The 144,179-nt window shown below is 42.1% G+C and overlaps 2 protein-coding genes and 1 long non-coding RNA gene across 8 annotated transcripts; 1 reads left to right on the forward strand and 2 right to left on the reverse strand.

Moving 5' to 3' along the window:
- Nucleotides 1-18,782: 18,782 nt before the first annotated feature.
- AGPAT2 (1-acylglycerol-3-phosphate O-acyltransferase 2) lies at nt 18,783-42,013 on the forward strand. Its single transcript, XM_051980311.1, has 6 exons — nt 18,783-20,161; nt 31,982-32,115; nt 32,994-33,169; nt 33,963-34,058; nt 37,633-37,705; nt 40,189-42,013. Exons 1-6 carry the CDS (start codon nt 19,980-19,982, stop codon nt 40,359-40,361), a joined length of 834 nt encoding a protein of 277 aa, XP_051836271.1. The 5' UTR covers nt 18,783-19,979; the 3' UTR covers nt 40,362-42,013.
- A 3,522-nt stretch (nt 42,014-45,535) lies between these two features.
- Nucleotides 45,536-49,027, reverse strand: LOC127550975 (uncharacterized). The gene is made up of 2 exons (XR_007950988.1): nt 48,977-49,027; nt 45,536-48,679 (listed from the first exon to the last, which is right to left on the reverse strand). It is a non-coding gene; the product is annotated as an uncharacterized LOC127550975 (long non-coding RNA).
- Nucleotides 49,028-50,075: 1,048 nt separating this feature from the next.
- On the reverse strand, nt 50,076-110,091 carry EGFL7 (EGF like domain multiple 7). 6 transcript variants are annotated; one of them, XM_051980317.1, is made up of 10 exons: nt 73,853-74,065; nt 70,158-70,224; nt 62,724-62,879; nt 62,052-62,174; nt 60,577-60,686; nt 58,801-58,896; nt 57,970-58,152; nt 56,598-56,662; nt 52,011-52,176; nt 50,076-50,937 (listed from the first exon to the last, which is right to left on the reverse strand). In XM_051980317.1, the coding sequence occupies exons 3-10, from the start codon at nt 62,801-62,803 to the stop codon at nt 50,915-50,917; spliced, it is 846 nt and encodes a 281-aa protein (XP_051836277.1). In that variant the 5' UTR covers nt 62,804-62,879; nt 70,158-70,224; nt 73,853-74,065; the 3' UTR covers nt 50,076-50,914. The 6 variants fall into 6 exon arrangements, 5 of the variants coding, with proteins under 5 accessions (XP_051836277.1, XP_051836275.1, XP_051836274.1 ...); XR_007950989.1 differs by lacking the exon at nt 50,076-50,937 and adding an exon at nt 50,944-51,130 and having other exon boundaries at nt 51,244-52,176; XM_051980315.1 differs by lacking the exons at nt 50,076-50,937; nt 73,853-74,065 and adding an exon at nt 109,966-110,091 and having other exon boundaries at nt 50,944-52,176.
- Between the last annotated feature and the right edge of the window lie 34,088 nt (nt 110,092-144,179).

Here is a 144,179-nt window from a genome sequence, read left to right on the forward strand (position 1 = left end):
AGTTCTTCATTATAAGTTACGCATCTTCAGGACTCTGACTGTACATTTTTTAAAAAAACAAATCATTCCAAATATTGTATAAAGCATTGTTGCAGAGAGTTACTTACCTCTATGAAGGCTATCCTGCTCTACAGGTGGAGCAGAGGAGCCACTTAACAAAAATCCAGAAGGGGAGAGGGGCAGGAGAGAAGGGACCAGGATTGTTTTACATGTATATTATGTATTCCTTATAAACAACAGCAACAAAAAAAACAAAAACAAAACCCTTTTATCTTCATCTTAATATTTGTTCCTTTTTTTAAGTGTCAGAGCCATAACGAACAGCCCCCCAAATTCCCTCCCCAAAATAGATGTAAATGAAGACTTTATACTCTCCCCTCAAGTTTTGAGATTGGTGCCAGTACTTGGGGGAGAGGAGGAGCTTTACCTGCACACTGATTTAAGACTAGTTCAAATAAAAGTACACACATTAAAGAAAAAAAAATCAAATGACAGACATTGAGGAAATTTTTTTGAAAAGTATAATCCAAGAAAACAAAAAGATTATGAAAAGAAAGTAAACCAACTAGAATTCAAATATGATGAAGCCACAATTAGAATCACAAGATTTAGCAGTGACTACATTAAAAGACCACAGGTCTTGGAACACTATATATCAAAGAGCAAAAGAAATGGAGTTGTATCTGAAAATATCATACCCAGCAAAGTTAAGCATGATCTTGTGTTAGAATCCTAGTGTTAACTCAATGGAATTGATACAATGCTTATTGGTTCATTAGAGCAAATCCTTACAAGGTGTTAAGTCACTAGTATTGATAGAAACAATGCTTAAGTTTACACCTTTGAGAGTTCACACATTAGCTCACACATTAGTTCCCTTGTTTGGGAGATTTCAGGATTCAGTATGAGATATCCAAATTCATACCTCCCTTAATTCCACTCTCAGAGGAGGAGTCAACCTTTGAGTTTACACCTCTCAAAGAGCATAAAAACAGCTGAGCTCAGTCAGGAAAGTTCAGTTGAAAAGATTGAGAGGGGAGCATCAGCTGGAGATTGAGAAGCCACAAGTCAGAATTGAGCTAGAGGCAGAAGCTGGAAGAGCTAAAAGACAAGCTGTAAGAGCTCTTAGGACCAAGGAGAGAGATAGGCCTCTAAGAAAGCTAACTGGGCCCAAGGAAAGAGATAAGACTTGGAAGGAGAAAATAAACATTTAGATTTTCTCAGCTGACTGCATTTGGGGTGATTATTACTCTGAACCGAAACTAAGGCTGCCTCCAGAAACCTCCCCAAGAAACCTGCTCCCAGAGAGAACGATTATATTATACAAAAAAAGAGACCACAATCTTGAACAGAAAAAAAGGAAGATTTTCAATGAATTGGCAGACTTTCAGAATTTTGTCGCAAAAAGACTTAAACTTAATAGAAAATTTGACATCTAAGATCTAAGAGAAATAAAAGGTAAAGATCAAAGACTAATTGCAAGTGATTCAATTATAATTAGAAATATAAACCATATGTCTAAGATTGGGTCGTCATAATTGGGTAGTTCCAAAGAAAGATTAGAGCTGAGTATGATGTGATTCTAAGAAGCAAAACCATGTAGAAAAAGGTTTTAAAAAAGTATTTTATACAAAACTGCAAGAAGAAGAATTGACATAGAGGAATTAGGTAGGAGAGAGGGCTAGTAGTTCTGGAACTCTACTCTCATTGGGAATGGGTGGGTTAAAGAAGGAACAATATATATCTAAAAGGATATAAAAAGTCTTCTAAATTTAGATATGAATAAGAAGCCAAAGGATAGGGAGGGCACATGTGTGTGTGTGCGTGTGTGTGTGTCTATGTCTGTGTCTGTGTGTATTTGGAAGGCTATAAAAGTCTCCTAAATTCAGCCAGAAACAAAAAGGCAAGGGAAAGGGTCAGAGGAGATGAAAAGGGAGGGATCCTTGGGCATGGAAGAGTGGGTTAAGTAATAGAAGGGCAAGGTAGCAGGTAGAAGTAAAGCAGAAGAGTCAGAAAGGATAGGAAACAAGAAATACACACAAACAGACTAATAAAAAAGTAAACTTTAAGTTAAAAAAAAGCAGTAGTAGTAATCATGATCTCAGACAAAATTAAAGCTAAAATAGATTTAATCAAAAGAGAAAAATAGAGAAACTATAGTATATGTCAACCATATTAATATTGTTTTTAGACTATTTAAAATAACAAGACAATATTAGTACAAATATTGTATGATAAAGGAAATGATGAGTTGGTAGATTTAGAAAAATATGGAAAGACCTGGACTTATGAAGAAAGATATTATCCAGCTTCAGAGAAACAGGACAAATGAGCATAGTACAGTCTTACATAAATGCATGTGAAAGTATATGTGTATATATGTGTATGACAATAGATGTCTATATATGTTTGTATATATGTATATGTATATATGGGTGCATGAATATGTATATGTAAAAATATACATATATGTGCTTAACTGTAGCTTTCTTGGGGGAGAGGGTGGGAGAAAGAGGGAAGAATAAAGTAAAAAATACACAGCAGAGAACAAAAGAAAACCCATAAGGAAACAAAGAAAAGATGGACAGCTTTGACCACAATGTGTAGCATTTATTATATATAGGCTTTCTTGAAACAGGAATTTATTGTTTTACCATTTGAATCCTCTCTTATGTTCTACTATGCACAGAGCAACTTTTTTTTTCTTTTTCTATTTTGCATATAAGTTTTAAATAAATTAATTTTTAAAAAGAAAAGAAAGACCAACCTTTTCAATACAGTCATGAGACTAGTGCAGACCTGGAACACCATTGAACTCCTGAGGAGCTAAAGATGAATATCACATAGAAGGCAATGGTAAATACTGAATTTGAACAAGAATAAAGAATGTTATCAAGAATTGTAAGGTCTCCAGCTTTTGGGATAAGAATTCACTGTTTGACAAAAACTGCTGGAAAAATTGGAAATTCTTATGGCAGAAACTAGGCATTGACCCACACTTAACACCATATACCAAAATAAGGTCAAAATGAATTCATAATCTAGGCATAAAGAATGAGATTATAATAAATTAGAGAAACATAGACTAGTTTACCTCTCAGACCTGTAGAGCAGGAAGGAATTTGTGACCAAAGAAGAACAAGAGATCATTATTGATCACAAAATAGAAAATTTTGATTACATCAAATTGAAAAGCTTTTGTACAAACAAAACAAATGCAGACAAGATTAGAAGGGAAACAATAAACTGGGAAAACATTTTTACAGTCAAAGGTTCAGATAAAGGCCTCATTTCCAAAATATAGAGAGAATTGACTCTAATTTAAAAGAAATCAAGCCATTCTCCAAATGATAAATGGTCAAAGGATATGAACAGACAGTTTTCAGAAGAAGAAATTGAAACTATTTGTAGCCATATGAAAAGATGTTCCAAGTCATTATTAATCAGAGAAATGAAAATTGAGACAACTCTGAGATATCACTACACACCTGTCAGACTGGCTAGAGGGACAGGGAAAGATAATGATGAATGTTGGAGGGGATGTGGGAAAACAGGGATACTGATACATTGTTGGTAGAATTGTGAACACATCCAGCCATTCTGGAGAGCAATCTGGAATTATGCCCCAAAAGTTATCAAACTGTGCATACCCTTTGATCCAGCAGTGTTATTACTGGGTTTATATCCCAAAGAGATACTAAAGAAGGGAAAGGGATCTGTATGTGCACAAATGTTTGTGGCAGCCCTCTTTGTAGTGGCCAGAAACTAGAAACTGAGTGGATGCCCATCACTTGGAGAATGGCTGAATAAATTGTGGTATGTGAGTATTATGGAATATTATTTTTCTGTAAGAAATGATCAACAGGATGATTTCAGAAAGGCCTGGAGAGACTTACATGAACTGATGCTGAGTGAAATGAGCAGGATCAGGAGATCCTTATATACTTCAACAACAATACTGTATGATGATCAATTCTGATGGATGTGATTCTCTTCAACAATGAGATAAACCAAATCAGTTCCAATAGAGCAGTAATGAATTGAACCAGCTATACCCAGGGGGAAAACTCTGGGAAATGATGTGAACCACTACATAGAATTCCCAATCTCTCTATTTTTGTCCACCTGCATTTTTTATTTCCTTCACAGGCTAATTGTATAATATTTCAAAGTCTGATTCTTCCTGTACAGCAAAATAACTGTTTGGATATGTATACGTATATTGTATTTAACTTATACTTTAACATATTTAACATGTTTTGGTCAACTTGCCATCGGGGGGAAGGGATAGGGGGAAGGAGAGGAAAAATGGGAACAAAAGGTTTTGCAATTGTCAATGCTAAAAAATTACCCAAGCATATATCTTGTAAATAAAAAGCTATAATTAAAAAAAGAAGAGAAAAAAATACTAAAATACTTAAAGAAAGAAAGAAAGGTCTGCCTTGCCTGGGCCATTCTATCACAGTCCAGGTACCTTTTTTAGTTCCCCAGGGCTTACCTTATCCCAACTTAGGCACCTTCCACACTCTCTCCCACCCTCCCCTTCTTTAGCCATTCACAGATGCAATACCTGTGACAACTCCTCTTGAGGCAGAACTCCTGTGGATAACCTATCTGAACTCATTCTTCAATGATTAATATATTTCCACCTCATCATTCACTCTACAGCCCAGGGCTCTGAACCTCCAGTTACCATTGTTTAATTTGTTTATTAAAAGTCCTGCAATGCGTAAGAGAGTAAATTAATTTACTCATTGATTGTCCCTTTGTTCCTCAACCTAACCCACCCCACTCCAACTGCCCATTCTAAAGTTACTCCTTTCCTTCCACTCTGTTCTCTGAAATATCTATTCCACAGGTTAATAACCGAGATTTCATCTTAACTTTTTTCCTATTGTGCTTTTACCATCTTCTTGCACTCAGTGTGTCTGCCTCCTGATACAATTTCCCTGGCTACCCTTTCCAGCCCTGACAAACATTCATTTACATGCCCTCCACTCACTAGTCTTGCTAGGACCACTGATTAAGACTTGTTCCTTTTGCCATTTCTAATCTCTCTCTCTACTACTACCCTTCAGGAACCTTTCTTCCTCTGAGGTGCATTCAATCAATATTTATCCTCCAGTCAGAATTCTGAAAGCTATTGTCTGTAGACCTCTAAGGCAATATCCTTCCTTCCTTAGTGAGTTCAGTCTTTCAGTAAGCCTGGCTCTCATTCTTTGTCTCTGCCTCATACTAGGGGACTTCAACATACATATTGATACTTCCTCAAACATCATAACCTCCCATTTCCCTAACTTACTTTCCCCGACCCACTTCTCCAACCTATCACAGCTCCACAGAGACTATCACACCTTTACTCTTGTCATCACCTAGGAATGCTCCACATCTGTTTGTGAACTCTGAAACTCCTTTATTTGAACAAAATTTGTTGTCACTTGTCTTGCAGTTCCAAACCTGTTCTTCCGTGTACTCCTTAATTCTTTCCTGGGTCATCCTCCCTGCACTGGATACACTTTCTGACTCAATGGTAAACCAGTTAAATTTTACATTGTCCTAGAGTCCTTTCTTCCTTTATTCTATCAGAGCTTTTTTTTTTTTATCCTGCCAAACTTTAATCTTGGATTACTTCTACCATCTGCAGCCTTTACTCCTACACAATATTCTACTGAAAGAAGCCAGAGAAAATCATGAAATTGGTGAATCCACTACATTTTTATATTACATAATCTCAACTGGGTTCTCACTGCACCACAGAAAACTTCAGTGGAATTAGGGATATGTAATCTCTAATTAATTTACTCTCTTACTCACTGCAGGACTTTTAATAAACCTTTTCATCATTATTCAAAACTTCTATAGCTTTCCATCCCCCTCACCCCCAATCATCTCAGCTGAGAATCTTGCTACATATTTCACTGAAAAACTTGAGTTTATTCTTAAAGAGCTTACTCCTTCCCCCATTCATCATTTTACAGCACTTCATTATGAAACTCTATTTTACCTATTTCACATGCAGAGGTGGGCTTTCCCTTTGCCAAGACAAATGCTTCTATATACACAAATATTCCATTCTATTCTTTCCCAGTCGATTTTCCCCTCTATCATCCTTAATCTTTCAATAATCTTCTATCATGCCCTCTACTGGCTACCTTCTGTCTACAAATTTACCCAGTTTTCCCTCATCCTTCAACAATTGTCATTTGTTTTAACTTTCATGCTCTAGTCTCTCTTTTTTTTAAATTTAATTTTATTTTATAATAACTTTATATTGACAGAATCCATGCCAGGGTAATTTTTTTTTTTTTACAACATTATCCCTTGCACTCGCTTCTGTTTCGATTTTTCCCCTCCCTCCTTCCACCCTCTCCCCCAGATGGCAAGCAGTCCTATATATGTTAGATATATTGCAGTATATCCTAGATACAATATATGTTTGCAGAACCGAATAGTTCTCTTGTTGCATAGGGAGAATTGGATTTAGAAGGTAAAAATAACTCGGGAAGAAAATCAAAAATGCAAATAGTTCACATTCATTTCCCAGTGTTCTTTCTTTGGGTGGAGCTGTTTCTGTCCATCATTTATCCATTGAAACTCAGTTAGGTCTCTTTGTTGAAGAAATCCACTTCCATTAGAATACATCCTCATACAATATCATTGTCGAAGTGTATAATGATCTCCTGATTCTGCTCATTTCACTTATGCTCTAGTCTCTTATTTGTAACTAAACTGGAGAAGGCCATCTACAACAGATGCCTTCACTTCCTTCTTATTCTTAACTCTGCAGAATGGTTTCCAACTTCATTCAACTGAAACTGCTCTCTCCAAAGTTAGCAATGATGTCTTATTGCTCGGTCTAATGGCCTTTTTTCAGGCCTCATCCCTCTTCATCTCTCTTCTGCCTTTGACACTGATCATCCTCTTCTCCTTGACACTCTCTTGGTGACAATATCTCCCAGTTTTGCTCCCACACATCTACATTTCCTTCTCTATCTCCTTTGCTGGATCTTGATCCGTACATCATGTCCACTGACTATTCTGTCGGACTGTCCTGGACTTTCGCATTTTAAGCCATTTCTCTAAGTGATCTTATCCCTACTTATGGTTTCAATGACCATTTCTATGAAACCAACTCATTTCTTCTCCTCTAGTTTAATCTCTTTGCTTACTACACTTCTCCCATCTCCAATTGCTTATTAGATTAGATTAGAAATGAAAACAGACATCTTCAACTCAACATGCCTAAACTGGACTTATTTCTCAAATTCCCGGCACCCTTTCTAATTTCCCCTCCTAATTAGTTCTTGCCCATGACCCACCATCTCCAGTCTCCAAACCATTCCATTGGCTTTTCCCCTAAACCAAAGTGATTTATCGTTCCCAACTTCTGATTCTTTAAGATTTGGTTCAAATGCATCTCTTCCAGCAGGCCTATCTTGGTTCCCCCAAGGGCTAGTGTCTTTTTTTTTTGTTTGTTTGTTTCCCTTTCTCTCCCTACCCTCCTACAATCGTTACCTTCCACAAAGCATGTTTGATTGATTTGGGAGGGAATTCCCAAAAAGAGATGACAGATTAATTTGAGTGTTTGAGAATATGGTTGTAATTAGTATATACTACATTCTTTGATTTTGTTCCCTATACCCAATTTCATAAAGCTCTTTCTATATTTCTTTGTGTCTTCTTTTTTTTGAGGACCACAACTGGTATAGAGAATTTTCCAGATAAGGAAATGTCTTCCATTAATGAGGATCTGTACTCACTTTTATAATTTATAGAGTCTTTTTTTCTGAAAAAAAATTTTATTTAAAGAAATGATAAGAAAAACAATATAGGAATATAGGAACAAAAGGAATATAAAACAAAATGAAACAAAACAAAGAGAACATTGTCATGTACCCAGAACATCAGGGAGGATTCAATACATATAACAAATACTAGTTCAAGCATATATATGTATTAGAAGAAATTATATTTGTGAGTATTCATCTTTTCTTTACTTCCTTGTAAATTGTTCTTTTGTTCTTTGCTATGCATCTCTTTCACTTTATACAATTTATAATCTTAGGGAGTTTTCTAGGGCATTCAGAAATTACATGATTTACCCAGGGTCATACAGCTGATGTCAAAAGTAGAGCTCTCACCCATTCTTAATGATTCAGGCCTGCTTTCTGGACACAATACTCCATTGTCTCTCTTCCTCATACAACTTCTAACAAAGAAGCACACTTTGAGAACAGGTAAGCTGGATGTTCTTTTGGACTCTTCTAGCTCTGATATTCTGTGATTCTAACCCAAATCCTGATTAGATCACAGTTGATATGAGATGACAGTAGGACGAGTTATACCATCTACCCGATTATCAAAAAGTGGCAGGTCTTGCATTTAGCTGCCCTTCCTTTTTCCTCTGCCCTTCCCCTGAGCACACTTGGAACTGTTTGCTCATTTTCAATCTGCTCCTTTTTGCCCGTTTCCTAGAATTCTGCTACTGACTAAGCCAAAGGTCTGTGGTTGGTTGTGCCAGTGATGTGGCTGGAGAGGCTGCATCTTCCCCCAGCAGCTTGCCAACTATACCTACCTCTCCCTCCATTTCCAGAGAACCTTGCCAAGGGAATAGAAGATGAGTTTGAACTGCTTTTATAATTCTTCTTCCGGCATTTGGTTATCACCTTTCTGGCTGCCCATTTCTCTAAGAAAACTGCTTATTCCCAGGGAATCAGGAACATGTCAGAAGATTCCAGGACCCTAAATCTTCTACCCACCATGGTGGCTGTGGTGAGTACCCTCAGAAAGGGAAGTCCTGGGCCAAACTTGCTGTCTCTAATATTTGCTAATATTGATATTTCTAATATTTGCTATGTCCCTGACAACAAGATAGCATAGTGGTTAGAAATCAGAAAGACCTAAATGGAAATTCTGCCTCCAAGGCTTACTAGTTCTGTGACCATGGGCAAATAAATCATTTAATGTCTTTCATCCTCATATTCCTCATTTGTAAAATGGGGATAATAGTAATAAAAGTAATAATAATAGTATATAGTATATATACTAAAAGTATATATACTAAAAGAAAGATCTTACCTTCACAATTTGCTATGCAAGTTAATATTTATATGGGCTTTAAGGTTTGCAAAATATTAACTTGCATAGCAAATTGGGGAGCCAAATTTCAACTTCTTAGATTCCATCACCTTCATTACCCTTATTGTTAGCAGTGCTTCCTAAAGTCCACTTGACTTCATTCTTCAGGATGTCTGGCTCTGTATCAGTAACCATCCCATGGTGATCATCAGTGATGGTAAGATCTTTCTTGTATAATTTTCAACATCAACATGTTGGGTATCAATAAACTTAAATGGCTATGGAGGAATTTAATCCAGGCAATCATTACATATACTACTGTGGGGAAGAACCCCTTTAAAGAAATGAAGTAGCTCTCATAGTAAAAGGATGAGAAAAGCAGAATAAGGGATAATTCAAAAAATGACAATCCAAGACAAACCATTCAATGTCACAGTAATACAAGTCTATGCTCCAGCCACTGATGCGAAAGACCAAAGCTGATAAGTTCTATGAAGACCTACATTTCTGGAAATGTTCTGAATAGGCGAAGGCTTTAGATAGTTGAGCTCTAGATAGACAGGGATTCTATGAACTTACAGCTCTGCTGTAGCACCAAAGTCTCCTTTTTATTTTAGTAGTCCTATCTTTTAAGTCCTTACCTCTCCAGCCCTCCCACCTTCCTGCCTTGGGCTTCCTGTCTCTGCCCCACTTTTTTTGACCTGGCTCAGCATTCTAAAGCAGAAATCTATTCCTTTGGGGAAGAAATGTATAGCATCAGCTACTTATAGTTCCAGAGTCTCACATGAGACTGAAATCAGGGGACAATAAATCAAGCTGCCCAGAAGATGAATAACCCTGATAGGTTCCCTGTAAAGCATGGAACTAAGTGACAGATATGTTCCCATGAGCCTCTTTGGTAGAGACACCAATGGTTTTTTGCTTAAGCCCTGAAGTTACTTTTCAGGCTCTCACTTTAGCCACAAAAATGAGTTTATACAAATGAATTATAATTTTATACAAGATATGTAAGAACATTGCCGGACAGTTCAAAACCTATTGGCTTTTAAATGTCCATAAAATATTTATCTGATACTTCATTTATAGGCTGGAACTTGGGAAGTTTTTTTTTTTTTTTAATTCCAATCTATCCCATTAAGAGGTATGAAGATAACCAGGATTATTAGAGAGATGTGTCTCCATTGACCTGACCAAAGTCCAGCTCACTGTCCACACCCTTTTTTTTTTCTCTCCTGCCTGGAACCCAGCCAGCTCATTTCCTGTCTCTTAGTTTTTCAAAGGAGACTCTTAGTACAGTTGTTTCATGCTTGATCAGGGCTAACTTTGGCTCAGAAACAAATTCCAGAATCAAAAAAATACCCTCTTCCAGGTAAACAGTTGGTGTGACACAAGGGACTTTAATTATATATATATATATATTCTTTTTTTCTTGGCCTATAGAATTTGGCCAAAGTGGATTTACTTCTGATTTTCAGGCCCATCCTTGATTTTATCAGTTTGCCTAAGAAATCTCCCTGTCTTGATAGTCTTGTATTTGATTTGTACTGAAAGAATGAGAAAAGAGACCTTAAGGACACAAAAATCAAATGATACTATTTTTCTAACATTTCTCTTATGAGACACAGTATATTAAAAAAATACACATTTTGTATTTTACATGTGTCCCTTCAAATGGAGGCCCTGAAGCAGATATGAAGGGATAGGGACTTGAATTCTGAAGCTTCATTTTTCCTAATCTATAAATTGGGACAATAATAGCATCAACTTCCCAGTTCTTCTCAAACCTTAAAAAGCCATAAAACGCTAGTAATTATTATCATCCAGATTGGCTACCCTATACTCTAGACACCGCAGTCAATGGACAAAGTGATTTCTACTTACTTTTGACTTTACTCTAACCCTCCATTCATATCAAAAGTGAGAGTAGTATTGTTTAAAAGACTAAAATAAACCTGTTTTCCCATCTCTATTCCCTTCTCTGGTGACTAAAGGCAGATACTGTATCTCCTTTGTGTCTCTCTGGCATTGTATATACCTACAGATACCTAGTAATTATTACCTGAGAAGGGGATGGGTCTTTTTAGGAGAACGGCAGAGCCATACTGGAGGCGAGTCAGATTTGAAGTTCACCAGTTTTTTGATTCAGAGATACAGAAATGGGGAATATGACATGAAAAGGAAGAAGAGCTGATTGATATAACTCTGAAATACAAGGAATTCTCCTGGTGTCAATGTACTTACTGGAGTAAGAAGGTATTTGGATGCACCTTGGAATTCCTAATACTAGACAGAGGCAACAAGGAGGTGCTCTCTTATTCACACCACTAATGGGGCTGAGGAGAAGACTAAGTCTGGAAAATTTAGCTTGGAGAACATGGGGTCTTGTACCATTTATAGGACTCCATTCAAGTATTGGGATTGGAGTTTGTCCCAACCCTAACCCAACTACTCATTTATAGCTTTGGGAAATTCTGGTCAGGGGTGAGGAACACAAAACCAGAAAGTTGGAGAAATTAAAATTGATACAATTTTTAAACCTACTTTACCAATCAAAATCTACTTTTTTTGATGAATCCCTAACACCTTATCTTGAATGGGACAAGTTTGTTTTGTTTTCTTTAATTGTAATATATTAGTTTAGAATCATAAAGGCAAATTATATGGCTAATTTCCTCACTGATGAAAGGCAACTTAGAAGAATGGATAAAATGCTAGAATTGGACTCATAATCTGAGTTCAAATCTTATCTCTGATTAGACTATACTAGTCTTAACTTCTTTGTTAATAGCCACTTGTCACTAAGCTATTAGAGAAAATGTCCACATTGACAGAAATCACAAACCCTTGATATGTTATTCCTATTTTTGTTATGTGGGCTTTCCTGGGTAGGCCACATTTTCTCCAATGGTATTTTTTCCCAAGCATAATGAAGCACAATTGAGTATGACTTATATACCCTTGGTTCTCAGCCTGTAGGCCCTGGACTCTTGCAGACCTTTGGAATTAAAAGTGGCCCACCAAATTGTAAGCCATTGTGATAAACATACCTTCTGCACACTAAAGACTCAAACATATATGCCACATTATTTTCTAATTTCTAATGTAGATAGGAGCTATGATTAATAAAATAAAAGCTACCTAAAATTTTCATAAATTCATAAGATTTTTAAATATTATTTTCTCAAATAACATGTCAATGGCATAACAGCTATCATTTGACATTTTCTGATATTAAAAAAGGGTTCTTATGGTTGATTCTCACAGCAAAAAAGTTACTCCAAAGTGATTTCCAAAGTGGGATGCGTGTGACCGTTGGGGAAGAAAATATTAGAAGTTCTATTTTAAATGTTTTATCTAAAAATAATAATAAAATTAAGTTTTACTAATGTCTTCTACATGGATTGTCACTGGTACCCTCACTTCATTCTTATGTTAAGCAATTATAGTCATTTTTTTTTTTTTTTAATGGTAGATGATGTATCCTGGGGGAGTCGGAATTTGAGTTTTTGGCCTATTGTGATGTATTAGGGTTTGTGTCCAATGCACCTTTACCTGAAGCATAGAAAAAATTAGCTACAACAGGAAAAGTAATAACAAAAGAGCCATATGCCTCTGGCTTTGTGTCAACTCAGGTAGAGGAAGTGGACTACTCATTGGTGTTCTCTCCAGTTAGAACTTTATAGCACTTACTAATTCCTCATTTAAAGAAAGTCAGCAGGAACAAGAAATTTGGGGCCTTTTGTATGCATGCTCAGCTCCAATTGGGAACCCCAGTGAAAAGCTTTTCTTCATAGTAAGGGTAAGTAGAATACTTGTACTTGCTCCAGAATCCATGGGGGGATTTCACCAAGTGGAACACACCCAGAAGGATTTCATTGGCCACTCCCATTATACAAAATTGGTGGATGAGGCAAAAATAATTAGCATCATAATTTAATAAACATAGCCTACAATGTTCTTCAGTTTAGATTTAAGTGTTTTTGTAAGGTATCTTTTTTTTTAGCTATGAGACATTAAACCAGATATGAAAGTAAGTTAAGAGGAAATGTGGAAGTCAGAAAGATCCGGTTTTATGTTCTACCTTTGTCATATACTGGCTGTGTGATCCTGAATAAATCACTTTGCTTCTCAGTGCTCTAACCAATTCTCCCAAAGTAAAAGCTGCAGAGAAGGTGCCAATATGTCCTGGTGGAAAGTTTCCTTGTCTGGAAATTCCCAGCCTATACCATTAGTAAAATCACAGATCTAATACATATCTTATCAAAATAAGAAAAAAACAAAAAAGACCAAACAGAGCCACAAAGTATTAAAGCAAGATTTTAAAAAATAATGAACCAGATTTCATTCAAATCTGAAATATGATTCAAAAAAATTTTTCTGCACCATTTATAAATATAAATCGGTGATATCATGTTCCCTGACCTCTTTATGGATTGCAGATCCATACAAATATTCTTTTCCACAGAATTACAGAATCTCAACTAAGAAAAAACATCAGAAGCAACTCAGAACAGTCAAATGAGATTTCAGCCTTCACTTGAAAGCCATGAGAGAAGCCCCTCTCCAGAGGCAGCCCATTGGACTTTCAAAGAACTCTATTTGTTGGGAAGTTTCTCCTTACATTAAATCCAATTTGTCTTTCCAACTTCCAATCTTTGTTTTTAGTTTTGCCCTTTGGGTCTAAGAAGAACCCTCTTCTACCAGATAACCTGCCTGAAATTCCCATCATTACAATCGTTCCTTTGGACAAAAGTATCACCTCTAGAAGAGCCCAGTTAATATAAATACTTATAAAGTAGACGTATAGGAACTGATCCCATTAGCATCCATTCCTGTGAAGATCGACTTAGCACCATGGATACCTTAGAATCAGCTGGAGTCAAGATAAGCAAAAGTCCTTGGTCTTTAGGGGTAGAAGTGAACAGGATGGATGCAGGAATTTCCTTCTTGTCCTCTACCGCCAAAGTGACCCTGCCTTGTCTTACTCCACCCTCCCTAATCCTTCCTACAATTCTCTGTATACACCAAAAGATTGAACCAGCACAGAATAGTGGGAAGGGCCATTTTCCAAGCATATGCTAATAGAGTATCGTCCAATCAGTAATCAGTCTTAAGTGCTGGGTTGTCCAACCTCAGTGCATCAACTCATAGTTTCAACCCTTACACATTCCCATATGAAAACAGATAAATTTATGTACTTCCTTCAGAGATATGAGCACAAATTGGGGGAAAGAGGTTCTTGGGGAAAACAGATGGAGAGGCGGGTTTTGCTGTAAAAGCTTTTTCAAAAGTGCTAAACATTTTGTGTCCTGGACCCTTTAGGCAATCTGGTAAAACCTACAGACACATTTTCAGAGGAAAAAAAAAAAGTGTTTTTAAATAATTGAAAGAAATACTAAATTTCAACTAGAGGTCAGTGAAAATAAAGATGTAATTTTTTTTTAACATCTAAATTCATGGATTTTCGGATCAATATAGGGATAGAGTTTATGGACTCTTAAGCAGGGTGTTATGGATGGGATTTACCAAAACAAGCCTCAGACCTACTGTGTAACAGGCACCCTCCTGCTGGGTGCTAAGGATATAAAAACAAAAAATTCCTTTCAATTCCTACTACTCCTTTGGCATCTAGCACAGATATTGTCTTGTAAGACTATAGTCAAATAAGGGAATAAAACAGGATCTCTTCACACAGTCTGGCACTTAGTGGATACTTAATAATGCTTATTGATTAATCGATTCACCAGGGTTTGTGTGGGATCTGTACTGCTGCTATCCCAGTGGTTTTTCCAGTAATCCCAGGTGCGTGCCCAGCATGGCCATGGTAAGAGAGAGGTCTATTCCCTCCATCACTGTCTCCCCTCTCCCACAATCGAATTTGCCCTAGACCTAAGAATTCTACTTTAGTTTAGGCTATGTTTTATATGCTTTCTGGTTAATTTGAATGAATGAATGAATGCTAAAGAAATATCACCAGTGGAGTTCTAATAAAGACCATCACCTCCTTTCTTATCCTATTCTGTGAAGAAAAACTTCTATGTATTCCCAAATTTTGATGCTATCCTTACTACCTGAATATGTGAATCTTTTTCCTCAGCTTGGAAAACTCATAGTTTTAAAGCTAGAAAAAGTGTAAAAGATATCTTGTCCAAACTTTTTATTTTACAGATGAAGAAACAAATTTAGAGCGATCAAGTGACTTACCCAGGTCTCATCAATAGCATCTATCAAAAAACTGGTAGCATTACCAAATTTATGACTCAAATTAGCCCTATCTGAGCTCCTAGATACAGTCACCATCCATATTTTTTAATTCAAAAAAGCTGAGTCTGCTTGTACCATCCTCCAGGGCAAGCTCTTACTTCCAAGGCCACCCAGCTTATGCAAGCAGGGGGAAAAACTAGATATCTTCTTATGACTTCTTTTCCTTCTTCATAATTTCAATTTTATAACAAAAATCATAACAATAGCTGATATTTAGAGTGGAATTAGATTTCAAACTTGTGACAACCCCATATGAGAAGAGGCAGGGTGGGGCAGTGAAAAGCATGTTAAGATTTGAAACTGGATGAATTAGATTCAAATACCTAAGTGATTCTAAATAATTCAATTAATTTCACTGGACATGTTTTTTTATCTGTAAACTGAGATGGGCTCAACAGCTTCTAAGGGCCCTTACCTAGCTAGGTAGCACAGTGATGCTGCTTGCCTCAGTTTCCTCAATTGTAAAATGGGAATAATAATAGCACCTATCTCCCAGTTGTTTCAAGGATCAAATGAGACAATTATAAAGTGCTTAGCACAGTGCTGCCACTGTATAAATGCTGTTAGTATTTTAGAACTAAATCTAAGCTCCTAAGTACTATAAGTGTAATCATGTCCATTTTACAGTTAAGGAAAGTGAAACTCAAAGGAAGTTAACTGATTTGCCTCTGTTCACATCAGAGCCAGGATTTAAACCTAGGTCTCACTTCACAATGTTCACACCATGCTGTTTCTTAATTGTCTGGTAACATTTATAGCAGTACCCACATTTTTCACAAGGCAGGCTCAGTCTTATCTCTGATGTATCACAAGCATTAATTTTCATGAACACTTATTTGCTACACATTCAGTCTTTTAGGGCATGGGTTTGGGGGCTTATCAGTATGGCTGCATGTATCCAGTAAGGATCTGATTTTGCTTTGAAGATTGCTTCCCCATTCATTCTTGCCCCAGCTGTATCTTTTCCCTAACCAGCCTATTCACTGGATTTCTTAGGGTTTATATGCCAACTCAGCATTAATTACCTTCTCTAGCAAGAAATCATGTGTTCTACACCTTACCTTGGTTTAAAAAAAAAAAAAAAGCTCCTGAATCTTAGAAGTTTGTGGGTACAGATTATCCTTAATAATTGGGCCACATTAGGTTAGGGACTCTGCCTTTCTGACAGCACCAGAAGCCATTGACCTTTGAGACAGAACACTCACTCCCTGGTTTGAATCAGTGTAAAAGTTGTGAGTTGGCTTATTGAGTCAGGCTGAGAAAGTCAGGTTGCCTTGGTCTAATGGTCTAAGCATTTAGGAGAGAGAAGGGACATAGGTATTAATGGGAATGTGAAATTGTGTTCCCTTTAATCTATAAAATTATCAGTCTGAAATTCTGTCCCCTTTGATTCCTGGCATCCCAGATGTGAGAGTCTATGAGAAAGAGCATATCCTCCTGGCTGGCCTTTTCTAAAGCAAATCACCCCACTGATACCCTTTTCAGGAAATTCCAGATTCCAGAAGCCTTCAAAAGTGATTTCTCATTCAATTGGAGATCTAGGCCTGGGGATTTTGGCTTTCTTTTCATCCTGAAAGCAGAGCCTCAAGATTCCCTATTAAAGGGCAATTTTAAATTCACTTCTTTGCAGAATGTCCAAAGCAGGACTATGTCTTGTCCCTTGGTATAGCTGCCAGGACCCTGACATTCTCTTCTCAGAGCCAGCCTCCATTTCCCCAATAGGATTTTGCCACTATGAAGTCAGTCTCTTACTGACTTCTCATCCAACAATAAACTTCCATTTATTATTTTTGGCCACTTTTGCCACTTAAAATTCTTTGGCTTCGTGAATTCTTTCACGAAGGACCTGAACCGACCAAAAGGGCATTTTCACAATTCTGACTGCCACTAGAACCCCATCAGTATGACCTTCACTTATAATATAGCCTAGGTTCTGGGATTCTTAACCTGAGGTTTGTGGACAGATTTCAGGTCTGAGAAGTTAGGTGGAAAAAACTAACTGAAATTTAACACTTCTTTCATTTTTGAGTGGAGGCAACAAATCATTATTTTAGAAAGGTGTCCCTAGGTTTCACCAGACTATCTGAAGGGTCCATGACATTGACTCTAGGTGTTGTTTCCACTTGAGCCTGGCTCAGACTTAAGGAAGAGGGCTAGTATAGGATGCAAGACTTGGTGACTGCTTCTTATTTGAAGTTTTGGTGAAGAAACCTAACATCGCTCAGAGTAGTGAAGATTTTGTATGTAAAACCTATACAGGTACTTAACTAGGAAGCTATGCCATTGGTATCTTATCTCTTTGTCCCAAGGATAAACTGGCCTGATATTTTATTGGTTTCTCAATCCCAATATTATAGATGTAGAGCTGGAAGGGACACCAGAGGTCATTTACATAGTATCATGTACTGTTCCTTGTTGTCTCATGTGAAATCTTTTCCATTCAGCATATAATCTCTTTAGGGAAAAGAGCATTATATATCATTTCCCTTCCCCAAGAAGGTGTTCAGTGAATACCTGATTCACTGAATAGTAATATTAGCTTATACTAGTAATACTAGGAACATTTTCATAAGTGTTTAATATATTTTATTATTTTTTAATATATAAAGGATTGAATGTAGAAAGAAAAAGTGGGAAAGAAGGAAGAAAGGATGCTTATTTTTTATTTTTTAATATATAATCTAAATATAGAAAGAAAAAGTAGGAAAGAAGGAAGAATGGAAGGAAGGAAGGAAGCACCTTGTGGTTAGGCCACCCTAAAATGAGTCCAGACTTCTAATGAACCCAGAGCCTTTTATGAGTAGAGACACCCCTACCCATCCCAGTAATAGGGAAAAGATATTTTGGTAGAGTAGAAATAACTGAACTTAGAGTGAGCTTTTGTTGTTCAGTCTTGTGGGACTTCAGGGTCATATATGGGGTTTTCTTGACAAAGACACTAGAGTGGTGTGTCTTTTCTACTCGAGTTCAATTTACAGCTGACAAAGCTGAGGCAAACAGAGTTAAGGTAATACACTTTTAGGTGTCTGAGGGCAGATTTGAACCTGGGTCTTTTGATTCCACGCCCTGAGAGCTGTATCCACCTGCCCATCTAGCTACCTTGAAGTGAGCTAGACTGATTTAAATCTTTGCCCCATATTTACTTACTATATGACGTCTGGCTCCAATTTCTTCAGTTGTATAATAAAGACCATTTTTACTCTGAGGGCCCTTTCCAGCATTAAATCTATGATTAGGTAAAGACTTTTCCAATCAATCAGCAAGCCTCCATGAAACTTCAGGCATTTCACTATGTCCTAGAGAAGAATGAAATAATCCCTAGCCTCAAGTTTACAGTCTGTTAGGGAAAGACAGATGCATATAAAAACACATAGACCAAATCTATATAAAATTAATACAAATTATTGCAAAATAGTAAATGAATGACAAGGAAGTTTGAGAGTTACTAACAGTTGAGGGGGGCGGGGTAACTATGATACCATTTATTTTAAAAAGCGATTTTAGTAGTAAACCATCACCCAGGAACATTTTACACCCGAAAGCAGACTAGAATAGGGTAAGGGGGTTAACGCATCCAAGGGTCAGGTCAGTTACTAACTTTAAATCAACTTCTCCAGCAGACCTGCACAAGTAGCACAGAAAAGATTCCTCGGGACAAAGTGAAGCAGCAACAGTAGCGCTAGATATAAGCCGATGAAATTCAAATTTCCCATAAATAACCTTATACCCCACCTTCTCACCCTCAATTGGACTATTCTTTTAAATGTGGAGAAAGCCAAAAGAACACCAACTCGGGGTTTCTTTTAGCTTCCTCTTCGGGTTTTTTTGTTTGTTGTTTTTGTAACTGGTCATTTTATCACCTTTCCTTTTCTAAACACTTCCACCCCCACCCCCGGCCCTACTGCAAAGAATAGCGTGGCCCAGGTGTTGATTTTCATCTCGGAGGGGCAGAGGGAGTTTAGCAGTGGTTGCAAGAGGAGAGAGAGACGAAAGGAGAAGAGAGGGCTCCGAAAATGCCTGTCGGAACGCTTGTCAAGAAGTGAGGAGGACAGAGGGAGGGCGCTGGCTACTTGCAGAGTGGTAGGACAGCGGGGAGAGAAGGTGGGAGAAGTCCGAGACTTAGAGAAAGGGAATTCAGAGAAACCGGCAATGAACAAATGAAAGAAAGGAAGACCAGCCTAAGACAGCGGAGGACCGAAGAGGCGGAGTGGGGTGGCGGGGCGCGGAGGAGCGGGGTGGTGCCTGGGGGTGGGGAGGGCTGGGCGGGGCGCTAGGCTGCACCTTGCCTATTCTTTCGCCCGCTCCCTCTCTCCACCCCAGGGGCCGCCTGCGCCCGCCCCTCCCTGCCCCTCCTCCCATGCAATAAGGGGAGCGGAGGGGGGTGGGGGGAGGGGTAGCCGCGCGGCAGCACCTAAGAAGAGCAGAGCCGGGCCGGCCGTCGGGGGTGGGGGGCAGAAGATCCAGAACATCCCCGGCCCGGGCTGTAGCGCGCGGGGCGCTCCCCCTGGAGAGCGGGGAGAAGGGGGGGCCCCCGCCGACGCCCCCAGGCCGGTACACCTGGCTCCCCGGCGCTCCAGCCGCGCGCGCGTTTTCTGGAGCGCTTCAGCCCGTCGGGCCGGCCCGGAGCCGAAGCCAGCATGACCTGCCTGGAGCCGTGGATTTTGTCGCTGCTGCTGCTGTTGCCACTACTCCTGCTGAACCGAACTACCAACTTCTATATCAAGACCTGCTTCTACTGCGTGCTATGCGTGGTGTTCTCCGTGGTGGCCTGCGTGGTCTGTTTCCTGCGCCATGGGGGCCGCACCGTGCGCAACATGAGGCAAGCTGGGCACCGGGCTGCGTGGGGGTCGGGGGTCCGGGAGCCGCGCCCGCGGCGGGCGCACTCCGGGCAGCAGCTTCCAAGGCGTCGCCTTCCGCTTTTCTAACTTTCTATTTTTCCCTTTCCCTTCTTCCTGCTCCGCCTGCCCCGGCTTCCTGGCAACTCCTCGCCTGGACAACTTGGGAGTTGGGAGGGAACCACGCCGAATCCCAAGCCCGCTTCCTTCTCCTACCGACTGCAAACTTTCTCCTCCACTTAGTGGTTCCCAGTTCGGGAGGGGTCGGGGGAGAGACGGCGTCATAATGCCCCGCGCCCTGCCTGCTCCGCTCCTCCGACCCGTCTACCTGCAGAGGACCTTCAGACAGCCCTCTCTCTTCCCCCTCACCCTTGCACTTGGAGCGTTGGAGGCAGGGGAGAATTGGGAGGGGAAAGTAGGAGGAAAACCTTCCTCCCCCTGGCCCAAGTAAAGAGAAAGCAGAGAGAAGGGTGTTGCGGAGAAATGGTGCCCCTTGGAATTGGAAACGAACTTGTACCTAGCCTGGGTCCTTGGAACAGGAGTCTGGGGGGCAGCTTCCTGGTCCAGGTGTAGGCGTTAGAAATGCCCGAATTGGAGGGGAGTCTCGAAGTCAACCAATCAAACGCCCTTCTTTTCCCCGAGGAGGAAACGGGGGATCCTTGATGGAAGTTACACTTGAAATGAGTCAGTTCAGCGGCTGAGCGGGATCACTAAAGCTCCTAAATGCAGACCTTAAGTGTTGAGAAAGAAAGTCAAGCACAAAGCTATTTAGATGACACAGCTTAGGAGAAAGCTCCTAATTGAATTTTGGAGGGAGTTGTAAAGCAAAGGGGTCTAGGGGGAGAAAAAGAACCAAGAACCTAGAGTAGTCTCATCTCCCCTCCCTCCTTTTTCCTAGGAATTGGGTTGGGGTGAAGCAGTCCTTCACTATCCCCAACTCCCCCTCCCCCCCAGACCTGTGGGAAGGCGTGTCAATTTCTGTATCCGATGTTCGAGACGCATTTTACAGAATGCATAATCGGGGAGTTAGGGAAATTCGGCCGCTTCCACGTCCAGTGAAGGGAGCGGAACTGCAATTCTCCTCCTGCAAGGCTCTTCGGGACAGAGATTGGGGCTCACTGTGGCTAGGCACTGTTCTGTAGCCCAGGAGCCACACCCGTCCCGAATCGGGCATCACCTGAGATCGGTAAATCTTGTCCGAGCCAATGGACGATCTGCTCTCTTCCTGAAAGCTAGGTGGAGCCGAGGCTTCTGGAATGGACTGCAGAGTGTTGTGCCCTTTTATTTTTTTTTAATGGAAATTCTTTCTTGTCTCATTGGCTTTAAAAAAAAAAAGTCTTAGTGCTTGTATTGCAACGTTTCCTTCTTTGCCCCACTGGGATGGCTTCGGGCTCTTTTTGCAAACCCTTAAAGTGATATACACGTGCTGGTTGTTAAATCTTTTTAAAATCACCCTTAACTTTGGTTCTAAGTCTGCTCCAGGAGAGGTGGGGGGTGGGTATCATTCCGACTAGTCTCCTGAAGCAGTGCTGGGCTGGCCTAATAGTATCCATAGGATCATGAGGTTTTTTTTTTACCTGTTAGAGACCCTGGAAGCTAATTAATCCAACCTCCTAATTTGACAGATGAGGAAACTGATCCCAGAGAAGCCCTAAGTAACTTACTTCAGGAAAAGATTTTGGAAATCATGTAGTCCAATTCCCTATTTTACCACTGAAATTAGTCTGGTGGATCCAATTGTTAAACATTTCCATTGTGGGCCTTAAAGGCCCCTCAGAAATTGGCAAATGCTACAAATATGGACTTGATATATTTTATTTCGGAGACAAATGATGTGGAACTCAAATAGAAACAGAAAACCACAAACTAACATTATCTTTGTTTTATTATACTTTTAATTACTTTGTTAAACATTTCCCAGTTTCATTTTCATCTGCTTCAGACATGCTTTTGTTTTTGATGTTTTGAGGGCAGCAGTTGATACCTTCTGATCCAGACTTAAGAAAGTGATGGGAAAAAATCTAATACAAAATAAGTGTTTCTTGAGCTCATTTTTTTTTTCTCTCCAGGGAACCAGTTGTTAAAACATTTCCCAGCATACCTCAGCTCAGGGGAGTGAAGTAATTTGACTTTAGTCAGATAGATCATTGATCTGGATCTTTTTACAAAGTAAAAGCTACTAGAAGCCAAAATCTAACCCTCTGTCACCTTACCTTACCTTATGGATTATAGCTTTAGCCAGAGTTCCAATAGAGAACAACTTATGTTTTTCATATGTTGTTTTCAGCTGGTCTGACTTAGATATGAAAATTCTTTATATTGCCACATTAGATGGGGAAACCATACGAGGGCCTAGAGAGAGAAAGCGACTACATGGTGACTTGCAGTGAGTGCACGAGCTGGCCCTCCTAATCCTCAGTATAGTGATTTTTTTTCTCCCCAACTATACTCGACTGTTTAAGTTTAGCTAAGATCTTTTTGTCCCGAGTCCTGAAGGTTTCAGTGAGTGTAAGCATTCACACCTCCCCTCAGCAGCCCTATGGGAATAGATCTTGTGACCCCTTCCAGAGCGCCTGCAGGGGAAAAAAAGGGAATACTGTTGGGAGACAGATTCTGCCTTAGGCATACTCTGTAGAGCTTCTGTTCTGAAAAGACACCCAGGAGTAATTGAGTGAAAAGGGTTTCCATTTCACCAGGACAGATAGGGCCAACCCTATATTGGACCCAGGCCCTTTTGGCTCTGACAGACTGTTGCACCAATGTTACTGGCTGTTCAGAGGGCAAATAGCTCAGCAAACATTTGGCAAGTACTAACTTTGAGTTAGTATATCTTTTGTCTCCCCCCCCCCCCCTTTTTTTTAAATCCCTAGTATTTAACACAGTGTCAAACCTATGGTTAGGGGTTTGGAAGAACGTGTTTAATCACATAATAGTGCCAGGCACTGTTGCTAACTAAGTGCTTTACAAATACTCAATTTGATCTCACAACGATCTCTTGAGAGAGGTGCTATTATCCCCATTTTATAGCTAAGGAAATTGAGGCAGAACATTAGTTAGATATAAAATGGGCTACATTTGAACTTGAACATTTTTGACTCTGGGTCCAGGGCTCTATCCATTATAGCGCCTCACTTTATAGTAAGTGCTTAATAAATGATAACTAGACTTTGTGCAAATCTCTGTTAATGCCACTTAACAAGCAGAACCAAATGCTTTTCTCTTTTCAAATCATTGAAATTGAACAATATCCCTCCTTATAGTCTGATAAGCCTGGCCTAGCTGGTACTGGTCTAGTCCGTTGCAAGGATTACTATTGCTCAAAGTGGATGATACCAAAAGTAGATTGAATTTAAGTAATCTCTTAACCAAATGGTTTAAGCTCTCCCTTATTCTGTTTGATTTGGGGGGAGGGAGAAGGGCACACTGGAATTTGAAATTGTTTTCTTAATCGTTGACCTGTGGTCTGTATAGTGGGGAAAGAGGTGGGGAAAGTTAAGGCTTTGGAGGGAGGCCAAGGGTATTTCAGGATATGGCCACACTTTAGCATTTGGGATAATGCTATTCAATTCCATATTTAAAATTCAAATACCTATTATTTGTATGGCTTTTTCAGAGCACCCACATTATCAAAACAATTTAACTGTTCCTGCCCTCAGATCTTTTGGGGGGGGCAGCATGAATACAAATAAGCTAATGCAAAATGTCTCGAAGATAATTTCCGGGGTTTTGTGGAGAGCGCTTGTGGGAGAGAGAAGTAATTCAAAAAGGACTATTCGTGGGGGATGATTCTTGAGCTAAGTATTGAATATTGGGGATTCTGGGAGCCAGACTGTCTTAGAGGAAACCGGTTAAATCAGCTTTTACCATTTCCAAATCTTGTTAATGGGCTTGGGCTTCACTTAGAATTTCTTTATTTTTCTTCCTACCCTTTCTGGGGTGATAATACCAAGCACTTGAAAGAAGTTTATTGTACCCTTTAAACGATCCCCCAAGGCTTCCTGCCTCCTCTGGCCTGGACTAAAGGGACTGGGAGAATGGCTGGGCAGTTTATATAACTTGCCTTGTGGCATCCCTCCCCATTCCTCCAATCCCCCCTCTCCCTCACTATGGATCTTAGACAAGACTGAAATTTGTCTTCACTGACAAATGAAGACATCCCTCTCCTTTACACGTTTCTGGATCCCATGTGTACTTACCTAGTCTTACTGACAGCTCCCCCTCCCCCAATTACGCAGTATCCAATATTCAGGCAATACTTTCGTCCCAGACTTTCTCTTTTTCACGTTTCTTTCTCTTTCCTTCCCCCCAAAACAAAACAAAACGTGCAGGTCAAGCTCTGTATTAGTTATTTCTCCTGGTAGATAGACTAGACTAATGGAGGTTGAGGGTTAAGGAGTATACTTAGTGGTGGGATTTTCAGGTCTTCTAGCTGGTTGACAGCTGGGAAAGATCATTTGCTACCTACTTCCTTTAAAGTGAAACCTTCCTTGGTTATACTAATCAACTAGTTTCAGTTAAGGGCCTACTTTAGGTCAGACTGTCTCAAAGTCATTGATCCTAGCTTTGTCTTTTACTGCCTCAAAGGACTGGGGGTTTTATGGTGAGCTAATCCTTTGGGTAATGGAAGGGAGGAGGGGATGTGGTCTATTGAGGCCCTGGTCTCCGAGCTTTATAGCCTTGAGGGTAACGAGGGAAATGGGAGTTGTAGGATAGTAGGCCCAAAGAGAAGCACTTGGACTGAAAGATTCCTTAATGGGGCTTGACTGAATGGCCTAGGCCAACTACTTTGGGAAATTTAATCTTTTCTAAGTCACTCTCCCCTCCCCCTCCTTTGCTTCTCTTTACTTGTACCACATTTGACTGTCTCTTCCTGAATGCTTTCTTTCAAGGGATTCTGTCCTGTGTGAGGGACTATTGGATACTGGTATGCTCCCTATCTTAAAATGAGGAAGCAGCCTCAAAGTGATTGTATTCACCTCCTTAGTCGTCAGATAGGGGATTTGAGAATGCAGGCTTATTATCCAAATGCAGAATTCTTTTCTACTACTCCAGATGTGGCCCAGAGCTTTTCAACCTTATCCTTGTCAAACTTAGAGATAAATTTGGAAGGGAAGGATTCTTTAATGAGGAATGCCCAGTTGTCCCAAAAGAGAATATCTCTTACATTCCTTCTCTTAGTCTATCATTAAAAGGAAGAACTTTTTCTCCCCCTAGACCCCTTTGCTTTACAACTCCCTCCAAAATTCAGCCTTCTTAGAGAGGTATTAGTCTAACCCAAATTAGATTGAGCAAAAGCATACTTTTAGGATTAATCTATACTGGCTGGACCACCTATTTTTCCAGAGTGTGACTGACCAAGTCAACTGATATATTTCTTGAGTAACTGCTTTTACACAATCCTTGCTAAGAATTTGAAGTCACAGAGGAAATGTTGATCCTTTTCTTCCAATTAAGGAGAATATTAGGACTTAATGAGGCTCTATTGCAGCCTGATTCCTGAACTTATTCTTGGTACTGAACAGGGATAATTGAACACAGAAGCAATCCATGTTCTCTCCTCTCCTCTAGTTCCATTAGCCTTTTCTCTCTTTTGATCAATAAGTACACTTTTGCAAGACTTGATCTCTGTCCTTGTTGAAGCTCCATCCAAGCTGGAAACCTAGAGCATGCACTGGTTAGAAGTCATTTTCTAGGCTGATGTCCAAATAAAAAATACATCTTCCAAAGAGGAGGCCTTTTCCCCTACTTTTTCTTAATTTGGCTTGCGTCTTTTCTATTTCTACAAACACAGCCTCAGAGAGCTGAATAACCTTCACAGAGCCAGATCTGAGCAACCTGGTTTAGGGAAGATTTCTCTTCTAAAATCCCTTATTTTTATACCTTTCCCCTAGTCTACATGCCCCCTTCCAAATCAGTGCTTGGTCTTTTCTCCCCCTCCCTAATTCCATTAAAATTTATTCTCTTAATTTCAGGACTTGCTCTTTAGATAGCATTACAGTTCTTTAGCTAAAAGAGTCCACAAGCATTTATTAAGCACTTACTGTGTATCCTGAGCACTATGCTAAGTGTTGAGTATATAAAGAAAAGGCCAAAAAAAAACCCCATAGTTTTTTACCTTCAAGTAGTATGTATTTTAATGGATGAGGCACCATGTAAATATACATACACATAAGATTTATACAGATAATTTAAAAGGCATAAGTAGCTGGGATGGGTAGCCTAGAGTGAGCTTGTTTTATAGAAGGAGGGGGATGGGAATTATGTCTTGAAGGAAGACGGGGAAACAAAGGCAAGTTGCTTAACTTACTCTTTATTTCTCACATTCTTCCTCTGTAAATGAGGAGTTAGTTATTTTAGAGTAGATGGTCTCTGAGGTTCTTTCCAGCTCTAAGTCTAGACTTTCTGTATATTATTTTCGAGATATTTAGGAAAAATCATTACTTCAAGGATGATAGTAAGATTGTGCCCAAGATCTATAATGGTACAGTAAAAGAGAGCATCAAAACACTCGGGTTCAAAACCAGATTCTGATATTTATTATCTGTACTATATGGGGCAGCCTTTTTGGGCCTCAATTTTCTCACCAATAAAAAAGGGTGGATTAGATGGCCATCAGTTCTTCTATCCTCAGAGGTATGATATGTAATGCCAAAACCTTTGGTTGCCCTCATCCAGCAAAAGGGAGTTGCAGAAGTTAAAACTGGAGGATTGCTTACAAACCTATGATGAAATAGATTACCTTTCCCCTACTGAACAGAGGGGATCATGGTACAAAATGATAATGCTATGTTGTATCCCTGGAAGATGATATCCATGGCCCATCTGGAAAGTGAGCCAAATGGAAAGATTTTTGTTTGTTTGTTTGTTTGTTTGTTTGTCTTTTTTGGATAAGGGCCTGTAGAAAGAACAGTTTTCTTCTTCCCAGATTCCCACTTTGCTGGAGCTCCTCTGATTTCTAGGCAGTGCCTATGGTCCAGAGTTTTGAGTGTACTAAGGTTTAATAGGGAGGATTTTTGTGCTGACTTTCTAAGCTGGAGGGGGGACAGTCATTAAGTGGTTTAACTGATTGTATAAATAGCCTTATCTCTATAAGGAGAGAAATGGAATAGAAGGCTCACACTAAAAAAACAAGGGTCATTGTTAAGGTTGACCTTAAACCTCTTCCAAGCTAGCTCCAGGAGAAGGAAGCTAATTTGGATCCAGTGTGGCACTATGGAAAGAACCTCGGATTGTAGACAGGAGAACTGTGTTTGAATCCATAAGATTTCATCTTAGCAGATATATGTCTTTTGGGGACTCAGTTAGTCAATGAGAATTAAGTTGGTATAGACATTGTACTAAGTACTAGAGACAGATAAATAATAAGTCCTGTCATTAAGGAGCTCACATTCTAACAAGGGAGATATAGGTATAGATACTGTAAAGGAGGATCGCTAAGAAAGAACGGTGAGGAAAGAACTTTTTTTGGCCTAAGGGACATCTAGGGAAAAGGTGTGGAGAATATCAAGAAGGCTACTGCCTGGATGGCAGAGTATATGAAGGGGAGTGTAAAATTTAAGGTGACTGAAAAGCAGAAAGGGGTCAGTTGGTAAAGGACTTTAAATGTCAAAGAGTGTCTTCTCTTTGATTCTGGAGGTCACAGCCACTGTAGTTTATCAGGTGAGGGAGGGATGTGAGTAGACCTGTGCTGATGGAGTGATGGAGTGGGAAGAGATTTGAAGCAGGGAAACTCACCAGAAGAGTATTGAAATAGTCAATGTGTAAGGTGATAAGGGCCTGTACTGAGGTAGTAGTTTTGGGAATGAAGGCAATAGAATATATAGGAAAGGTATTGGAAAAGGTAGAAGTGACAAGACATCCATAGAAACAGGTAGGTAAAGGAGAAGGCAAGGAACTTCTCACTTAAAACTAGGGTAACTGAGAGGATGGTAATGGTGTTCATTGCAGCATAGACAGTGGAGGTGAGGAAGGTTTGGGGGGAAAGAATGAGTTCTATTTTGGACATGCTGAGTTTGAGATGCTTATGGGAGATATACACAGTATATATATATATACACACACACACAATTATATATACACATACACATTAGTGATGTGAGATTGGAAGTCAGTCAGGAAAGGAGTTAGGGCTAATAAGAAAAAGATCTCAGCTTAGACATAATGGGAATTTGGGAGATCACTGAGAGGAAAAAAGAGAGCCTAGTGATGAGATTTGGGGGGAAAGTGGCCAGAAAATCAAGAGATAACAATGCCATAAAAACCTAGACTGGAGAAAATAACCAGCAGAAGAGGATAATCAATGGTGTCAAAGCTTGCAGGGAGGTGAAAAAAGATAAGAATTGAGAAAAGGTTGTGGGATTTCGCAATCAAGGAATCTTTGGGAACTTTGAAGAAAGACGTTTCAGTGGAATGATGAGATCAGGTGCCAGACTGCAAAAGATTGAGAAGAGAATCAAAGAGAGCTTCTCAAGGAGTTCAAGGGAAGGAGAGGGGGGGGGGGGGGGGGGGGGGAAGAGGGAGAGGGGGAGGGAGAGAGAGAGAGAGAGAGGGGGAGAGAGAGAGGGGGGGGGAGAGAGAGAGAGAGAGAGAGACAGACAGACAGACAGACAGACAGACAGACTAGTAGGAACTTGAAGGGCTGACTGGGTTAAGAGGTATTTAAGGATAGAGAAGACTTGGGTTATGGTTAAGAGCAATAGGGAAGGAGTCAGGAGATAGGAAGAGATTGTGGAGATGTGAGGGTGGGGATGATAAAGGAAGCAGTTGGCAGGAGAAGACAGGATGAGACAAGATCAAGAGTTCACATAGATGGTTTTACCTTGGTAAAAAGGATCACTTTTGTAAGAAAGGGAAGAGTTCCATTGCCTGCGAGTTGAAGAAGAGATGACTAGAAAGGGCTTCTATCAGATGGCCTCCATTATTTTCATGAAGCAAAGTCTTAAGCTGAGTGCATGGGAGGAAGGGACACTATTGGAGCACGAGAGGGATGACCAGGTTTTGAACTTGCCAATACTATGAGTGGGAAGATGCTGAAAGGTTTGCCTTGCTGTATGTAATTAGGCCCAATTGGGAGTATGTAAATTTGTGGCTAATTCAGTTAGTAAGATTTCAGCTGCAGGTTAATTGAACAAAAGTAGTAGATTATGGGTGTTCAGATTATGGGTATTTAAAGAGTTGGGGTTTTATAAGGCATGATCTGTGATGTCAGAGTCCAAAAAAATGGAGTAATAAAAGATTATGACCAGATAAAAGAATTTTGCCTTCATGAATATAGAAATGGAACCTTTGTAGGTGATGATCATATCAAGGGTATGGCTATCTCTGAGACAGTGGAGGTGGAGTAGAGAAATAGACAGGTCATGGGGAATGGAGTAGCTTGAAGAACAGGGAAGTTCAGATATTAATATACATGTTAAAGTCCATCACCTAATATGAGGGCTGGGCCTGAAGCAGAGCTAGACAATAAGCCATGCAATAAACTCTGAGGAACTTCCCTCCTGGAAGGGCCATGCTGTTTTCATTGCTGCATCTCTTTCCTTAGTTAGAGTCAAGGTGTATGGGACAGTAGCGACCACTAAAACGATCAGAAGTCTGAGTATGAGTGTAGGAAAAAAGTTTATTTCTGATGAGAAAGGGCAGCACAGTCTCTGACAAACAAAGCATGGTTTGAAAGAGAGACAGACAGACAGACACACATAGGCAAAGGGCATTGCCATTTTATTCCCCAATAGGAGCTCTCCTCCCCATCCCTGGCTCCTTTCCCCATTGGCTGGGGTTTCTAAAGCAGTTTCTTAAATAAAAAAAAAAAATTTTAAAAAGCCTGAGTGTTTCCTAATCAAATAAGAATGTTTTCCACTCAATCCAGTCCCTGTCCCCATTCTATAAGGGGAAGATTGGGGCAAAGAACAAAAGATTTTCAAATCTCTGGTTACCACCCTATTATAACACCCAAGCCCTGCCCTTAAGGAGTCTTAAATTTGGGCCTGTGATAACCCCTCACCTCCATCCACTACTGGGTTTCAGTTTTCTAATTTAAGTTTCATTTCTCCAACTTAATTTTTATACTGTGGAAACCAAATTAATCCATTTTTCGCAAAGTTCAGATTTTAATCTAACGACTCAGCACACATTATCATGGAGATGTCATTGTTCATTCCTTTCAGTAACATCAGGCCAGTTTGCCGTTTGCTTCTTCAGCTCCTTTTACGAATAAGGAAACTGGAGGAGGCTTAAGGGACTTGTCCAGGATCATGGATAGTTGGTTGGATTTGGATGAGGTCTTCATGTCCTCCGGTGTTTGAGAGCCCAAGGCCTTAGCTCTATCCAACATCCCCTGCAAGGACCATCCAGTCTAGTAAGGGGGGAAGAGGTGGGATAGTTTTCACTTTTGGACAACTCTGATTAGAAAATTTGCTTTCTGAGAGAAACTCCCAATTTGCTGCCTTTTTGAGGCAAAGAGGTTAGATTACTTGCCTAGGGTCACCCAGCTAGTAAATACCTGAGGCAGCATTTGAACTCTGGTCTTCCTGACAGAGAGATGCTAATGTTAAGCTATCCATATTCCTGCCCACTTTAAGCTCCTTCATTCCCAGGAATAAAAAATCTTCCTTTTCCCCCCTGTAATCTCATATGTGTTCATAGGCCTAGGGTGATAAGAAACCTTAATTGCTATTCACTGATTTTGGTCATGTCTGAATCTCATGACCCCAGCTGGGAGACAAGTTGCCAGCTGCCCAAGAAGCCTTGAAGACTATTTAAGTCCAACTCCCTCATTTTGCAAATAGGGAAACAGTCTAAAAGAAGTGAATTGAATTGATGAAAATCACAAAGGTAGGAGTGGCAGGACCAGAATTTGAACTCAGAGTGACTAGATATTGGGATCATTCAGGGATTCATGTTGCCTCCTAAAATGAATAGAAAAGCATGGTCAAAGGCTTTAAAATACCTTGCGTCCTTTGATTCTGTTATCACCCATAGAGGAGTCAAGAGTAAAGAAAATAAAATCTCCTCTTCCATTCCCTTCAGGGATGGGAGCTCCTAAGGATAAATAGGACCAGCATTATTGGGCCCATTTACAGATGAAAAAACTGTGTCCAGGAAATGAGAATCAACTCTGGAGCCACTCAGGATTGAGACATGAATCCAACCTTGCTGATTGCTAGTTCAGGTCCCTTTCCAGGACATTGAATCTCAGTACCAGTACATATGTATGTTTGTATCTCTCCCCTTCTTTCTGTCCTATAACTTGTATTTATTTTCTCTTTTTTTGTCTAATCATTTACCAAAACTTCTATTTTGGCTGATGCTCAAGTAGGGAAAGAAAGAAGAAAATAAGCATTTATTTAAGCCCCTAAGACATATCAGGCACTTTGCAAATATTTGATCTTCATAAGAACCCTAAAATATTTTCTCTTGTCCCTGACAATAATTGAAGAAACGGCAGACAGGTAAAAATGACTTGATGAGGGTGGCCCTGCTAATCAGTATCTGAGACTGGATTTAATAATGATAGCTTACATTTATATGGCATTTCCTATGTGTCAGGCACTATGGTAAGGGCTTTACAATTATCTCATTTAATCCTTACAACAAGCCTTCAAAGTAGGTTCCATTATTATTATCTCCCTTTTATAAATGGGGAAACTGAAGCAAACTGGTTAATTGACTTGACCAGATTCACACAACTAGTTGGTGTCTGAGGCTTGATTTGAACTAGAGTCCTCCCGACTCCAGGCCCAGTATTCTATCTGCTGAGCTGCCTCTGGGGAATTAACCAGCTCACAGCACTGTCTTCTCCCCTATAGTATCATCAAGAGATTTGTCCGAATTTTTAAGTACTTTTACGGCCTTCGGTTTGAAACGAAAGGTGAAGAGAAACTGCATGAGGACAAACCATGCGTCATCATCTCCAATCATCAGAGCATTCTGGATATGATGGGTAAGCGGGGTCCCTGCTGGAGTCTGGATTAGGGGTGGGAAGGCTTAGGACCGCCTTAGGAACCACTTATGTAGCAAGTCCCCTTCTGACTCCCCTGGGTCAAGGGTGTGCTGCTAGCTGGGTGCAGGGGAGCCTGTGCCTGGATGGGGTGAAAGTTGGCCCACTGGAAAGGAGCCACGATAAGTTGGATTGGTTTTCTTGAGTCTTTCTGTACACAGTTTGTAATGGGTACTCTGGCCTTCCAGGTCAAAGATGCTCTTAGGTCATGGAAAGGGATGAGAAGAAAAGGGACGGGAAACCATTTTTAAATTGTGTATTTAATTTCATCACTGAGGATTTTACTTGGGATTTCTTCTTGTTTTACTTATTTGATCAGATTTGTTGAGATTGTTACTAAGTTACTCATTTTGGGGGCCGCTAAGTGGCGCAGTGGACAGAGTACCAGCCCTGAAGTCAGGAGGACTCGAGTTCAAATCTGGCCTCAGACACTTAACACTTCCTGGCTGTGTGACCCTGGGCAAGTCACTTAACTCCAATTGCCTCAGGGAGGGAATAAATTACTCACTTTTAAAAAATTATTCTTTTTTTTGAAAAAGGCCTCCTTAGGGTCTAGGTACACCCTATGTGAGCCTTTAGGCTTCTCTTATGTCCAACTATAATCTACATATAATCTGTACCTGGCCAGTCTAAATTACTCAGTATTTCCCAAGATCCTCCTGTGTTTTCCTGTTATCTCCACAGCATTGTTCATTCATTCTGCTCCCTCTGCCTCTGCTAATTTGGAGGTGGTCCTTGCGGATAGGTTTGCTGCCCCGAGGACCATTTAGGGTGGGATGGTCTTTCCCTTTTATCTCCCTGTGACTCTGTGCTGGTCTTAGGTCTGATGGAGATCCTTCCAAGAAACTGCATCCAGATCGCCAAGCGGGAGCTACTTTACACAGGCCCTGTGGGCCTAATCATGTATCTTGGGGGTGTCATCTTCATCAACAGAAAGCGGACAAGCACAGCCATGTCAGCGATGGAGGAAGTGGGAAACATCTTGGTTCAGAAGAATGTGAGTCTGGCTTAGTGTCAAAGGTGCTGTAGGGGTCTCCTCCAAAGGGGAGGTTGGGCACCGGATATTCCTCAGTAGCCATAGCCGCAGGATAACCAACCACCACCCACATTCCTCCCAGATAAATCAAAAATACAATCATCCCCCCAAAAGTACTATTTAGACTTAAAACAATCGCACAACCCAAACCCCCACTAATCATAAGACTTAAACCATTGTACACAGGAGAAGGCTTAGAAGCAAAAGCAACAAACTCAAAAATCAATAACAAAGACAATAAAAAAATTATCATCATTTCCGTAATAATTTTAGTATGGATTCTAACCATAGCCTATGGCATGAGAAACCACTGTTGTAATTCAACTACAAAACTAATGACCAATCTACATAAAACCCACCCCCTTATAAAAATTATCAACCACTCCTTCATTGACCTCCCTACACCCTCTAACATTTCTGCCTGATGAAACTTTGGATCTCCACTAGGAGTTTCTAGACCAGTAGGAACCTGGAAATGTCTTTCTAGAAGTTCAGGCGATTGAAATCTAGTTCTTACTCTAATGTTAACTGTCTGTGCAATCTTAGAAAAATTACAGAAAGAACCTCATTTTTTCTGACATGCGCTCAAGGTGAGTTGGAATGACTATATCAGAGATGCTATAGAGGGGATTCCTGTGCAGGAGTGTTGAGGACTATTCCAAGGCTAAGACTCCAGAATTCTGTGATCCATAAAGAGGGATGACATCAGAGATAATTTTCCCCCTCTTTTTTTCCTTTCCCTCCTCTCTGACAGCTGAAAGTGTGGATTTATCCTGAGGGAACACGGAATGGAAGTTACGACCTTTTGCCATTCAAGAAGGGTGCCTTTTATTTGGCTGTCCAGGCCCAGGTGATGCATTTGGGGACAAGTTGGGGAAAAGCTTCCTTCAAGAGCCATCTTCTGGGAGGGGGTGAGGGAAGGAATGAGACTGGCAATCTAGTCAGTATTGTTTCTGTCTTCAGTCTCTAGCTCAGTTCCTGAAACATAGTACTTAAATATTTGATCGATGGATAAAAGGGAATTGACTTTTCTTCCTCTACCCACAACTTTCAGATCTAGAACTTTATTCCTGGTTTTGTCAGAGTAGTCACTCAATACTTCCTCTAGGAATAAGACTACCTCATGTGAGATAGGGGGAGGAGGACATAGTGGCAGAAAGTGTCTTAATGATAGGAAATAACAAAGAGGGAGTTCAAGACAAATGACTTCAAGTTTATTCTGTAAAATAAAGCAATTGTGGAAGGGATTGCCTGGCATAAACATAAAGTGCCTACTATATACTAGGCACTGTGCTAAGTGCTAGGGTTACAAAAAGAGACAAAAGGCATTCCCTGCCCTTAAAAAGTTCACAATTTAATGGGGGAGAGACTGTATAAACAAGCAATAGTCTAACTAGGAAATAATTAACGAAAGGAAAACACTAGTAAGAGCTTTGAGAGGCTTCCTGAAGAAGATTAAGGTCTTTCTTTAGTTAAGACTTAAAGGAAGCCAGGAGGCTGAAAATGAAAAGGGAGAGCATTTCAGGCATGGGGTAAAAGGGTAATCAGATAATATACCCTGAATAGAAAGATGGAGTATCTTGTTCTGGAATAGCAAGAAAACCAGTGTCATTGGACCCAAGCATATGTAGCAAGAAGTAAGGTGTAAGAGGATGGGAAAGGTAGAAGAGTGCTAAGACGGGAAGGGCTTTAAATGCTAGGTAGAGAACTTTGTATTTGATTCTGGAAGCAATAGGAAGCCATGGGAGTTTATCAAGTAGAGGAATGAAATGGTTGGACCTGTATTTTAGGGGAAAATCACTTTAGTGGCCAAATGATTGGAGTGGGTAGAGACTTGAGACAAGCAGATCCAGATCCATGAAAGCTAATGTAGTAGCCTAAATGTGAGTTGACAAGTTTGTGCACCTGAGTGCTAACAATGTCAGAGGGATCATGGGGAATGCATATTCAAGAGGTGTTGCAAAAGTAAAGTGGGCAAACAGATTATGTGATAAAAGAGGGCAATGAATCGAGGGCACCCCTAGGTGTTGAGCCTGAAGGACTAGGAGGGGATGGTGTTGTCTTCTCATAATAGGAAAGGTAGGAAGCAGGGAGAATTTAGGCCTGCTAAATTGTGTAGCAAGTCCCCTTCTGACTCCCCTGGGTCGAGGGTGTGCTGCCAGTTGGATGGAGAAGGGAATCTGTGCCTGGATGGGGTGAAAGTTGGCTCACTGCAAAGGAGCCACGATAAGTTGGATTGGTTTTCTTGAGTCTTTGTGTACACGGTTTGTAATGGGTACTCTGGCCCATTGGTAACTTTGGAGAGAGTGATTGTGGTGGAATGATAGCGTTCAAAACCAGGCTTGTGAGGGGTTAAGAGAATTTGAGGAAAGTAGAAGTACCTATTGTAGACAGTCTTTTCAAGGAGTTTAGCCACAGAGGGAGGAAGAAAGAGATACAGGACAGTAATTGACAGGAATGGAATATTTTTTTTGAAGATGGGAAAACAGCATTTTTAGGAGAGTGATTGAAAATAAACAATAGAAGGTGGAACTGGAAAGAATCTAATCACTTGTAGATTAGTAGAGAGATTAGTCAATCTTGATAAGGAAGGAATAAGGTTACCTCATGTGACTGGGGTGAAGAAGGAGCTAGTGGCAGAAAACATCTGAAGAATATGAGATGACAAAGGGAGAAGAAGGAATTCATGGCCCGTGATCTCAATTTTTTCTGTATAATAACACAGGTATAGAAAGATTGCCTAGCAGCAGTGAGGAGGGACCCAGTTGAAGTTAAAATGATAATGATCCAGTTAGACGGATTGTGTGATTTTATTTTTTCTTCTTTACCTTCATTCAACAATACCTGTGTAGGTGAGCAACCAATTTATAGTGGGAATAATCCAAGGCTGAGATTTAGCAAAGTTTAATTGGTAGGGGGAAAAGGGGTTACGGATTCAAAAGAAGATAATAAAGTATTGAATTTGTTCACCAAGGGATCAAAAGAGGGATTAGTATAAGAGAGATGACCTGACAAAGAATTGTAAGTTGAAGAAGGCACTGGATATTATGGTATGGAAGAATAGTAAGATTTTATAAGAGAAAACAAAGGGAGAGATGAAAAGCCAATAGATTATGGTAAAATGAGGGCATTTTGGAGTTTTTGAATATTGAGAATATAAGTACATTTCATGGGGGACAGAAAGATCAGGGATATGATTGTCTTTGGCTAAGGTGAGCTGGAGACAGCGCATGGTTGAGGAACAGAATAGTTAAAATATTTGAATATATGTTGAAGTCTCATAATGAAGCATAGGAGTTAGAGAAAAAATAAAAATGTACTGACCTCATTGAGAAGGAAATGAGTTTTAGACAACAGCTACTGGGATTTTGTTTGGTTGGTAGTTGTGAATAGCATAAACTTCAAAGCAGGTAAACTGGCATTTGAAGATAGCCAGATAAGGAAAGGAGTGAGGTAGTAAAAAGAAGATGTAAAAGAAGAAAAGATTTAGGATAGAGGAAAATTTGTTGCTTCTGGAGCAGGCATTCTGGAGGGCACAGTGGAATGGTTGGGTGGTATTTGATTGAAAATTTGGGGTGAAAAAATAGAGAAGGTGAATAAGGAATTAGTTGAGGGGGAAAGAAAATGGGTGATGACCTATGGGTGGCATTGTGAAGGGATATGACTAGATATAAGAAAAGTCATCAGTGAGTAGAGGGTGCCATTCCATGTCCCAAAGAGGCTGGACATTGGACTGGAAGCATGTTCACTATAAAACAGCAGGCAGATACGATTAGATGAGAGGGTCTCTTTCACTATCCCTCTTCCCTGCAAAGGGTAAAGATAAAAGTTGAACCAGGTTCCACTGCTCCTAGTTCCTGATGTCCAGAAGGTTCCCTAAGTGGTGTTGGACTCGATGGAACTCTTCACCTTGCCCTAGCTCCCAGCTGTTCCAAAAGGAATATTAAAATAGTAGACTCCATTTTTTTTTTTAGCTTTGTTTTTTAAGCCCCTTTGGCTGATGGCTATTGGCCTTGGGGCTTCTGCAGGTGGGAAAATCTTTTCTGTAGAAAGCAGGGGGTTGTTTCTGAAGGGACTAGGAACATTCAGGCAGACAGTCCTTAAATGAGGTCTAGAAATGGCGTAGCTATCACATGATCTCAACCACCACCTCCACATCTTCCCCTGATGATGGAAGAAAAACTCAGATGAGAAGTGGGTAGGCTGGGTAGCGCTTGGGTTTTATTTGGCAGACTGGGTGGCTGGCTTAGGCGTTCTCAAGCTTATCCCTGGAGGAGGGGGAGAGACTTATAATTGAACTGTCCCCTGGGCCTGGTGCCAAGGGAGCGGCCCTGAGGCCAGAGGGAGGGTCTGCCCTGTTTGGGAGAGCCCCATGGTTTAGCCTCCGGCATCTTCTCACTGTGACTTGTTTGCCTCACCCCTAGGTGCCAATCATTCCTGTGGTGTATTCGTCATTCTCTTCCTTTTACCAGCCAGAGAAGAAAATCTTCACATCAGGTATTTCATGTCACTGTATAATGTGAATGTGTTTCTTTCTTGTATTTCCTTTCCTCAATCTATTTCTCTTTCCTGTTTCATCAGCCTAATCAATAAGATTGGTGTTGTTTTTATTGCATCCCCCCATCCCAGTGATTATAGAAGGATTTTTGTCCTTACACTTCCCTTGTCAGGCCCACAGACCCAGGCCAGCCTGAATCTTTACTTTGAGAAGAGTGAAACCCAAATTCTTTACCCACCCCTGAAGGCATGGGGTTTGGGAGAATAAGTTATCTAATTCCCTTTTTTCATAGATGAGGAAATGGAGGCCCAAGAAAGGAAGGACTTGAGCTTGTCCACGGTCCCACAGCTGGTTTACAGCAGGGGTGGGATTAGACCTCTCAGACTCCCAGGCTAGTGTTCTTTATGGATTGTATTTCTTAGTTGATCCTCCTAGGCTCTTGAAGCTTGGCTCAGAGGTTTACTCTACAACTAGAAGGATTAAAAAAGACTATCAGACTTGCCTTCCCTTAGAGCTCTAATACACAGAAGGCAACAGTTCTGATCTGCTATTGGCAATATCTAGGATACTAGTACCTCTGAACCAACTTCCTGTGAACACTCTTGTGCTGACTTTAGCATAGCCTGTGCTAGCTACTTAATTCTGCCCGGAAGCTTACAAATAGGGAACCATAAGCTGGATTCAACAGAGATTAAAAAAAAAAAAAAATCAGGTTGAGTCCTTTGTATTTTAAAAGGAAAAGCAATAATTGAGGGGAACAGAATTTGGGGTGTTTTAGGCCCCATTCAGCCAAAACATTTTTCATACTCATCCGAAAACATCCTTGGGAAGGTGGTAGTAGGGCCAATGGCAGATAAGGAAGCCAAAGTAAAGATTTGATCTTTCCCAGTGTAAGGAACTTGTATTAGTCAAGTGTAATATAAAACCTTCTTTGTCCAGAATTCAAACCAGTGAATTTGGAACGACTGGTGATGTTTATTTTTCTTGGGCTTGGGGGGTATGGAGGAAAATCAAGGAAGCCCATGGTCCAGAGATCCCTAGAAGCAAAAAGCCTTTGGTGATTTTGGACCCTTGGGGGAGAAGATGTTTGCACTGGATAACCTCAAATATCCACTCCTTTTAGTATGGCTTAACACCTTTAAATAGACTGGCTGCCTGGGAGATCAGGTCAAAGTCTGGTCCAGGGGAAATGGGCATCGATCCTTTTTTCCTGTCTGATCAGGCTGCTCTTCGCTTGGCTCAGAGTCTCTCTTCTGTGGAGTTTGGGGTAATGCGCTTGGGCCAGGGTAGCTCAGGGCGGGTTTGACTTGGTATCTAGCTGTATGTGACCTCCCCAAAAATGTAAAATGGAGGGTTAAGTCATGGCTGGCTTTGGAAGCAGAGCACACGGGCTCAGATCAGCCCTTCATCTCCCTGGGCCTCAGTTTACTTTGGTGCCTTCTGAGGGTCTTCCAACTCTAAATCTATAATGCTACAGTTTAACTTAAAAGCCCCTCCAGCTCTAGGGCCTGGGCGTTAAATATTTATCATGGGAGTGTTATTTCTGAACCCCAATTTCCTTCTCTGTCAAAGGAGGCCAACAAGATGTGCCCAGCCTCCTTTCCTGCCAGGAACTTTTGTGAGGTTCCAGGGCACGACTGGCAGGAGAACAGTTGGGGGAGGGCCACTTAGGGAGATCGTGTGTGACTGTCCCAAAGGTCTCTACGTGGAGAAGATTCCTCTTGACTAATGAATTTTCTAAGGAGGCTTTGGCCCTGCTGGGATCAGGCAGACACGGATAACTGTACAATATCCAGGACAGTTGCTATCTTTTCTGGAGATACTTGGGGGGTGGAAGGAGAAATCCAAAGATTATGGACCCACGCCACTGGCAGGAGGCAAGGTGAATCATAGCACTGGAAGGGGCTTTGCTGCCACAGAAAAGCAGAATATCCACTTTCCCTGTTTCTGTGGCCAGGAGGGCAACAGGAGGATACCAGACCTGAATCTGAGTCCAGCTAGTTGTAAGAGCCTGTTTCTGGGGGCAGTTCCAAAAATAGCCTTTGGGGGGATTGCCTTGCCACAGCTCCTAGCTAGATGCACTCTGAAATATCCCTTCCATTATGGGCATCTGTGCTCATGTGATCTGTGTACCAGGAGTAAGAGAGTTGTTAGGTTACCTTAAATGACTTCTCCCTCCAACAGCCTGTGCTTTATGAATCACTCTAGTACCTAGCCACAAGCCTTCTCTAATACTTTGTGTTCCACTGGTGCCAGCAAAATCTAGCCAGGAGGCCCTGATGTGCCGATCTTAGAAGGATGGGGGTCGTGCTTCAAGTACGAGAACCCGCCCCTGGGACCTGTGTGGGTTGGGGACAGGGTGGTCCCTGTGGTGTTTTAGGAAAGGACCTGACCTGAGGCACCAGAATGCATCCAGGTTAGCTTGACAGCAGTGTCCGCAGCAACAGCAGGACACATTTCTCTCTGACCTTCTTGTTTCCAGGAAAGATCAAAGTAGAAGTGCTGGATCCAATCAAGACAGAAGGCATGACGGTGGATGACATCCCCAAGTTGCTAGAGACCTGCCATTCTCTCATGAGAGAGACATTTTTCAGAATATCTGACAAGCTGAATGAAAAAGGGACCAATGGCCCAACCTCGCAGCCTGTGCAGTAGCCCTAGACACCATCCCCTGCCCGTCTGCCCAGGGTGAGAGGATGAACACAGGGACCTCCTCTTTCTGTTGCCAAATGTCATGGTTTCCACCTCCCTGGTGCTTCCCTTTGGCTTTCATTCTGGGTCATCCTTTCCAGAGGCTCCGGTCCTTATCTTGTCAGCCATGAATGTGGTTTCTATTTTACACCTTTCTCTCCATGAATCCTCCCTGCACTTGGTCTCTGAGCCATCCTCTCTTTTATCCCACATGCTGAGCACTGAAGTCCTGGGCTGTGAGTGACCCTTACTAGGGGAACCAGATTGCCATCTCTCTGGAGTTTGAATGAAGACTTTTGGGGAGAATGGGGGGAAGCACCTGTATTTTGGGGGCTAAAGGGTCTGTCTTGTTGGCACTCGAGTTAACATCATTCCCTGCCCACTGTTGTCCAGCTCGGGTATTAGGAACAAACTTTCCAGACTTCCATTGGCACAGCAGGTATGAAAATGCCCAACCTTCTCCTTCCTTGTTCTCTGAGCCTTTCTCTCTCTTAATGCTCAAGTCCTGGTACTACTCTGGGGAGCTACCAAAATCCCCTGGATGACAGGCAGCCTTTGCTGCTGACAAAAACTGAGGCCCTCTTTGGTACTACTTAATTCCCAGAAACCTAAAACGAGAGGTGGTATAGCAGAGTCCCTAAATCCCTTGCCCACTCTTCCTGGCATATGGACATAGAAGCATTGGATGGAGGGTGGTTTATGTTCATATTCTTACATCCTAAGCCAGGAAAGCAGAGTTCAGAAGGTTCTCCTTGTGTATAAGGAGAACCTGCTTCTTTTATAGACTGAGGGAGGAGAAAAGTGAGAGAATGGCCTGAGCTCACTCGAGGGAGCTTTGGGGAGTAGCAGCCCTGGTATGGAAGCTCCCTCTGAGCGCTAGAACCAGGGGGAGTTCCCACACCTAGTAGGGTGATGGGCTGTTCGAGGGTTGGGGTTCAGCTGATAGCTTGGGACTCTTCCCAAGCTAACTTTAGTCAGCGGGCCAAAGGAGAGAAACTGATGGGTGTCTCTGACAGCAGAGACTGCTAGCTTGGACCCTGGAGGGAACAAAGTCCAGACCTTTGCCCCTTTGCCAGGGCCACAGTGGCGGCTTCCCTGTCAGCCTGCCATTTGGGTCCTGAGGAACACGTGCAGGGAGATGCACTAGAGGCACAAGTTCCCTGGGACCTGAGATTGCCCGCAGCCTTTGTGGGTAGTCTTTCAGGCTGAGGGAAGAGGCTGGCACTCGGGCTTCTCTGCTGCTTGTGTTTCATAGAAGCCGTCTGAGCTCAACATCTTTCCTCTTGTAATCAGTGTTTACAGAGAAGAATAGGAGCGACCTGATTATCATGGGGAGAGAAAGTTGGAGCATCTTGCTCTCTAAGTAATCTCAAGTTTAAATCTAATAGCACTTTTTACTCAGTGGGGGAGGGCAAAGCCAGAAAAATTGAGGTGAGGGAACATAAGGGGGGCTCTCTTGCAGCTCTGGGAGAACAACAAATGGGGTCCGCAGCTGCCTGGGGAGTTTCTGTTGGAAAAGTGCTTCTGCCAGTCAGGTCTAATTTTGTGAAAAAAATGTATGCTTGATCTAAATTGCACATTTTTTGTTTTTCATAAAGCAATTATTTGAAAAGCTCTTTGAGTTTCACTTGATGGGGGATTTTTTTCAGCAAGTCCAGAAGACTTGGGTTTGGATTTGGATTTTTCCCCGGTGGCGCTTAACATTTCTTTGGGTCCAAGACTCAAGGGTGGGTTTGAGAAGGTTCCTGGTTGAGTTTTTATGACGAGGCGCCAATCCCAGAAAAGACCCTCCTGCAGTGCCAGACTGAAACACTCTCTGGGCCTCTGACTTCGTTGGGGAAGGAGAGCAGCACACCGATTCCGCTATCACCTCCTCAGCAGCCTGGCATCTTACAGTTTCCTAGGGCCCCGAGAGGCTCAGGGGCTTGGCCAGCTTCCCACGGCTGCATGTTTCAGAGATTTGTCTAGATCTTCCTGACTGTTCACTGAGCCTCCGTGAAGTGTTGCCTCTGACACAGGCTGGCTTTGGGACCAAATCACTTCATCTCAGTGGGCTTGACAAGTTTTAAGGTGCAGAGAAGTGCTGACTTTATTTGGGAGAAGGAGTTTTCCCACCAGGGAGCTCCCCCTGCCCACGAAATCCCAAGTCCCGACCCTGTTCCATACGCCGTCCCTCTGTGGCAAAAAGCCCTTGTTCTGCACGTCCCCACCTCCCGTGTCAGAGGTGGACATGGACGTTTGAGGCGGAATCCTCCCGCTGGTGATGCTGGCAAAACTCCATGCAGACTTAAACGCCAGAGGCTTTGTCATTCCTTAAATCCTACATTTGGGAGAACTGAGACTTCAAGTTCAGTCATTACTGACTTTGCAGAGTCTCAGCAGCAGCAGCCCCTGGGATCCAGAGAGAGATCATGCACGGAGCTCACCAACCACTTCTCTGTTGGCAAATGGGACCAGGCTTGAGATATTGGCAGTTCCATCTGTCCTTTGTACCCTACTCTTGTTGGTGTGGGACGGGAGCCTGGGAAGCGTACCCAGGGCGCATGGGATTTAACATGGATCCCTTCCAAAGGGCTGTTTTTCAAAAGATGAGCCTTTACTTGATTTCACACCCACAAAGAACCCCTCTGTATAAGACTAAGCCTTGGTGGGACCCATTAGCCAATAAGTATTTATTAAGCACCTACTAAATACCAGGTGCTGGGCTAGGAACTGAGAATATAAGGGTAAAAATTAGGTAGATCTCGCCGTGCCCTATCTGCCAAGAAGCAAATTTCATTTGTTGGTATTAAAGCTTTGAATTGGATGACTTCAGGGATTTTTAGCCCATCAAATGCATGGGATAATGCTTGTCATTGAGATAATATTGGTAAGGCTCCTGGCACATAGTAGGCACTTAAATGTTTATTCCTCTTTTTCCATCTGTATAATACTTTGGGATTAAAAATTATATGTGTTATCTTAGGTGATCCTCATAAAACACTGAAAGGTAAGAAATAACTACTATTACCTACTCTTAGCCTAGATGGAGTTCAAACACACAACTAATAGTTGTTGGAAGAAGGACCTGTCCCTCTTAATTCTAAGTCTCAAATTCTTTTCCAGTATACTGAGCTTCCACTCTTTGGGAGTAGTAATTAACAGTAAGTATAATTGATCACCTTGCTAGATTCCCAATAGCTTTGATGTTCTAACAATACCATGAGAAGGGCAATAACCATCTGTCAAGAGAACCAAGCATGAGGAGAGTTCAGGTTCCCCAGATCTTAGAGTAGCTTATTATTCAACAGGAAAATCTTTGAAATGGGGGTTGGGGGCGTTATAAAGCCTCATCTAGTTTCTTTTAGCAATGTATTATTTTTACTTCATGGTTGTAATCTCAGCAAAGGCTGGACCAGGAAATATCAGGTCTCATTTCTTCCTTATGTTTTTATTCCCTCTGCAAAAAAGCACTCAGCTCTTACTTTATTGTAAGATACAAATATTTAAAATTACATTCTATCTATGCATGCAAATAAAAGTCTAAAACCTGGTAGGGAGCAATAGGGACAAAGGATAAAGGTAAAATACTTGAGGAAAATTTCAGAGGGGACACTAAACTCACAGAGGAGGAGGCACTAATAGGCTTTTTTTAGAGAGGACTGAAAGCCTTGTGATGAGCAGAAGCTTAACCTTTGATTCTTAGACAAGGAAGCTCCTACCAGAAGATAGCCAAGCTGATTCAGAATCAGAGGGGTCAGTCCTGGAAAGGAGCTTGGAGTTTCTCTACCCTGAAGTAAACTTAGCTTGATCTGCAGCCATTTGTTGGGAGTTTCCTTGTGCCAGGGCCTGGGGGTTTGTAACAGGAAATACAAGGAATGAAACAATTCCTGCTTTGGTGGGGCTTAATTTCATACGTAAGTATATATGGAATGAATGTAAAGAAAAACATGTAAATTCAATATAACTTACAAAAGGATGGCACTGGTGACTGCAGTGGGGGGAAGGGAGGGAGAGGGGAAGGGGGAGGGAAACAGGGACATAAGGAAAAGTTTCATTTAGATCAGAGGTGGAGAACATCTGGCCATACAAGGACAGCAAAATTTGCTAAGACATCCACAGATGATAAGCTACACCTGCCCATTGCTTGAGTTCTATAAATTGATAATTTTGCATACTATAACAATTAATATAAATACCCAAATGGCCCTTGGTGCAAAAAAAAAAAAAAAAAAAAAAAAAAAAGGTTCCCCACTCTTTAGATAGAAGGTACTGTTTGAGTTTTGTCCTAAAGGGAAAGAGGGATTCTTTAAGCCAGAGATGAGATGTACATACATTCTAGGCTTGAGAAGTCGGTGTAAAAGCCTAGGTGGGAGATGTGTACATGAGTGTGTGTGGACCAGTTTGGCTGGTTTGTAGAGTATGGGAAAAGGAATGATGTATTGTGAGACTGGAAAGAGTGTTTTTTTGTTTGTTTGTTTTAAACTATCTAAGGTGGAATTTGTATTTGATTCTGGGGAGTCACTAGAGTTTATTGAATTAGGGTGTGGCAATCAGATCTTAGCTTAAGAAAAAGTACTTTGGCATCAAATTGAGCCTGAGGGCAGGGAGTCCAAAAGTTCATAGATCACAGATGAGATAATAGAATTGATGTGGGAAGGGCTGTTCCTAGATTATCCAGTTTCCTTCTCTCCGCAAAATCTGTCGGTTTCTTAGGTACCTTTAAGTCAACCCCATTCCAACTTTGTCTTCCCAGTTCAAGAAGTCCAGCCCTCTCATCCTAAGATCCCTTTGGAGAGAGGTGAGTGACCTCCCACAGAAAGTGTTGGACCTAATGAACTTTTTCCATAAGTACTTGGATCAGTATAGTAGGTAATATGTAAGTAGCAACTGAGAAAGCATTTTATTTGTTCCTAGAGGCAAAGAAAGGATTAGGAAGCTTGGAATGTCCTGACTTCCTGTGGACCTAGTCTTAAGGGACAAGATGGGGGAGTTTGCATTAGTTCAGCCTGAGCCAGTATCTGATAATTGAATTTATACAGCAATTTATGAAGGATCTAAAATGTGGTTAGCATAGGCATTTTCATTGTGGAGATTCCCTCTGCTAATTCTGATCATAACTGAATTAGACCAACACGACTTAAACTTTTTCACTTGCAACCCCTTTTTGCCCAAGGAAATTTTATGTGGTTCCAGATGTATAGGTATATAAAATAGGTATACAAACCAAACATTTACTGATAACAAATCATAATTTCATGACCCCCACATTTTGTTAGGAGACGCAGCTAGGACTAAGTTCTCCTTGTAGGGTGAAAAGATATTTCAAGTCATTCATTCCAATTTCCTGGCAGTCTGCAAAGCCTATGGATACCTTCTCAGAATGCTTTAAATGCATAAAATCAAATATATGAAATTACAAGGAAACCAGTTATGTTAAAGGTATAAAGTATTTTTCCAATTGGTGTATCCCTTGCTGAAATTCACAGATCCTGAAGATCTATGCGCCCCAAGTTAAAATCTCTGATCTAGGCCAATCCCCAGGAGCTGCACCCTTCAGAGACTGACAGAATGGTAGGTTTGAGGATTGGAAAGGAATTTAGAGATCAGGTCCAGCCCCTTCATTTAAAAGAAAGGTTAACTGGCAGGATTCAAACCCAGCACTACATAACCTGGCTTCTGCCCAGTGTCACCCAAGTAGCAAGTGGCAGGGCCAGGATTCAAGGAGATCCACATAAAAGCCAATGTGCTTTGCTTACCACAGTGCTGTGCTGTGTTGCCTCCTGAGACCCACAAGGTTTTAAGTGATTGCCCATAGAGGGGAATTTGAACCCAGGACTCTCTGTGAGGTACTGTTTATTACATTTTTAAAAGCCATTCATTTAACTTTTGGCCTAAGTGACTGACAACTTGGTGTAGTGAAAAATTACTAATGGCTTGGAGAAGACCTGTCTGATAATCCTCATTCTGACAAATTGCCTTGTGACTATACTATTTCTCTAATCTCTGAAGTGGAATGACAAAACTTGAACTACATTTCTTGTAGGGTTCTGTTGACCAAAGTGATTTACAAAGGATAAAAAGGAGAGGAAATTAACTTTTGTGTCGTTTTCCAGATTAGAGTTTTTGATATCCAATAATTTGTGTGTATTCAGCAATATGTATGTTTCTGTTAATGAGTCATGTGTGAGTCTTTGTGACCACTTGAGGGTTTTTTTGTCAAAGATCCTGCAGTGGTGTGCCATTTTCTTCTCTAGATCATTTTACAGATGAGGAAACTGAGTCAGACCAGGTTAAGTGATTTGCCCAGGATCACGCAACTAAATGTCTGAAGCCAGATTTGAATTTAGGGCTTGCTGACTCCAGACCTGGCACTTTACTGCACTACCTGGCTGGTGTATGTATGTGTAGACACAGATGTTACATATTTGTATATATAGATACATAACCAAAAGCAATTATTGCCCAAGATATGAGTTAATGGTTCTCCAGAATTACAAACTATTAAAGGTATGAAAGGTTTCTAGTCAAAGTAATCCTAAGGTTTTACCTCACATCCTACAAATTGGCTGAGATGAAAAGATGGGAATATTCAACGTTGGTGGGTTTGTATAGGAAGATAGACAAACTAATACATCGTGTCTACTTGGGTGAGGAAACATCAGGATTTGAATTCAAATCCTACCTTAGACATTTGCTGATGACGCTGGGCAAAGTGACATTTCTGTGTGTTTCAGTTTCTTTTGTAAAATGGGAATAACAGCAGCACCTCCCAGGGTAATTGAAGGATAAATAACAATTGTAAAACACTTAATACAATCTCTGCTCCTATATTAAACTATATAAATTCCATCTAATTATTATTATTGGAGCTATGAATCGGTACAATTTTGGAAAGCAATTCAGAATTCTGCAAAACAAGATGGCTAAAATGCCTCTGTACGCTGACCTAGAGATTCCACTTACAGATTTATACCCCAAGTTGTTAATGAGAAGAAAGGATTCATATACATGAAAATATCAACAACAGTTTGTGATAGTTGAGCATTGGAAATAAAGTTGATGTCAATCAGTTGGAGAGTGGCTAAATAAAATATATGTTATGGTATTTTACTACTATGGTGTAAGAGATGACTATAAAGCATGGATTTACACAATTTGATGCTGCTAAGAAATTATGCACAGTTCTGAAATAGAAAGAACCATCACAAAGCAAGCGAAAGTGAATGTTGGGAAATTACACAGAAGCAACGGGATTTCAAAGAAGAAATAAAAGCCCTCTCCTCTTCCTCTGGAGAGGTGGGAGGTCCAAGAGTACATTACATATATCACAGATTTTTGGGGATGTTTCAATCAGTTTTGCTTTTTTTTTTCTTTTAAAAATATTGTTATATGGGATAGCTTCCTGAGGTTGGAAACGGACATACAGGGAGAAATTTCACTTATGTTTTTTAATAAAAGGTATCAAAAATTTATGAAGGAGAAAGACTTGAGCCTTATTATCTCCTTTCATTGACCTTTCGAAGGAAGTATAACATTTTAGGATAGACAGAAGCCCAGGAGATTTAGGGTTGTGCCAACAGTTGATGACCCAGAGTTTCTGACTATTGGATTCCAGTCTTGCTCCGAACTGAAACTACGGGGGTATGGGCCCCGTGAACACTTGCCACGTGCATGGGACCGCCCTCGGTTCCCTTTAGTGACTCTCTACCTTGCCTCGCGCCCCTGCGAAGGCTGCCCTGGCGATACTGCCCCGTGTCACGGTCGTGCCCACATTCCCGTGGGCCTGCGGAGCCAGGGCATGCGTGTTCTCTGCCTCCCCAAGGCTGGCACGTGGTCGGGCGCCAATGGGCTCGGACTTCCTCCTCGCCGGCCCCGAGGTAGCCACGGATGGAGAAGGCCGCCCCCCCCGCAGCCGGCCGCTTCCTGACGGGCTGGCTCCTAGGCCGGGAAAGCATGGCGGGGGTCAGGCCAGCCTGCGAGTAGCCTGACAAGACCGCGAATTTGAAGGCCGGGTGCCGCGGGAGCCCAGTTCCGAGTGCACTCGATTCCGGCGGGTTGATGAGACAGGTTTTTATTTTGACAAAGGTTAGATCAGACGCGGCATAGAACAAATGCTGGTTGTTTCTGAGTGCACAGATGCACTACTTTCCCCACCGGGCCCTGTCGCCCCCACATCTCCTGGAGGAGCCCCTCCTGCCTGCCCCGAAGCTGGAGCCAGAGGCCAGGATATAGAGGGTCAGGGGAAGTAGCCACGGACCTTCGCCCCGGGCGGCCCGGACCTTCCCCCGGGTTCCCTGGACCTTCGCCCCGGGCGGCCCGGACCTTCCCCCGGGTTCCCTGGACCTTCGCCCCGGGCGCCCCGGACCTTCCCCCCGGCGCCCCGGACCTTCCCCCCGGCGCTCCGGACCTTCCCCCGGGCGCCCCGGACCTTCGCCCCGGGCGCCCCGGACCTTCCCCCCGGCGCCCCGGACCTTCCCCCGGGCGCCCCGGACCTTCCCCCGGGTTCCCAGGACCTTCCCCCCGGCGCCCCGGACCTTCCCCCGGTCTCCCCGGACCTTCTCCCCGGCGCCCCGGACCTTCCCCTGGTCTCCCCGGACCTTCCCCCGGGCGCCCCGGACCTTCCCCCGGGTTCCCTGGACCTTCCCCCGGTCTCCCCGGACCTTCCCCCGGGTTCCCTGGACCTTCCCCCGGGTTCCCTGGACCTTCCCCCGGGCGGCCTGGACCTTCCCCCGGGTTCCCTGGACCTTCCCCCCGGCGCCCCGGACCTTCCCCCGGGTTCCCTGGACCTTCCCCCGGGTTCCCTGGACCTTCCCCCGGGCGGCCTGGACCTTCCCCCGGGTTCCCTGGACCTTCCCCCGGGTTCCCTGGACCTTCCCCCGGGCGCCCCGGACCTTCCCCCGGGTTCCCTGGACCTTCCCCCGGGTTCCCTGGACCTTCCCCCGGGCGGCCTGGACCTTCCCCCGGGCGCCCCGGACCTTCCCCCGGGTTCCCTGGACCTTCGCCCCGGGCGCCCCGGACCTTCCCCCGGGTTCCCTGGACCTTCCCCCGGGCGCCCCGGACCTTCCCCCCGGCGCCCCGGACCTTCCCCGGGGTTCCCTGGACCTTTCCCCGGGCGCCCCGACCTTCCCCCGGGAGCCCCGGACCATGCCCCGGACGGCCTGCTCTTGGCTAGCTCCTGGATGACGAGTGCATGAATCACGCTTGCCGGTGGGCGGGCTGCCCTCGCACACAAGCTTAGAATAGACTTTGGCATTGCCGGACCAGAGGCGGGGGCTGCGAGCCAAGGAGGGAGCAGCTTGAGAGGAAGAGGGAGGGAAGGATGTCGCCGGAGCGGGGGCCAATCAAGGCTCCAGACGGGGCTCCCTTCCCTTGGCTCAGGTCACAGTACAAACGGGGACAAGGTTGTGAGCTTGATTCCTGGATCAGCTTCCCACAATGCGCCAGTTCCTTAGACACAGACTGTGTGAAGTCGGGCACTTGTGGGCCGTGGGTAACCGGGAATAGCACGCCCTTGCTGCTCGAGCCCGCTCATCTCCACTGTGGAAGAGACAAAGTGCCCCTGCCTTCCTGGGGCAGCTCAGCATGTGCGCCATGTGGGGGGGCTGCTTATGGAGGAGCAGTCCCTGGGGAACATCCCAACTCCAGGGGCTGTGGGCCCCGATCCCCACATGCATGTAAAGAACGACTCCAGCAGCCTTCACGTGGATAGCACTTGAAGGTTTCCAAAGTGCTTTGTATACATAATTTGCTTTTATTATCCCGACAACCCAGTGAAAGGGCACTAAAGGTACCATCCCCACTTACATGAGGGAAAAATGAAGAGATTAATTGTCCCAACTAGTATGTGTTAGAGGCAGGATCTGAACCCCCAAATCTGAAGCCAGCATTCCTTACGCTCTCTTACAGTGCCTCAGAACTTAGAACTCTTTTTTGTGGTAGAGCTGAAGGATCAAGGCTCTAGTGCAGGAACAAACACAGGAGCTCACTTAACCCAAATCTCTTTTTTATAAGTGTGGACACTGGTTGAGTGTCTTGGCCAGAACTAAACACTAAGTAGCTAAAGGAGGATGTAAATCCAGGCACCTTACTCCAGATTCCTTCTTGTGGGGTTTTCTGCCTTTTCCAGCTTCTAATTGTTGCTTCCCCCGAACTGTCCCTGCTAGACTGGCAGACTTACGCCCTCCTACTCCTGGGGGCCGATGTCTACCTTTCCCAAGTTAGGAGCAATATGGGAAACTCACTACGGGGGGCTTTTTGTCTTCTCCCCAAAGCAGGATGGGGGAGGACCAAGTTGGTGAGGTTGGGTCATGGACGGGTATGAGTGACTGGGTCTCAATTCATCCCAATATCACAAGCTATCCCTGCAGCCTGCTGCTTGGTCTGCTTGTGGAAAGGAGGATTAGTGGTATGTGGCTTATGCTCAATACAAACATCTTTAAAAAGAAAAGATGTGGCAGATTCCCTGTGGTCCCATTCCGGGGCCTTGGCTCTCAGTCCCCTGCAGGGTGAGGCTTCTGGACTTGGATGGGTCTCTCTCATTGCTTATTCTTGCAGGAACCTAAATGCCAGGAAGAAGTGGAGGAGACACTGGTGTCAGTGGGGGGCAAAGGAACCCAGAACCCACATGACCCCCCCATTAACCACAGGGAAATGGGGCCCTCAGTGCTCTGGCTTCCTTTCCAGAATAGGAAGGAAGGCCGTATGTGGGCTTCCTCCTCCATCTGGGGCTCCAGCCCCATGATCTTCCCTACCTCCGCTCTCCAATAACCAGCACCCACGAACCGAACCTGAGGCATGTTGGGTACTAAGGCCGTATGTGGGCTTCCTTCTCCATCTGGGGCTCCAGCCCCATGGTCTTCCCTACCTCCGTTCTCCAATACCCAGCACCCAAGAACCGAACCTGAGGCATGTTGGGTACTCTATTTATTTTAGGGAAGTCAGGGGTGGTAAGGCAACGCGGTGGTCTCCAAGGCAGGACTTATAATAAGCCCCTTAGGTGAAAAAATGCTTTCTCTCTTTTTTTCTCTCTCCCTCAGCAGCTAGCTTTGCCCTGAGCACACAGTAGTTGCTCTTGATTTGACCATTGATCTGCCAAGCGTCCATTGTTTTCGTTGACGTTTAGGCAGCCCCCAGATTGTGCTAGATTTCATAGACTTCAGCTCTGTGCCTGTGGCTTGGGCCAGGGCAGGACCGGACTGAAGCCTTCCTGAGAACCGCAAAAGCCTCAAATCTGTTTCCAAGCCAACATGCCTCAATGCTGCTTTTTTGACTGAGAATACCTCCCCTTCCCCTCTCCCTACCCTTTTCCTCTTCTCTCACATTCTACTCATGCTTTAGGGATCCTAGCTAAAGTCCCAGCTCCTCTGGGAGCCTGCCTGGATCAATCCCAGATACCCACACGGGTTTCTTTTTCCAAAATTCCCTAGTACAGACTTATATCTGTTAGGGAAATAAAGAGCCCAACTGATCCCTGCCTTTACAGAGCTCTCAGCATGATGGAGGAGAAAGACTCCTTACGTAAGAAGATAGAGAACCAGCAGTGCAAAGGAAGGCTCACAGTGAGGAGCCAGTTTCCTTTAATCGGAGGCTCATTACTTGGGGTAGGGAGAGGAAAAGAAGCCATCCACTTACAGGTCTCTAGCCGTTCCTCCAGGAACAGAATCTGCTCACTCAGGGAATCAATCCGATCCAGCTGCTGGAAAGAGTGGGACAGAAGGCTGATGTGGTCAGCAGACAGCCCGTCCTCTGGGGCCTGGGGTGCCAGGCTGTGGAAGGGAGCCAGCATCAGCTGCAGCTTCTGGAGGAAGGGCAGGAAATCCAGTCAGCAAACCCACCAGCATTTCTTAGGCACCTACTGCATACTAAGCCCCGGGCTAGGTGCTGGGGATACAAGTATAAAGATAAAACAATTTCTGTCACAGGGAGCTTATATTCTAAAGGGGGAGACAAGTACATATAAACATATAATCATAAATTTTAAAAATTCATGCATCTATGTACATATATACACAAAAGGTAGTTAAATATAAGGTTATTTTAGAGAGAAAGCATCAAGGAATGATTTCAAATTATTGTGGAGGATGGGGAAAAAGATGTCAGAAAGCCATTTCAAGCTTTCTGGGAAAGGTCAGACGGGGATTCTAACAAAGCCTCCAGGCTGATCCTGGCCCAGGGTGCTATGGGACCTGTGACTGGGCATCTCCTGGGCTCAGAGCTTAAGGAGGAAGTTGCTCAGCGGCCTTCTGGGCAAGGGATAGGCCAGCTCAGGGTAGGCCAGCCTGTCTCTACCACTTATAAAAGAGCCTTTTGGAGAACAAGTTTTAATTAGTTAATCATTGTTCAATCTCTCCAACCTCTTCTGACCAGCAAATAGTCATAGGTTTTCAAATCTCTGCATCCAATGCTGCGGGGTTTAAATTCCCAGAGATTTTGCTATCTCCTATCCTATTCCCAAGTGTCCAACTGTTAACAATAATAACACACTTATTTTTCTAAAAATATTTCTACATTAAGTACACGACCTCATTAGCTTTGGTGATCTTTAAGGCCTCTTCAAGATCTAAAATCTGACAACGGTTAAGGAAGTAAATTAGGAATTGTTTTTTTCACTCAAAACAGGAAACAGAAGCTCAGGGCCTTGTCCAGCATTTCACAGCTAATCAGTAGCAGACCTAGGTCTACTGTGTGAGCACATGGGTTTTGGGGAGGTGTGGGTATATCTGTCGGCTTCACTTCAATTAGACCTTTCTGTGATTTCATAAACTGGGGAAACTCCAGTATGGAAATTCTCTTTACTATTATAGATCAATGACTTATTTGTGACAAGTCTTTCTGTGTTTGCTGGAGCACAGAAGGGAACGTTCACACGAACAGTATACAGGAAAGACTAGAACTCAGTTCTTTCAGACTACAGATGGTCTTCTCTCGATACTCTGCCATAGTACTTGTCTTGTACACAGGACACAGTTAATAATGCTGTGGTTTTCTCACTGATCAATAGCAGAGTTTGCAATGAGTTAAGTAGTAATTTAGTGTTCCTCTAAGGTCCCTTGAGGTGAGAGTTGCAGGGATGTGTTGGTGGAACAGGCTGGGTCTTTTACGATCTGTTTTTAGTCCTGTTCTGGGAGGGCTAAAGGCTATTTATTAGCTGTAGGCTTTTGGATTAAATGCCAGGTTTCCAAGTTGCTGATCTTGATAGCTGAATAATCAGGGTTCTTCCCACTGTGTTCTATTGTTTTCCAAATCTTTGGGCTTGGCTGTCTAAAGTGACTCAGAGTTTGAAGAAGCCATCGTCCCTTCTTCATCCAAATGCTAGCATGAACTTTTAGCAAGCTGACACTTGTTCCAGCTCAGGCTGCACCAGCTTGCCCAGAAGGTGGGGAATAAGGGGTAAGTAGCATCCATCACCTTTCCGGTAAGAGTGGTCAGGTATGGGAGTTTTACAGGAAGAATGAAAGGGAACGTGCTTCTTCCATCAGTCAGGCACACCCTTGACATTTTGAACCTACCAATTATCTAGAGTTTCAGAGTCATTCATAAGCCATGCTGGAGCCTACAGGTGACAGGGAGAAGGGAGGACCCATAGTTCCTGGAAGTGGCAAGGGAGAGAGAAGTGGCAGTGTCCTTATCCTGCTTGGTATCTCCATCATTCTCCAATATTTAATCAGTGCTTGGTGTAATTGGGATACAGCTGAATACCAAATGTGTTTGAGTAAGGGCCACCTTGCCCATTGTTTAAGATGTTAATAAATCTGTTTAACATATATTGGATTACTTGCCATCTAGAAGGGGGAGAGAGGGAGGGAGGAAATTGGAACACAAGGTTTTGCTAGGGTCAATGGTGAAAAATTATCCTTGCATATGATTTGAAAATAAAAAACTTCAATAAAAATATTTTTAAATTTTTTAAAAAAGAGTTAATGAATCCAGGCTCAAAAACTTGCTTGAGCACACGGAAAGCCAGTTAGCTTTTTCCCAAAGAAAAAATTCAGTAATTCCAGTCATTATAATAATCCATGTATCATTGATTGGGGATGGGAAAGAAGTGGAGGAGGATGGGGAGACAAGAGCACTGGATTTGGGCTTTCTTTAGTCCTAGATCTCCTACTTAAATTTCCTTTATTCATGAAGGATTGAGGGGAGAAAGGGAGGCAATAAGGGTAAAGTGATTTGCCCAGGATCACACAACTAGGAAGTGTCTGAGATCACACTCAAACTCCCATCTTCCTGACTCTAGAACTGGTGCCCAGTACATCCACTGTACCCCTACGTGCCCCTAGTTTCCTTATTTATAAATTGAGGAACGTAGATGAAATTCAAAAAAGGTCTTGTGAACTTTTAAAATTCATATATATATACACACATATATTTATATATATATACACATATCTATATCTATCTACCTGTATACCTATCTAGTATGATAACTTTCAATATAATTTATTTCCTTTGTGGTCCTATGTATTTTATTTTATTTTAGAACATTATTCTGGGGAGTTGGTGAGCTTTGCCAGACTACTAAGAAGCTCAGGATTCATACAAAAAGAGGAAGAAAAAAATCTCTGGACTAGAGAGGGAATAGCTTTTCTTTCAGTTTTCAGCTCTAAGGTTTTAGGATTGGTGGGTCTAAGATAGTATAGATGACTAGCCCTTATTAGAGTCTACACAGAACCTTGATTTATATAATAGACACACACCTATAAAAAATATTATCAAGTGAATTCTGTTCTAAATTCCCTTGAAGAATTCACCACCATGTACACCTATGGCTGCTAGAATCTCAATTTGAGACAATCGTTTTTAGCAGGAAAATCTTCAATGCCCACAAGAAGCCAGCATTACCTCTGAAAAGGAGAGATTTCCTAGAAAGGCTAGAAAACCGGAGACCACTTTGCCAAGAGGGAAATTAGGTGTTTTCCAGGGAAAATTTATCATATAGGAATTGGAGGATCCTAAAAACTTGCAACCATAAGATAGGATTTGAAAAACAAGGGCTACTTTATAAAGCATATGACATATTCTGTCAGTGTTTATCCACAGTATTGGTTTTCTTTTATCCACAGTATTAGTCTTTGCTTATTTGGGTTTGGTCAATAAATTGAGGCTGTGTTTGTAGACATCCAGGGTGGTCCCTCTTTCCCCTTTCAGCAATAGAGTATGTACTGAGTTAAGAAATACTTGAAAAAAATGTTCTTCTAAGGTCATTTGAAATGGGTGCGTCTTGGGGGAAGGTTCTGGGCTTCCAGCAATTTGATTTCTTTGTAGTTATTTGAAGGTCAAAAGCTTCTGTATACATGTAGACCCTAGGACTAAGAATCAGATGTCTACCAGCAGCTTCTGATCACTATGTTTGAATATGAAAATTTCCTGAAGCTTGTTTCCATGTTCATTGAGCTCAAACTGGGAACTGAGTAGGGAGTGAGACCAGAATTTTGTCAGCTACCAAAAGGTCCAGAGTCTATACTCTGCCAGGTTCGAAGACATTTCCCTCTCTTCCCTCTCAGTGGAATTTAACCTTAACACTTATCCCGGACTTCTCTGCTTAGTGACCCTCTCCACCCATCCATTCCACGTTTGTTCTTGGTAAGGTTGCCAAATGGGTAGTATTTGACTTGCCTAGATTGTGCTGTAACTTATATGTTATGCTATAAACAACTTTTAAAAATTGTTCTCCCCAGGCAAGTGATTCTGAAAGAGGGGGGCAGTGGAGGAGTGGGGAAAGGAGTTAGTTGGGTTTTGCCTTCTGTCAAGTGACTTATGGTCAGGTTATAACTTCAAATGGTACTGTGGAGAGAGTGCCAGCCAGAGTCAGGAATCCCTGGGTTCTCAATCTTGCCTTTGACATTGTAGCTAAGCCGTGTGACCCCTAGAAAGTCAATTCGCTCTCCGAGTCCCAAGAGGTTCTGCAGTTAGACCACCCAATTTGTGGGTTGGATAGTCTGCTAGGAGATATCATAATGGGCTTTGGTGATGATAAATTAATGATGCTCTTGAGGAAACTGGTCAGGGCAGCATTATGTGAATAGCCTTTAGAGGATTAGGGTTGCTTTCAAATGAAAAACACATGGGAGAATCTAGGAAGGGACAGATTGGGAGAATATAGTGATCATAGAATTGTAGGGAGGTATCCTCTATAGATTTTTTTTTTGAACAGGGGAATTCTACTGATGCTTTTAGCTAAATCTCAAATCTGTTCTGAGAAAGCTGCCAGAAGCTCACCTCCTCCAACACATCCACTCGATTCCTTAGTTTTTGCATTTCTTCTTTCATTTCATCAGAAGCCTCTAGCAGAGAATGGGAGGGAGACTGAGTCACAGAAAGTTAAAAAAACAGACTCAACACACTCCAAATATTGTTCCCCTTCCCATCCCCACCTCCAATAAGGGATAGAAAGTGAACTCCAGAGTCCTATAAATCTACAGATTGCCAGTCCACTGAGCTCTCCAAAATGACTGGATCTGTCATACTTCATCTCTCTCATTCTGTGTCCTTCCTCTTTGGCAGAGATCAGGGATAGATGAAAATCTTTGCAAACTCTAAGGCTCTATAGAGACGCTAGCTGTTATGGAGCAGTGGAAAGAACAAGGAATTTGGTGTGAGCAGGCTTTGGTGGACTCATTCAACAATTCATTTAAGGGCTAGAGGTACAGAAATGAAAGGACATAGTCTCTGCTCTCAAGAAGCTTACAATCTACTAGAAAGAGTATAACTTAAATAAATACAAATAAGTACAATTCATAGTAGAATTTGATGGGGCAAAGGAGAGATTCGGACAAAGTTCTGTTTTGCCACTGACTCAGTATATAACTTCAGGCAATCTAGGCTGCTCGGAGCCTCAGTTTCTCCATTTGTAAAATGAGGAGGCTGATCCCAATGGTCTCTAAGGTCCCTTCTAGCTCTCAGGTTCTATGGTTTATTTTCCCTGATGTCCTTACTTCTTTTGTTGATAGGTACTTCCCCAGTCTCTATCCTATTCTCTGTCCTATTCTCTGCTCAAACCTGGAAGACAGGGAGTGTGCAATCCATTGCCGAGATCCACGCCGTTCTTGCTGCCCAGGCTGCCAATGGCGCATTATTACTCACGGTACGAGTTTGATGTGTCACAGCGCGTACCAAAAGTAATAATGACCCATCGTCAGCGGCCCAGAATTTCCTTCTGTGGTGGAGAGGAGACAAGCTTGGAGGACTCCGGAGTGGTGCTGGAGCAGGAATCCAGGATAGGATCCCTTAAGACTAGAGAAATTCACACCCAGAGGGAAAGAAGGCAGGGAAATGCCATCTTCCCCCGTTAGCCCTACCATCTAACTCTTTAAGCTTATTTGACTGTCTCGTTCCTCTCCGATTCAGGCTCTGTTGTAACCCAATCTTGATGTGTCCCATTTTTTAATGTTTTCTACAAGTTTCCTGAGTACAGGGAGCAGATTTTTTTACTTTGGATCCCCTGCAGTACCTAACACCTAGGAATTTCCTATTCGAGGCTGTCAAAGGACCATTTCACATTTCAGACCATTTAAGCCCCAGGGGTTGATCAGTCTTTGCCAGATCCATTGAAGCCTCCGTGGCTTCTGTGAGGGGGCAGACAGCATGTTACCTGGCTGAGGCTGCCCAGTGGGACAGAGAGCTGAGGTCACTTGTGGGGAACCACTCCGAGGCTGGCACAGTCTCCCATCCGAAGATAGCTCATATCCCTCCTGGCACTGGCAGTGGTAACTCCCGGGAACGTTGATGCAATCCTGGGGGCAGCCGTGACCAGGTTGACTACACTCATCCACATCTGAAACATATCGGGGGGAAGAGGTTCAGGACGAGTTTCCCCTTCCCTCCTCGGCCCAGCCTACCCCCAATAGTAGTGAGTTTTGTAGGCCTGAAACCGGCCTGGAATTCTTCCCTGGAAGGCAGAAGGGCCAGTGCTGTGGGTACCATTTTTCTGGCTCACAAGAAGCTTGCCTACAACCTTAAGCCACAACAGGCATTGAGTGGGGGGTTAGGAGGTAGAGCTGTGGGAGACTTCTCCGGGTCACAGGACCCACATACGGAGGGCACTGCCTATGTGTATTTGCTTGGGGGGAGCCTCTGGCCCATGACCTAGCCCCCGGGAGATGGGCCCAGCCGGTTCTGAGAAGGCATCTCTTCAATAGGTACTTCCCTGAGAATCTAGCAAAAAAAAGTCAACATTCTCAGGATCCAGAAGATGGTAGGGTCTGGCACAAAGATTTGGGGCAAATCATTAGGAGACCTGGGAATTCCAACTCTACTACTCTGTGTCCTGGGATAATGCACCTAACTGGCTTCATTATGGGGGAATGAAGCTTCACAAAGATAGAGGAAGTCAAGCTTATTGCAAATCACAGTGTTGAATGTTTGTAAAGGGATCTCTAATACAGACATCACACCCGGCACATCTTAGAAAGGATGTTCTTACCTGTTTGGCAAGTGTCTCCCTGCCACCCTGCAGAGCATCTGCATCTTCCAGGCCTGGCGCAGCTTCCTCCGTTCTGGCAAGGTGGCTGGCATAGTGCTGTGTGAAGGGGAGAGATCAAGCAGCGCGGTGCAGCCGGCAGAGTTGGGGAAAGACAAGAAGAACGCACATTTCCCAAGTAATGAGAGGAGAGAGTCCCTTCCCCACACTAGTCCTGGGTCACACGGCTACATCACGGGTGCCAGAAGTTTACTAAATTCCACACTGTGCCTAATGCTCTGCCCTGTGTCATCTGGGACACTTTGGCGCCTCCCCAGATGTTCGTAGTGTTGACATTCTCCGCTGATGTAGATTGCAGCCCTTTGATGGCTTCTCCTCTTAGGTACCACAGCCTTGGGTGACTCCTCAATAGATACTATACCAACTTACTCAAGGCTGTCTGATTCTCTTACTGTCGCATGAACACCAGTCTAGCACTGGGATTTGTTATATTTCATTCTTGCTACATGGCCACTTCCTCATCTGGTAGATAAAGAGATAGACAGATAGAAGGATGGATGGATGGAGAGACAGACAGATGGATGGATGGATGGATGGAGACAGACAGATAGATGAATGGATGGATGGATGGAGACAGACAGATAGATGGATGGATGGATGGAGACAGACAGATAGATGGATGGATGGATGGAGAGACAGACAGACAGATAGATGGATGGATGGATGGATGGAGACAGACAGATAGATGGATGGATGGATGGATGGAGACAGACAGATAGATGGATGGATGGATGGAGAGACAGACAGACAGATAGATGAATGGATGGATGGATGGAGACAGACAGATAGATGGATGGATGGATGGAGACAGACAGATAGATGGATGGATGGATGGAGACAGACAGATAGATGGATGGATGGATGGAGAGACAGACAGACAGATAGATGGATGGATGGATGGATGGAGACAGACAGATAGATGGATGGATGGATGGATGGAGACAGACAGATAGATGGATGGATGGATGGATGGAGACAGACAGATGGATGGATGGATGGAGAGACAGACAGACAGATAGATGAATGGATGGATGGATGGAGACAGACAGATAGATGGATGGATGGATGGAGACAGACAGATAGATGGATGGATGGATGGAGAGACAGACAGACAGATAGATGGATGGATGGATGGATGGAGACAGATAGATAGATGGATGGAGAGACAGACAGACAGATAGATGGATGGATGATGGATGGATGGATGGATGAAACCTTTTCTCAGATGCAAAGCATCATGGGTAAAAGCATATAATCGGGTAATTTTCTGTTGTTTGTGACTTTCATTTCTCCAGATCATAGTGTTCCATAACTGACTATTACTCTAAGGTATCATTTTATTTAAGAGAAAGACTAGAGGAGTGAACAACTAATTAATAGGTGAGCCAACTCTAAAGGCATTAAGCATTTATTAATACCTCAGTATGAGATACTCCCTAGCTTTGTCTCAAATATAGTATAAAAAAAGGCTTAGACTGGTAGTCACAAAACCTGGGTTTGATTCTGCTATTTGCTACATGTAGGATCTTGTGCAAATTCCTTCTCCTTATCTCAGTCTCAGTTTCTCCATCTGTCAAATAGGTTAGGCTAGACAATTGCAAAGTAACTTCCAAATAACATTCTACAGTATCCTACGTTCCAGAAACAAAGTTATCCTTCTGCCCCATCTAGCATAATTCCCACATGGCTTGTTCAACCCCCTAAGAGCCACGCCCTTACCTGTGCCACAACCAGGGAGCCCATTACTTCTTCTCCAGCCCGGGCAGCAAGCATATTGTGGTGGGGAGATTGTCCGAGGGGTGTGTCGGTAAGCAGTCTTATAGATGGTCCTATGGGAAGGTGCCAGAGGAGGGCTTAAATGTGGTCCAGGGAATCCCAGGTGATTGCTGATTTCTAAATGCCCCCCAACATGATAGCCTCAGTGGTCATTTTACACCAAACAAGTCTTAATTCTGTATTCTAGCAAAATTGTGGCTCTTCTGTGAATATGGAATTTGGAGGAGAGAATCCCAGGACAAAGGAATTGAGAAAGGAATCCAGCTTGTTCCCAAACACATGTACTGGAAAGTCTACTTGATTGTAGGATCCTGGGTAAATCATTTCTCTCTTCCTGAGTCTCAATTTCCCTATTTCCAAAATAGGGTGGATTAGATTATCTTTAAAGTTCTTTTTAGCTTAAATTTCTCCCTTTTTGGATCCTGTCTATACTACTGAGCCTAAAGTGCATTGGTGGTTGCTCATCTCTCTAGTGTCTATCTGGGCTAGTTAACTAAGTGGTACTTTGGATACATACTGTACTTGGAATCAGAAGGACCTAAATTCAAAACTTCCTTTATATACTAACTAGCTATGTAAACCTGGACAAGTCATTGAACATCTCTCAATCACAATTTCCTTATCCATAAAATGAGCACCTACCTTCCAGGGTTGTTGTGAAGATTGAATGAGATAATGCATGCAACAGCATTTTGGAAACCTTTCTGAAAGCACTATATAGTGAATTTGGTAGTTATTGTTGTTACTGTTTCTCCTCTAACTGAGCAAGGTCTCCCTAAAAAGAGATTGGGCTTGGATTGGGCAGGAAAGATAAAAAGTTTGGATCTGAACTAGAATCCCGCTGAGGGTAACAGAATACTGGCTCATGCTATGTTCCTTCCTGTTCAAGTACCAACTTATGTCTTTATCCTACATGAAGTAATCCCTGGCTATGGACACAACCATTAGAACAAAGAATGTCAGGGCTCACATTGCTCTTAAGAGAACATCTAGCCTGATCCTCCAGTTTTATAGATGGGTAAATGGAGACCAAAAAGAGTAAAATACTTTGTTCAGGGTCATATTGCTAATTAGCAGCAAACCAAAATTAGAACTCAGATCTCTACCATGTCTTTCCTTCCCTTGAAGCCCTGATTATTTTTTGTGTTAAGCCTCATCTCCTTAGCCAACTCCCCAAAGCCAGAGACAGTGTCTTCTTCTGGCTCTCCTCTCAGCTCAGCCTGACCCAGGCTGGGCACACAGGAAGATTATAGTCAATTAGTTATTGTGGTGGTTTGATGAATGTGCCCAATGTGGCAACTCTAGCCTGAATGGATGGTGGGGCTATGGAGATACTCTGATATCTGGCAGATCTGTACCTGTTTAGTGATCTCTTGGGTCTAACCCTTAGCTGGCTCATCTGGGGCTGTTCAACTCACCGATAGGTGCTGCAAGCTCTCTGGCCTTCACAGAGGGTAATGTAGGGCTGGTAGACCCTCTGGATGTAGGACTCCGTGACGGGGACAGTTTCCCTGGTAGCTGCTGTGGAGCATATCCTACGGCTGAGCAGAAAAAGTTAAGGGTGCAGCAGGAATAACAGATGGGACCATTATACTGCCCCCCCCACCTTGCTCAATGAAATGGGTTGAGAAAGGAAATACTCAAGTTGTGACCTAAACCGAGACTCAGGAGGGAGTAGATTTGAATTCCTATGCTGTGACTTTGGGTCATATCATGTCATTTTGGGTTATTAAAGGGGCTGAGCTTCTCTTGTGATTTTTAACTTTCCAAATCTCTCAAATTGGGCCAAAAGCTTTGTAGGCCAGGATTCTTGTCCTGGACCCCTTTAGTAGTCTGGTAAAGCCTAAGGAGCTTCTCAAAATTATATATTTAAATGTATCAAAGACAAGATTTCAAAGAAAACTCACATTATTAAAATAGTAAATAAAATAAGTTCATGTATTGCAGATGAAGTTCATGGATCACAGATTAAGAATCCCTGCTAGGGTAGGTATTTTCAACTTTAAAATTATATCCAGGCCCTCAGAATGAATTTGAAATGCTCTGTCCCCATTCCTTCCTCCCACTCCTATTCTTTGGGAATGACTTACCCTGGCCGGTAGAAATGCTCTGTGCTGTTCACTCCCAAAATGAAAATCCAGGTCACGAGGAAGGCCCCAGGACTCCACATTTCCTGTATCCTCCAGATAGTGCTGTTTGTATTCTAGCTCCTACCACATTTGCATGGTTACCGGGATGGCCTGAAACTGGAAAACATGATCCAGAAAGTAAGCTCCCTGACACTCTTCCTTGACTGGGACTTGGCACTTGGGAAAGGAAGCCAGAGCTCCTCACTAACTACCCTCCAGATTCCCAGTCACAAAAGTATTCTTGCCTTTTTAACTGGACTTTTAAGCTCAAATATTCTCCCTTATGCTTAAGGCAGCTAAATGACACAGTAAATAATGTTGGTCTTAGAGCCAGGAAGACCCGAATTTTAATCCTGCCTCAAACACTCAGTTGTGTGACCCTAGGCAAGTGCTGTAACCTCTCAGCCTCAGTTTCCTCATTTATAAAATGGGAATGATAATAACGGCACCTGCCTCACAGGATTGCTGTAAGGGTCAAATACAATAACATGCATAAACAGCTTTTGGAACACCCTATATAATGCTGGTTATTATTATCAAGGGATAAACTCCTTGGCATTGGGCAGCGGGTTATAAGAGGGGAACGGATGGAGAGGAAATGTCTTAAGTGGATATAGGGCTGGAACAGAGGAAGACAAGAGTTCAAATCCCATTTCTGACTAAATAGTGTAACTATGGGCAGGTCACTTAAACTCTCTGCAGCTTATTTTTCTCAGCTATAAAAGTGGAGAGTAATAGCATTTGTACCTCCCTCACTGGGTTCAGAAGAAGCAATAGAAATAAAACAACCTTAAAGTTTCATATAGCTAGTGTTAGCATTATTGTTCTTTTTGTCTGCCCAAACAGAATGGGCATAGGAAGCTCCCCAAGGATAGGGATCATGTCTCTTTTTTTAATGTTCATTCTCCTCAGTGCCAATGTAAGGTCATGCAAACCGTGGCACTCAGTAGTGAATATGGTGCCCCCAGGTCTTTACCACTAGCCAGATGTCTCCAGAAATCGACATTTCTCTTTTTCCTCTGTACAAATCATCACTTTAAGCATCCCTAAGTTCCGAGACGCTGTATATGCACCATGATGCATGCAAATAGGCAAACAGTTGCTCATCCTTGTTTTGTTTTTATGGCAAATTATATGGTCTACTTTCAGCACATGTTCTGGTGAACTGAACAAATTAGAGAAAAGAATACTGTAGATTGCTAATGCTTGGGCCACTCCAAGAGCACATCGCTGTCGAACTGAACACGTTTCGGGATCTAAAGTGCCCCGAAATTTCTCGTTAACCAGATGTTAAATTAAAAAGGCAGAGAAGAGTTAGCATCAAGAACAAAGCCATCTTGGTCAGGCCTGGAAGCATTTAGAATAATGATTAGCTCAGAGAGCACTGACTAAAGGCAGGAGAATCCACTGAGACACAGAAAGTTGAAACCAGAAAGTTCAAACAAAGCCTGGATACAGACAAGCCTTCCCGCACGCAGCTGCCTAAGTCTAGGCTGACTCAAGGACCTACTTTCAAGAATAAAGACGAGATGGATTATAGTAAGCATGCTAGTTTTATAATGGAGTGTGCTTGTAAAATGTTGGAAATGAGTTTTGTTTGCCTTGTTAGATTAAATATCCCCCCAGAAATGTTTTTCTAGGTACAGTGTTTCCCTTAGGGAGTTGGCTCAGAGAACCTGCCCACCAGATGCATAGGAAGCTAGGATGTATTCCACAAAGGAATCTCCTTACGGTTGCATATTTAAATAGTAAAGAAATTCCTTATAAACTGAGCATGGGCGAGATCCCTAACTTTTTCACTAGGAGATAGCAGAATTAAGGCAGGAGGTTCTAGTTCTACCATTTGATTTCAAAGAAAGATGTTCAACTCAGAAACCCTAACGCTGTAAACCCCTAAATCCCCATCTCTTCCCACTTCAGCATTGATTTTACTAAACTATTCTCTTTTGATCTTCAAAGCCCTGCATGAATTGACCTCCTTATATCTACCCATCATCTCCTATGGCTCATCAACACCCATTCTCTTTTTCTGATGAGATTCTCTCTCCCTTGTTAGCTAACATAGATCCTATCCACTCACCTCTGTCCCTCTGCTCACTCTCCACCCCAAAACAAAAATGACCTTAACTACTTTCTACCTATTCAAAGCCCATTTCCTCCATGAAGCCTTCCTAATTCCTCCAGCCTATAGTCACGTCTTCCTTTTCTAAACACTACTCAATTACTGGAAGTGGGACATTGTTCCACACAGAATTGTTTTCTTTGATGTCAACTCCATTACTACAGCTAAACTGTGAAGTTCTTAAGAGTAGGTACCAAAACAACTTCTGTCTCCCCCACCGCACCTAGTATAGGGCTGGGCACAAAGACAAAAGAAAAAGCATGGTGGGTTCCGTATTAAGTTCCAGGAGATCTAGAACTGAATGCATGTCACTTCTTATTTCTTAGGACTTAGTTCAATCTTCTGTAACATAACATCAAATGATCTCTACATCCCTTTTAACAGCAATACTCTATGCTCTGAGATTCCATCTATGAGTCCATATTTTTCTGTATTATTGATTTACAAATTCTACTCTTTTGGGCACAGTCTGTTAGCTGGCTCTTGAAAGTAGAGTTGGTTTCTATTCCCTTTCACATCCAGAACACACCAAATAGACCATATTAGCAAAGGACCGGATCAATATAAAATACTAGAATATAAAATAATATAGTCAGATGTTCTATATTAGTCAAGGAAGTCTTGAAAGAGGTGGGCCTTGAAGGTGAGGTTTGAAGAAGTATATTTCAAGCAAATAGAATAATTCAAACAAGGCAGCAAGGCAAGAAAGATCAGTGCAACTTGGGAATATGAGGAGACTAGCCCCAGAGAGAGTATAAGGTCCTTAATAGGGAATAGTGAGAAATTAATCTACAAAAGAGGCAATGGGGACAAATTGAAGAGCATCTCAAATGCTGGAATGAAAGATCTGGAAGGCACAGGAAGCCAGAGAAGATTTTTGAGCAGGAAAGTGAGGTGATTGTTCATTTAAAAGATTAATTTGGCATGCCATGCTGCATGGATTGAAGAGAAGAGACTGAAACCAGGGAAATCAGGTAGGTTATTAAAACAAAAAGGTAGGCAATAAATGTCCCCTTTAAAACCCTCATCTTTTTCCCATTCCAGAAGATGCTCTACCCCTCAGGGGGGAAAACATAAATAAACAAAAAAAAATAAAAATAAAACCCGAGATGGAGAAAGTGTCCACACAAATGTCCTTAAAATCTAGTAGTACAATTAGCAATTTGGGGTCCCACATAACAATGTCAGGATCATTTTTCAACCCCCTTAAATACGAAAGCAATTTCCTTTCTACAGGGGCTGTTGAGATAGTCTGTGCACCCATAGAAACAGAAAGAAAGGGAACAGGGAACCATCTCAGTAGCTCTAACTCTTCATAATCTTTTCCCCCCTCTTCAAATAAGGGGGACAAATCCCTTTGTTCATCTTGGGAGGGGAGGTTACTTCCCTTTATGCACTTGGTGATAGATCTTAAAGAAAATCACCCTTTTGCAGGTTTAGAGGATTTGACTATGAGGGAAGGGAGATGAATAGGATGGAAATGTACCTCAGGGTTTCAGAAGGTTATGAGAGCTTCTCATCAAAGGTCCTGGGATCAAAGTGGAAACTTTTATTTGCAGGTGCGGGCTATGTCTTGTTTATCTAGAGCAAGAAGGTATCTCAGAGGCCAGCTAGTCCAACCTCTTGCCTTTACAGATGAGGAAGCAAAGGTGCAGAGAAATTAAGTGATTTGTCCAGTATCAGGAGGGTAACATCGGACAGGAGATTTGAATCTGGAACCTCTGACCTTTGAGCGGGTGCTCTTTTCACTTTCCCACATCACCATCTAATAAATCATACGAATCCAAAGTGTGATTCTGTCCCAAGTTCTATAACTGTTGTCATTGTACACCCTTTGTACCATGCAGCTTCCTTCCTCCACACTGTGAATGCCATCTTATAAAAGGCGTACAGGTTATATAGCCTGAAATCTTAAACCTTCCTACGAGGTGAGGCCATATAGCATCCCATAGGACCCCAACTCTGGGACCATCCTATGGCACGGATTTTACTTCTATTTGACTTTCTTTGGGCCCTACAGCTGAGGATTCTCACCAGTGGCCACCAGATGGGGTATTTTCCAAAGGTTCAAACAACCTCTATGAAGAGCGCCCTTTACACCTCTGAGCCCAAGTACCCCAGCTACCCCAGGGAGCCTGGGATTAGGTGACAGACAAACCCAGGTATCCCAGTCCTGCCCTTCTGAATTGGCTCCTCTCCACTTGGCCTGCAAATAGACCGTGGAGAGCAAAGAGAAGGTAGGGAAAGGTGGTGTCTGTGGTGTCTCAAGACTAAAACCATGTCTGGAAGTTCTCTGTTCAACCCAGAGCACATTCACAGCATTTATTTCTTTGCTACTGCCCCTGCCCTTTGTTCTCTCTCTCTCTCCAACCCCCTTCTTGCCTTTCTCCTCTATCATCTTCCTCCATCTCTACTGCTTCCTCTTTGTGTCTCCTTATTCTGTCTCTTCTGCTCTACCAACTTAATCTGCCTCCATCTAAACACAGCATCTCACGTTCTCGGACCTAAGTCCTGCCCCTTTCTTCTGTTTCCCGAACTTAGTTCTCACTCTTTTTTCTTTTTTAGTCCTCTCTCACTCTGACCTCTCTCTGCCTCACGTGCTCCCCTCTCTGTCTCCTTGTCCCTTCCCCCCTCTCCTTTCTATTCCATTTTTACTCTTTCTCTCTTCTCTCTCTGAACCCTCCTGCTTTATCCTTCCTCTCTCTAGCCCCCCTCTCCGTCTGTCCACTTTGCCCCTCTGTGCTCCCTTCCCTCCCCCGCCCCCTTCCTGCTCCATCTCCCTCTCTCTTTCCTCCCGGTTCCACTTTGCCTCCGTCCCTCCTCTCTCCGTTCTCCGCTTCCCGCTCCCTCAGTCCTTCTGCTAAATTCCTTCTGCCTTTCTCTGTCCGCTAACTGTCCCCCTCCCGTTCTCCTTCTCTGTCCCTCCTCTCTCCGTCCCCCTTTTTTTCTGTCCGCCTCCTTCCTCTTCTGCCCTCTCCCGCTGCCTCTCCACCCCCCGCACCCCGCAGCTAGTTCCTCCTCAGTGTCCTCCTCTGTCCACTCGCCTCCTCTCACTCGCGCTCTCTCGGGGTCTCTTGGGCTCCCCTCTCCCCTCTATCTCCAACTCCTCCAGTCTGCCGCCTGAGCCTGAGGCCCTCCCAAACCCCAAATTCGGTCCAACTCACGAGGAGAAAACTTAGATTCTTGTCCCCGGCTCGGTCCGGTGCCCCGGCTGCCTGAGGACAGTACTCTCTGGGGACGGGTCCCTGGTCTGCCTGATCTCAGCCTCTCTCCCCCAGCGTCCCGCGCCGGACTTCACTCACCACGAGTAGGTCCCGGCGCGGAGCGCACGCTAAGTTGTCGGGGTGCCCGGCTACTGGGGGTTCCTCGAGGCCCCACCGAGTGGCTCTCCCTGGCCGCCTCTGCTCCGCCCTTCGTTCCTACAGCCCCCTCCCCCGGAGGCGGGAGGGCTTCTCCCGGGAGAGGGATCCCGGCCACCCAGCTTTAAGGGTAGTTGGAGGGGAGGGCAAGATCGTGAGCAGCGGGGTCCCCGCCCCTCCCCGGCCCAGCCCACCTTCCTGCCTCTGGAATTGAGCCGCCTGCCCTACCTCGCTATGCCCAGAGCTAGCCCTCTTCCCGAGCCCCACTGGAAGAGGGGGCGGCACCCCCACTGTCAGCTCTGGACCTTCCTAGTGTCAGGGAGATCGATTTCCAGCTTCCAGAGACCCTTTTTCCTTGGCGGCATATGGCTAGGAGGGAGGGAAGTACGGTGGAGACTGTCCAAGAAAGGTTTTTGTTCTCTAATTTAAGAAATTCCAGGCTTTCCCTAATAAGACCACAATTCCTCCTGGATGGGCTTAGGCTGAAGTTCGAGCTTCAGAGCTCCCAAGGGAAGCCAGAAGTGTAATATTGGATACTCTTTTGGAGATTAGAAACAGCATAGGGATATGGGCATGGGAGGAAGGCTCCAGATGATAACAATAACTAATATTTATGTAGACCTTTACAAATATTGCCTCACTTTATCTTAATAACAACCCTGAAATTTGATAAAGTGCTATAATATTTTCTTCCTCAGTTTTAACTAGATTGGGACTATCAAAATCTCCTCAACTAGATCAAAATTGTAATCTGAGAAAGGAGGAGGAATTAGACATTTACTAGTCTAAAAGTTTAATTTGGAGAGTGAAAATGAAAAGATAAAAAAATGAAACCAGTCATTTTGAGAATTCAGAGTTGGATCTACACTCCATTAGGACTAAAATTTCTTTCTTGGAGTCATTTCTGTACATCCCCATTTTCTTTAGTAGGGATTCATGCACCTAGATTGAAGGATTGAAGGAATACAGCTAGAGGCCAATAAACACTTCCCCATCTTCCCTCCCATATACACCCACAGGTAACTGGGATGTAGCAACATAAACTAACCAGCTAAGCTAAAAATGATAAGGTCCATAGAATAATATTTTTGGTAAGCTAAAGTTTTCTATCCATGCTTAAAAAATACCTTTGGGAGGCAATAGGAAGAAATACAATGAGAAGAAAAAGCACTAAATTTAGCATCAGAAGATTGAGATTCAAATCCTGACTCAGTTCCTTTGGGTAACTCCCTTCACCTTTATGAACATCAAGGTTTTTTTTTAAATTAATTTTTCATTTGTAAAATTAAATGTTGGGAGAGATGAGCTCCTAGATGAATCGCCTCTCTAAATCCTTCAGCTTTTGTAAAGCTCAAACTGAGAAAGGCTGCTGTTGTTCCATTGTTTTTCAGTCATGTCCAACTCTTCATGACCCTTCTTGGGGTTTTCTTGGCAAATATATTGGAGTGATTTACTTTTTCCATCTCCAGCTCATTTTACAGATGAGCAACCGAGACAAACAGGGTTAAGTGACTTGCCCAGAGTTACACAGTTAGTAAGTGAGGCCAGATTTGAACTCAGGTTTTCATGTCTCCAGATTTGGCACTCTTGGTACCCGACTCCCAGTACCACTCCCTCTCTGTGTTGCCTGTCATTGTTCTAATGGCTTGACTCTGAGCCAGAATGTCTGTGCTTTGGGAAGCTTCCTGGTTTTTCTGGAAGAAGGGGTAGTGATCCAGGAGGGGGATTATAGCAAGGATTTTTTGTCTAGAAAGTGGTTAGGAATCCAAAAGGATTGTCAGATGGCTGAGCTAAGTAAGTGGATGGGAAATGAAGAGAAAACCCCCCTCTCTGATGGGGTCCTGGGTGTGTCACTGTGAAAACCTACTGTGAGGGGGTCAGACATAGTGTGTGCTTTTCTCTGTGGTTACTCACCTGATCTTCGGGGGTCAGTCATTTGTCTGGATTCTTGGGATTCCTTCTAATCATTGCCTCTGGCTTGCTATTGGAACAAGAACAGGAAGATATAGTGGCTCATAGCCTTGGCCAAAGACCAAGTTGCTTAATTTTAGAATAAAACCCAGATTGATTAGAACAAGGTAGAAATGAATGTCAACGGCGCAATTCCCCATGATGTGCTTCATATTATCCCTCTAAGAACACAGCCTGACTCCGGTGCCTCCAGTTAGCAGATTCTTTAATTGTGCTCCTGCTTGGATTTCTCTAGTCAACCCTAATGCTTTATTTAGACTGAAGATTCAAGACTACCTGGTTAATCCTTATGCTCAGCAATTACGGATAATATGTTTGTATTGTCCCAAGTAGGTGTGAAAGTCTAAAGCTTGGGATAAGGATCTGGGCTTAGTCAATATTTACTCTAATTACCAAGGCTTGCTGTCAATGAGTAATGAACCTTTATTTACCCTGGAAGTTAGAAGCAAAGCCTGGCTTGTGAGTTTGCTCCTGGTTCTTGCCTTCTGCTAGCATGGGTTGTTTTATATACCTCTGCGTTCAATATTTCTCCAGCCCAAGCCCTGTTGGCTTTCATTAACAAGGCATTTTCAAGCAGGGTAGCCAGTGACTAAGCTTGGGGATGTTTTCAGGGCTAGTCCCTTATTACATCATGTTGGGCAGGTAGGAAGGTGTGTTGGCTCTAGGCACATCCATCACTTTGTGCACTTTCTAGTGAAAATTATTCTCATGACTATTGTCAAATTTGGTGGGACAACCTCCCTGACTTGTTGGGGATCTGGGCAGGGTGATGTAGCTGGTGTAGGGGCCAATGAATTGTAATCAGAGAAGCTGGGTTCAGATCACAGCTCTGCTGTATGTTAGCCATGAGACTGAGCTTGAACAAGTCGCTTAACTTCAGGAAATCGGTTTCTTTGTCTTTAATAAAGAGGGAGCTGGTCTTGGCGGCCACTAAGGTCACTCACAGCTCTGAATCTCCTCTTTCTCCTGATGTCTATTCCAACTCTGAGGGATTTGGAACCAATCTCCACCCTGGGTTATACAAAGGATTCAGTGGTGGTACAGACCTTAGCTATACCTAATTCAAGTCCTGTTTTACTCATAAGGAAACTGAGACCCAGAGAAATAGAATGCCTGATCCTAGGTTAGGAAAATGCTAATAGGGCAGAGTAGGCTTTCAAATATAGGTTTTCTAACTGCACATATTTAACCCATATGGGATTGCTTGCTATCTTGGGGAGGGGGAAGGGAGGGAGGGAGAAAAAATTTGGAACATGAAGTTTTGCAAAGTTAATATTGAAAATTATCTTTGCGTATGTTTGGGAAAATAAAATATTATTAAAAATAAAAAATAAATTTAAAAAATAGGCCTTCTGTCTCTGGATTTAAAGTTCTAGTTTTGTATTCTTGAACTATATTTGGTAAAGAGGAGCAGGAATCTCTGTTCTCTAACCCCACCCTCCAGCTCTCCCTGCACCACTGCTTTTGCCCTCATCCCTCCATAATGTCAGGAAAGTTTTTGCTTTAAAGATCTGCAGACTCTTACCAGCCAGTGCCTTCTTACATATAATTCGTTCACCTACTTTCTGTTGTGGCAAAGTTCCCTGCATACCTCTTGTGGAGCCCTTTGGCATTAGTCAGGATATGGTTCTGTTTCTGGGTTTAACAGTTTTTTCCTTTTTCTTCCTCTGCCTCACTCCCACTATTCCTTTGCTCCCCTTTTCTCTCACTCCATTTATAACCTATTTTATACCATTCAAAATGCCCCTCATCAAATTTCATGTTTGGTTAAAATCACTCCTGTAAGTATATAGCATTGGGACTTATTATATTATCCATCTTTGACAAATAAACTGATGCCCGGGGAAGCTAAATGACCCAAGATCATGTAACTAAATAAGCGAGAACTAGATTCCTGCTTCCCACGACAGCTTTTTTCTAATGGTCAGAGATGCACGGATATTGCTTAGCTCTGTCCTGCTGGATTCCTTCAGGTCTAAAGAGCTAGATGGCTGGGCCTTGGAAGTCTCCATCCCGGGAGTCTGTGATTCATTCCTCCCTCAAAAGGGATACTGCTACCAGGAACCCATTCCCAGGGCTTGGTACGTGTATAAGCCACCTTGAATAATATATTAGAATATGAAAGAAAAGCACTTAGGGTCCCAGGACTTCCTAGTAGGCACAGTAAATACCAGCCAGCAATAGTTCCCCAAAGCCAGAAATCACAGGATGATTCCCTTTCCTACTATCTATTGGCAAATCCATTTTATTCTTTTTTCCAGAGCCCAAATCCATTAACTAGCTCAGGGGTAAGGCCCAGGGAAACAAAACCCTTTTCCAACTTCCAATTCTTCCATGCCCCTTATCTGCGAATTGATGGCATTTAACCCTTGACCTGACATTATTCATTCTCTGAACTCTAATTCCAGGGGCTCTTTCAGCTGTGGCCAAGTGGAAAGATTTCCAGGCAGGGAGACAAGAGATCTGGATCCCAGAGCTGACTCTGCTGCTGATTCACTGAGTGACTTTGAACAAGTTGTTTTGGTTTTTCTTTGACCCTCACTTTCTCTCTCTCTAAAATGGGAATAATAATTTCTGACCTACCTTCTTTACATGGAGGTTGGAAGATTTAAATAAAAAAAAAGATGTGAATGAATTTTTTTTTGGGGGGAAACTAGAAGTCTTGTTCAAATGGTCAGGGATTATTGTTAATGCTGCAAGGAAGCTGGACACAACAGAGAACAGGGCCCACCTGGGCCCTGGGCCCATTCAAGGAGAGCAACAACAACAACAAAAATCTTGAAGATTAGGTTTGGCAAAGGTGCCTGGCTTTTCTCAAATGACTTCCCCTTCTTGATTCAAAACATGCATCTAGTTCAGAAACAGTCATCAAATCCTATGGATGTGACCTGAGCATTTCTCAGTTTAGTTGTGTTTTTTAAAAAAGAAAAAGTTATTTGTGTACCTTAATAATCACAAAGTCACCTAGTCCTGGCTTCAGTCTCTTCCCCTGTCTATAATTCATTATTCCCTCTAGAAAATTCATGGAAATTAAATAATTACTAAGGTATTGTCCAACTCTACATTTTTTTGCTCTAGATTCTAAGTTCCTTTCCAGCTTGAACATTCTATGCTGCATGATCTAGGTAATAATTTATACACAGGCTCCCTCAATATAGTACCATATCAGGATGCTTTCCTAGAGCACCTCCCTGTATCCCTTCATCAACTAAAGAGCATCTAAGACCCACTATGTATAAAGCACTTGCTGGGGAGTGACAGAAAAATACCAGGACACAGTTATATACTTACTGTATATTGTCCTCTAGGAGACAAGATTCAGACTTACAAGAAAAAGACTAATTCAGAAAAGTGTATCAATGATGGTTTGGACAAGGAGTCAAATTCTGGTCCTGGCTGTGAGCTAACTAGCTGTGTGATCTTGGGTAAGCCTTTTTGGTCTCTGAATCTCAAGATCCTCTTCTCTACATTAAAAAATGAATTTAAGTATTTGAGGCAAGAGAGATACGTACATAGTTCTCTGATCCTACATAGAAGATATTCAACAAACACTGAACTATTGGGTTAACGAGTTCCATTTCCCTCCCTTTTGGGGACCCCTCTCCCCTAGCTGGACTCCGTACCTCCCCAAACCATACCTGATTCCGCCGTTGTTCCAAGCCCCATGGCTTCTTCACCTCCATCTCAGCCCCCTGCACCCATCTCCCTCCCCAGTTTGGACCCTATCAGGGTCTTCCTCACACTGTCCAGACTACCTCCTCCTCCTCCAGGGAGGCACTGAGGCTGCCTCCTTGCTCCCATCCCTCTTCTTCTCTATCCTGGTCAGATAGCAGTGGTCAGCTTCATGCAGAGATGGGAGGCCCCTCTCTCAAGGCAAGGAAGGGCGGCTTTTTATGCTTCCCTTCTCCTGTAAATCAGGATTGGGATGGACAATTCCAGGCCGGACTTCCTGTGTGTGTTACTCGCTGATAAAGAGAATTCTGTCAGCAGAACAAACAGGAGGCTGAGGGGATGGGGGCAGGGGGATGGCAGGAGGGAAGGAGGTGGGGAGGAGGGTCTAAAAGGAGCAGTAACCCACATCATAGGTCCCTTCTAAGCTTCTGGAGAGTGGGCACCAGTCTACCTGGGTCCCTACAAATGTTCCTAAGAATCTGTGGGGTTTGATGGAAATAACCCTAGACTCTGGGAGGCAAGCGATTTGGATTGCATCCTCATCACTAATTCTGTTTGTGACCTCCAGCTAGTCACTTCAAGCAGAGAATGTCTGCGCTGTTTTCAAGAATATCTGCCCTACTTTCTTTGAGGAGGGTAGGGGAAGGAGCGCTGGACTCGGTCTCAGATCTGAACCTGACAATTCCTAGTTGTAAAATCCTAGCCAAAAGTCATATCTATAAAAATGTGTCTATTTCTATATCAGTTTCTGTATCTATAAAACAGGAGGGATGATATCTATATTACTAATCTCAAAGGGTAATTATGAGGAAAGTACTTTGTAAGCCTTAAAGTGTCAGACAGGTGAACTGTTACTATTAAAGCATCCTTTACATAACAGGTACTTAGGAAATGTTGAATTTAATTTCTCCCTTACATTTTTCAATTAACACAATATCAGAATCATGAAAAGAATGCTGGAATTTGTGTCAGAGGAATTGGATTCAAATCTTTGCTCTGCCATTTGCTACTTCTGGACAAATCATTTTAACATCTCAGAGCCTCAGTTTCCTCAGTTGTAAATATGAGAAGGTTCCTAAGGTCTCTTTTACCTCTAAATCTATGATCCGAGGATCCTATAAGTGCTTATCAAATACCTAATGCACACAAGGCTTCTTTTTAAGGTGACAGTATCTCCATCTTCATACTAAGGTGTAGGACTTTGCTGAAGGTTGGCCACAGGACCTCACCTCACCCCCCTCAAAGGTGAAGGCCTGCAGCTTCGCCAAAATGTCTTTACTGAAATAATGATTTTCTGGGGCAATTAGAAGGTGTAGTGGATAGAGCACCAGCCCTGGAGTCAGAAGGACCACACTTAACATTTAACTAGTTGTATGATGCTGGGCAAGTCACTTAACCCCAACTGCCTCAAAAAGAAAAGAAAAAAGAAAAAGTATAATCTCCTTCTCAGTTCACAGGATGGAGGCGGTCCCTGTTGGGGAATTGAGGCACTGTGATTGAAGAAACACAATTTAAGTTAGAGGACTAGGTTCAAACTTCTGCTCTGGCACTTGGAACCTATGGGACTTTGAGTAAGTCAGCTAGGACTCTCTGGGCCCCTGTTTCTTCATCTATAAAATGAAGAGGTTGGACTGAATGACCTTCTCTTCCAGTTCTTAATCATATGATCCTGGGAATCTCCCCCAACACAGAAGGCTTAGAGAGGGATTTGGTCATCAGTTCTTTGTATCAAACACCCTCTCCTCCCAGGAGACTGAGTCTGAGAACTTAAGCAAAATTCTTGAGGGGGTGGGAACAGGGATGGGGGAGATGCAGTTGGCAGAGAGATGGGAGAAATTCCAGAATCTCTCTAATTTTGGCTGGCGAAATCCATCAGGTTGGGAACAGAGCACCAGCTGTTGCTGGGAGAGGAACTCGATTTTGATTTATCCCCTTCCCAAATGGGAATGACTCAGACAGAGAAAGAGACACTGAGCTATAAAAGCTCCACAGGGAAGTCAGTAAGAGAAATGGATAGGTGTTTCTGAGCCAAGAGCCAAGGAGATACCACAGCCTCTAGCCTGGTACAAATTCCTTAGCTTTCTTGCTCCAGCCAAGAAACCCAGTCTGTAAACTGCACTGATGGACTTCCCTGGAGAAGGAAGCTGACATCTCCAAGGTCACAGTTGTTAAGGTTATAGCTTTAGAGATGCAATTCTGTTCAACCCCCTCATTTTACAGATGAAACTGAATCCAAAAGATTCAACATGACTGTTGGCTGTACAGGTATAAAATGGCAAAGCCAGGGTTTGAACCAGGTCCTTTGGCCCCATACCCATCCCTCATTCCACTCCTGCAGTCTCCCAGTCCAGAGCTCTTTCCACTGTACCACCCACATTCACATAAGGAACATTTGAGACCCTCCACTAGAATCCTCCACTTTCCTGTCTTGTGGGCAAGGGAAAGGTGGCCTTGAGATCTCCAAGACGATGGAAGGTCCAACCAAGCTTTAAAAAAGGCTTCAGGTGTGACCTCTGCAACAGATCCTTGGGCTGGGGGCTGGAGGTGTTTCCTCCATTACCTCCCTGAACCACGTGGTGATAACTGTTCTGACCACGGCAACTCCCAGAGACAGTTGGGAGAATGTTCGATATGTGCTGGTAGAGGGAGGAGTCCTCACATGGACAATCATGGGTCCCTAAGGTATTCAGCTCCAGTATTATTAAGCCCTGCCTGTGCACAAGAGCCCAAGCCAGTTGCTGCCCAGAGTAGGAGGGGCAGGAAATGTTACCGGCTTTGTTCTAGGAAAGTCACTCAGGCTTGCCGCCAGGGGCCCCTTCCCCTAATCCTGCCCTGCTTTGAGATTGCCTGGCCCCAATCTTATTGCCCCCAAATTCTTTCTAGGGCTTGCTCCACCCCAGAGGAGGTGGGATGTTCTGATCTGATTTTAATGACTCCCAGATACTGCTAACATTTAGAACCAGTCCCTGCAAACTTGTAAACTCAGCTCAGAATGTCAACATCCTGGCCCTTCCATCTGGGGTGCCCTATGGGTCTAAGGGCTGCCTGGTCTGGCTGGTATGGCATTATGAGCCCCCCAACTCCAACTTCCCCCTCTTCCAATGGGAGCCAACTCCGTTCATACTCTATGCACTCAGATCCCTGTTTTCTGACATAAATTCAGATCCAATCTGTTACTAAGGTCTCAGCTCCCCCTAGATTACTTTATATTTATATATGCTTATTTCACATATACTTGATGTGAGTGATAGAATGTAAGCTCCTTGAGAGCAAGTACAGTTTCGTTTTTGTCTTTCTGTCCCTAGCACCTTGCACAGTACCTGGCATATAATAGGTATTTCATAAATGCTTGTTGACTCGTTGATTAACTGCTTGAATCACCTTATGTTCGTGTGGGAGGGCTAGAGGCTTAACTCTGGGGCCCCATCTCTGGATTTTGCCAGGATTCTTCTGGGGGCCTGAACCCTGCTTCTCAGTCTTATTCCTCCTGTTCTCCTTTCCTGCCTAATTTTTCCCATCTCTTCTAACTCATCGACTTGACCCAAGTCTTTTCCTGTGCTTTGGGTGCTCCATGCCTGGAGCACTCCTATTCCTCCATCTCCATTTATTGATACTTGGTATGTCCCCACCCCTCAATGGTTAAGCCTTTTCTAATTCTCTCAGTCATTAGTGGATCCTTCTGTGAACTTGATTTTTGTGTCTTGGCTTGTGGTTTTATTGATGTAAAAACGAGTTGTCAAGCACAAACCTGCAATACTTTTGAATGTGGTCCAAACCAGATTAAATATAATTGGGAAAATAAAATAAAATAAAATAAAATCGAACAGAATGTAAATAATTTCAATATATAGTTTTCTAAGTCAACATTCAGCCTGCTTGGGATCCTTATATATGGTTTAGTTCCTATTGAGCTTCACACCACTGGTACAGGTTACTCTCGGGGTGGAAATCCCATCCACCAATGCAGATGCAGACCTCTTCTGAAATTTATCATTTTAGTAAGAACTTGTAGGCTAAGTGGACTACCTGTAATGATATCCAATTTATTTGTTTTGCTACTTTGAGGCAAAGCACTGAGCTGGGCACATGGAAGGTGTTTATTACATGAATGAACAAACATTAGATCATTGAATTTTTAGAGTTGGAAAGAACCTCAGAGGATGGCTAGTCCCCTCTTGTTATTTATTAGAATCTTAATTCACATTCTATACAATTCTCTCTCTCTCTCTCTCTCTCTCTCTCTCTCTCTCTCTCTCTCTCTCTCTCTCTCTGTTTCTGTCTCTGTCTCTCTCTCTCTCTCTCTCTCTCTCTCTCTCTGTTTCTGTCTCTGTCTCTCTCTCTTCCTCCCTCTCTCTCTCTCACTCTCTCTCTCTCTCTTTCTCTCTCTTTCTCTCTCTCTCTCTTTCTCTCTCTCTCTCTCTCTCTCTCTCTCTCTCTCTCTCTCTCTCTCTCTGTTTCTGTCTCTGTCTCTCTCTCTTCCTCCCTCTCTCTCTCTCACTCTCTCTCTCTCTCTTTCTCTCTCTTTCTCTCTCTCTCTCTTTCTCTCTCTCTCTTTCTCTTCCTCTCTTTCTCCCTCTCTCTCTTTCTCTCTCTCTCTCTCTCTCTCTCTCTCTCTCTCTTTCTCTCTCTCTCTCTCTCTCTCTTTCTCTCTCTCTCTCTCTGTTTGTCTCTCTGTCTCTCTCTTTTTTTTAAGAGAGTAGTTTCCCAGCCAGGGTATACATCCTGTCTATAATAGCCTGTAAGCTCACCTTTAATACAGTAGCCATCCATATCCCCTGCCATCCCAAACCAGATGTTCAGATTCTTAGTAAAACATGAAATATTTTTACTTATCAGAATTCAATCTAGCTTCCCAAATGAAGATGTGAATTCTTTCTAGGACCTCTTGTTAAGAGAAAATATTGACTAGTAAATAAACTTGGAGTTTTAGGGAAAGAGGTAATATGACAATGTGATTTGGGAGACAAGAGATCTGGATTACAGCCCTGGCTTTCCAAATAACTCCTAGGGCAGCCTGGCTAGGACATTTCTTCCCCAGGCCACGGTTTAAAATGGGGGAGTTAGACCAGGTTAACTCACTTATCCAACTCTAAGATTTTATGGTTTTAAGTTTCTCTTTAAAATGACTTGGTTCCAGCCCTTCCCCTCAAGAAAATAAGTGAGTTACCTTTTTCTAGTTCTGCAGGCCAGATGCACGGCAAATTGACTGAGAAATGCAGAGTCCCTGTCCTTGCCTGAGATCACTTGCTGCCATGTTTCCCCAGGCTCCAGCTCAGCAGGAAAGGTCAGAACCCTTGACTAAGACTGTATTGCACATCCCAAACTACCATGTGACATATGGGCACTGGGGACATCTCTATTTGAGCCAGAAGAGGTGGGAAGAGGAGAGTGAACATGTTGAAAAGGGGAGAAAAAACAACATTTCCTGTTTATGACACCATTGGAACCCGTTAGGTTGAGACAGCAGCTGGCCAAAGCGGGCAGGACAGTGAATAGTATTTTAAATAACTGGGACAGGGATTAGACTGCCCAGAAAGCTGTTGAGTATTTCTAGGTTGGTGGAGGTGAATTGTGACTCAGTGGGGAACTGGCTACTATCTTCTCATTGGGAATGTAGAGATAGGGACAGGAAAAACCACAGCCTGGCCTGGTCTTTGAGGCCCCTCAAGAATTTCCTATGTGACTCTCTTTAAAAGACCCCCAAATTTCTCCTAAGAAATGGCTTGCCCTGGTCAGTGGGTCACATTGATTTCAATGTTATAACACTCTTAGAAACTATTACCCCCCAAACAGGGAAAGCCACAACTAAGTCCAGACTCACTGCTCCCCTAGGTGAACCTCTACCCTAGCCAAATTGATCTTTCTTTTTTCCCTATATATTTCCTTGATTCATTCGTCTACTTGGAATGCTCTCTGTCTCCTTTCTATTTTACTCCTACTCATCCTTCAAGGCCCAGATTGAGTCCTACCTCCTCTTTACAGGTTTCTTTGATCTGCTGACATGTCTCTCTCCTTTCCTTCAATTTCCTTTTCCATTCTTGGGCATTTCTCACAAACTCCTTTTTTTTTTTTTTTTAGTCTTGTCTTCCCAATAAGACTATCAGTTCCTGAAAGACTTACTTCTCGGATCCGAGTTAAATTTTAGACAGAACCAGTTTTAATCTTTCCATGATGAGTGTAGCTTTTTATAATATAGAGAAAAGAGTGCTAGGTTTGGGATTAGCCAACTTAAATCCAAATCTCAACACTTCTATTTGTTGTGTGAAGTTAGATAAGTCACTTAATGTTTTCTGGGCTCCAGTTTTTCCATCACTAAAATTCCCCATCAACCACTTGAGATTTACTTCCAGTTCTAAATCTGTAATCCTGTCTATCATTCTCAGACTCCTGAGTGATACAATGATTATATGGGAGTCTTAATTTTCTTTTGTCTTAAAACAAAACCTATAAGCCTTGAGGAAATGAAAGCCCTGAAATTGCTGGAAATCAGAGCAGTTCACCAGAGTAAATGAAGTGGAAGAGACAAAGCTAATATGGCAGTACAAATTTCTTTAGTCAGGGAACTATCAAATTACACTACAGCCATTTCTGTTAGCGATTAGAAAGATAGGCTCCTTGGCTCTGATTTTGCAAATGCTAGAAGTTCCAAGAGAGAAGGAGAGTGAAAATGTTGATAATATAGGGTATTTCCAGGCTTACTGCTGGGAAACTCTAGGGTAAAGACCACTGTTGGTAGTCAGTAATCTTATATCTTCATTTTCACTCCTTACTCTGGCAATCTTCTCACTCACAATCTCGGTATCTTGATAGATGATGACTGACTTTTCAGAACCATTTTCTCAGGAAAGCTTTAGCTACCATGTTTCACCTCATTCCCTATTCTCCAGACATTTTTTCCCTACTTTGGTCTTACCTTTTCATATCCTTTCTTTTCTCTCTTTTCCTTTTCTCCCAGGTATAGAATCATGAATGATGATCAAATCAACTGTCAAGCTTCCTAGATGGGTTATACCAATCCATTCTGCTACAACTTCACTTAGCATCCCTGTAGCTTTCAGAACTAAATTGCCCTACCCCTTGGTCACTATTCTCCTTTGAGTGTTGTCTCCTTCATTAGTCTGTAAAATCCTTGAGGACAGAAATTGTTTCTGTATTTATATCCCTAGAGTTTAGCATAGTATATCAAATAGTAAGTGCTTTTTCACTCATTCTTTAACCTCACTCTATCTTTTGCTTTTAGAATGAAGTTGTAAAGACAATAACTGCATTTCTACTTCTCAGAATTCCCAACTTCCTTCAAAGATCAATTTAGGAACCTCTTCCCTATAGGAACCTTTGCTGATCCCTCATGGTTTCTAATTTTCTCTTTTTTCTCAAACAATTGGACATAGGTGGTCCTAATCTTATCACTGGTGACTGCCTTTCTTGGCCCACAATCTCGGGAAAATCCTAGCCATTCTTCACTTTACTGTCTTTTCCCCAGGTATCTTTTGTATACCTTTGCCAAGCACTTTGATAAATGATAAAGCACATACAACCTACAGTCTCCCTGCCTTGCAGTTCCATTATTTGTAAATGAGGCATTCCAATCTACTTCCCACTCATAATTCCTATAACTTTTGGGACCAAGATACCCTTCCTGGCCACCTGATTTGACCCTAGTAGAATATAAGCTAATTGAAGGCAGGAACCATCTTTGCTTTTATATTTGTACTCCTAGTGTTTGGCACATTGTCAATGTTTAATAAATATTTCAGACAGTCAATAGGTATTTATTTAGCATGCTAAAATTTGTACTTAATGCTAGGGATAAAAGCAGCCCCTGCTTCAAGAAGTTAATATTCTAATGGAAAGATAATACATAAATGACAAGACAAATGTAAGATATTTACAGAATAGATGGAAGGTAACCTTTAGAAGGAAGGGGGTTAGAGGGTGGAACTGGGAAGATGAGATTTGTGCTGACTTCTTAATTCTTTCATCCATCTATTTTCGTGTTATAGTCCTCCAAGATAATGTGATATAATGTAAACCTCTTGGGAGGAGATTCCATTTTCTGTTCTGTCTTTATATCCTTAGAATATACAGCATAACACCTTGTGCTAAATACTTGTTCAATTACATTGAATTGGACCTACTTTTACTAAACTATTGCTGGAAAGAGTTGCATTCTCTTGGTTCTGAGTGTTCCTGGAGGGAATGGACTGAGCTGCCAGGGAAATAGATTACAGTAATCAGGCCTGTGAGGAGGTGAGTCCAACAAAGCCCTGAGCCCTTTGTTTAATGAATCCTTAGTCATTCAAGGAAATTCCAGTGTATTCCAAAGGATGAACTGTTTAATTGTAGAAGAATTGGATCTCATTTCCACTGACAACAATTTTTTAAATAATAGATTTTTATTTTCAAAATACATGCAATGCAGAGATAGTTTTCAATATTCACCTTTGCTAAATCTTGTATTTCAAATTTTTCTCCTTCCTTTCTCCCTGCCCTCTCCCTTAGACAGCAAATAATCCAATATAGATTAAATATGTGCAATTCTTCTAAACATATTTCCACATTTATCATGCTGAACAAAAAAAAATCAGATTGAAAAAGGAAAAAAATGAGAAAGGAAAAAAAGCACAAGCAAACAACAACAAAAAGGTAAAAATACTATGTTGTGATCTACATTCAGTCCCCATAGTCTTCTTTCTGGCTGCAGATGGCTCTCTCCATTCCTTTGGAGATTGGCCTGAATTACCTCATTGTTGAAAAGAGCCTGGTCCATCACAGTTGATCATCACATAATCTTGTTGTGTTCAATGTTCTCTTGGATGACAATTGTTAATAGCGTAAGGGGAGACGAGGCTCATAAAAACAATAAAACAAAAATAAATGGAATTTCCATATTCTAATCCATTCAACTCAATAAATAGTCATTGAATACCTATGTTGAATTGCTTAGAGGAAGCAAAGTACACACACACACACACACACACACACACACACACACACACACACACACATATACACACACACACACACACACACATCCCTGAGGCCAGAGTTGGAGAGTATAAATTAAGAATTCTTAATTTGGGGTCTGTAAATCTGTTTTTAAAAATATTTTGGTAACCATATTTTTAATATAACTGGTTTCCTCTTTAGTCCTTCACATTTTATTTCACACATTTACAACTTCTTGTTGTTGTTGTGGCTGTGGAGAAACTCCTCTCATCCATCATGGAAGTGTAGCAGCCGCTCCCAATCACTGCTGTTTGACCAGAAAGCTTTAACTTGTTCAATTTATGACCTGCGCTGATTCTTCCTTCCTTAGATAGCCTGATGGCCCTCTACTCCCAGAAGCCCACCATATTGGTGCTGAACTTAATACAAAAAACCAATTGGCTTTAACCACAATGAATCTCAGAACTCCCAAACCCAAGTGATCTATCTATAAGCCTCAGCATCCCTAATATCAGGAATTACGTGTGTGTATGTGTTACCATGGACATCATAAAGACATTATTCTGAGAAGGGGCCCATAGCCTTCACCAGATTGTTACATGGGTTCAGGGCAAAAAATAAAACTAAGAACTCCTGGTCTAGGCTTACTAGAACTTACCTGGTCTAGACATTAACAATGGTACTAAGGAAAACTTGGTCTATAGCTCAAGTCACCATTATTCTCCTGGAATTGTAAGGTGAGGGCCTATTGGGGTGGGGGGAAGCACTTAAAGAGCCTTAAAAAACATGGAGAATGTTCCAACAGCACAAAGAGGAGCTAAATTATGTGGGGTAGATAAAAGTTCTGGAGGACTTAAAGGGGAGGAAAGCAAGGTCACTGTTTCTTGAAATAACCAATTAAGGGAAAAGTTTACAGAAAAACTTGAACTTAATCTGGGCCTTTAAGGATGGGTAGGATTCCTATGGGGGCTGCTTTAATTAGGGATGATAACACAAAAGGCACTAGCATTGTTCTGGTCCCAAGGAAATCCAACCTTGTCAACCTTAAACCTTAAACCATCTCAGGCATAGTGCAGAGATAACTTCTTGGACTTTACTGTCCAACAATTAGAGGCTAAAATCTAGTTTTAGTGACCACAAATTGTCCAAATATCAGTCTGCAATCCCAGAACCCAATCAGAGAGAAATTTGTTTTAAAAAAATCCCAGATATTTCCTGCTATTTCCTCATGTGATGATAAGGATTGGAACATCCCAGTCTCTGTCTTGGGACTTCTCTGTTCAAGGCCACTGAAGTTCCGGATTCCCCGTTTCATCAGCTGAACTCCACCCAGTTGACTGTGGAGGACCTCTTCGTGGGCTCCTCACACATAGTCCTCCTTTCTCCATCTCTTCCTTTGAAAGAGAAGGGCTCTAAATCATTTCTTTCTATATGGAGGACAAAAGAACTAGCCTAACCCTAGGTATGTTGAAATTAGGTATATTGAAAAGAATTGTTGAGATTAGGTATTAAAAAATAAAAAAAAACTAGTAATCAGTAGTTATTTATGGAGCATAGCTCTTGACTATGTTCAAGTCAGAAGACCTGAGTGCCAGTTTGTGGGACCTTGGTCAGGAAGGCAACAAAGTACCATGGAAAAGGTGTTGGCTTCAGAACCACAAAACCTGGGTTCAGAATCCACCCTTGATGATTAGTACCCATGTGGCCCTGGACAAATCATCTTCCTGGTCCTCAGTTTCCCCATTTACAAAATAAAGAGGCTGGACTTGCTAGCTTCTAGGACCCATTTTAGGTAGCTCCAAACCTATGATTCTATGTCGCTAATTCACTTCTCTAATTCACTTCTTATGTAAAATGAGGGGATTATAATATATGATCTCCAGGTTCCCTTCCCCATATACAGATTCATAGTCAGAGGGAACCACGAGACCTTTAAAGATAAGAACATGTCATTTTTTAAAAAAAATTACATAGCATAGTCAAAAACAGTTCTGGGCACCAAAGACATATACAATAAATAGTTGCTAAATTTAGTTGAATGGAATTATGGAAGTCAAATGAGCAGTGCTCTTCTTCCTTCTCCACTTATCCCTTCCCCAAAAGTCACCTTTCTCCCACATAATATTCCTTCTTCTGGCAGTTTGATATGTTAAATAGAGTGTCGGAATTAGAATCTGAAAGCTTAGGTCTGAATCTTGTTTCCAAGTCTTGTTAACTTAAAGCTGGAAAGAACTCTGGATATGATCCTTCCCCTTTTTATAATTCAGTTGTCTACCTGTTAAATGAAGAATGTTAACCTCTAAAGTCTCTTCTACCTCTAACATTCTGTGTGTGTCCTAAGGCCCTTTCTGCTTCTCCCATTATAGATTCTAAGTTCCCCTCCAGCTCTAATAATCTATGTCACAGGGTTCCTGTTAGTTCTAACATGTTTGGATCTAAGATTCTTTTTAGTTTGGACATTTTCTATTCTATGGTCTCTCCCAATTTTAATATTCTAGATAAAGTGTTCTTAATCTGGGGTTCAATAACTTGGCTTTTAAAAATATTTTGATAACTATATTTCAATAGAGCTGGTTTCTTTTGAAATCTTGTGTATTTTATTTTGTGTGTTTCAAAACATTGTTGATTAAAGGCTGTGCTCTATTCAAAAAGTACATAATAATAGTCCAATGTGTTTCCTAGTTTCAGAACTAGACAGGATCTTGGAACATAGAACATAAAACATGAGAATAGAATTCTATAGGTAGGCTTCCCCAAACTGCCAAACATGACATAAAAAACAATGAAGGATGCCAGTTCTATTTACATTTATGCTCACAGAGTTATGAGGTCCAAATGAAGTAATATTTGTGACATGCTTAGGAACCTGACCATAATAACTACTTTAAATAATGCTTATTCTCTTCTCTGCTTCCCTTTTAAGGTTCCTTCTAGCTTGGACATCCTATGTTCTAAGGCTTCTTCCATTACTGGCGTGCTCTAAGCATTGTGCCCTTTCCCCTCCCAGCTGGCTCTGTCCTATGTGAAATTTGGCAGCCAGGTAAGGACAAGAAGAAAATAAAGATGATGCTATAGGATATCAGAGGCTATTTCTTAGGACTAGAGTAAGCAGTGAGGAAGTTTTAACCCACCAGTGAGAATTTGTCACAAAAAAAAATTGCTAAAAATAAAGCCTGTGCTTTGAAAGGAAAGAGAGTAGACAAAGAATCATAGACATGTTAAGGGGTATGAGTGGAAACTTTCCAAACACTTGTTAATGTGCTGTGAAAAATCTAACAAGGATGATGGTGATAATAATGAGCTGCACCATCATCCCAGACCAAACTGTTGCCCACACTCCCCTAGACATCACATTGGTCCATAAAAATGTAAGAATAATGTTTTTAATAGATAGCACCATACCAGTGATTCATTGTCTCCAAGCTAAAGAGAATGATGAGTTTTCAAAACACAAAGACCTCCTAGAGGACAACAAATTAATTTGGGCAAAGAATGCAGGGTCCATGCCTGTTGTCCTATCTGCTCCCAAGAAGGGAGGGCCCATGGCAGACAAGTTTGGATCCTGTTCCTTCCATTCCATAACAAAAAGCAGGGCTTTTGTCCACCTGAGAAAAATGCTGTGGGACATTGACTATAATGGAACAATAACCAGCTAGTGCCTTGTCCCAGGGCTATTTTTATCTGAACCCTATTAAAAAAGATGAGACCAAGAAAACAATGATAGAGAAAAAGGAAATTCCCAAGAATGGCTGGTTTTTAAACAGCTTGAAAAGACTCTCCAATTTGGCTTGATGCAGCTTTCACTATGTGTGCCTATGGACACTCTACCAAACTTGAGGTTTGGTTGGAAAGAACTGGAAGTAGATCCTTTCCTCCACTTCTCATTTTTCCTCCTTACCTCCCCAATCTCAGTGAAATGCAGGGGACTGTGTGGGTATCAAGACCAGGTTCTACTCCTTTTTCTATAGAGAGATGCTTCTGGAGTCAGGAGGCCTGGATCTGAATCCAGCATATGCTGGACTATGAAAATAGCTTGGGTTATTTGGAGATAAAAGTCGTCTCATCTCTCTGCACCTCAGTTTCCTCATCTGTAAAGTGAAGGACTTGGACTAGATAATCCCTAACATTCCTTCCAGTACCTAAATCTATGATCTGGAGACCAGGAATTAATCACTTCTCTCTGGGCCTTAACTCTTCCCAAATGTCAAACAAGGGGGTTTGGAATAGATAGTCTGTTAGAGTTCTTCTAGCTCTAACATTCCATGTTCTATATTGCAGCCCTACATTGTATGTTCTGTGACTTTAGGACTCAAAGCATTGAGCTATTTTTTTTTCCATATCCTTAAAAAGAAAAAGAAAAAAAAAAGAGGCATCTGCTTAGCCCGTCGAGAAATCTGTGTTTCCTCTAAGCCAGGAAACAGGAAGTGAGTGTGAGGGGGAGATTGGGAGCCAGCTCTAAAGAACAATAAAAACTTCTCTCCAGAGGGGAAAGGGAACTGCGTCAAGAGGAATTAAACATTTTTCAGGGGGTGAGGGGGAAAAGCAAGGGAGAATGACCTCTCATTTAAGAGCTTGAAAGAATAAAGGTCTGAGCGTTGGGTGTTGAAGACATAAATTTAGTTCAGAGACTTTTCCTGATGAGAATTCAAAATCTCAATTAGCTGTGTTGTTCAGATTGGGGGTGGGGGCAGAGAAGAGGGAGAGAGGGTCAACAACTAGGTTAAAGACATGGCATTGTAGATTGTTAAAGCTAGAAGAAATCTTAGAGATCATCTAATCTCCCCTTTTCATGCTACAGATGGGGAAACTGAGACTAAGAGAAGTTGGGTAAATGGCAAACTACTACAGGTACTCACATAGTATGTCACTTGTCCAAACTAAAAGCTACTTTCATATTCCCTTTGTAGTCCAAAAGGGCCCAAGCTTGGCCAACATGGAAATAACAAATTCTTTCACAAAATATCTGCCCCCGCCCCTGATCTTTCCCTGACTGTGTTGTATCATGCCTGTGGGTCTTATCATTCTCACAAAGTTATCTGCTCACCAAGGACAAGGACCAACTCTCTTTCTTTATTTCTTTTTTTAATAGTATTTTATTTGTCCAAGTACATATAAAGATAGTTTTCAACATTCACCTTTGCAAGACCTTGTGTTCCAAATTTTTCTCCCTCTTCTCTCTCTTTTCCCCTTTCTAGGCAACAAGCAATCAGATATAGGTTAAACATATTTCCAGATTCATCACGCTATTCAAAAAATATCAGATTAAAAGCAAAAAAGCACAATAAAGGAGAAAAAAGCAAACAAACTAACAACAAAATATGAAAAAACTATGTTTTGATCCACAGTCTCCATAGTTCTCTCTCTGGATGTGGTTAGCAATTTCCATCACATCTATTGGAATTGCCTCGAATCACCTCCTTGGACCAACTCTTTTTTTTCATTTATTCCCTACATTTCCTCCAATCAAGAGCAGCTTCATGTGACTGAAATAAGGAAAGAGTTGCTACCTAGGAGAAAAAGAGGCAGAAAAAGGAGCCTGAAAGTATAACAAACTTTGTCGACTTCTCAGAAGGATGATCCTGGAAATAACAGACTGAGTTCCAGCATTTTAGCCAGGTGATCAACTTAGCACAGAGCTGGCCACGAAGGGGAAGCTCAAAACATTCCTAGGGAGGCATCGTACTTGTGATTTTTCTGAGTGTGGACATCACCCCCAAACTCTGCAGTTTTTATCAATGGATGTGAGCCATTCATCCCCTCGCTCCACAAATATAGAAAGTTGAGTTGAGATCTCTCCTAGATGCTAACATTCCATTCTTCCATGCCAACATTCACATATGCCAAGGTTCCTTTTCCACTCAGAGGTGCTCTGTTCTATATTCCAAGATCCCTTCTAATTCTGGAAGTAGGAAACACACTGGATTTTTATTTTTTCTTGTAAATTGTATATTTTGTAATTGCATTGTAAATGCTTCAATATTTAGGAGAAGGGAGAGATGACTGGGAGCTAGGCTGATGGGGCTTGCTTCACAAAGGAGATAGACTAGACTTTAAACAATGGGTAGGATTTAAAGAAGCAAGTAAGAACTGAGTTTTGTTGCATGCCAGATTGTAGGAATTGGATCAGGAAATGCCTCTAGATTTTAACTATGTCGGGTTTCCATCTCCTTTGTATTTCCTTCAGAGAAGAAATTCCCAGATGGGCACCGGGCACTGCCCACCCACAGCTGTTACTTGCCCATTCCACCCAAGCTCAGCCACTCATGGAAATCATCGGCCTTCATCAACAGCAGGAGCTACAGTGATGTCAGGTGGACACAGAGCAGTCCTGAGGACCACCTTCCTGCGCTGGCTCTCAGAAACGTGCAATGGCCCTCCGTGGAGAATCTATTCTAAGGAAAGATCCACTGCATTCGCCACCCAAATGGCAATCTATTTTGGTCCCAACGAGCAAAGCTAAGCATCGCAGGACTCCTTGGCTGCTGGAAACATTCCCTTATTGTTCCAGGAGACTGTGAACGTTCTATTTAAGAATGTTCCTTCACCTCTGTGGAATTTCCCATTGTTTTTCATCATCAGCCTTGGGTACTGGGTATGGGTAGGTGGTGGGGACCCAGGTTCAAGCAGCCTCCAGATTTTCAGTCGAGGCGTCTAAGAGTTCTCCAAATCTCTTATGACTTGGACGACTAAATGGCTAGTATGTTATGTCCAGGGTCACCCTCCCGATGCAACATTTTGAAGTTGATGGTCTGTGAATGGTGCCCTCTACCCGGCCTCAGTTTTCTGCCCATCTTACATTTGCATGGTACCCTTTTCTTCACTTCCAGTTACCAAGCAGACTTTTCCCTCTCCTTCAACCAAGGAGTGGGCTCTCAGGAAAGGGTCTGACATTGCTCACTTACCACTCACAGGAACATACTGTTTCCCCCATACCCCACAAAGGAGTCTTGCCTCCACTACACCAGTCTTACTTGTTTTTTGGTTGTTGTCTAAACATTCTTTGGGTCACCACATTGTAGATTTAAAGCAGGTTGAGATTTCAGAAATCATCTAGTCCAAAAGCCTCATTTTACAGATGAAGAAACTGAGACCCAGAAAAGTTAGATGATATGGATTCAAAACCTATTCCTAACATTACACCTGATATATTTTCCACTGCATGATGCTACCTTCATCAGGACTTTACTATGTGGGTGCCCTTTATCTAAAGCAAAGGTTCATTCCCCGACAAAGGATACACAAATTTTTTTAATATGTTGATAATTATGCTTTAATATAATTGGTTTCCTTTATAACCCTTACATATTTTATTTTATGCATTTAAAAATATCCTGAGATATTATTGTTCTGTAAAAAATGACCAGCAGGATGAATACAGAGAGGCTTGGAGAGACTTACATGAACTATTTTGCTAAGTGAAATGAGCAGAACCAGGAGATCATTATACACTTCCACAACGATATTGTATGAGGATGTATTCTGATGGAAGTGGATTTCTTTGACAAAGAGATCTAACTCAGTTTCAATTGATCAAGGATGGACAGAACAACTACACCCAAAGAAAGAATACTGGGAGATGAATGTGAACTATTTGCATTTTTGTTTTTCTTCCCGGGTTATTTTTACCTTCTGAATCCAATTCTCCCTATGCAACAAGAGAACTGTTTTGTTCTGCAAACATATATTGTATCTAGGATATACTGCAACATATCTAACATATATAGGACCGCTTGCCATCTAGGGGAGGGGATGGAGGGAGGAAGGGGAAAAATCGGAACAGAAATGAGTGCAAGGGATAATGTTGTAAAAAAATTACCCTGGCATGGATTCTGTCAATATAAAGTTATTATAAAATAAAATAAAATATAAAAAAAATCCAGAGAAGGGATTCATTAGCTTCACTAGACTGTCAAAAAGGTCCATGAGGGAAGGAAGAGGAATAAGTACACATTAAAGCACCTAATATGTGCCAGGCACTGTGCTAAGTGCTTTACAAATATTATTTCATTTAATCCTCACAAAAACCCTGAAAGATAGATGCGGTCATTTTCCCCATTTTACAGATAAGAAAACTAAGGCACAAAAAGGTTAAGGGATGTGCCCAGGGTCACACAGCTAAGCAACTATCCAAGGTTGCATTCAGGTCTCTGAAAGAAAACTCAGGTTTTCCTGAGGCCAGACGCAGTGTTTTATTTGCTGCCCCATCAGCTGCTTCCTTTGATCACCTAAAATAAATAGAATAAGAATTCTTGGACCAGATTTAACAAGTCTTGAGAATGAATTAACTTAATGTACTTCACACAGTGCCATTTGTCCCATCTGTGTGGGGCTTACTTTTAGTGTCGGTCTCTGGCAGTCTAGGTCGGCCACATTGTAAGAATGCTGGCGGGGGGAGGGCTCAGTCTGTAGCTTAGGTTGGACAATCCATCTGTGGCCAGGGGTAGGGACTTGAGTTTAGCCACGGCTGTGGGGTGAAAGGGTTCAGTGTGTGATCAATATACAGGTAATATAAGGGAGAGCAAGATAGAGTATTTTTATATTCTCAATGTGGGAAGAACAGGCAGTAAGTGTTAGAAGCAGTCAGAAAAGTAGATCAGTGAAGACTGGCTGAGCCCTAAATGATAGACAGGACCTCAGTAAGTGGAAGGGAGACAAGGGAGGGTATGCTAGGAAGCAGAAAAGGCATGTGTAATACCTACCTATAAGGGTTACTATCCATAAATAAAGACTGGCATTTCAGTGGTCAACTAAAAAGGAGGGAGGGAGTAGGAGAAAATAATGAAGGAGGGGATAAACAACTGTTAATTATTAATTTTTATTAATAATTTTTAGAATTAATTTTTTTAAGATATCAGTTGGAAAGAAGGGTTCATCGTATTAGTTTAAGACAAACATTGTTGTTTAGCCCACCAGAGCTTAGGGACACCAAAGAAAGGGAATGTAGAGGGCTTTAATTCTTTTCTAAAAGTCACCACTAGAGCCAATGGTGCTGATAAACATCTCCATTCTCAGAAACTACAAGAACAAAGGCCATTGGGATATAATGTTACATGACTGTCCCAGCTTTGGAAGTCAAAGTTAAAGGTTAGGCAGGAATATCCTATATCTCCTCAGTTCTGACTAGCTCTGTAGAAGAGTTGCTTTGTGGTAGGATTTAACACAAGGTAATGCCTTTAACTGCCCCATGCCTTCTCCCCAAGACAAGGGGCAGGGAGGGGCTCAGAAGAGAGACTTCTCTCTTCTGAGAGAACTCCCCTCAGAACTCAGCGATTTTGAGAATCTAAGGTGTTCCATTCAACATCTCCCCACCTCTCACCCATTCATCTCGTTTCGGGGTTTTTTTCTTATCTCTCCCTTCAGAAACTTTCTAGGGTGGACCAAGTCTCTTAGAAAATGCTGCCGATCCTCAGAGGGACAGAGAATTTTAAGTTGTGTCTGTGTCTGTCCTAGCCACAAGAAGACTGGGATCCTATCTTATCTAAATGTTGTATCATCTCTAGACACAACTTTAATGAATGTTTGTTGGGTGAATGACCACCAGCCTGAGGAGATAGTTCTGACTTGGCCTTGGTCTTACAATAGTACAGACCGACAATTATCAGCCATTTTCAGGGAATTGGAGCAGAAGTGTGGGCAGTAGAGAAAGCAGGGTGGGGAAAGAAAGAAAGGCAGTTAGGGTTTGGATTAGTGACAAGTAGGAACTATTACCCACTTTTCCCAAAAGATCCCAGGCCTCTTTCTGTTCCTTCCTAAATTCTTTTCCCAAGCACAGCCATTGAATAGCTACTATGGGTTTTCCCATCTCTGGGAATCATTTTGTAGTCAGGCTCCCCAGGTCTCTCTACCAGACCTACTCCTCAATAGGAATAATGACTCTGTTCACTTATAAGGAATTGCCTCTTTTTCTGGGTAGCACAGTGACTTTAAAAGAAAATAATTTCTAGCCTGAAATGTTAGCATTTTTCTTCATGCCCCAATTTCCTAGACAAACAATAACAAAACTCAATGTAAAGAAGTCAGTTGTCCATGGCAGGAGGAGGAAGGACAAAGTATGGGGCAGGTTTTGATTTTCAACAAGGTTTCCAGGCCAAAGAGCCAAACAGGATGTCCAGCCTCCAGTCTCTTCCTGCCCTCAATGCTGGCCCTCCCCATAAGCACTCACTCAGCATTTCCAGCTCCCTCCCCACCAACTTTCCTGGATGAGAAGATTATCAATGGGTGGGAAGGTTCCCAGCAGGGCTGTAGCAAGGGTGTGGCTGTAAGCAGAGCTAAGGGGGCAGAAGGGTAGTAGCCCCCAAAATAAGAGGCTTTGTGGCATTTGGTCAACTAGAACTACACATTGAACCAAAAATCAGTGTTAAGAATCCCAGTGACCACTTTGAAGCCGAATTTTCTGTCTCCCCTCCTCCTCTTCCCTTTCTTTTTCACAGTTGCTCCAGGAAACAGATGCATTTCAGTGTTGCTTGAAATCCTCTGCTTCCCAGCCACTTCTCTGAAAGTTTGTGGGTTTGCCATATTTCAGCTTGCCTCTCCTCATCCAACTGGTTAAGTTATAGAAACTTTTTAAAAAAATCTTATATTTATTTTTGTTACATTTTGAGTTCCAAATTGTCTCCCTCCCTCCCAATCCCTCATTAGAGAAAGCCCACATTTGATAGAGAAATATATTAGAACAGTACAATACATACTCTCTTATATCAGTACTTCTTTTGGAAGTAGATAGCATTTTCCTTCATAGTTGACTTGAAAGTTCATATTATTCAAAATAGTTTAATCATTCACAGTTATAGTTATAGGGGCTTTTTGCAAACCCATCATTTGAGCAGAGGAAGGTTTGCTCCTCAACATTCATACCAAAAGTCATAGCTTACTCTGTAAGTTTCCCCATTAAAAAAAAAGAAGAAGAAGAAAAAGAAAAACAACTGGGGGAAGGGGGGGGGCGGGGAGAAGAGAAAGCCCAGTCTTTTCTGCACTCCTTTCTATTGAACAACATTGTATTAGTCATAGGACTATATCACATATCAAAACAGTAAACACAAAGAAATAACTCTCCTCAAGAGGACTATAGATAGATTTAGATGCCCTCGGTGACAGATTCTTAACAAGTTATAAAGGGAAGTTCAAGGTATTTGGCAAGGTCCCTGACCTGTAGGAGAATGGCAAGGAAACTCAATGCCCTTGCCAGAGATCTGATCCTGAGAAATGGCTCTTTCCCTAAGGGACTTTACAAAGCAAAGAAGGATCATAGAATCAGAGATAGAAGAAACCTCAGGGGCTATCTCATACAACTCTCTCGTTTTACAGATGAGGAAACTGAGGCCCAGGAAAGTTTTACATATATATATATCCCTGCACACTGGTGTTTTAATAGTGGACACTGGACTGGATTTCCTCTCAAGTCTCTTTGCAAATGGAATCACTCATATTTCCAAGGTGGGATGGCCTGCCTCTCAAAGATTTTGAGATCCAGACCTGTGACAACTGATTTGGGGCTCAGGCTCATGATCCTTACTCTCTCACACCCTCAAATGGATCCCTAGAATTGCTTCTGGAGGGGAGAAACACCCTTGGAGCACTGACCACGGACCTAGTAGCATAAATCCCCCCTTTCCCAATCTCATCATCCTCTGACTCTGCACAGAACCACCGGCAATCCAAGATCAAAAGTAAAGAGAATCTTTCAAGGACTGGGAGAATGTGGAAATTTTGCCCCCCTCCTCTTTCCATCTAAGGCTCAATCCCTCTTCCTCTTTACTGGATGCTCTTAAGACGTAGGAATCCTAGATTCCTGGGATCTATGTGGGCTCCTAAAATAATCCTCCCCTCTCCGTGTTCCCTCATCCTCGTCCGCGTAGAGATTCATCCCAAATGTCATAGTTTACTCTGAATGTTTCTCCATTAAAAAAAAAAAAAAAAAGAAAGAAAAGAAAAATAAACTCATGGCGGTGAAAAGCCGGTCCTTTCTCTTGGCACCAGTAACCCGGGTGGGATTTATCAACCTGATAAAGCTCTCCCAAATCTAGAAAAGGGGGAGCAGGGGATCACCCTGAGGACCATGTGGTGTATGTGTCAAAGTCCATTGCACTGTCTTTCGAGAGCACCGAGTCCCGTGGCGTCTGCCTACCTCGGGCCGGACTCGGCCAATAATTACTCGGGATGGGGGGGCAGGGCCAGGGAGGGGGCTTGGTTCTGTGCCCCTCCATCACCCCCCTCCCCTAACTCCCTCTAGCAGAGCAAACCACAGCTTGAAGGTTAAGTCAAGACAGGAAAGACCTCAGCGGAGATGAGAGTTTCCGGCTCTGCCAGAGAGAGAGAGGCAGGCGGTGTCCTTCTGTCGGCCGAGTGCAGAGCGGAGATAAGTGCACACATGCTCAGCATCACGTCCGCCCTTTGTCCGGCTTTTTTTTCCTCTTCGGTCCTTTCCTGAGCCGGGGGGGCTTCTGGGGTGAGAGGAATGTCGTTTCGGTTGGACCAGGGCGGTCTGCTCCCCTCCTTGGCTCCCCGCCCCCCGCCCCGGGCTTCTTTGTTCCCTCCGAGCTCGCCCCCAAATCCTCCCTTGTTGGGGGCAGAACTGGCCGCTGACTCGGGAGTCCCGAGCCTGGGAGCCCGGAGACTGAGGGTGGGGGTCCCTTCCTCAGGCCCTGCCCAGGGCTGCGGGATCATGGGCTCCGGGGATCTAGGCTAGGAAGGCTACTTTGGTCCGCAAATCTCTTTACAACAGGTTCTCTCCAGAAGTAGCAGCGCAAAGTCAAGCCGTCAAACCGGTCTTTTCGTTCCGCATCACGCCCACATCGCCTCCCCGGCAGGACCACAACCTTTTGTGTTTCTCTCACCCACCACGCTCTCGTACGCGTAACACACCTTCTCTCCCTTAGCAGAGCGTAAATTTCAGGGGCTGTGTCCGCTATCTCTAATCTCCCCAAAGCAAATAAGCACAGCGCTTTGTGTCCTAGTACAAATCCTTAATGAATGAACGAATGATGGTCCATTCCCAGACGGCCTAGAGTTGATCAGAATGAATCATTTTAGAGAGAGGAAATATTCACAATTTAGTCTGGCTGGTCTAGTTCTCCTGCCCCCATTTTGCAGATAAGAAACTGAGGTTTATCCCATAAGGAGTTCTTGAACCCCAGACTATTTGAGGCAGAAAAATCATAGATTACTTGTTATCTACAAGAGGAGAGAGGGGGCAAGGAAGGGAGGAAAATTTGGAACCTAAGGTTTTGCAAGGGTGAATGTTGAAAACTATCTTTGCATGTATTTTGAAAAAAAAAACTACTTTTAGAAAAAAACTAAAAAATCATATAGGCAGTGGACTTCGTCTTCTTTTCTTACTATCTTTCCGAGTTTAGGCAAGTCATTGTATTCTGTGGGTATCAGTTATAGATAATGTGGGGCTTCTAGTTTTAAAGTCCTGTGATTCCATGATTTCGAGTTGGAGAAGGCTTCACATAACTGATAGGACCTCAGCTAAGCTCCTAAGAATGAGTAACTTTGGATAAACAAGAAGAAAAAGACAAATAATTCCCACCCCAAAGACACATGCTTTGTCCAAAGCATCAAGGCAAGGATGGTTCTAGGTCTTGCCAAATATAAGAAGCAAACATAATTTCTTTTGTGAAATATATCCTAATGGAAAGTAATTTGGGGATCATAGCATTTAGTGCTGGAAAAATGTAATAATAACAGCATTTTTGTAGTTCCTATGGCATACAAAGCACTCCATGTAGTTTATTTCTTATTTGGTCTTTGTAACAACCCCGTGATATAGGTGCTATTAGAGATTAAATAATTTGCACCAGGTAAAACTGCTAATGTCTGAAGTGGTATTTGAACTCAGGTTTTCCAGAATCTAGATCCTGCATTTGTGCACTAGGCTACCTGAAATCATCCCAGTCCAATCTCCTCATTTTGCAGATGAGCAAACCACGGCCCCAAAAGGTTATATGAATTGTTCAGTCACAAGATAATGATGATGATGATGATGATAACAATGACAATGAAGGTGAGGATGATGACTAAAACTTTCGTAGCACTTTAAGATTTGCAAAGCTCTTTATAACACATGACACCAGAAGTAAGTCGAGTCCTCCAACTATACCTAGGACTTTTCCTGCTATCATGCTGCTCTCTCCTCTGGGTTTCCACAAACCTTTATTTGTATTTCTCCTAAGGCTTACACTCTGCCTTATGCTCTCTGTTGTTATGAGTATCCCTGTCTTTCCTTCCTTTGTTGATGTTTGGGGTGTTCAGGGAAAACCAGCACCTCTGGTATGAGGGCTTGCTCAGCCCTTTTCAGGGCTATTCATCCACCTTTGGGATCCATCTTTCATTCAGCTCTCACCCATGGCTGCAAGAAGCTGCAGCATGTACAATGACCCCCATCCAGAAAGGCTAAACTAGCTTAGGAGTATCCACAGACCTCAAAACCATAGGTGACTTAGGGGAATGTCTACCCCAAGCATATGAAGACTTCCCCTGGAGAATTAAACAGATGAGAACAAGTTGATCCGACCGCCATGAAGCAGGCACTGTGGGGAGCTTGAACAGACTTCAAAGATGCCTTCCCACTGCATCCCAGGCCATTGCCCATCATCTTCATTTTTGTCTCCCTGTTGAATTCCATGACTCTGGAAGAGTGAGTTTGACAACTTTGTATAATTCTGCCTCACAAATTTAATTAGTGAGCAAGTCACTATCCTGTGATGTCATTGGTCTTCTAAAACAAAGGAAGAGATCAGTCATGTCCAATTTTTCATGATGCCATTTGGGGTTTTATTAGCAAAGACCAAGAAGTGATTTCCCATTTCTTTCTCCAGCTCATTTTATAGATGTGGAAACTGAGTCAAACAGGGCTAAGAGTTATTCAGCTAGGAAGTGTCTAAAGACAGAATCGAACTCAGAAAGATGACTGATTCCAGGTCCAGAACTCTTATCGGCTGGGCCACAAATCTTTTGGAGATACACAGATCACTAGGTAGAGAGAAAGCCTCTTGCCAAGTGAAGAGACTATTGCGCTTGACTCTAAGGAGGCAAAGGTTGCTCTTTTAGCCAGAAAACCTGAAAGTCTTCTCCCAGAATGATTTTTTAAAATGGGTAAAAGACCTTTCTTTGCCTCATTTCTTACCTATCTTTAATTTCTGAATGAGTGTCGTCTCAGCCTAACTGAGGCTTGACTTAATTTTAAAAGGCCAAGGTCTCCCACTAAATCCAGAGCCATGTCCAGAAATCCTGACCTATGTCTTGTCTCTGGTCCCATTTGAGTCCAGAGAGTTCTGAGGCCGGTGACTTTGCACAGCACTGTCTCACTTAAATCCAACTCACTTGCAAGTCATGCTATCACTTTCAAGACATCATGATCCTCCAAACAATAACAAGGAACCAGAGATCAAGCTCTAAGTTTGAAAACAGTCATAACAAGGATGAGGTAAATGACATCCTTTTCTTAGGTACACAAAGTTGAGGGCACAGAAAAACATACAAAAAATTATCCCAAGTGCCCAGTGCCATAAGAATTGAAATGGGAGAAAAAGGGAGGCTTAATATTCTTTTTTCTGTCAAGATAATCTAGACATGAGGCTGTTCTGAGGTACGGGAAATATCTCAGCTGAGCCCAATTCTTCCTGTTCAGAAACAAAGGAAGGTTTCTAAATAAGGTCTTCATTTCCAAGGAGGCTTCTTCCTGCCAACACTTTAACACAATAAGGTCTGGAGTAGCAGTCCAGTGCTTAGAGACTGCTTCCAGGTGGAAGGACTGCATGGTTATAAAGAAAATGCTAGGTCTGGACTCAGGAATGCCTGCATTTGAATCCCTTCTAAATCTCTTCAGATTTTGTGGCCACAGACAAGTCAACTCTCTAAGTCTCAATTTCTTTACTTGTAAAACAGAAGTAATAATACTTGCAATACTTCACAGGGTTAACATGAAGCTCTACTGAGATATCTGTAAAACTTTTTGTAAACATTAAAACACTCTATAAATCTTAGCTGGGGATATTGATAGAAATGAAGGAAGCAGTGTTAAATTGTCTCTCCAACATTAGAGGGATAGGATAGGAAGGGTCTATACTGAATCCACATTCTTATCTAATATTTCTTAAGATTAGTGATAAGCATTGTAAGATGAACAGATAGGTTCATGACTCAAACTGCAGTTGAGGGTTTTTTAATTAAATTTTATTTTATTTTATTTTTATTTGTTTATTTTTGCTGAGGCAATTGGGGTTAAATGACTTTCCCCTCACACAGCTAGGATGTGTTAAGTGTCTGAGGCCAAATTTGAATTCAAGTCTTCCTGCAGAGTTCGCACTCTATCCCCTGCACCACCTAGCTGCCCCAATAAAAATTTATTTTCAATGAACAGAGATATATATTTTTTTCTCTCCCTCCTGCCTCCTTCAACTATTGGGAGAGGAAAAAACAAGCAAACTCTATAATAAACAAGTCAAATAGTCAAGAAAAACACATTCCTTTATTGGTGATGTTAAAAAATTGTGTCACTGCAAACTGAAGCCATTAATTCTGTCAGGTTAAGTGTCTCATTATCAGATTCTCTCAGAATCCCTATTTATCATTTGTATTATTAAGAGCTTTTAAGTCTTTCAAAGTTGTTTGTCTCTACAATGTGTTGTTATTGTATAAATTGTCTTTCTGATTCTATCCACTTCACTCTGTATCAGTTCATATGAGTCTTCCAAAAAGGGAGAACTCTCCACCAATGAAGACGAAATTAGAGCAATAATAAGAAGTTACTTTGTCCAACTTTATACTAATAAATTTGATAACCTAAGTGAAATGGATGACTACCTCCAAAAATATAGGCTTCCCCGATTAACAAAGGAGGAAGTAAATTACTTAAATAGTCCTATCTCAGAAAAAGAAATAGAACAAGCTATTAATCAACTCCCTAAGAAAAAATCTCCAGAACCAGATGGATTTACATGTGAATTCTACCAAACATTTAAAGAACAATTACCCCAATGCTATGTAAACTATTTGAAAAAATAAGGAATGAAGGAGTCCTACCAAATTTCTTTTATGACACAGACATGGTATTGATACCTAAACCAGGTAGGTTGGAAACAGAGAAAGAAAATTATAGACCAATCTCCCTAATGAATATTGATGCTAAAATCTTATATAAGAGATTAGCAAAAAGATTACAGAAAATCATCCCCAGGATAATACACCATGATCAAGGAGGATTTATAGCAGGAATGCAGGGCTGGTTCAATGTTAGGAAAACTATCAGTATAATTGGCCATATTAATAACCAAATTATCAAAAACCATGTGATGAGTCTTCCCAGGTTTCTCAGACACCATCTCTTTCATCATTTCCAGAGTGTTCTACTACATTCATCTACCATAATTTTTTTTTTTTTTTACCCATTCTCCTGTTTACAAGCACTCCTTTAGTTTCCAGTTTTTTTGTGGCTGAGGTTAAAGGCTTAGTTGGAGGTCAGGATTAGGTTAGTCAATATTTAAGATTAGGAATCAGTTGATTTTCAGGATTGAGATATGGCCTGACCTGGGAGACAGAGCAAAATTGACCAATTTACACAAAAGCATACCTTTTCATCATTCATATAATTTTCTAATCACTTAAATAGGCAGCTATGCTTTGCATAGGGTTTTTCTCCCTTTTCAAAGTTTAGAGTTTGAGATAATTAAAGATAAAAGCAAGAGATTTTCCACAAAATGATCAAACTTTCAACTTCACAGCCAGCCCAAATGGGTGCTCCTTGAGGCCCACGAAGCAAGGGCCCTTTACTGGATTCACTGATGTTTAAGAAAGCCGATCTGCATAGGATTAGGGGCTCAGAGGGTCCTTCAGCTTTCTATGAAAGGAAGCAGGACAGAAAGCAAACAGTTTTTGGAAGCAAGCATTTTTGGTGAGCTACCCTAACTAAAGAAACCATTTTTTTCTATGAATAAATCACAAGATGCTCCCCTGATGTGCTTCAGTTACTTCTTTATGCAGCCTATCTTTTGAAGAGGAAAAACTGTTGTGTGAGAATAAAATGAGTATGTGTGAGCTTTAAGGAAATGAAGTAATTCTCAGAAGTGTAAACTCTGGATGAAGAGGCTGAAGGAAATGGAGATGAAAGTAATCAGCACCGTGGAACTCAGGCAAATGCATAAAATTCTCAATCTGCCATGCTGGGCTCTCCTTAACCTCATGGTTGCACCTCCCTAGTCTTATTTCCCACTATTCCCTTTCACACACCCTAACTCCAACCAAGCTGAACTGTCTACCATTCCCAGAACACACACACACACACACACACACACACACACACACACCCCTGTGCCTCCCCCTTAATTTTTCTATCTCCAACTCTTTGCTCTATATGTACCCTCCTTCTGAAATAATCTCCTCATTTCTACCTGTCAGAGTCCTAATTTTCAAGTAAGAAATTTGAACATGGTGTTTAAGGACCCTTTCAAATATGAAATGCTGTAATCTTAAAGCTCTTTTCAATTCTGACATTCCATGTTCTAAGGTCCCTTCTAGCTCTGACATTCCATGTTCTAAGGTCTCTTCCAGCTTTGACATTCCATGTCCTAAAGCCTCTTCCAGCTCTGACATTCCATGTTCTAAGGTCTCTTCCAGCTTTGACATTCCATGTCCTAAAGCCTCTTCCAGCTCTGACATTCCATGTTCTAAGGTCCCTTCTAGCTCTGACATTCCATGTTCTAAGGTCTCTTCCAACTTTGACATTCCATGTCCTAAAGCCTCTTCCAGCTCTGACATTCCATGTTCTAAGGTCCCTTCTAGCTCTGACATTCCATGTTCTAAGGCCTCTTCCAGCTCTGACATTCCATGTTCTAAAGTTCCTTCTAACTCTGACATTCCATGTTCTAAGGTCTCTTCCAGCTCTGACATTCCATGTTCTAAGGTCTCTCCCAATTTGATGCTGTAGTTCTGCGAGGTTGCTGAGCTAATCCCTTGGGCAGAAGAAGCTGACCCAGAGCTGAGACAGCAGCTCTGGAAAAGGGACTAGTAAGAGCAGGGAGCATGGTAGGGATAGAAGCATTCCCCAGGAGCTCTTCTTTGGAGAGATTTTAGGGATGCAGGGAAGACTTCAAAGCAACTCAACATGGATTTGTAGTCACAAAAGCATAGTAGTATAATCATCTGGTCCAACCCTTTCATTTTACAGATAGGAAGTAGAAGAATAAAGATTTAAACTCAGATTCTATGACTCCAATTTCAATATTCCAAGTTCATTTATTTTAAGAAGATTGAATTTGAATTCCCTCTCAGATGCTTACCATCTGGAAAAGTTAACTTCTTATTTTTAAATGGAGAATAATGGCATCTTCCTGAGAAGGTTGTTGTGAGGGTCAAGTAAAATTTTTAAAAAATAAGATAAAGTACTTTGCTAATCTCAAAGCATGATGTAAATGTCAGCTAGTAGTACCAGTATTTAGTATTATTAATATTGTCCCTCTTCTTGTCATATTATACTTGGTGTCTCTCCCAAGGGGAAAATTTTTTAATGGAATGATTCCCTCTTGAGATAGTAATCTTCAAGGACTGATTCTCTCGGGGAAGGAGTATTGGGTAAATAATAGTAGGAAGAATATTGGAATCAGAACGATTATTAGCTCTGGGATTCAAGGCAAGTCACTTAAAAAATTTTATAAAGCTTTTTATTTTCAAAACACACTCATAGTTTTCAATATTCACCTTTGCAAAACCTCGTGTTCCTCCTCCCTCCTCCCTGAGATGGCAAGCAATCCAATATATGTTAGATGTGCCATTCCTGTATACATATTTCCACAGTTATCATACCACACAAGAAAAATCAGATCAAAAAAGAAAAAAAATGTGAAAGAAAATAAAAAGCAAACAAACAAACAACAACAAAAAGATGAAAATGCCATGTTGTGATCCACCCTCAGTCCCCATGGTCCTCTCAGGTACAGAAGGCTCTCTCCATCACAAGTCTATTGGAACTGGCCTGAATCATCTCCCTGTTGAAGAGAGCCACATCCACCAGAACTGATCATCACATAATCTTGCAGTTGCTGTGTACAATGATCTCCTGGTTCTGCTCACTTCACTCAGCATGAGAGTCCAGGTCTTTCTGAAGTCATCTCTAGGCAAGTCACTTAATCTGTTTTCTCAACAATAAAAGGAGAATAAGAATAGCACCCACCTTCCCTGATTTTTATCAGGATCAAATGAGAAAATATTTGTTAAGTGCTTAACACGGTGCCTGGCCCATGGTAGGTACTTAATAGATGCTTGTTCCCCACCTCCCACTCTCACCCCCAGCACTTTCCTGAGGAATAAATAGTAGCTGGGTGCTAGGTCCGGCATCTTGAAATAGCTTTGCAGAATGGGATCCTGTAGTGAAGGTGGCCATAAGCTGGGAAGATCAACAATAGCAGGAAAAAGTCTACGAGCTGCTTTGAACTCCCCGCTAAGAATGGGCGCTGTCCTTGCCTTCCCTCTCCTATCCCCTGCCCCTCTGCCACCTTCCTCCCACCCCCACCTTCCTCGGGCTGGTCCTGATAACAGCTGGAATGCTGCCTCCCCTAACACCTCCAACACAGCTGGCAAAAACAGGATGGAAAGTTAAAGCGGGGACTGTCCAGCCTCCCACTCTCTTGACTGGATAAACACAGGCAGGGGAGGGGGACCGTTGCTGCAGAGGCCCCAGGGGGAGCAAGCTCACAGATGTTTGCATCCAGATAACCTGTGGCTACATTTTCAGCTGTTTGTCTAAGCATGGAGTAGCAGGAGAATAAAAGGGGAAAGGGAGGGGCATCTGAGGTATTTCTCTGAAAGTTCCTCTTCATCTAAGAGAAAAAACCTCAAAGAGTTGACTAGCATCAGGCTTCCTTCTTGCCACAAAGTTTCTCTAAAATGTGGTCTTAATAATTATATTGCTTATGTAATTCTTTTCCAACCATTAACTGAGATCAATATTTTTTATATTAGCTAGAACAGAAAACTGTCTTGTGCAAAGAGTGCATTACACATTTGCATCATTTTGTTAAATAAATTATTTATTCTTGTGTTAAAGCTGAAGATGGCTACTAGTCCTGATTTGTTGGGTAATTGCTTAATAATCTGCATTGCTTAATAAATTGATATGATAAGAAATTTGAACCTTTGTTTCCTGAGTCATTTTTTATCTGCCACATTCACCCATAATCAAAATGTAAGCTTTGTTTGGTAATTGACCTGTATAACAATAAATTGATATACTCAGGCTCAAAAATTTGTTTCATCTACACAAATCTATTAACTATTCTTATTCATATAGAATAATACCAATTGTTTCCTATTTACTTATGAATAAATTCCTTAGAAGTTTATATTTAGAAATATACAAGTCTTTAAAATAAAATGAGAATATCCTCAGAAAACAGATCAAATGATTAACAAGCAGGTTTTTTACTTTCTTCTATTTCATTTAAAAGGCAGATATTTTTATAATTCTGGATCAGAGTATAAAGTTGAACACCTTGCACTGATTTATATAGAAGACTTGGTTTTTTCAAATCCAGCAAATACACAAATTTTTGGCATAAAATGCATTTGATTTATTTTTATTTTATTTATTATGCCTTAAAGTTAGAGATTTTGTTTTTAATTCAAATACCATTGGAAATATTTTGGCACAAAAAGAGTGTATTTCACAATCTTATAAAAGTGTTCTATGTTCTGCCCCCAATTCCTACAAAATTTACAAAGTCTGCCTTTTAATAGATTTGGTTAACGCTGATTACTTTTGAAACAATTTGAAAAACTATGTAACTTCTTACTAGTGTTTCTGGATTTAATGATTTTCAGTGAAGCATGTGGTGTATTATGTTGCATGAAGGGCCACATTTTAAACAACTTCTAGTGGGTCTTCCTTTTGTCCTGACTTCAATTGAATCCTGTCAGTACAAAGTCCAGTACAGTTCTCCAGAGTAAAAAAAATGAAAACAATTATCATATTTTGAAATTTGACTAATTATATTCTTTCAAACAATATGCATTTTTTTGTATTTTAATTTGTCCATTTTTACATAAATTTTTTAAGCATTCAGTTTTACAAAATTTTGAGTTTTAAATTTTTCTCCCTCTTTCCCCTCCCCTCTTCCTAAAGTGGTAAAATGTGCAATCATATACAACATATTTCCATTAGTCACAATTGTGAAAGAAGAGATGGACCAAAAGAAAAAAAAACACACAAAAAATAAAATAAGTGAAAATAGTATCACTCAATCTACACTCAAAGTTCATCAGTTCTTTATCTGGATGTGGACAATTCTATTTTTAAAAATTCTCTTGGTGTAGTATTGCCATTAACAGGTTTGCAAAATAACAGGTATTCACAGTGGCTACTGCAATGAAATACTAGATATATGTTATAAAATGAGCATCTTTAACTGAATCTATTTTTAAAATTTATTTGTGGTAACAAATTTTTTAAAAATCTAGCTTTTCAATGAGCTAATTGCAAAGACCTTCAAATATATAGAAAGAATTCTCATTTCCGCTCTATTATTTGTAAGTAGACCATTCAAAGAAGTTTTGCATATAATTTGAGAAACATTGCTTTAATCATATCAGCAGCTGCAAGTAGCAGTTTTTCTTTTTGAATGAAGTTTTCTGTAAGTTGCCTTATATGGTGCTAGTATTTCTCACATGTCACCTATGTGGTTTTTGAGAAAGTAGATTTTTGCTAATTAAAAGCATCTTTTGACCCACATGTGCAAAAATGTTTGTGGCAGCCCCTTTTATAGTGTCAAGGAACCCCCATCAGTTGGGGAATGACTGAATAAGTTATGGTTTATGAATATAATGGAATGTTATTGGTCTATGCCCATCAGTTGGAGAATGACTGAATAAGTTATGGTTTATGAATGTAATGGAATATTATTGGTCTATAAGAATTGATGAGCAGGCTGATTTCAGAAAAGCCTGCAAAGACTTATATGAACTGTTGCTAAGTGAAGTGCATAATGCCAAGAGAACATTGTACACAAAACAACAAGATTATTTGATGATCAACTGTGATGGACTTGGCTCTTTTCAACAATGAAGTGATTCAAGGCAATTCCAATGGAAAGAACCATCCACGTGGATCCAGAGAGAGAACTATGGAAACTGAATGTGGATCATAGTATTTTCACCTTGTTATTGTTATTTTTATTTATTTGCTTGTTTTTTTCTTTCTGGTGTTTTTATTTTTTTATTTTTTGGTCCCTTTTGATCTGATTTTTCTTGCACAGCATGATGAATATGGAAATATATTTAGAAATATTGCTTATGTTTAACTTATATCAGATTTCTTGCTATCTTGGTAAGGGGAAAGGGTAGAAAGGAAGGAGAAAAATTTGTAACCTTTTGCAAAGGTGAATGATGAAAACTATCTTTGCATATATCTGGAAAAATAAAAAACTACTTTTAAAAAGCAATTAGTTTTTCTGGACAAATTTACCTCTCTCGCCAATGTATTCTGCATATAAATCTTCAGAATGTTATTTTAATTTAATAGGTTTTATGCTAGCTGCAGCTAAAGCATTTATGCAAAGAAATAGGTTTTTGCTCTTCATAAATAAAATCTTATGAAATTCTATGAAAAATCAAGTGGATTGTGTTTTCTGGATTGTGACTTTTTACTTTGTACTTTTCCATAGTTCTGCTACTTAATTTCTTTGGGGTTTTTAATTAAATCATTGTTTTTTACAATTTCAATAATTCTATGGATTTTCTCTTAAAATCAGTTATTTATGTAAACATACTGAAATGATGTTATTTGCCTTTTTAAAAATCAGAAATAATAAAATTGGCATTTAAACTTGAATATAATTTTTTTTTTAAAATAGCATCTATAATTGTTCTGGAATTTCAGGGCTATTTTAAAATTGAGGGTTGTTTGTTTTTTTGGGGGGGTTGGAAACAATTTATTATATAGCAAATGAAAGTGAATGACACTGAGAAATAGAATAGCTGTTACTATACTTCCATATAGATTGTTTACTTTTACACACTTCATATTTAAGCACTTATTGCCACATTATTTCTGTAACATGAGTTTATGCTAAATGATGTCAAATTTTTCCTGAACTGAGATTCAGCACTCACCAAGTCAAATCATCAAACTTTTTATGAGTCCTGCATTCAATAAATTACTCTACTACATTCACTGTCAGCTATGTGCTTTGGACACCATAAAGCCCCTCAATTTGGCCTCTTCCCAGGCTCTTTTCCACAGCTCTGAGCTGTGGTCCCCTGGAGCAGGTCCCACTTGGTCCTCCTATTAGCTAGAGAAAAGCTCGAGCCTTCCCTCCACACTGACCAGATGCTGCTGGGGAAGGGAATGGCTCTTGGGCAAATTGTGCCTTCCCTCTTGGGGGCTGGGAGGATGTTGGCGCTTCTCTATCCAGCTGGCACGTAAGGGGGCGGAGACGATGTCATTGCTCTGTGATCACTAGGAATGGCCATGGAGAGCCTCATTACTGCTCACCACTATTGGGCACTCTCCTCTTTTCTTCCCACCTTCCTCCAAAGGAACATGATTTGCTTTATGAACAAAATGATTTGTATGATTTGGGGGAAAGTGGTGTTAATAAAATCCATCTTGGACCCTGTGCTCCTTTTTGGTTAGAGAAAAAAATTTCACATTTGGTCTCACTTTATTAATTTTGATTTTTGTTTTCATTCCAAAAAAGTAGATCTATTTAGGAAGGAGTTGGACTTGGAAAAAATTTTTCTAAAGTGATTTCAGGCATTACTATTTCTCTCTTTCTCTCTTTCTCCCTCCCCCCTTCTATTTCTTTCTCTCTCTTCTCTCTCTCTCTTCTCTCTCTCTCTCTCTCTCTCTCTCTCTCTCTCTCTCTCTCTCTCTCTCTCTCTCTCTTTCACACACACACACACACACACACACACACAGCCTCTTGCTTCACTGTGTTTGGAAAATTCTGTTTTAGAGTATAGACTTGGGAAGGTGGGGTAGTGTGGGGAAAAGGAGGAGGGATTTACATTTTATATTTGCTCTTTGACAGCAAAAAGAGCAGAATTAATAGATATTCTGAAGATGTCCTGGCCCAGGCACAATTAAGGGTAGCACAGGGTCCAATAGGAGAACATCAGGAAAGAAAAAACCCAAGTTTTGTGAGGCTAGTTCTAGAACAGCCTACAGATGGGTGAAAACCCTGCTGCAGAGGCCTTCCTCAGTTCTCCCAAACTAACAAAGACAAGTCCTTTCTTAATAGAACTGTATTATCCCAGTGGTAAATCTTGCATTGGATTAATCATCATTTTTGATCCATATGCAAATGGATCCTTTCTATCCACATGCTCCTTTTACCCTCCCATCACTTTTGGTAGGACCAATGGTAATATTGTTAGTCTATCGTATCACAAATGAAGAAACTGAGAGTTAAAAATTTTAAGTGACTTGTTTAAGTCATGTAAACCAGCAACTAACATTAATCTACCACTATGTGTCAGGGACTGTACTAAGTACTGGAGATATAAAGAAAATCAAAAGAGATTCCATACCTGAAAGAGACACTATGGAAACAAGTGTGAACAGACAAGACATGTAGGCAGCATAAATTAGGTTAAGTCATCACAGCAAGTCAGTGAGAAAACCACTTACTGGATCAGTAAGTGGCAGATGAGAAGACGTGAAAGATTGCACAGATAGAATGGATAGACCTTGGTTCTTTAAGGGGGACTAAGTAATTACAAAGAGAGAGGAGTCATCGCATCTGGCTCAGGAACTTCCTTTTCAGCATTCTTTCTTTCTAGTGAAAGTGATTTTTATGTGTGCATTATTTTTGCTGTTGTTGTTTTTTACTCTCTCTTTTGTTCCATCGTACCCTACCTTGCTTTAGACATATATGTGTGTATCATGTAGCCTTTAGATAAGATGATAAATGCCTTGGGTCAGTCACTTAACATTTGCTAAGCTCCTTTATGTGCCAGATAAAAAAAGCAAAACAGCTCTGGCTCTTCAGGGAGTCCAATGGGTGGTGGTGTAGTGGAGAGAGCATTGCCTGGGGTCAGGAAGGCTCATCTTTCTGAGTTCAAATATGGCTTCAGACATTCACGAGCTGTGTGACCCTGGACAAGTCCTTTAACTCCATTTGCCTCAGTTTTCTCATCTGTAAAATGAGCTGGAGAAAGAAATGGCAAACCACTGCCATATCTTTGCCAAGAAAACCCTAAACGGGATCTTGAAGAGTCAGACATGACCGGACAACAACAAAATGCACAAAAAAGATTTGGGATAGAATAAATTAGGGATGTCCCCAGAAGAAAGGCATTAAAGAAAAATGGAAAAGCCTTCTTAAAGAATGTGGTACATTTCTGACAGAAGAGATTATGACAATTTTCTTTCTTTTTTCTTTCTTTCTTTCTCTTTCTCTCTCTCTCTCTCTTTCTTTCAAGAAAGTGCTTTGTAAGTGATTGTTGAATTGAATCAGATAATTGGAGATAAGAGGTGTTATGGAGACAGAAAAGGCAAGGTTTGGCAGCTGATTGCAGAGTCAAGGTCAAAGAGTATAATATAATGAACCTGGAAGATTAGGTGAATGGTGATGCCTTTGACAGAAACATAAGGGTTGAAAAGGATGGTTTTTAAGAGAAAGTCCTATCTCTGGGCTTAGTTTTCCCCATCTGTAAGATGAAATGGTTAAATGAAAAGCTCTCAAAGCTCCCTTCCAGCTCTAGCATTGTCGTTCCCTTTGCTTTTCCCATCTTTCTTTCTTCTTCCTCTCTTCCCCTTATTCTCTGTCTTACCCTTCTCCTTAATTCTCTCTCCATATTCTGTCCCAACTCTTGTAACCTCAGCAAAGCTACTGACTCTCTCCTAGGACCCAGCTGTCTTCCTTGAGACAGGGCTCTGGTCTGAGAGAGCACATCCAAAGGGTCACGTTCCTGAGAAAGACTTGGCAGGGGAAAAGTACACACTTCATTTAAAAATAACAATTACAATTAAAATTAAATCTGTCCTCTGGACTTCTTATCTGAGTGAACCAAAATAAGGCAGAGATAAACTTGGGGCTCCCCAAGGGTTGATAAGAGAAAAATGGGATACATATCCCAACTCAGGCTATAAATTAAGAAATTAGCCCTTTTAGATAGAATTAGATAGAATATAACTTACCACTTACTGGTCCTCAGTTGCCCTATCTGCAAAATGGGGATCCTCTGCACAGACCATAAAAAATGTCAGAGCTGGAGCCAGGAATAGTAGGTAGCTTTGCTGGATGAAGAAATCAACCTAAATAGCATTAAGATCTGAATGGACCGAGATCCATGAATTATCCTTCTTAACAGAACTTTGGGAAGGAAGTGATCCATTTGTTACAACAGGAGGAAGGCAAGGGCAGAGAGCACAGGATCCCAGAACCTTCTGTCCCAAAATGTTATCAACAAAAGACATGGCCTTCCCTATTTCTGTTGAGGACACCACTATTCTTATAGTCATCCAGATTTATTACTTCCTCTACTTTTGACTCTCATTCAATTCTCATATTTGATCAGTTGCCAGGTATTGTCAAACCCGCCTCTACAACACCTCTTGCATCCATCCCCTTTTTTCCATTTACCAAAATCCAGACCTCCATCACTTCTCACCCACCTGTTGGATTAGTATTGAACGTGATCTCCTATATCCAATCTCTCTCCTTTCCACACAAGTTGCCAAACTTGGAGCGCAAGTCTGACCTACACTCCCTGCTCAAGAAACAACCTTGGCTCCCAATTACTCCCTTAAGATTAAAATACAGCCTCCATCTGTCATTTAAAAACCTTCACCATGTGATATCAGCCTGTTTCTCCATTTTTATTATACATCGCTTACACATGTAACGTCATTCTAACCAAGCTGATGTCTTGCTGCTCCATATATAAAACATACCGACACCTGTCACTATTCCTCTGCTTGGAATGTTCTCCCTCCTTTGCCTCTTGAACTTTTACATTCCTTCAAGACTCAGCTCAAGCATCACCTTCCATAGGAGGCCTTTCCTGCTTGCCCTTGAAATTACTTTATACTTAAAAAAAATATTTGCAATTACTTGTTTATGTCGCATGTGATTCTCCCGATTTCTTAGAGGACGGGAAGTTTTTTCCCTCTTCTCTTAGCACCTAGAACAGTGCCTGGTGCAGAATAGGTGTTTGATAAATAATCATTCACTTTTTCTTGTGCAGTATGCTATTTGTGGAAATATGTATATTGGATTACTTGCTGTAGTCCAGGGGAGGGGTTGTAAGGAAGGGCGGGAAACAATTTGGATTAATAGGTTTTACAAAGGAGAATGTTGAAAATTATCCATACATATATTTTGAAAATAAAAAGCTTTAATAAAAATTTGAAAAAAATAAACGTTCAGAGCTCAGCTCATGTTTCCTTCTTCACAAGTTCTTTCCCCATCTTTTCCAGTGCCTTCTCTCTTCCCTCTCCCCAGAATGATCTTGGATTTATGAATCTATTTTCTACACACTTCATAAATGGGATGCAACATGGGGTGGTGGTAGTTTGAGAGTTGCTGTGAAACTCAAAAGAACTGTGTTCAAGTTCTGCCTCTGATCTAAACTGACTAAGTGATTCTAGGTAAGCCATAGCCTCTTGATCTCCAGGAAACTCTCAAAGACTATCACTACATTGATAAAGGGAATTTCCTCATCCAGGTGTTCCCTACTCCAAAGAAGTCCAGTCTCTATGCCATATTAAATATCTGTGTTTAATAGTGGGAGAATAGCTGAAAAACTGGAGTATGTTGATGTAATTAGAATTCAGCATTATTGCACTATTTAAATGATAAATATGAAAAATATAAATAAACATGGGAAAACAGATGAAATAATATAATGTGAAGAAGGCAGAAGAATGGCACGTAAAAACACTTTTTGCAAATTGTAGGAGGTGAATGTAATGAAATATTGCTGTTCCATAAGAATGATCAATATGATAACTACAAAGAAGCATGGAAACATCTATGAAGGATATAGAGTTAAGTAAGCCTCGAGGGGCATGTAGGTAGCACAATGGATAAGAGTGGTTTGTTTGTTATCTAGAAAAACTGAGTTCAAATCCAGCCTCAGATAAATCCAGTTATATGATCCTGGGGCAAGTCATTTAACCCTATTTGCCTCAATTTCCTCAGCTTTAAAATGAGCTGGAAAAGGAAATGCGAATTTCAGTATCTTTGCCAAGAAAACCAATTAGAGTCACAAAGTTTAAGTCACATAAACAATAATAGTAAGCAGAGTGAAGGAAATCATATACAAAATGACTGCAACAAAGTAAAAGGGAAGAACCATTACAAAAAAAAAAAAGGAAAAATCAAAAATGGATGTTACAAAATGACAAAGAATAAACATGGCTGGCTCCAAAGAAGATAGAAGATACCTCTCCTGTGCAGAAGTTGGAGATCTACAAATCTGAAATATTGCACATATTTTCAGATTTTTTTTGATGTATCAACCAGGTATGCTGATTCATATTATTGTGTTTCTCCTTTATTTTTGCTGTTGTTGTTTTTAAAAAATATTTGTTATGTAGCATGGTTCTCTGAAAGAAAGTAAATTATAATTATATAAAAACAAATGACATCAATATAAACTTTTTCTTTTTTTTCAGCTTACTTTAAAATAGTTTATTTGTAGATAAGAGTTGGTTTTACTATTGCTTGCTAAAATATTTTTATGTTGATTTTTTGTTGTTGATCATCATACTTTTTAAAGATGTTCAGGCCATCATTCTTTCTTCTAATTAAATTAAATTAATTTTTATTAAAACTTTTTATTTTCAAAACATATGCATAGATGATTTTCAACATTCACTCTTGCAAAACCTTGTGTTCCAAATTCTTTTCTCCCCTCTTTCTCCCTACCTCCTCCCCTAGATGGCAAGTGATCCAATATATGTTAAATGTACAATTATTTTATAATTATTTTAATTATATTTAATTAATTATTTTATACCTATATCTACAATTATCTGCACAAGAAAAATCAGATTTAAAAAATGGGGAAAAATTAAAAAGAAAAAAATGCAAGCAATCTATAACAAAAAGTAAAAAGACTATGTTGTGATCCACACTCAGTCCCCAGTCCTCTCTCTGGGTGCAGATGGCTCTCTTCATCATCAGACCATTGGAACTGTTGAAAAGAATTAATCATCGTATAATCTTGTTGCCATATACAATGAATGATCTGGTTCTGCTCATTTCACTCAACCTCAGTTCATGTAAGTCTCTCCAGGACTCTCTGTATTCATCCTGCTGGTCATTTCTTACAGAACAATAATGTTCCATAACATTCATATACCACAATTTACCCAGCCATTCTCCAATTGATGGACATCCTTTCATTTTCTAGTTCCTTCACGCCGTCGTTTTTATGGTGGAGCTGAAGACAAACCTGGTTTGAATCGGGAAAATCCTACGAAATGATGGAATCAGGACCTCTTCACAGTCAAGGGCTTTGGGGAGACCAGGAAAAGAAAATCCCTCCTCCTTTTTTACTGCCCTTGCGAGCCTTCTCCTGGATCCTCATGATGGCTAGCTGGGACCAAGCATACAGAAGAAATTCCAAATGCATGGGTGAATACATCAACAGACAAGGCTTCCTCCTTTTCTCAGAGCTTGAGGGTTAGACTTTGAGAGGCTCCTGAACTTGTCAGTCACCATTATGGAAAGCTCACCTCTTCCTATCCCTTCCTACCTTGGTTTCCCTCAAAGACCTCATGAGAAGGGCACGTGGGGGATATGGCAGAAGCAGAAGGAACCATTTGGGCATTTTTTTTGTCTGTTTTCACTGCACTGGTTCTGGTGTCAGAGTCCCTGTGCTCACACACAAAGGAAAAGACCTTAAAATTCACTAATTTATCGATGGAGTTAGAGCCTCCATTGGCCACCAGGGGGTAGTGCTACTCCAGGAATGAGAACGGAAGGGCTCTTGGGAACCAGGAGGAGTTCAAGAGAGGGTTGTAGGTGGAGATGGAGGCAGAATGAATATTGTAGCCAGACTGCCCACAGTTCAAAAAATTACATTATAAAAATGGAAATTCCTTGAGATTTCCAATATTCGTCTTACATGAAAGTCTACATAAGTCTCCTGGATGCTGCGCCTCTTTCACATAACTGTTGGTTTTTCATATTTTAATATTTCTATAGTTTCTGTTTTGTTTGTTTGTTTTAAGTGAAACACTTTTCAGGAATAAGCACAGCATGGGTAAAGTATACAAAGAAAAAATTCATTCCTTTTTCTCAGAAATAATCTGGTTAAATTTGAATTTCTCCTCATATGATTTGTCATTTTTCTTTGATACCAGTCAGTCAATAAACATTTATAAAGCATGTACTACGTGTCAGGCACAAAACTAAGCATTGGAAATATAAAGAGGCAAAAGACAGTCCTTGTTCTCAAAAAGCTCATAATCTAACAGAGGAGGAGGAAGAGACAACAAGCAACAAATATGTACAAACAAGCTACCTATAGGAAAAATAATTAATAGAGGGAAAGGACTATAATTAAGAGGAGTTGGGAAAGGCTTGCTATTTAAAAATGGGATTTTAGTTGGGAACTAAAGGAAGCCAAGACTTTTAGGAGGCAGAGATGAGGAGAAAAAGCACTCCAAGCAAGGGGGACAGAAAGAGAAAATGCTTAGAATCAAGAAAGAAAAATGTCTTGTTCATGGAACAGCAAAGAAGCTAGTATCAAAGAATACAGGACCAGGAGTTGATGTAAGAAGACAGGAAAAGGCAGAAGAAGGCTAGGTTATAAAGGTTATAATAAAATGTCAAGGCAAGGATTTTGGATGTGATCCTGGAGGCTCTAGGGAGCCACTGGAATTATTGAGTACAGGAGTGATGTGTTTGGGCCTGTGTTTTAGGAAAATCTCATGAGTGGATGGATTGGAGAGGAGAGAGACTGGAGTCAGACAAATGCACCATCAGTCTATTGCAATAGTCTGGGGATTAGGTGATGATCCTATCAGAAGAGGGGAGGCATATTTAAGGTACATTTGCAAAGGTGGAATCATGGCCTTGACACCATGGTGGGATGGGAGGGAAGATAGTAAGCAGTTGAAGATGACTGAGATTTTGAGCCTGAGGGACTGGGAGAATTATAGTATCCTCTGCAGAGATAGGGAAAGTAGGAGTGAGGGATGGTTTTGGGGAGAGAAAAGATAATGTGTTCATCAAATTGGAGATATCTGAAAGGAGATGTCAAGAGAGAGATTAGGTCGGGATAGGTAAACTGGAGAATCATCAGTGTAGAAAAGGTTATTAAATGCATGAGAGCAGATGAGATCACCATGTGAAGTAGTGAAGAGGAAGAAAAGGACCTAGCGTAGGACACCCAGTTAGAGGATGTGATCTGGATGAGAATCCAGCAAAGGAGGCTTAAAAGAAGCAATCTGATTAAGTAGAAGGAGGACCAAGAGGCAGACTAGTATCCTAAAAACCTAGAGGGAAGAGATAGTTAAGGAGAAGAGAATGATCAACAATGGGGAAGGATGCAGAGAGATTGAGGAGAAAGAAGACTGAGAAAAGCCATTGAATTTAGCAATTAAGAGGTCACCAAATGGAGGTAAGAAGCCATATTGTAAAGAGGTAGTTAAGAAGAGACTGAGAGGAAGAATGTGAAGGCTCCTACATAGATGGTCTTTTCAAGGAGTTTAGCCACAAAGGCAGAATCGATATTGGATGAGAGTTGCCTGGGATGTAAAGATCAAATGAGGTGTTTTCAAGCGGGGAAACATGAGCATATTTGTAGGCAGGAGGGAAGAAGCCAGTAGACAAGGAGAGGTTGAAAATAAATAATATGGTGGAGATGAAAGGTGAAGTCATTGTTTTACATTTACCAGAACGGAAGTCAGTGAGAGGGGTAGAGGTTGGCCCAAATTTTGAGCACCTAGCACAGATCTTTGTGGGTTCCTATCTCCCCCATTCTATAAAAAGATTTGTGGGATCTAAGGATCTCACAGAGCCGCAAGAATTATGGAGCTCCTGGCTTTAGCCAATCAATAATAAAGTTCCCTGGACTTCAGATGGGTAAAAATAGTCTATTAGTCCTGGAGATCAATTTGGGGAACTGAATCAGGAGGGCTGGGGCAAAACTGAAGCTAAGCTGGGCCTTCCAATAAGTTTCTATTCCCTTTCTTGTTGTTCAGTTTTTCCAATTCTTTGTGACTTCGTAGACTATATAGCGTGCTGATGTGATCTCTTAACATTTTAATACTGGGCACGGGATTTTCTTGGCAAAGATATTGCCATTTTTTCTCTAGTGGATCACCTTTTATTAATACTTCCTACGATAACCTGTCCATTTTGGGTAACCTTGCACAGCATAACTCATAGTTTTACTGAACTGTGAAAGGTTTTCCACTATGACAAGGCAGTGATCCAGGAGGGAATTCCTTTTGCTGAGCTTTTCCTACTGAAAATCCCTGAACTCTTCATTTGAGCTCATGCCCTCCCTTATTTAGCTCCCAAACCCTTAACTGAATCCCTTATGACAGTACTGAGCTGTGAACTGAATCTGTGAATCCTTCCCTAAGCTTTATTCCATCAGTAACCTCCCATTTTCCTAAAGAAGCTTTGCCCTCAATGAATACCCATCTGATCAGTGAGCCCCACATTTTCTAGAAGTCCCTATTCTTTCTGAGGACCCATCTCCTTCACTGAACCCACCTCCCAATCATTGAACTACCTTCTTCCTCAATGGTTCACCCATTATCTGACTGAGCCCTCATCGCTGGAGAGGGCTCCTGTCCCCTCAGAGACCCCTTCCCAGTGCCCTCCCTCAGTCACCATCTCTCAGAGTCCCTCACTCCAAAAAGGAGGAAAACATTAAGAAATTCTAAGTGCGGCTTGGATAAAATCCCTGTTTCCAGATTGTTTCTCTCAAGCTTCTTCCATAGCTTTGGTCACATCAGGAGCACCCCCACACATCTTTTTTGGAATGATAATAGTCAAGGGAGGCAAGTCGGGCAGTCCTGATGTAGGCCACATGAAGGCGCTAGGCACCTTGACATTAATAGCCTAAGCTGCTCGAGAAGAACTCGGAAGGCTCCCGTAGAGCTGGGCAAAGAGGGGTGCAATTCCATGGGGCCCGAGAGAGGGGGCTGCAGGATTCTCTACAGATGAATTCAAGGCTGTGACTCTGAGTCCCCAGGCTCTTCTTGAATTCTCCCTCTTCTTCCCTGTTTCTCTTTAAAGCCTTTGCGGCGTTCTGGGATGGATGCTGAAAGGGAGAATGGAATGGGAAATTGATGTGGCCCCTAAAATATAAATATATAAAAAAATAAAATGCTCAAACCTGGCCTTACAGGGCTGAGCCAGGAAGATGGGAAAGGAAGGCCTAGAATGCAGAGAGAACAAAATGAAAGGGGCAAAAGTATATCCTTGGGGTGTTAAGAGAGGGGAAGTGGCCAGGGTTTGGGGGAAAGGAAGAGATGAGAGGAATGTGGGAGGTAAAGTATATGTGTGTGGAGTGGGGTGGAAGAAAGAATGGACTGTCCTCGACTAATTATGTTTTACATGATCCTCCATGTATAATTTTTATCAAATTGCTTGCTTCTCAAGGAAGGGAGAGAAATTTGGAAATCAAACTTTAAAAAAAAAGCACCTGAAGGTTTAAATTTTTTTCACACATAATTGAGAAAATAAAATTAACTTTAAAAAATGAAAGTAATAATAATAATACTAAAAAGAATGCATTGTACTTCTGGGGATCAGAAGGAAGCATCTTGGGAGCTGTGTTTCCAGCTGTAGGGAAGACTTCATTGGTTGATCCATCCATCTTTCTCAGCTAGTCTCCCTAGGATGACCAACAGGTTGATTTTTTTTTTTAAACTTTTTATTGACAGAACCCATGCCAGGATAATTTTTTACAGCATTATCCTTGCACTCACTTCTATTCCGATTTTTCCCCTCCCTCCCTCTACCCCCTCCCAACAGGTTGATTTTGTAGACCTGCCATGGGGTTGCATATTGGTTAAGGACTGAGGGTCCTTGGGCAGCCAACGCCAAGGCCCTGTCTGTGGCAATGGTTAGAACTCTGTCCTTAGCTAGGGTTAATAGTTAATCTATGATTGTGTCTAGGGGTTAGTCTGGGGTCAAGGTTAGGGCCTTCTTCGGTAGACCCTAATTACTCTTAGCCTAGATCATTTTCCTTTGAGACTTCCCCAGAAAACACATTCACTACCTGTAATGACCTCTGAGGTCCTACTTTTATCTCTGGCACCCCGTCTCATAATTCCTTATTTATCCTAAATCTATGATTTATAGTTATGATTGAAGCTCAATGTTTTCATCCTCAGTGGGAAAAGGCTTTTCCTACTTATTTATGTCAAAAGAGGCTCTTTCTCATCCTTGTGATGGCCAGTGGAGGGATTGGCCAGACATAGAGGATAGAGAATGAATGATAAAAGAGAATTCCTGCTGTTCTCAGGAGCCCATTGCTCCTACCACTCCTCATGCATTACTACATTAATTAGGCTTCTGGATGCTCATGGACCTGTCGGGTGCCTCCAGAAAGGACCCACATTAGACTTAGTCTTATCAGTTATTCATTGAAAAGTTAGTTTCCAAGAGGGAACTCTAAGAGCAGGTTATGGCAGGAAAGGAGGTGAGAAAAGTCCTGAGTAGGGGGTACTCTGGGGAATGGCAGGGCCTGGTAGTTGGGGTAGGGGGATCCTTGGTGATACCCAGAAAAGAGAAAGGAGAGCCAGGGGAAGGAGAGCAGGACTCCCTGAGGATAAAAGGGGAGCTTGCTTGAGGCTGCCCTTCAAGGACCCGCCCTGGTGTTGGGTGACAGCCCAGCCTCTCTGTCCCAGGCAAATCAAAGCCCCGGCCTCACGGGCAGCATATGGCCAGCGCTAGGCTTTGTTTGCTAAGAAGAAAGGGCTGGGAAATTGGTCCTTGCTGTGTCCTCGGCAGGAGCCTCCTGGGAGCCGGCCCAGGGAAGCGACGCCTGGTCAGAGTCACCCACCCTGGAGCCGGTGCCTGTCCATCTGGGCCGGGGCTGGGGGCTGGGGGCTGGGGGCTGGGGGCGAGGCACTGGGCCAGCTACTCACTCTCAGATCTGGGAGATTATGGGATCACAGGATTTACAGTTTGAAGGGGTCCTAACTGTCCACCTGCTTTAGTTTATAGACAAGGAAAAAATGAGAGGGAAAGTGATTTGTGCAAAGTCTCCCAAGGAACTAATGCCAGAAATGGGATTATTACTGGGTCTCTCCAGCTGAATTCCTGTGTTCTTTCTATTACCCGATGCCACTTCTAAGACAGGAAAACCCCCACACAGATTGACACTCATCCAGACATCCAGAAATAGAAACACGCACAACCTAGCGCCCAAACATAGACAAACCAGCAGACACTCCCCAGCTGAGGCAGTTCCAGCTCCCAGCCAGCCTTCTGCACAGCCCCCCAAACCCCCGAGTGGCCATCACAGATGACAAAGCCAGCGGCTCTCCATCCCCCCAGAGGCAGGGTCTGTTTGGGCGGTCCCCAAAGGCTGCGGGTGGGACTGGGGAAAGGACGCACCACAAGTGGCCGCTTTCTCCCAGACCCGGACTCTGACTCATTTTCCATTTCTTTTGGTTCTCCCCCCTGGCATCCAGGGCCCCCCAGGGGAATGAGCCTTCCATGAAGTGAGTGATGGCTCAGCAACCTGGCCTCAGTCGAGGGAGTTTGGAATATGAATGCAATCTCTCTTGGGGCCTCAGAGGTTCTGAGAACCCTCCGTCTGTGACCTTGGGTGGGCACCGACAGAACCTGAGGTTAGTGGTCCCAGGCCGAGATGGCGTCCTCCGGGTCTGTCTCCTGTGGCCTGTGGTCTCCGCAGGCCTCCCAGAGTCTGCTTGGGCAATAGTCCTGCCAGGACATCACAAAGACTCTTCCCCCCAAATCCCCGAGGGCCCTTTTGTCCTGTTGGGCAAGGGCAGTGGTCTCTCCTCAGCAATAAATGAGTGATGGATCTGGGTGTCCAGGAGGAACTGAGCTTATGTGGGAAAGGCAAAGAGAGGCAGATGCTCCCTCTCCCCAGCCCTAGCCATAAGCCCAGCCTCAGCCCCAGCCTCCATCAATCTGGCCTTGGGGGAATGAATGAGCTCTTTAAAGGACAGACCCAGACCCCTGCTACAGCCATTTGTGAAATGCAGACACTGAGTCCCGGCCACAAGGAAGCTCCAGACCGTCCTTTGTTTAAGCTTAGAGAACAGGACTGCCCTGGAGGAGAGACGGGGAAAGAAGGGGCCATGTTTTGGGGAGCTGGGAACACCATAAGCGGGTGGGTGTAGGGAGAAGGCACCAAAGGCTGCCTCTGGGATGCTGAGAAACACCAGGTAGTTTCCGGACAAATCACACCCTGCCCCCCACCTCTTAAAGGGGAGATGAGACATATAGATGAAGAGACCCCAACTTAATGTGAAAGCGTAGACTGGGAACCAGGAAACCTGCGTCCCATTCCCAACTTTGCTACTCTATATATGACTTCAGGCGAGTTCTAGGATTTAGTCCTGGAGAGGACTTTAAAGAGCCTCTAATCCTTCCTCGTCCCTCATTTTACCCATGAAGAAACCTCGAAGCCCTCTGAGGTTGAGTGACTTGCCCAAGGTCATATGGATAATAAGTTAGGGAGCTGAAATTTGAATACAGTCTTTAAAATCTAAATCTTACTTTCCACCAAACTGGAATGAATGAGCATTTAAGTGCCTACTTAGTATGCTCCAGGTACTGGGCTCGGGGCTGAAAATATGAATTGCTAAGTTTTTAATTCTAGTACATTCTAGTAGGGAGGTTCACCATGTTCCCAAGTCAATACACACAGATAAAAAATAAATAGACAGTGACTGGAAGTCCTGATAATTGGCAGAATCCAAAAAGATCTTTGCAGGAGCTGCCACTTGAATTGAGCCAAAGAGGAGTAAGGGTTCTGAGAAGTGAAGATGGGGAGCTAAGGTTTTCCAGGCGGAGAGGGCATTTTGTGCACAAGGGACTGAGCGGATCTTGTAAAAGAAGCAGCAGGCAGGATATTTGGGTTAGATGGCAAGGTGCATGAGGGGGCATTAATATTCAATAAGCCTGGAAAGAGAATCAAATCAGATTATAAAGGACTATAAATGCCCAGTAGTTGCTCATATTTCATCCTCGAGGCAATAGGGAGCCACAAACCTTCTTGAGAAGAGGAATTGTATAGTCAGATTTGTGCTTTAAGAATTCAAACTTTGCAATTGGCATAGATTACAACTGAGAGGAGAGAGGCTGGATGCAAGAGACCATTTAGGAGACTACTGTAGTAATACAATGGATGAAGTATAGGATCTGCAATAAGGAAGACTCATCTTCCCAAGTTCAAATCAGATCTCACACACTTCCTAGCTGTGTAACCCTGGGCAGTCACCTATCCCTGTATGCCCCGGTTTTCCCATCTGTAAAATGAGCTAGAGAAAGAAATGGGAAACCACTGCAATATCTTTGCTAGGAAAACCCCAAAAGGGTCACAAAGAGTTGGACACAGGTGAAACAGCTGAACAACAGTAACAGTCCAGGTGTGTAGTTGTGACTGCCTAAATTATTAACATGAATAATTACTGAATTACTGGCCTAAGTAAAGAATAGACCGATTCAGGAGATGATAAGAAGATAGAATTGACATGATTTGGTCCTGTATCAGCCAGACTCTCTAAAAAAATTTGCCATTGAACATGTCCCACTGTACTTCACTGATACCCCAGTCCGTCGATGCCAGGAAATCTAACTTTTTCCCTTCTGGCTGTAATATAAACCAGTTTCCTTGAGTCTGATTCTCAGTGGTTCTGGGGGACAGCTGGCTACCTTCCTAGACTCCAGAGTATCTCCCAGGCATCCCCACCCCAAGGAAACATCACTCCTGTCTCCTGGATAATCAGCCCCCTTCCTTCAATACCAGCCTATATACTCTGACTATTTCCAGTAAGTGGTTATTCCACAGTGGGTCCTGTCTCTCAAACTTTTTAAATAGGGGGCCAGTTCACTGTCCCTCAGACTGTTGGAGGGCTGGACTATAGTGAAAACAAAAACTTTGTTTTGTGGGCCTTTAAATAAAGAAACTTCATAGCCCTGGGTGAGGGGGATAAATGTCCTCAGCTGCTGCATCTGGCCCTCGGGCTGTAGTTTGAGGACCCCTGTGACATCTAGATTTGTATTTCAAGGCAGGTTTGCAAGAGATAGAAAGAACTTCCAAAAGTCCCTACGGTGCTGAGGGTGTGGGACTAGGATACTAATGCTATCCTACCCCAGTGAGCTGGGGCTTTCTGACCCGGTGCTTTCTACCAGCTCCCCAACCTCGAAGAGAGTGTGGGGGAGTATTTAACAAGCGGGCCAGTGAAGAGAGGGCTTTGAAGCAGCTGCCCCTGTAAACAGGCTAATGGTGATTATTAAACCCCTAATAAATCCAGAAAGGAGAAAGGCCTCCTTCTCCAAGGGCAGTATGTATATGCAGGCCTGGAGCTGTGCCATCTGGAGAGGGCATGGGAAAGAACCGTGGACAGACCTCTGACCAAGCAGCCCATGCCAAGGCCTGAGGGTCCACAACGGGACAGCCAGATTGGGGCTTCACCTAGGAATCCACTAATCTTCACACACACCCAACTCCCCCGACCTCCGATAGTATCCTCAAAGTATCTGAGTATTCTCTGGTAGCTCACCTCTATATAGCTACAGAGATCCCTAGTCTGAGACTGTCAGTCCACTTTTATTGCCCCAAGTCTGCCTGGGAAGGCAACAGAGGGTAAGTGGGAGTCAGAACCAGAGCCAGGGAAATGGCTCTCTGTCGCTTTACTGTTGTCCTACGGTTCAACACAAGTTATTTAGACCTTTGCACACATCTAAAGAGGATGGGTAAACTGAGGCAAGCATTAAAGAAAAGATATCCTGCTGAGAATTATTTTCTGGCTCTAGGTCTCAGTCTTCCCCTTCTGTAAAATGGTGATAATAACTGCCAAACTGCATTATTGATGTAAAAGTTAAACAAGATAACTCAGGCGAGAATGCTTTGAGAAGTAGGAGGTTTTGTTTAAATTTAAAGAATTGTTAACAAAAGTGAATAGGAATTGATAGAAAATGGGCAGGTTTCAGAGGAAAAAATATTCAGTGCTTTGATACTTTAAATTAAGCACCATGATGTTCCCTCCTCCCACCCCAAAAAATACTCTTTATGAAACCAAGTGGATTAAAAAAAATTTAACCTGTTTCCTTAACAATATTCTGCCTTCAGTCATAGAAAGATTTTTGTCCTTTATAGCACTGAGTCTGGCACTTGGGAGTTTGCCTAAGGAGCCTGCCCTGCTGAGCCCATCCAAATATAATTCAGTTCACTAAACAGTAATGAAACATTTAGCAGCATAGAGTAGAGGCTAGAAAGCCAGCTAAAGCCAAGAAGAGCTGCATTCAAGTCCTTTTTCTGAAATATACTTGGCTTTGTGATTGTGGTCAAGTCTTCTAGCCTTTCGGGTTCTTAGGCAATTCTGGAGCTATAAATTGCAGAAAAAGCTTTCAAACTTCATGAGTAGTTGGAGATCCCTCACTGAGGAGTTTCCTAATAACAAAGAAACCACAGATTTAGCCCATAGACTTAATAATAAAGTCACAGGAAAGCAGAATATTGGGGAAAATTTTTTTTTACAAGTATCTCTGATAAAGTCCTCCTTTCTCAAAAGCATAGAGAACCAAGTCAAATTCATAAGAATACCAGTCATTCTCTAATTGATAAATATTTAAAGGATATGAACAGATAGTTTTCAGACAAAGAAATCAAAGCTCTCTACAGTCATATGAAAAAATGCTCTAAATCACTATTGATTAGAGAGATGCAAATCAAAACTATCTCACAACTAATATAAGAGAAAAGGGAAATAATAAATGTTGGAGAAAATGTGGGAAAATTGGAACATTAATGCATTGTTGGTGGAGTTATGAACTGATCTAGGGAACAATTTGGAACTATGACCAACCGGCTATAAAACTGTGCATATCCTTTGATCCAGCAATATCATTACTCAGTCTATATTACAAAGAGATCATAAAAAGGGGGAAAGATTCACCTGTTTAGTAGTTCTTTTCATAGTGACAAAGAATTGGAAATTGAGGAGATGCCATCAATTGGGGAATGGCCAAACAAATTATGGTATAGGAATATGATGCAATACTACTGTGCTATAAGAAATGATGAGCAGAATTTCATAAAAACTTTGAAAATACATCAACTGATGCTGAGTAAAGTGAGCAGAATCAGGAGAACATTGTATATAGGAACAGCAACATTGTATAATGATCAAATTTGATAGCCTTAACTCTTCTCAGCAATGCAGTGATCCAAGACAATTCCGATAGACTTACATTGAAAAATAGACTACATCCAAAGAAAAGACTGTAATCTGAATGCAGATCAAAGCATACTCTTTTCACATTTTTGTTTTTTTTCTTTCTCATGGCTTTTCCCTTTTGTTCTGAGTCTTCTTTCACAATATGACTAAGGCAGAAATATATTTAAGATGATTATACATGTATAGCCTATATCAGTTCATTTACTTTCTTGGGGAAGGGGGAAGAAAGGAAGTGAGGAAGAAAATTTTGGAGCTAAAAATCTTACAAAGATGAATGTTGAAAATTACCTTTACATGTAATTGGAAAAAAATTAAGTACTATTAAGTAAAAATAAATAAATAAACTACATTTATCTAGCCCTTTAAGAGTTCCAGAGAATTTTCCATAAATTATTGTATTTGATTCTCCCAGCAACCCTATAGGTAGGTGTTATTATTATTTCCATTTTAAGGATGAGGTTCAGGGTCATATAGTCAGGGTTAGTGAATACTTCACCAGGTATGCTAAGAACTCTAAGTATTGGAGAAGACAAAAAGTTTAGACAAAGTTCTCTCTATATATATGATGAGAGGATAATAGGACACCAGCAAAAAAGACAGAAACTATCCAAAAGGATCAGGTTGTCACCATATTGGATAGGACTGTAAGATGTCTTAACAGGTTAGTTAAATTGGTAATTATTTAATTAGCAATTTTTTGTTTTGTCTCTACAAAAAAGACAATTGAACCCACATGTACTCTGAAGTTTGGTTTATTTCTGAACTAGATTAGGTTGCGACTCCCTGCCTGAGTGATTTTAAGTAAGTCAACTCCCTGGGTCTGTTTCCTTGCCTGTAAACTGAGGGGGATGGACTAGATGGTCCCTTTCAATGCTTTGTCTGTGATCCAGCCTGACCGAGGTTATAGTCTAGCAGATGAAGACAGTATAAGCAGATAATATAACATATAGCAATCTCTAAAGTGCTTTACCAATGTTCAAAGTGATATGTGATTGGGAGGGTGGGAGAATGGGGAGGGGGAGTGGTGCAAAAAGAAAGACCTTAAACAAATTCTAAACTACTAGTCTCTGAAACCTGATCACCCCTAGTGTTCAGAGCCTAAACCAGTTCCTGGGTACCTCGGTCAAGTTAACAAAGAGGGGATATCCCAAGGCTCCTTTCCTGAAGGCATACATGAATTGGATCACTCCGTGTGGTTAGAGTTCTGAACAAACGGGAATTACCCAGTTTCCAGGTGTGCACTGGGACACGGAGAGGAGGGAGGGAGGGGGACAGCCAGCAACAGAGGGGCTATCAGCCCAAACATTTATGGGGTTTTCCTATGAGAAAAGGCCCTTTCCCGGCCACACCTTCTGTTTAGCCCCTATCAGAATGTCAACAAGCTCTATGGAATACCAGCTGGTACCTTGGTGCCCACAACCTAAAATGGGGTGTGGGATGGGTGGACAATTAGGATTCGGGCTCAAGGCCTCAGTATTTATTGGGGGTGGGGAGAGGTAAAATGATGAGAAGAGCCTAGTGGATTTTTATAACGGGCCGATAAATGAAACAAACACTGCCTCCTTTCTCTAGTCCATGGGCTTCCTGCTTATTCCCTATGTGTCTTTCAGGTTTGATTCTGTTTGAATTCTCCCTGTGCAAACAGCCAGCTTGATAAGGCAGAGAGATTAGGAACAGATTTTTCAACTCCATCCCAGGATAAACATGGCCTTCTTCCCCCTACAAAGTGAAGAATTCCCAGGGTCCTTCTCTGGGAAGGGAAGAGGCTGACAGGGCTCAAGCAAGACTGGAAAAGCATCATTCAAGACTGGCATCGTGGAGGCAAAACCACTTGGCGATTTCCTTGTCCCTTATGAGGAGCCAGGGCCAGATTCTGGCTCTCCTAACCACAGAGAATCCCTGCTGGAAGCTAAAAATACCGAGGGTAGCTACATGGTATAGCGCAAGTCTGGAGTCAGAAACCATGGATTCGAATCCAGTCTCAGACTCTCAGCTGTGCGACCCTGAGCAGATTCCTTAACCTCTGCCTTGGTTTTCTCAATTCTAAAATGGGAGTAATAATAGCACCTATCTGCCAAAGTTGTTGTAATGATCAGATGGGGTGTATTTAACAACAGCACTTAGTATAGTGCCTAGCACTGTAAGAACTGTTAAATGTTATTCCCTTTCCCCAGCTATTGAAGAATAATTCTCAAATTGGGAACTTTCTAGGGCTGGACTCACTTCTCATTTAAGCTCAATCCTTACCAACCTCCAGACTATGCTTTCCATGCCTGCTCTGGGATTCAAATACATATGGCAGCAGCATGCTTTTGACTTTGGGCAGGATTTGGGCTCTAGGTCTTTAGCAGCAATGATGGCTCTCACTGAGCAATCCTTCCTCTCAGCCCTTTCTTCTTCTTCTTCTTCTTCTTTTTTTTTTTTAATTTTAATAGCCTTTTATTTACAGGTTATATGTATGGATAACTTTACAGCATTGACAATTGCCAAACCTCTTGCTCCAATTTTTCCCTTCTTCCCCCCCACCCCCTCCTCCAGATGGCAGGATGACCAGTAGATGTTAAATATATTAAAATATAAATTAGATACACAATAAGTATACATGACCAAACCGTTATTTTTCGGTCCTTCCTTCACCAAGAGCACAGGTTTGTAGTGGCTAGGGCCCACTCTGGGCCCAGGGTCTGTGGTCAGACTGTATTCTGGGCCTCTGTCCCCAGACGTCCTACCCTAGTATGGCAAGCAGTGACCTTTCATTTCTTCTTGTGGATCTCTCCAGTGCTCAACACAGTTGCTGGTATATAATAAATAGGTGACTAATAAGTGCTTGTTGATTGATTGAAGGAAGGAAGGAAGGGTCTATAGTATTTGCCCGAAGGCCCCGAGTTTCTAGCTCAGTAGTGAACAAAGGCAAGGTTTTTGGCTCCTCTGACTGGGAGGTGACAGTAGCTGGGGCCTGCTCTCTGCCCCTCCCTCTTGTTGTGGGGCAGCTCAGTGGCCCGGCATCTCTGTCACTCCATGCTCAGTGCAGGACAGGCCTCCGCTATTCTGCCTGCTGAACTTTACTTCCTCTACGGATCACAAAGTGTTCTTGGCAGTAGCCCAACAGCCAATTCCCGGGGGAAAAGGGTCTATTTCCCGCCAGCCACGTTCCCACGACAGCCTGGGTGATTTTCTGGGGTCAGCTTGGGCCATGGCACTCTCAGGTGGTGCCCTATAAGGAACTGGGTTATTCTGCCCTCCGCCCTCCAATATTTTCTGTCCCCCAATTTAAAAAAATATTTAAATAAATTATTTATGCCTTTTTTGTTTTAATCACTAAATTCCTCTTGTATCCCTCATTTTTCCCCCTTCTAGGAAGAATTTTTTTAAATTAAAAAATGTTTAAGGAAAAAATGTTTTTAAAGGGACAAGAAAAGGAAAAACTTCAACAAAACCAATCAATACAATGGAAAACTGACCTAGGCAATGTACCACACCCATGCACCCTTACCTCTGCAAAAGAATGAGGTTTCTCCCCCAACTCTTTTGATGCTAATAACAGGTTTTTTTTTTTTTTTAAACAATGCTTTTAACTTGTTTTAGTGCTTATTTGTTGTTTAGCCCGGAGACCATTCACTGACATCATTTCATTTTTATATTCAAAACAGCTCTGGAAGTATAGTTCTCATTTTATAGAGAGCAAAACAGGAATTATCTCTGTTTTGTAAGTGGAGAAGCTGAAGCATAGATTTTTGGAAGTGGTTTGTCCAAAGTGATGCAATTTAGTTTAGTCTCTCTGTACATAATCTTAGGTTACTTTTCCCTTTTAAGTGCTTAATAGAGATTTGCATCATTTTCAAACACCTCTCCTCTCCATCCCTCCCCCCTTTTTAAAAACCAGATTTGTTCTGATTTTTCTTGTGCAGCAAGATAATTATATAAATATGTATACATATGTTGGATTTAACATATATTTTTAACATATTTAACATATATTGGATTGCTTGCCATCTAGGGGAGGGAATGGAGGAAGGGGGGAAATTTTGGAACACAATGTTTTACAAGGGTCATTGTTGAAAAATTATCCATGCAGATGTTTTGAAAATAAAAAGCTTTATTTAAAAAATGAATAAAACCAGATCTGTAATTTGATCTAAGAAATTGCATCTACCATTGTGGATCACTATCTCTTCTGTAACTAAGAATCTTAGAGAGTTACCTAGAACACTTGAGAAATTAAGTGATTTCTCAGGGTCACATAGACTGTGAATGTCAGAGTCTAGAAAATAATTCAAGACCAGCTTTCTATCCATTAGACTAGGCTGGTCTCTCCTAATCTTTATCGTTTTAGGAAAGCAATGTGTATGATCTTAGAACTTTCTAGGACTCAGTTTTTCTACCTAAAAAATGGGGAGATTCGACTAAAGGCAATGAAGTACTCTTTTAGCTCTGATTTTTAAGTTTTCAGGTTCCTTGAACTTTAAATATTCAAAGTGCTATGATACAAAAATTCTAGGATTCTAAAATTTTATACATCTAAGAACCTTTTGTTGTTGTTGTTGTAGTCAGTATTAAACTGTAGTCCTAAATTGGTCCCTCTCATTTCTCTGTCACCCCCATCCCAGGCTTAGGGATTGGCAGAGGTGGGGAGGAAGGACATTCCAGGGACTCTGATGGAATGGGAGTAACCAAAGCCAGCTGGGAGAGAAGGGCTGGATCTGCAATCAGAGTTTTCCTGTGACTTTTGGGGAAGGCTGATGAGGAAAAGGAATTTCTTTGAGGGTTCATAACCTTTATTTAGAGAAAAAAAAACAGGCTGTCTGACAACTGCCCCCAATTGTTTTCCTTTTCTCCCCTCCCCTCAGTTCTGATCCCCCTATATGATGGGAAAACCCTTGGGCCAAGAGTTACTAGGAAACAGGGATTCTTGCCACTAACAACCCGTGTGACCCTGCCTCTGCTCCTCTCTCAGCCTTAGTTTCTCCATCTGTAAAATGAGAGGGTTGGGCTAGATAATGATAGCTTGTATTTGAAAAGCACTTTCACATACATTATCCCATTTGATCCTTGCAGCAACCCTGGAAGGTGGGCAGGGCAGGTATTATTATCTTCATTTTACAGATGAGGAAAGAAAGACTCCAGGAGTCAGAAAGGATCTACTTACCAACATAGTAAATGCTGGAGCCAAGAGTAGAGCCCAGCTTTTGTGGCTTCCACTCCAGTGCTCTTCCATTATAATAACACACCACCCACACCACCTCTCCAAGAGAGCTTAGTTTTGGATCATCCAGCTCTAAGGTCTAGATTTCCTCTAGCTCTAAAAGTCAGTATTTCTATAGAAAAGCATATTGGTGTAGAATCAGAGGTCCTGGGCTTAAAATCTCCCCTCAGATATTTAGGACCAATGTGACCTTAGTCTAATCCCTCAACCTGTATCAGCCTTCCTCATCTATAAAATGAAGGATGGGGAGGAATGGAGAAGGGAAGAGGAGGGGAGCTGCTTCTGGAATCCATAAGGGCCTTTTAGCCACTGGCGAAGTGTAATAACCAGAGTAGAATGGGGTGGTTGAGGGAAACTATTTGTCTTTAAAGAAATTAATGGGCCAATCCTTGAATCTAGTGGGATGGGGAAGATGGAGAGAAGCAGGGAAGTTTGTTTCCAAACTGATTTGCTCACCAAGGCAAAGCTATTTGTTTAATTTTGAAGTGATTGGTCAATCAGTTTAAGTAGAGAAGGGGAGGGGAGGAGAGACAAGTTAGCACTAAGGAGGAATGGGGTGTGGAGGAGGAAAAAGAAGGAAGCTCGGAGGAATGGATGAGGTTGGGTTAGAATTTGGGGCTTTGTCAAGAGTGGGTCAAAGTTTCAATCTCACATGGAGAGAATCATCTGAGAGATTCTCCTATCTATACTACTAACTCTCCAATCATTACTAGGATGTTGAAGGGGCCAATTCCCTAAACCTAAAGACTCTTGCAAACCAAGCTGAACAAAATCCCACAATGTTGTGGTTTATTCAGTGGTAGGGAATGGTCTCTGAATAGAGTAATGACTCTGTCATGCTGGGCCACAGGACAAATGTCTCTGCATGGGGAGTCCCCTCCCCCCAAAATCCTCCTCAAAACAAAACAGCGTTACAAGATATTGACTACATTCCACAGGACAAATCCAAATTCCAAGCATCCTTGCTCTAAAGTAGTCACCTTGAAGTCTGAAAGGTCCAACTGATATAAAGGTGGTCCATTTCCAAGTTCTATAAAAGTACTGGAGGGGGAGGGTCTCTAGCATGGAGGTAGGATGGTGATTTGTGCTCAGGTTGGGAGAAGATGACTTTGACTTGACATGACCGGACAGGATGCCCTACGTGGGCAGCTGTTCAACCAGTGTTGCAACCCCCCATCTCCCCTACCACCTCTACCTTACAGATCCTGCCAGTCAGCTAAGGGGACTCTGTCTGTACTTGTAGCATTCCCTGCCCTCGGGGCTCGAAAGGAAAACCAGGTTCACTTTGCCGGGACCAGGGTGACAAGTCTCGACAGCCCTGCCTGGCCTATGATGCCAGTTCTGAGCGTGAGAAAATCCCAAGCTGAGTAGGAAGGAGAGGCCGGTAAGGATGTCTGCATCTGATCTAAAGTTTTTGATAGGGGTTTTGTTCTCTACTCTCCCCATCCCACTCCCTTCCTCTGGATCTCAGCCCCAAAGCTCTGTGGCTAACATCCAAGACAGAAAGAGCCTGGGTCCCAGCTTTATAAGTGCCTGAGTTACCTTTTGTATCTGCTCTCATCCTCATCCATCTTGAGCATTTGATTTGAGAAGTCCCTCTCCCCCCCACATCCCCTCTATTCCCAACAAAGTCTCTTCCTTGGAGTTTGGTCTCTCCTTTGACTACTTGGCCAATAGGGCTTTGCAGAAAGTATAACCAGCATGGACTAAAAAAGACTTTTCATCATAAATCAATAGTAATTCATTGCCTGAAGAAGCTTTGGGAAACTAAAGCCCAGAGGGGAAATTCCTCTCCTTATATTTGCATTGGCTGAAGGAACCATAGAAAAGGAGTGATGGTTGCCTAGCTGTTGATCTATATGGTGAAGATGAGCCATTAAAGTGAGAAAGTTCTGTATGAAGTGTGCTTTATCTCATCATCCTCCACCAGGAAGCCCTCCAAAGTTATAGGAGAGAAAGCTTATTAAGATCTGACATCATCCAACCACCTGTCACAACTCTCTTGCCCTTCTTACTTGGTGATCTGATGATTTGGATAGGGATGGGGAGAAAATGGCCTTGTGAGGGAAAAGGTAACTTTTCTCTACTTTATTGTTGAGTAGTTTTTAGTCATAGTGACCCTCTGTGGGGTTTTTTAGACAAAGCTACTGGAGTGAATTTCTATTTCCTTCTCTAGCTCATTTTACAGATGAGGAAACTGAGGCAAACAGGATTCAGTGACTTGCCTCATAAGATGCCAAATTTGAACTCATGAAGATGGGTCTTTCTGATTCCCAGCCCAGAACTCTCTATGTGCCATATAGTGCCTCTGTGCTCAATATAGTGCTCTAATCAAAGCTTCTTAAATGATGGGTTGTGACCCATATAGGGTTGTATAACTGAGAGTTGTAAAATTATGATTTATTATCAGTAAATATTAGATTTGTATACCTATTTTATATACCGCTTTACTAGGTGTCACATAAAAAAATTTTGGGCAAAAAGGAATAGCAAATAGAAAAAGTTTAAGACACCTTTCTCTAAATATCCTTTCTCTCTCTCCAGGTCATCCAGGATTCTAGAAAGCTGGACTAGCCCCTTGTATATAGCAGGTGGAGTGCCTGGTTTGGAATTGGGAACACCTGAATTCCAACACTAGCTGGGTGACTCTGGACAAGTCACTTGCCCCTTATTGCCTCAGTTTCCTCATTTGTAATATGAGCTGGAGAAAGAAATAATAAACCATTCCAGTATTTTTGCCAAGAAAACCCCAAATAGAGTCAGGAAAAATTATGACTGAATAATATGACTGAATGGCAGAAACAACAATTCCTTCCTTGGCCAAATCTGTTTCTCTTGAAAACGTCAAAGGCTCATAGATTTAGAGGTTAAAGACACTTAAAGACCATTGGTCCAGTTTTCCCTCCTTCATTCTGAAGATCAGGAAACTGAGACCAAAGAAGTTCAATGGCCTGACCCAGGTTACATATGCAGTAGGCAACAGAGCTAGGATTTCAGCCTCTGATTGCAAACCCAGGACTCCTTCTATTCATTGCCTACAAGGTGTTTGGGGCCAATCCTATGGTTATTTCTCTGGCCCATCTGGGTTTGCCCCAGAAGCTTTGATGTGAAGGACCCCAAGGAATGGTCTAGAAGAGATCTAACAGCATCTCCAGATCCCTAAACACCTCTAGCTTCACTGAGGATCCCTTATAAGTCCATGACTTTATCTTGTCAAGAGCATTTTCTTTCCTGGCCTGCCTCACTTCTGGCTACAAACTCACCAAGCTTATTTTCTACTGATTAAGTCAACTGTAGCCCCCTATGGCTCCTAGGTCTGAATGGTCCCTGGGGTTTCAGAAAGTGGATCAGGTTTCCATTTCTGCCCCAGCCCCACCCCACCTACCTCTTCTTCATGGTTTCACAGAATAGAACAAATGTTTGTTGAATCAAATCAAATCTTTTTTCTCAGCATTCCTCTTTTCTGCCTCCAAAGAAGAGAGCAGGGGGGGCAGCTAGGTGGTGCAGTGGATAGAGCACCAGCCCTGAAATCAGGAGGACCTGGATTCATATCTGGCCTCGGACACTTAACACTTTCTAACTGTGTGACTCTGGGCAAGCCTCAACCCCAATTGCCTCAGCAAAACAAACAAACAAACAAACAAACAAAAACAAACAAACCAAAAAGAAAAAAAAAAGAAAAGAAAAGAAAGAAAAAGAAAAGTCAAAGAAGAGAGCAAGACATTGGGAATTTTTATAGAGGAGGGGGAGTAAGGGGCACAGGATATGACAATTTGGGGTGAGGGCCCCTCACCCCTTCCCTCCAAGAAAGATAGGGGATACTTATGGGCAGTGGGGCATGAAGCTGTCTGGGAGCTCTGAGAGCAAGGAGCAGGATATGCTGGGGCATGTTCCCTAGCTCAGCATCCATGCTGGCATCTCTTTGTGAGGGGGACCAAGAGCAGCCTGGGGACCCCAGATAAATCCCAGATAGTGGAAGCCAGCCTAGACTCAGGCTGAAAGCAAGTCCTCACTCATCCCTTCCCTCCAGGAAAGATGGGGGACACTTATAGGAAGAGGGGATGGAGGTATCTGGGAGCCCTGAGAGCAAGGAGCAGGATATGCCGGGGCATGTTCCCTAGCTCAGCATCCATGCTGGCATCTCTTTGTGAGGGGGACCAAGAGCAGCCTGGGGACCTCAAATAAATCCCAGATAGTGGAAGCCAGCCTAGACTCAGGCTGAAAGCAAGCCCTCACTCATCCCTTCCCTCCAGGAAAGATGGGGGACACTTATAGGAAGGGGGGATGGAGGTATCTGAGAGCCCTGAGAGCAAGGAGCAGGATATGCCGGGGCATGTTCCCTAGCTCAGCATCCATGCTGGCACCCCTTTGTGAGGGGGACCAGGACCAGCCAGGACTCCCCAGATAGTGGGACTCAGCCTAGTTAGATTCTGAGAGAAGTCTCAGGGTCTTTGATGGTCTTTGAGAATCAAAGCTCCCAGCTCTTTAGGCAGGACCTGGCCTTGACTCAAGTATGATTGATGCCTCCTATACACACAGTGCATCACCCAAATGGAATAACTGTCCCTGGGATTACATTCAAGATAATCAGAAACACTACCCCCCTTCCCTCCTCTCTCCCATTAAAACCTACCCAGGATAACAGGACATTGGAGACCATATAATGCAAGGCTCTCCGGGAAACTGAGACCCAAAGGGAGAAACTGATTTGCCCATAATCACATGGCTGGTCTACAGCAGAACTAGAATTTGACAATCTCTGATCATAATACCTATATGAGAATGGGCAAGCTGATGGGACTCAGTTTCTTCACTTGTAAAATGAGGGATTTGGATCAGATTGCCCTTCCTTCAGTTCTAGACCTATAAGTATGAACTTATGATTCTGTGAGCAAAATCTGGAGCTCTTTCACTATACTCTGCTCTAGTGACTGGAGAGGAAATTGTCAGGGATCTAAATGATCTGCCTCAGATGTTAATAATTGATATTGAAAATGGTTCCAAACTCAATTTCTTTGATTTAAATATTCCCTGCTGCAGACTCCCTTTTTGAAATGTAAGTTCTTTTGGGAAGGGTCTCAGATTCATTCAGGAACTTGAAAGCATAATTATCCCATTCCCCATCCTCACACCTTCCAAGAAGATCCTCCCCCCTTCTCCCCTAAGACTACTTAAGAGATTTTTTTTTTTTTTTGGCATCTTTCAAATGCATTTGTCATGAAATGTTGGGGTTTTAGTTTTCTTTATTTGTTATTTTATCCTCCACTTTGCTAAATTATAAACTTCTTGCATACAAGGACACACAGTCTTATCTAAATTTTGTATCTTCCCTCCTCCCCCCCTCCACCCATAGGAAGCACTTAATAAATATGCTGAATGAATGAGCTCATCAGACTTCCCTTCTGAGAATAGGGACTTGAGACCTAGAAGGAATTGAGGCTGGTAGCAGAAGACAAATTTCTCCAACTTTAAAATTTTGTTTCTTCCAGGTGGTGTGTTTGTTTCATCTTTATAAACTTTGAAAACTGGGAGCCTTGGAGTTCCATAGCCCCAAGGCAAGAGCAGGGATTCATCCATCTTTCATGGCCCCCTTCCATTGGTGTGGTAGGACATCTGACTTTTTCCCTTTTGTGTATGGAGTGCCCAACCCTGCAGGGGAGGCTTCTTGTTTTTATTGGGAAACAACCTCCTTGACTTCCAGCCAGATGTTGTTCATCAACATAGGACTAGAGCAGAGTAATTCCTTCTGTGTGACAGACACCACAATAGCTTACCTGCACTTCCAACAAACAACCCAAGGGAGGGAGGGTGGACTTCTGTCTTGTTCTCCAGTCTTTCATAAGCTAGACCAAAGAATCATGGGACTAACCCACTTTTACCAAGGGTGGAAGGAAGTCCCTAGGGAGGGAAAGGGACCTGCTGAAAATCACATAACAAATTTCAGTAGCAGAGCAGAAGTTTCTAAAGCTCCTGAAGAGTGTTTCTGGTATCTGTGACTTCTTGGGCAAGGGTACCTAGAAATAAATCTAAACGCAGACCAATGGGCCCATGTTAACCAAAGAGCCATTGGAATGGGGCTACTTCTTTGTTGGTAACCAAATCTGCATCCCTTCTAGAAGGCCCCAGCCTATCTTCTCTCTAAGAGGACTCCAGAAAACAAAGAAAGGCGCATGGTTCTCTCAGAGACCTTTATCTATCCCAAGAACACCAGAGGAAAGCTGATCGCCACAAATCACATGGGTATCAAGTACAAAGCTGAGGTTTAAACCTGTACCCTCTATCTTCAAATTCAATATGCTTTCTATTGGAAGTGCATCAGATTTTCTTCCTTGCCTTATTGGTTAGCCAAAAGCAACATCATGTTTCATTTCTTTTCTTTTTTATTTGTTTGCTTTTGAGGTAATTGGGGTTAAGTAACTTCCCCCCTAGAAAATGTAAAGTATTAAGTTGTCTGAAGTCATCTTTGAACCCAGGTTCTCCTGAACTGAAGGCTGGTGCTCTATCCACTGCACCATCTAACTGCCCTAATATCATGTTTCTAAAGTACCTACTGTGTGCCTAGTTTTTTGCCAAGGAAAAACTATATAAAGATAAGATGTATCCCCTATTCTCAAGGAGCTTAAATCTATGTTAACTCCTTGGAAAAATGAATGAATTTTTTATCCTAAAGTTACTGGATCATTGGTTTGAGGGAAGATTTGAATATGAACCTAATACCGTGGGACTCTTGTCCATTTAATTAAATGTTAAGTTTAGTTAAGCTTTCTGGCCCTAGGATTTGTCACCTGTAAAATGAAGATTGGGAACTAGATCTTTTCCTTATATGTTACTCTCCAATCCCCTTTATCAACCTGCCTGGGTACATGTACTTTTCCTCTGTTTCCCTTACTGTGACTGAAATCTATCTATTAACTTTTCAGCTCTCTGCTCTCCGCCCTCCCCTCTCCCCCCTACCCCCCCCCCCAACTAGGGCTTGGATTGAAAAAAAAGGAGAGGTTATGGAGGAAAGGTTACAGGCCACCACATGCCAATGATTCTAGCAAAGTGGTCTGTTGGTTGAGAGCCATTGAGTCGTAGAAGGGAGTTCACTTCCTCCACTCCAGCTGGGCTAAGGTTACCTCAAAGTGGTGGACTAGCTCTGATTCCAGCTTCCCACTCTCTGCCAAGCCCAGAACCTCCCTTTCCTTCTTGCTTAACTATGGGAAAGAAACAGTGAGAGGTGTAGTGAAAGGAATATTGGACTGGAAGTGAAGAGATTGAGAGAAGGGGCCAAAGTTTCTGATCCTGACTCTTCCACTGTCTGGATGTATGATTTTGGATTGCCCACTTCAATTGATCAATTGATTGATTGATTAGTGATAATTTGTTAAGCTCCTAACTATATACCAGGGACAGTGCTTAGGTGCTAGGAATACAAATGTGAGTGAGATAGTCCCTGCCATCTAAGAGCTTGCATTTTCACATAATATTCAATTCATCTTTCTGGGTCTCAGTATCCTTCTCAGCCAATTGGCTATAACAATCCCTATCTCATTCATCAACTCACAGGAGAGCTGTGAGGATAGAAAATAATGTTTATAATAACACTTTGAAGAACAGAAAGCAATTCAGCATCAACTCATTTGAAAATCAAGGGGAGAAAAGGAGGGAGCCAGGATAAAAGGAAGGGCTAGAAAGCCATTCTGGAAAAGCCCATCCCTTCTGGGCATGGTTTCTCTGGGTGCTTTAGAAATCTGATTGGGAGACTGACATCTTATTATACCTGTTAGTCCAGGTGAGCCCTGAAGGTCAGGGTGAATGAAGGGCACAGACTTGCTATCCTACAAAGAGGGACCCTCCTAACAATAGGTCCTTTATCTAGAGATGAATGTCCCCTATGCAACAGGTTCTGGTGGGCTAGTCAGTTCATTCATTCATCCTCTAGAGACTCTCGTTCTTGAATCTATTATCAATCTTCTCTCCTCCAATGTCATGTTATAGTGTTCTGCCTCCTTTTCCATGAGTTGTGTTCTTCCCTATTGTCAAAACATGGATCAAAATTCCCTATACCCTCCTATGGTGACCCCATTGAACATAATTTAACTTCTTTGCACTGTGTGCAGGATAGCAGAGAGCACCTTGAATAAACTCTTTACCTCTGTGACCAATCTTAAAGAAGCCATCTGGTTGCTTTGGAAAGGGGTCTCATACTCTTTCCCTCTCTGCCAGGTCCTAAACTACAGCTTTCAGAACCTCTCTGACTCTGCTGGGCAGGGTGTGGGCTCAGTGAATTGGGGAGGAGGCTGACAGGAGCTTGTTTATTCCTGAATAGGGACTGAGTGTCACTGACCGCTCCTTCACCATCTGCTGGTGAGGAAGGAAGGTCTGAGTTGGGCGCCCCACCTGCCTGCCATTGCTGGGAAAAAGAAAGTGTTTAGACACCTAACTAATGACTTGGGCAAGCTCCACACCCTGGAAAGTCTTCTCCCAGAGGTCTCTGAGACCTGAGGGTGGTCCTGTGAAGAATTCTGAGAACTGGGAAGAAAGACAAAAAGTGGCCTGGCAATAAGTAGTGTTAATGAGAAGTCATAATAATGATAATGTTCTCTGGAGCCAAATTTGTCACGTAAATATGGATTTAATCATTCAACCCAAGACTGACCATCAGGCATCCCTTAAAATCAGCCCTACTAGGGTGTTAGAAAATTTAGCTGGAGGTCTCCAGGCTAGTAGAAATCCTATATGCAAGGAGGTATTAACAGGGATGCTAAGCTGAAGAACATGCCCTGGCATATCCTTCTGCCTGCTCTCAGAGTTTAATACAGCCACTATGCCCCCTCATCAGCCTTTCTCTCTCTGCTCACCTGGAGTTGAAGGTGTGGGAGGATGGGTGAAGGCCAGCCTGCCAGCAGAAGTCTCCCCCTAGCTACTGGACCACTTTCCCCTCAACCACCAACACATCCATTCTCCCAGTCTCTCCCTACAATACAGGAAAGGATGGCAGATCACAGGGATGCAATGTTAGATCTGGAAGAGACTTCAGAGGTTACCTAGGCCAGAGATATAAAACACCTTGTAGCCAGCAACACTCAGTGCTGGCTAAAGCAGATTAAAACATACTTGGGAAATATTTAACAAAATAAATAAAAATACAATAGATATTTTAGTAGATAGTGTTAATATGTAGTTTTCTAAGTCAATATGTGTCTGGGAGGGATTCTTTAGTATATCTTAGTCCTCCCTCTGAGTTTGACTCTATTGTTCTGATCCAACCCCCTCAATTTTGGAGGTGAAAAACTGATGCCTGTTTGAATGTAAGCTCCTTAAGGACAGAAATCATTCTGCCTTTCCATCTCCATGGCCTAGCAAATTACCCGGTGTATAGTAGGAACTTAATAAATGCTAGATGTTTGTTTGGTCGGTTAAGTGACATGTTCTAGGAAATGGAAGTAATTCAGCAATAGAGAAGAGATTTTGAACTTGGCCTCAGAGTCTCAAACCACTGTTTTTTTGGCTTAAAATTCAAGTTTAAGAAAGAAATTCTATCCAGGGCTAATCTATAGTGTGAGACACTTGGACTCAGCCCTCAAATTCTAGGCACTTCTTGAAGCCTGAATGTATCAATTGGAAGACCAGTTACTAATTTTCCTAATTGCCTAAAAAGTAGTCAATTTAAGAAACTTGCTGAACAGCCTGGGACAGTATAAAAGGGGCCCAGATAATTTAGATAAGTCCCTGGCTGAAGAGAGCTATCCATATCTAGTCACTAGGAAAAGGTGAGCCTTTTTGAGACATCCCTAACTTGTTAGGGACACTCCAAACTTCCCCTAAGCTGGTGCCTGTCAAAGCTGGGATGCCAAGCTCTGAGAATGGAATGGGGTGGCACAGGATTGATGAAGAATTGGGCTGAGGGACAGCTGGTATTCACTGGGGAGTGGAGGAATGAGAAGGATGGAAGAAAAGACCCAGCCCCCAGCCTACACACCTTCTCATTCCCTTAGGCCTCCCTCCACCCCAGCCCTGGGCAGCACAAGCCACTTTTCCCAGGGAGCTAGACAGGTGCAAGGGCAGCTCCCCATGAATCAGCCAGGCATGCCCTTGCAGGGTCTATTGACTCTGGATTTTTTTTTCCCTGATGGGTAAAAAAATACTCGTGAGACTGAGAACTCAGCACGTTGAGGCCTGAAGCAAAACTTTTGGGCTTAACCTTCCAAGGGGGAAGGGGTGTTGCAAAAGGTAATCGTTAAGCCTAGATAATTCACTCCCTTGGCTGTCACCAGAGAGGGGGGAGAGTTTCTGTAAATATATGTTTCCCCCATAAAAGGTTTAGATGTGTGGGAAGAAGTGGTTTTCTGAGATCCTATAAAGTCCCCATGCAGGATCTTGCCCATCCTAATTTGCCAGTCACATAATAGAACCCCTCCAGGCCAAGAAAAGTCCTAAGCCTGTCTCATTACCCAACAGGTCCCCGAGCACAGGGTGGGACAGTCAGTTTGCCATCAAGCCCCCCTCCCTCCCTTGCTTGAGCCATCCTCCTGAGTACCAGCCACCTGCTGGATGAAGGTATTCTGGGACATACTTGAAGTAGCCACCATAGATTATCACAATTAGAGAGGACTAGAGATCATATAGTAATTCCTTTTTATTTTATACTAGAGAAAATGAGACCCAGAGAGGAGCGGTGATTTCCCTAACATCACACTGTGGCCAAAACGGAACTGGTCTGATTTTCTCCCCACTATATATAACATACCTTGGCTGTCCCTGAGTTTGTCAAAATGCTTGTGTTCAGTCTAAATTGAGAGATGCTTCAGTCCCTTCCTCCTTCTGAGAGCGAGGTATCCCAAAGCCAGGTCTGGACCTGAGCTGTGTCTGTTTGGTGAAAAATTAAATAACTAAATCAAAATATACACAAACAAACCACACCAAAGCCATCGGCGCCAAGCAGCTTCTCACTCAGTGCAGATAAGCCCTGGCCTCCAGACCTGAGCATTTCAGTCTCACCAGGAGGACCCCCCCCCCAACCCACACACATCCCCAGTCCCTGCATTTCTAGCTGCCTATCTCCAACTCGGGAAGTTATCTCCTCCAAAGCTAAGCAGGAGCCTGGAGATAATGGCCAATATGAGGGCAGTCTGGGAACACAGCTCCCTTTTCCTCTTGGCCTCAGCACCCCAATCTCTGATGGATCCAGGGCAGAGCATCCCCTAATCCCCTACAGAAACCTCGGAATGGGGCCCTGGGCATGAGGTCATGCTCCATCCCCATGGAATCTCGGTGGTCCTTCGGCCCACCACAATGGGCTGGTGATAACCCTGGGGCCGGTTAGGGAGAGAGAGCCCTCTGGTCTCTGTATCCCACAGTCCTGTCAGGGAAGAGATAACCTTGGAAAGTATCCAGTGTATGAAATCCTCCTCAGCCCGTTCTGGTGACAGCAGCCAAACAATACTGTTGGCCCAGAGGAAGGAGGCAGTGTTTGGGCAGGAGTTAAATTGGAAAATCTGTGTGTCTATCTGTCTCGTGTCTCTCATTTTCTCTGTCTCTGTGTCTCTTGTCTTTTTCTCGCTCTGTCTCTTTTCTCTCTCCATCTCATAAAATTCTTGAAATCCATTTCAGTATAAAGTTCATCAAAGAGAATGCTGTATTCAAATTCACCTCCCTCTGGCAAGGTTTTTGCAAACATTTTCAAATTATTACACACGTGCATGTATTCTTTCTTCCTGATCAGTCCCTGAGGAGACCTATTTCATCTTCTTCCTCAGTTGTCCCCACAAAGTACCTAGTTTAGTGCTCCAAATATAATTAAATTCAACAAACATTTATTAGGTACCCACTCTGTGCAAGGCTAGCCACTGGGAATTAAAGAAAAAGAAACAGTTCTTTCTCCCTGCCCTCAAGAATTTTACATTCTCCTAGAGCAATGCAACAGTAGGCTAATAAGTGAATACAGAGTATTACAAAGTAATTTCAAGAAGTAGAAAGTAGTAACAATTTTAAAGATCTAATGGAAGAGGTAACCCAAGAGCATTACTTTGGAGAAAGGAAAGGATTCTAAGAGTTAGAGAGGAGGAGGGAGTGCATTCCATAACAGGGAATAGCTTGAGCTAAGGTAGAAATGGAATCTTTTATTGGGGGCAGGGGGAGAGGGAGAATAGCAAATAAACCAGCTTTATGGTCTTTATAGAATGTGCAATAGAGTATTTTGAAAGGGTCTACTATGGAATAAACCTTAAAGGTAGACTGTGGAGGGCTTTAAATGCCACCCTGAAGAAGCCCAGTCCACAGTGTTGATTAATTTGGACTTATCCAAAAGTAAGTTGCTGAAGCAGTTTACTGGAAAGCCTCCTTGGCCACAGGGTTGTGGTTTGTGGTTTCGAATATCCTCCATAGCCCACACCAACACAAACTTTTTTGTTGCACAATGTGTCATGACTCTAATTAACTATATTCTTGTATATGCAGTCAGGCTGTTTTGTGTCAAGACTTCATTATTAATCCACACCCTTTAAACGTGGTCCCTAAGAGAAAGGGTGAAGATTGTGAGTGGGTGAGCGGCCAAAGGTGGGGAACAGGTAATAACTGAACACGAAAGTTGAATTATTAGATGGGATATGAGTCAACTCTGTAGTAGAATGGGTGTGACATTAATAATTCTTTATTTATGGATAAGGCTGGAGGTAATAGATTTTGAATAAGGGAGACCTTGATTGAAATCCCACCTTTGAAACTGAGTGAGTGACCATGGCCAAATCCTCTACCCTCCCTGAAACTCATGCAATTCTGATGTTAAGTTATAAATGGCATATTATATGGATAATGCAATGGTTTCTTTTTATACAGAAAATGTGGCTTCAGTTTAAAATGATTGTACATATATAACTTATATCAGATATTTTCTTAGGAAGGGAGGGAGAAAAAAATTGGAACTCAGAATCTTACAAAAAAGAATGTTTAAAATTATCTTTACATGACTTTGGAAAAATAAAATGCTGTTGAATTTTTTTTTTATGTGATTTTGGTTTGACAGGGAAGAGGGAGACATATCAGAAAGAGAATAAGACTTGGAGACAAGGCTTCTACCAACAAATTCCAGCTTTGCAGTTTACCAGTCTCAAAACAAGTCACTTTTCTTGTATAGCTCTTCGAGTATTTTTATGTATAAAATGAGAATAAAAAACCCAGCCCTGCCAGCCTCATGGTTGAAGAGGACCATTTCTTCCTCTATACTTATATCAAATTGTTCCAATATTGGTGTCCCACAAGATGGATTAAATAAAAGGGAAATTAGATAGTGTTTACACATGGCCTTTGGCCCAAAGCATTAAAGATTTAACTAATGCTATCTGCCTTGCAGATCTCATAAGTAGCATAGTTATGAAGATGGTATGAGATAACATATGAAGTTAAAGACTAGATATGTCAGGTGTGAAGTTCTTTTCCTAACACCTGCTTTGAAATCTGGAATTAAATCCCAGCTCCACTTTTGCTATTTGGAGAATCACCTTACTTCTCTGAGACTCATTTTGTTTAAAAAAGTAAGGGATTGAACTAGGTGACTTCGAAAGTTCCTTCCTAAGTCTTATCGTTCCATCACTGTGGGGTGTCCCTATGGATGCCTCAGATACCACCTCAGCTAAATTTTTCCACCTGCCTAATAGCATCTAAGAATTCTCAAAGTGATCATCATGCCCTTCATTTAATACAGAGAAAGGGGAAATCAGTATTTAGGAAGTGATTTGTCCAAGATCATGCAACAAGCCTATAGTAAAACCAGAATTTGAATTCAGGACTGCTGACCCCCTTAGCAGGGACTTGTCCCATGTGAATGCCTCCTTAATCCAAGCTTGTAGCTGAATTCTTTCCCCTTCCCTACAAGATGAAGGGTCAGAATTAGTACCCTTCTTGTTGTTCTTACTGGATCTTCCCCTTCCCTCACCTCCTTCCTCCTTCCTCCTTCCTCCCAACATTAATCTAGGTCCAAGAAAAGGATAGAATAGGTACCTTTATGTGTTTGTTGGCCCCTGCCAGGTTCCCATGGGACTTAGATAAAAGACCAAGGCATCAGGCACACATACTGTACCTTCAGGCCCCGGGGGCACAATTCAGGGGGGAAACAGTCCACAAGAGAAGAAAAAACAACAACACTCTTGTTTTCTCCCACATCTACCTCTTCCCAAACACTGGCAGGTGGTAAAGATTTCTCTGGTGTGTGTGGGGTGACTTTTTAACTGCCTCCTCTCCCAGCTGGATTGTTCCCCAGTTCCTTGTGCGTTTGATTGCCTAGGGAACAATGGCTGGTGCTGTGAGATGATGTGTTGTTATGTATGTGTCCATGAAGCAACGATGCCCTGGGGAGCTGGGAATGCTGGAGAAGAGGGTCTAGACCAGAAGGCAAGGAGTGCGCATGTGGGGGTGTAAGTCTCAGAGCCAGCAAGCCCCTGATGTGCTTCAGATCGTTCCATGGGAACTGTGGGCAATACCTGGAAGAACAAAGGTGTTTCTGAGGGGCTGGATTTGGCACACCTTAGGGATAAATTCTCCTTCGGAACTTTTAGCAAGAGAGATGAATATTTAAAAATGCCTTCCTTTACATGTGAAGACAATGCTCCTGAATTAGCTCTCTGTAGGTGATGGGTTATGAATTGTAAACAGAACCTTGAGGATGGTTGCACTGAGTTATCCATACCCTTTTCCTCAGTCTTTGTATCCAACAACCTGTGTGGGATGGCTTGAAAATATTGGATTTGGGAGTGGGGCAGCTTGGCAGTAAAAGTGTATGGATAGAACATCAGCCTTAAGAAAGGAGGACCTG

The sequence above is a fragment of the Antechinus flavipes genome, chromosome 2 (genome assembly GCF_016432865.1).
Source record: "Antechinus flavipes isolate AdamAnt ecotype Samford, QLD, Australia chromosome 2, AdamAnt_v2, whole genome shotgun sequence".
NCBI classification, from domain to species: Eukaryota; Metazoa; Chordata; class Mammalia; order Dasyuromorphia; family Dasyuridae; genus Antechinus; species Antechinus flavipes.

What these genes read in the sequence shown, in the direction of transcription:
- AGPAT2 (XM_051980311.1), top strand. Translation starts at nt 19,980, where the DNA reads ATGACCTGCCTGGAGCCGTGGATTTTGTCGCTGCTGCTGCTGTTGCCA. An exon ending in CGCACCGTGCGCAACATGAG is followed by an intron (nt 20,162 to 31,981) that starts GCAAGCTGGGCA and finishes TCTCCCCTATAG; the next exon opens with TATCATCAAGAGATTTGTCC. An exon ending in GAGCATTCTGGATATGATGG is followed by an intron (nt 32,116 to 32,993) that starts GTAAGCGGGGTC and finishes TGCTGGTCTTAG; the next exon opens with GTCTGATGGAGATCCTTCCA.
- EGFL7 (XM_051980315.1), bottom strand. Translation starts at nt 62,803, where the DNA reads ATGTGGAGTCCTGGGGCCTTCCTCGTGACCTGGATTTTCATTTTGGGA. An exon ending in GAGCATTTCTACCGGCCAGG is followed by an intron (nt 62,175 to 62,723) that starts GTAAGTCATTCC and finishes TTTTCTGCTCAG; the next exon opens with CCGTAGGATATGCTCCACAG. An exon ending in GCTCCCTGGTTGTGGCACAG is followed by an intron (nt 58,897 to 60,576) that starts GTAAGGGCGTGG and finishes CCCTTCACACAG; the next exon opens with CACTATGCCAGCCACCTTGC.